The following is a 144,179-nucleotide window of genomic DNA, read 5'->3' on the forward strand; positions in this document are numbered from 1 at the left end:
TGATTTAGTGAAATTGTTTCTAAACTGTGTCTATTACACAATGCATTACCATCCCTAGTTTGTACTACAGTGCTTATGTCTGCCCATTCCCTGGCTGGTAGGTCACATATACGGAGCACTCATGCATTGCCACTGCATAACACTACTATGCATGATGGCTGGACTACTGCACATTTCCATCTCAGTACTATGTAGGGTGGTTGTGGTGCTGTCCAGTTGCATTATTCAGACATGCAGCCTCATCATGCCTATGTTGAGTTGCATTACATAACTCTACAGTCTGGCATCATTCTAGCATCAATGAACATCATGCTGCCTAGTGATATGCATCACATGCTGTCCAGTGCATGCAGCTATGCACACGGGACTACTATTTTTTTCTGATTCATACTGACACAGTGGATATGACCTCATCAGAGACAGAGTTTCACAGGGCTCCTGCATAGTGCAGCAGGAAGTAAAGATCGTATTCCTCTAGTTGCAAAGAGACCAGAGGGAGCACCTGATGTGCAAATATGTGTGTGAAGGGGGCATTTTACAAGGCAGATGCTTCATAGCAGCTTGCCAGGGCATTAACTGATGCAACTGGTATCACCTGTTCATGTAAGCAATACAGGCACAAGTTTACTTTCCTGTGGAGGCTCCAGCCATACCATCTCTGTTAGTAGGAAGAAGTGCCTTATTTTTTAAGTATTAATTCATTGCATTGCATGCATGTTATTGCATTGACTCTGTACATAAGGCCTAGCACCTGCATGTGTCATTGCCTTCAGATCTCAGTGATATTCTGTGCAGATTACTGTATGTTTTATGATTTCTAGCTGCCCAGGAGACTGAGGTGAATATGGTGGCCTGTGAAAAAGACAATACTTACCAATCCAAGTGTTGTCCTGTGCATGGACTACTGACTGACTGCATGCACTAGAACCCTGGAACATCTGCTTGCACAGGTGGTTGAGCTGAACTTCCAGCATGGCCTAAACATCAGGCCATCAGAGGCAGCACCCTACCCTGATGTCAAGCATGGAGGTGACTGATATCATGGAGTGTTCACTTCTAGGCTGGGCTAGCAGACCCTCTGTACCCCTCAGTCTCCTCATCCCTGTGGCACTCTTCCTTTTGTGTCACTCCCCATGTCCTGTTTTTATACAGTTCTCCTATTCACCAGTTGTCCACCCTAGGTCAGTCCATCTGTCACCCCTTATGAGTCAAAACCTTCCCAGTCAGTCATTATTTGTGTTACATGCTTGTTCATATTCCCCTAAGATTTTCTCTGAACCTTCCTTCTTTCCTTCCTCCTAAGACTTGCTCCTTACATTAACCCCCCTCTAATCTTTGGGCATCTACCTCCTAAAAAAGCATACCTCTATTCCTGTCTACCACCTCTCTCCCCTTTGTGTTGTTCTTTTGCATGCTCCTCTGCATGCTCTTCCCCATTTCTGCCTTTAGTATCTCTTCCTTCCCTTCTTATTCTCTCTCTCTCTCTCTCTCTCTATATATATATATATATATATATATATATACCTGTGTGTGTGTGTGTGTATGTATACACGATGAGCTATCTTGGCACAGTGTGCTGTGACGCCCTGTATGGGCTACATTCAATGTGAGTGTGTGTTGTAGCTATGAGACACTTCAGGGCATATATTAACACATGGTTTCACTTCATTTTGTTGAACGTTTCATTAACTGACCAAATGTTGTGAAGGTAAGTTTGTCAGAATGGCAAACTGAGTGACTTTCCTTTTGGTTTACTGCATGTTTTCAGACTAAATGATTGCTGTTTTGGTCAAATGTGTGTTTTGTTGTCAAAGGTAAGTGGTTGTGTAGTAGGTGTGTGTGTGTATATATGCGCTCTTGCGTGTATTAGGGTTAGAGGAAGGGTTAGGTAAGACCATATAGTTTGTGTATCTGCGAGAGTTTGTGGATTACAGTTAGATAAGAGGATAGGTCTGGTATATGTACAAGTGCTTGCAGGTTAGAGCTAGAGTAAAACTTAGGTAAGGGGGAAAGATTTAGTGGTGTGATTTGTGTGTGTGTGTGTGTGTGTGTGTGTGTGTGTGTGTATCTAGTAAATGTCTATGCTGTCTTGTATAGTGAAAGTTTTATGGAAAGGGTTCTATGGTAAAATGTATGGTTGAGGTTAGGGGCAGAAGCAGGGGGTCAGGGCTACGGTTAGTAATATGTGCTCACTCTGACTATGCTTTGTTTATAACCCTAACCTTACAACTTTAATTAGAAAAAGTGTTTATATAACACTACAGCTATTTAGAAAAATGTGGTCTGAATGGTTTTGTTTAGTTAATATCTGAAGATTGGAGAAGGATTTTTTGTTTTCCTTTTTCAATCTACTTTCAGGTATTTGTGTTGTCAGAGAAATTAATGTTCAGCATCTTGTGGTTGATCTTTTGAGTGTCGACCATTTAACATGTCGCACATTCATGATATAATTGAACACACATTGACAGGCATACAACCTCCCTGATGCTTGCTCATTGATATTGGGACCACAGCAGCTTGCTTTGCATAGCAGTGAGACTGTTGATGATAGTGAACTGTGACTGCACCCTTCAGCTTTGTTCGTAGCATGACATCACATCGTATCATGTTTAGCTGTATAGTGCCTGTTATTTGTTGCTGAATGATGTAATTATTGATCTTTCTGTATATCCTGCATGTATCAGTATTTTATTTGCCCCAGTACTGAAGTATCTAGGTATCTTTAAACTAATAGCAATTGTAGTAAGTTTCAGAATTGAGCACTAACATACCTGTTCATTTAATGTTAAGATTAAATGTTCTTCATGAGACTTAAAAGAGAACTTAGGATAGTTAACTAAATTTGTATTTTATAAGGAAAACAAGTTGTTTTCCACATGACATAAGCAAAATAACTTTTGTTTAGTAGAAAAGGCCATTAAGTTTGAAAATAACATTTCAATAGTAATTTTATAACAGAGTTTGAAGCCCTTCATTTATGGTCTGAAAGTCAAGAATATTAAATCTTACCTTTTGTATTCTTGTGAGTTTAAAGCTCAGATGTCCTTAAAACAGAGAAATTTGCAACACCTGGGTGTGAAGTAGGACAGAGGAGTAGTGTAGCAAGGGCAGGGTAAAAGGGACAATCCCTCGTGGTGTTGTTTTGTCAAGGGCCCAATTTGCGATAAAGAAATAAAATATTATTTTGCACAAATATCTTTTTTTTTAATTCCTCTTTATGGAAACAGAGAAAATGGCAAAAAAGTAAGTCCTACACAGACATCCAAGACACTTCAGTGTGCCTCCCGTCAACTTTTACATCATCTTTATGGATACCATCCCAAAGACTTGCGATTGACTGCACAGGTAGAGGAGGCAATGCAGAAAAGGCAATTGCATGGCTTTATCTCTGGCGTCCACAGCAAGCTGAGTGAATTATTTGTTTGGCTTATTTCTTTTGTTCAAACCTCTCACTGTGGGTACATTACCTAATAAATTAAAAATAAATAAAAATGCTTGGCTTTATTGAGTTTTTTCATCTTATGGATGAATTCAAAACTGGAATCTGACCAAAAACTTGCATTTTTTCAATTTTTGTCCCTGCTCGTGGGGGGAGGGTCTGAAAAGAGGGACAACTTGCTTTTATTTTGGAATAGACTGGGTGATGGCAGAAAAAGTAAACAGTCTGTAGTAAGAAATATTGCATACTACCTTTTTAAACGTATTGAAGTTAGTGAGACAGTGTAATTTTATTTCTAGTGCTCTAGATGGCGCCAGTGTTTGTGGTGACAAGGAGAGTTGGTGAAGTCGGTTACAATATCATCAAGTAACACACTTCACAGACAGCTCCTGACTGGGAATTAAAATCTAAACCCATCTTGGCTTAAAAACGTCTCAAAACCCAGCAGAAATCAAGAAATCTAACAATATACTGGATACTAAACCATATTTTCAGAAGATTTTGCAAAAAGAAAAAGAAAATCACAGTATATTATACTTATCTTCGAGAACACATGTGCTGACAGGGGAACATATATAACAGTACAGATTTCACTGAAATTCTGCAGTTTCTGCAAAGAAAATAAAAAAAATATCAGTTGTAGTAATATGGATTCAATGGAAGCACAAACATAAAAAACACAACTTTCACAATTAAGCACACCTGAGAAAGAAGTAAGTACAAAAAAACAAAGAACTGCAAAGCTGCAAACGGAGAAGCAGACTCCCAAAATGGTAACTGAAAAATCTCTCTTACTGGAAGACCTTAAATTACCTCTAATAGCTCTGCAGGAAGAAATAAAATATTTTTCTACAAACTAAATGCCTTTGGTAATACCTTAGACCAAATATCATCCAGACTACAGAAAAATGAGGAGAAAGCTCTAGAAAATGAATACAAGATAGAGGAAATAAAAAAAGTAACATTGCCACAGGAAAAACAATATCTGAACTGCAACAAAAAATAATAGACTTAGAAGCAAGGTCCAGTAGAAACAATGTGCTAATCAGAGGCATCCCTGAATCATATGAGCAAACCTTCCTGCCTGCTGCAATAACAGAAATATGTGAACTATTCATGGATAAAAATGTGGCAGTACAAAGCTTTGTAATAGGTTCCATAGAGCACTAAGAAAATCCCAAACAACTAATGCTCCAAGACAAGTATATGTGAGATTACAGAATGCAGCTCATGCCAACATGGTTTTACAAGCAGGCAAAATAAAAAAAAACAAATCATGTAGAAAGGAAATATAATAACAGTTGCACGAGATCTACCATTAATAATCAAACAACAGAGACAAATTCTTTCACCATTTTGTGCATATTTGATAGAGAACAAAATAAAGTTCCAAACAAAGTATCCTGCTTCACTGCATTTCCAATTTAAGGGTTCTGCATACCAAATAAAAAACAAAGATGAAGCAAACTCAACCTTCTTGAAGTTATTTACTGAAATCCCTACAAAATAACAAGGGAAAAGTAAGTACATTTGTTCTGCTACTGTAAGCATTTCTAGTGCATCTATGGTATAAAAACGCTTAATTCCGACAAAATAATGATGTCGCTATTGTTTTAAACATTATTTTAGCAGTTTCTGATGTAACCTTTCCTTAAAATACAAGAACAACACTTTAAAAGCTTTATTTTCCATTTCAACGTTCTAAAAGCCATTTTTCCAGGAAGCTGAGTCACAGCAAGCATTCCGTGACCTTTGACCTCACACCAAAAACGTAAATAAGTCATCAGTGATATCAGAGCCAAAATCCAGGCTATAGTAGCCTAGAAATCAAAAAAAGAAGCAAATACAAGGTACCAGTAAAGCTATATCTTCCACAGCTCATATACATCGAAAACCAGGAAGTAAAATCAAAGCTGCAAGGGTGTAAATCGAGAGACTGCTTTTTTCTTCAAGAATAAGAACTATACATGGCATAAATTCCACAGAGGTACTGCAATCATTGTTTCTACTGGACCTTGCTTCAGCGAGAGGTACAGCTATAATAATCAGTAAATCATTTGAAGGTAATATCATTAATTATACCTACGATGTTAAAGGAAGATGGTGCTATTTTACAACCTTACTGCCAACTCACAAGAATCCTGTATTACTGTGTAATGTTTATGGTCCATGTAACTACCAACTTGATTTCTTAATTGAATTATATAATTTGCTAAATAAACATCCAATCACTCAATTATAATTGGGGGGGACTGGAAAATAACTATTAATCCACTAAAAGATATGTCAAATAAAAATCATACTCAACCTCTCCAAGCCACAACATTCATATCAGAACTAATTGAGGACTTTAACTTAATAGATCCATTTGAACTAAATAATACAGACACTCAAGGTACCAGACACACTTATTTTCCCCCATATCATAAAACCTGGTCTAGGATTGACATGTTTTTGATTTCTCAAGGCTTGTCACATCATGCAGTGAGGTATAACACAGAACCTATATCTTTATCAGATCACTCTAAAATAAATCTAAAAATAACACATAACAAGGTGGGGTATAAATTACACAATACAGCAAACTGGACATTAAATACAAATTTGCCGAAAAATAAAGAGATAGAACAAGAGATTATTAAATCGCTAATGCAATTAAATGAAGATTTTTTAAGTGGCGAGATTCCTCTGGACATTCAGTGGGCAGCCTTTAAAGTTACGGCTAGGGTACTTTCATCCAAAAGGCATCATATTTTAAAAAACAAAGAAGAGAAAATATAGAGCAATTAGAAAATAAGCTAAGACCACTTGAAACTGAGCTACAAAAAACGGTAATCCTACTATTGAGAGGCAAATAGCAAGCTTACAGAAACAATGAAATGAGATTATAACACAACAATTCTCTTTTACAGAACTCAGAATGCTACATAAATATGCAGAATGGGCGCAAACACCTTCAAAAATGTTAGCAAGAATTATCAAGATAAAGAACCCCCATTGTAAAATACAATAAATAAAATATAAAGACAAGAGGTATAGATCTGATATTGAAATAATTGGTGTTTTTGAAGAAATATTTCAAAACATATATGGCCCACAAGAGTATATTAATGAAAACCTATTGCAAATAACTTAGAATTTCCTAAGGTTAATGAATCCCAAGCCAATAACCTTAAAAGCTTAATAACAGAATAGGAAATTAGTAGGGCTATTGATAAAATAAAACCTGGAAAAGCTACTGGCCCTGATGGATATGTAGCAGAATTCTATAACCACTTTAAGTCTCAAGTCACACCAATACTTTTAAAACTATACAGCTATATTATACAAGTTGAGATATCAGACCTATATATAAACAACTCTAAAACTGTGCTTATTCCAAAACCAAATACAGATCCCACAAACCCAAATAATTATAGACCTACAGCTTTGATTAATCTGGACATTAAGATTTTCTCAAGAATTATAGCTCAAAGAATACAAAAGGAAGCTCCAGTCATAATATCACAGGAACAACTAGGTTTTATGAGTCATAGACAAGTTAAGGATAACACATTATACAACAACCCCCCCCCATTAATATTCCATCAGCGTGTATGTTGTAAATCAGAGTTATAGTAATGGAAAAAGGTCCGGTCGCCTGGACTTTTCCCATTAGTATAACTCTTTTTTTTACAGCACCAGAGAACACAAGATCTCCGTTGCTGTTTACACACTGTCTCGCTATGTTAAACGAGTTTAACATAGTGCGACAACTTTAAAAAAAGTAACGGAGATCTTTTTATCTCCATTGCTTTTTTAAAAGGTGTCTCGCTATATTAAATGGGTTTAACATAGCGAGACAGCTTTAAAAAAAGCATTGCTTTTTTTAAAGCTGTCTCGCTATGTTAAACTCCTTTAACATAGCGAGACACTTTGTAAAAAAGCAACGGAGATCTTACTTTCTCCGTTGCTTTTTTCAAACTGTCTCACTATGTTAAATGGGTTTAACATAGCGAGACAGCTTTAAAAAAAGCAACGGAGATTCTCAGTTGCTTTATTTAAAGCTGTCTCGCTATGTTAAACTCCTTTAACATAGCGAGACAGTTTGTAAAAAGCAACGGAGATCTTGCTTTCTCTGTTGCTTCCGCCCACAGCTCTGATGTACTGTGCAAGCATACGCATGCACAGTATATCAGAACTGCTGCAGAATACCACACAGCTGCGGAAGGGCAGCATGGAGGCATTATACAATGCCATTATTTAAGAAAAGTAATTATTTTTTTTCTTAAATAATGTCATTGTATAATAACAATAACCCACTTCTGGGTGTGGGTAATGCTGGATTTACCCATGGTTGTCTTTGTTTGGTCACTCGGGCTTCGCCCTTAGGACCAAACCACACCAACCATGGGTAAATCCAGCATTACCCACACCCAGGCATGGGTTATTGCTATATTAACTATAGATGCTCTAACCCATTTATGTGCTAAGGAAAAATCCCCGAAATATGCATTATCTGTCGACACAACAAAAGCCTTTGACAGAGTAAATCGGAATTTTTTACTTTTTATACTGTATAAATTTGGATTCCCTAAGGAATATATAAAAATGACCAAAACATTATGTACTAAAGCAACTACTACCCTATATATTAATAAGAAAACTTCTAAACCAATACAAATAGTTAACGGAACAAGACAAGGTTGTCCACTTTCACCATATTTGTTTAATCTGTATATAGAAACACTACTACTGCAAATTACTCAGAGAAAATGCCATCATCTTATCTATGTCTCCAACACCCAAATTAAATGCACAGCATTTGCGGATGATCTTAATATCTACTTTCAATATCCAAATACGGATTTAAATAAAAAACTATCGTCTATAGATACTTTTTCCATGGTATCCAACTATGAGATTAATCCCAAGAAGCAGAATTGTTCACTAACAATATTGGCAAAACATGGTACAATATAGTTGAGAGCATGAATACATGGGAAAAGCTTAAACTATCTACCTTATCCAAAGTCTCAATTATAAAAATGAACATTCTGCCTAAAAATTTTATATCATCTCAATGCCATTTTTATAAAAATACCAGTTACTTTCTTCAATAAAATGAAAGGTAGACTGGCAAAATTCATATGGTACCCAAAGTGTATGAGAATTAGCTATGGTAAGCTAATACCCACAAAAGAAAAAGGTGGCCTAGGCCTTCCTGACTTTCAGTTATACTATGAAATTATCAGTGCAAGCCATATCGTACAGATAGCGAATTATGACCCAGTAGGGAATACATGGTATCCATTATGAATCATATTACTATATAGGGACATAACACAATATAAAATCAATCCAAAATCGATTCCCTTTATAAAACAGGAAACTCTTAAAACAATAAAAATTCATCCAATATCAATTAACAACTCTGAAATTTAAAAAAAAACTACTGATTTCAGTAAACTTAAAAGATACAATTACTCTCCTGCAACCAATTCACAATAATTCAGATATAAAACTAGCAAACAATATGATAAAGCTGCATAACTTTCCTTTAATAAAAAAATATACAGTTTGGGATCTTTATCAAATAAGAAATCTTTCATTGAAAGATATCACAAACTTAGTCAAAGTCAATAAAAAATATAACCTGATAATTAAACAAATGATATATCTAGTAAATATTCTAACCAAAGATATCAAAGTAGTCGAGCAAGAAGTCAAGTTAGCACAACAAATTATAAAAATGCTATTAAGTAAAAAGAAAATGATATCAAACACTTATAAATTGATAGCAACTATTAAATACCAAAACACTATCATCTTTTCAAAATTTTGGGATAGGAAGGACAACACCATAACAGATAACCAAAAGGAAGTAGCTATCAAAAACACTATAAAACTGACACCATATAAAAAGTTAATATATACACAACTCATGATTTTTAACAATGCATACTTCATGCCTGTACATCTTAACAAATTTAACCCATCCAAGTCACCATATTGTCCCTTTTGCCCAAATAAAGAAGCAGACATCCTTCATATATTCTGGAGCTGTAAAACAGTATATAAGCTACAGTGTTCACTTAGAATTCTATTAGAGAAATCAGGATACTCAAAATTTACACTCTCATGGCAAACAGCTATACTCCATTTATTTAAGGGTAATATTAACAAGTTATCTAAACATATCATAATAACACTGTGCACTCTGATGAAAGCTTATATAGCAAAAAAACTGGATTGATAGATCAAAATTAACCTGGTTAGAATAAAAAAGTATAGCAAAAAAACACATATTAGCCAAAAAACTATATACAAAAAGTCAGAGAAATCAAATATATTGTTAAGAGTACTGTAAAATATTAATTGAAATACTCTCTTAATAGTCTGGTATAGTCTATGTATTTTAAGGTTAGTAAACATTACTGCTGGATTCAAACCTGCTACTAAAGGTGCTGCAATACATTAATTGATATCTTGTCATGAATAGTATGTAAACACAATGTACATAAGAAATGTAAGCACACCACTGTTGAGATTAGCAACCAAAATAAGTAAGGTGACATATATGTATATATGTATATACGTTTTTATAGAGTAGAATGTTATCATATTATAGGTTGATATTATGCATATATTATAGCTCACAGTAGTAAAGTTGGTATAATAAATATGCCATATGGAAAAACTTTTAGACAAACTTATTTAATTATATCAGTGTGATAATACTATGGTTTTCTACAAAATATGAATGCTAGCATAATGGGCAATAACTATCATTACATATTTATGAATGTACAATGCAACATCAGCTGTACCACATGTAATTGTCTTGTTATTCTTTTTGTTTTGTTTTTATACCAGAAACGTTTTCAATAAAAAGATATTTGATAATAAAACAATATCATCAAGTAACAACAGATGTGTTTGTGTGTGTGTGTGTGTGTGTGTGTGTGTGTGTGTGTGTGTGTGTCTGGGTTTTTTGTTTGTGTGTGAGTATGGGCATGTGAGTATGTGGGAATGTGAAACAGTGAGCGAGATATTAGTCTGTACTTCTCATCTGTAAAGGACAATGGTGAAATATTGTAAGTTTCATGTCTGAACATAGGCTGATATTCTTTGATCTTAAAAGGCTTTACAGATGGCAGATATGTTGGAGATGTCAATAATATGACCAAACATAGATATGGATGAAGTTAGAGCCCGGACAGATATGGCTCCTGTTTATGAAGGCTATAGTCAATTATTTGGTTAAGTAGCTACACAATACCAAAGAAGTGGACATATCAATGTCCTCTGTGTGTGCGTGTATGCGTGTGTGTGTGTGTGTGTGTGTGTGTGTGTGTGTGTGTGTGTGTGTGTGTGTGTGTGTGTGTGTGTGTGTGTGAGAGCGCGCACGCGTGCATGGGAGCATGTGGGTGGTAACATCACCTAGCACAGTTTATGAGTGTATGTTATTAGCTATTCATTGCAGTGTATATTCCACTTCATGTGATTAATATTTATAGGGAACATATAGTTACACTATTTTAGTGGATTAGAGGAGTATAACTTGAAAGTGATTAGTATGGATTCAATACATATAGCCGCTGGCATTTGTTCTGTATCCATTGTGCAAATAGAAGAAAGCAACTCTGACTACTTGTTTGTATTTCTATTTGATCTAAAATTTTATAATTTTGTGGTAGAATTTGTCCCTTGGTTATACGAGGTCTTAACTATAATTATATTGCAAATAATACAGTAGTATTTGGGGAGAATAGCTGAATCCAGGCATGTAATTCAGTTGTTTTGGTGCAAAGGCTTTGACAGTGACCTAGTATTAGGAGACCTGTTAATGTGAATTGAAATATAGTAGGAGAAGTGAGGTGGAAGATGGATACAATTGGTACTACCTTTAGGTGAATATTCATACTTTGAAATAGATTATCCAATATATTGCTTGAATTTACTTTAGAACTTCAGTGCTTAATGAGAACATGGCTTATATAATGCTGTAATGGCCTGCCTTGTGGATAACTAAAAATAAAGGGTGAGTACCTGTATTGATATTATTATGGAGTTTAAGGCAGTTAATATCATTCATTTGGGTAGATGATATAGGAAACATGCATGTTATGACTTACATTTCTAGATAAGTGCTTAATTCTTATGAGTAAACTAGAATGTTTAATTAATAGTATGAATGAAACCTAATAAGTAAATGATGTGCATCAGTATTCTGTCGAGAAATGACCCTTCTGCAACCCTGAGTGGGATGCTCAGTTTGGTATGCTTCATCAGCAGTTCACAGAAATCCTGCATTTGCTGATCTCCTCATCATACCCCAAGGCAAGCCAGCTCAGAGACCTTTACAGCTCCTCAATATCCATCTCTATCTGCTCTGTAAAAAGTACATTGTTTAGATTTAATTGCATATCATTATCTGGATTACAGTTATGTACTCAACCTTCTTGAGAATTAGAATATGTGTTGTGCTCAGTGCTTAGAAGTAGTAGCCTTTCTGTATGCTGCAATATGTCCTGCTATGCTTTTGGCAGAAAGATGTATATAGTATAATGTAATGGTGAATAGCATAGTAAAGTATAGTATAGTACAATATAGTACTTCTGCAGTAAAGTGAAAAAAAAGCACTGTTAGTATAGCACTGGCCTTATATCCCACTTCTACAACACAGAAGTGGACTTCACAAATGTATTTGCATTACAGTGTCAAGCACGGTATAGCACCAATACAAGTGTGTGTGTGTGTGCATTTCTGACTGGCTGGCTGCAGAGAGCGTTTGTGTGTGTGTGTGTGTGTGTGTGTGTGTGTGTGTGTGTGTGTGTGTGTGTGTGTGTGTGTGTGTGTAAGCACTAAGCAGAAATGAGAGACAGACAGCTGTGTTTGCATCACTTCAGCTTTGCCAGAAAACCACAAATTTTATGAGAAACAGATGAAAAATGAGGCAAAAATCTGGACATTCTGCAGAAATCTGGACAGATGAGAAGCATGATGTACTGACTGTACTGGTGGATGTGTCAAATTAAAATATAATGCAAATAAATACATTAATGCAGTAGTTTAGCTTATTGGTTTAATGGCTTTTTTATACAAATACTTTTTTTGGAGAAACAGGTGATGAAAACTATGCTTAATATATATTGACAATGGTTAGAAAGAAATTAAGAATTACGGTGTGAATTAATATGCATTTTCTTTACTTCAGAAAACGTATATTAATTCACATTCTCTTATTTTGTCAATGACTGAAGTTAGCAAAGAACTTTCAATGATTGAAATTAACAAAGAATATTTTAAGTGTCATTGAATGGTCCCTGTCTGTTTCACGATTTTTTTATTATGTATATCCAAACCAGAATCTGGTTATCAATTATGTGGCAGACAGGACAAGACTGGTTGTGTCAAATTAAAATATACTGCATAAAGTTAAATGCCAAAAAATGCATAGTCATACCCTTCGGGAAAAACAAGGTTACCCCTAGCTACCAAATAGGTGGCAATCCACTGAGCACAGAAGAAGTTATCAGGGACCTGGGGACCCAGGTTGATAGTAGTCTGTCATTCGACACCCATGTAGCTAAAGTAGTTAGGAAGACCTTCTACATTGCCCACCTTATCATGAAGGGATTCTCATCTAGATCAAGGGAGGTCATAGTCTCCCTTTACTCATCACTCATCAGACCAATGATTGAGTACAATGCCCCATTCGGAATGTATCTGACCCGACACTTGCAGCAGCTGGAGAGGCCACAAAAGTTCCTCACCAAAAGGATAAAGGGTCTCAAAAATCTGTCCTATGCTGCCCGACTGAAAGAACTCCAGCTCTATTCAGTCGCCACCGCTTGCTCAGAGGTGACCTTTGCCTAACATACAAGGCCATGTCAAACCCAGATTTGATGAATATGCTTCACCTCAAAAATCTAGATCCATCAGAGCCACAAGGGCGGAGACTTAAACCTTGACACGGCTATTAATAGGACGTGCTGGAGGGATAGATTCATCACCCAAAGACTCCCTATGCTGTGGAACAAAATCCCGGTACATGTGAGGCAGAGCACCTCGCTGGCCTTGTTCAAGAGAAATCTTGACCAATGGATGGGAGATCGCAGATATACCCCAGGGATTACCTCAGTGTCACTGCTCGACAGAGGCACAGAAAAATAATGGGTATAGTTCCCCATACTAAAGGGGTGGCCTAAGCCACAAAACGATGGGCTAGGCTTGTAAATGCCCTCGGGCAGATAGCCTAGTATGAACCTATGAACCTATGAACCTATAAATGCAGTTTGGCTTTCCATGCAGTCATATAACCTTTTATGCAGGAACAGACGGTGAACTGCAGTTAATAATGACAATAATTTGAATTATAATGAACTTCTTTACTTCAGAAAAAAATGTATATTAATTCACACTCTCTTATTTTGTCAAGGACTCAAGTTAACAGTACTGATATATTAGGTAGTCCTGTCTGATTATTACTGGATTTGTCCCTGATTTTGATGATAAGAGGTATTTCAGTCATAAAAAATAGCATAGAAGCAAAATTGTGGAGTGTCTTCCTGCCATTGCTGCTAGGGTCTCATTCATGTTGTCAAACTTTTACAAGTTTGAACAGGATATGGTTGAAATCATATGTTCGAACTTGTAAAACTTCAAACGTTTCAATGGAGATCGCCGTAAGGGAAGCTTTCCTGCAATGTAGTGCAATCTCGGAGTTGGCATATTTAAGTAGCAGGGGGTATGGGGGGTGAAGGGGGGCTTGCCCACCTGTGTACAACCTTCAGGTAAGTTTTTTGTGTTTTTTTTTATTATTATTACGTTGTTGAACTTTTAAAGTTTGAACATATGGTGTCGACCATATGGTGTTCGAACTTTTAAAAGTTTGACAACGTGATATAGACCCTTGCTGCCATTATTGGTTATTGTTGTTACTATATAGGACAGATAAGGGCTTTACTGGCTGTTTTATGGAGTGGATATAGATATGAGTTCTTACTTTATTAAGGCTGTTTTTATCTGTTACTTGATTACTGCTACTGACTGGACAGCTATGCTGTTTTATGGGGGTTGATTAAGAAAGAGATACACGTTCTCAGTTCATAAAAGATGTTTTTAATTTATTATTAGTTGTTTACTGATTGGACAGGACTTTCAATGAATGTTACTCTGCTTAATGTGGGGATATGAGTTCTTAATTTATCAAGGCATTTTTTTATCTATTAGGTGATGGATTTCCAATCAATGCTATGTTACACTGTTTTACGGGGGGGGGGGGGGTTCATAATTCATCAAGGCTGTTTTTATTATTATTATGATTATTTTTTACTGATTGGACTTTCAGTGCTTTCTATGCTGTTTTATGGAGAGGGGAAGAAAGAGATATGAGTTCTTAATCATCAAAAATGTTTTCATATTATTATGAGTTGGTTATTTTTACTGACTAGACTTTGAATGAATGTTACACTGTTTTATGGGAGATGAGTTCTTAATTCATCAAGGCTACTTTTAGCTGTTAGTTGACGCTTTTTTGCTGATTTTGACTTTCAGTGAATGCCTTCTCCTCATGAATTTACTGAGAATGGTTTGTTTGCAAGACCATTGTATTTTGCTTTGCTCTAATGCATGTCAATTTTAATTAATTTTCCATTTGCAGTGGTTCCTTCCTGTATCCAGTTTGTACTGTAGAATTTTTCCTCTGACTTGTTTAACAGTACTTGTATATATTGTAGTGGATCACAGGAAGGGGAGACAATGAATTCATAATAAGAATACCGCACATTTGTTTCACATGGAAGGAAGGATTTTCATGTAATTCCATGCATGCATAATATGCTGATGCCGTTCATTGCACAATTGCTTATTAATAATGTACATCAGAGAAATTGCATCCAAGTGTCCAGTCCAGTCCATATAATTCAGTGACGGTTTTATGTGTGTGCAGAAATACCTTTGTACTTTTACCTTGATGAAAATGTGAACTTTCAAACCGGAATTTAATGTTGATACTGCAAAGTCATTTTTTTATTGCCATTTAGTTTTGGGTGCTTCAGTAGTATCATACTAAGAAGTGATAAAAGGGCAGATGCCCAGTTTGCAGGCTGCAGGCTACACTGAATAGGTTACTTTAGCCTGGGTTTCCTATGACAGCTTTGGTTTAATATTTTACAAAGGCAATAGAGTGGGAATTTCATATTAGCATCATATTCTGTCAGTAAGTCTTCATCTACTTGCCTAAGTTGCCTTTGGGGTCATGATGACTGACACCATCATCCCAGGGGATCACAAACTTATATCAGAAGGTTTACTGTCAAAATGTAGAAATGAGGTTCGTCGAATATGGCAATGCCAAATGTGTGTCAGCCAATTCCTGTATTGCCGAACTACAATTCTGAGTGTTCTGTGCAGTGACTGCTACTGTGCATTCACTCATATGTGGTTGATGTTACAACTAGAAATCACAGTACAGTGTGGATTGGGAAATTTTCCCTTTTCCTCACTGTAGTGCGATCTCGGAGTTGGAATATATAATTTGCAGGGGGTGGGAGGCTCAGGAGGGCTTGCCTCCTGCAAAAAATGTGTATTGTAATGATGTAAAGTATATGTTTGCTCTGAGAGTGTTGATGGAGAAGTACAGAGAAAGTCAGAAGGAGCTAAATTGTGTTTTTGTAGACTTAGAGAAAGCATATGACAGGGTGCCTAGAGAAGAGCTGTGGTATTGTATGAGGAAGTCAGGAGTGTCAGAGAAGTATGTGAGAGTGGTACAGGATATGTATGAGGGTAGTGTAACAGAGGTGAAGTCTGCAGTGGGAGTGCCAGATGCATTTAAGGTGGAGGTGTGGTTACATCAAGGCTCAGCTCTGAGCCCTTTCTTATTTGCAATGGTGATGGACAGGTTGACAGACGAGATCAGACAGGAGTCCCCATGGACTATGATGTTTGCAGATGACATTGTGATCTGTAGTGAGAGTAGGAAACAGGTGGAGGAGACCCTGGAGAGATGGAGATATGCTCTAGAGAGAAGAGGAATGAAGGTCAGCAGGACTAAGACAGAATATATGTGTGTGAATGAGAGAGAGGATAGAGGAATTGTGAGGATGCAAGGAGTAGAGGTGGTGAAGGTGGATAAGTTTAAATACTTGGGAACAATAGTTCAGAGTAACAGTGAGTGTGGAAGAGAGGTGAAGAAGAGAGTACAGGCAGGATGGAGTGGGTGGAGAAGAGTGTCAGGAGTGATTTGTGACACACGAGTACCAGTAAGAGTGAAAGGGAAGGTCTACAAGAGGGTAGTGAGACCAGCTATGTTATATGGGTTGGAGACAGTGGCACTGACAAAAAGGCAGGCGTTTGAGTTGGATGTGGCAGAGTTAAAGATGTTAAAATTTTCACTAGGTGTGATGAGGGTGGATAGGTTTAGGAATAAGTATATTAGAGGGTCAGCCCAGGTTGGTAGGTTTAGAGACAAAGCCAGAGAGGCAAGATTATGTTGGTTTTGGACATGTGCTGAGGAGGGATGCTGAGTATATTGGGAAAAGATGCTAAGGATAAAGCTACCAGGTAACAGGAAAAGAGGAAGGCCTAAGTTAAGGTTTATGGATGTGGTGAGAGAGGACATGCAGGTGGTTGGTGTGACAGAGCAAGATGCAGAGGACAGGAAGAAATGGAAACAGATGATCTGCTGTGGTGACCCCTAATGGGAACAGCCAAAAGATGATGATAATGACAGTACTGAACTCAGTACATTCGTAGTGCTGGATAGCAGGTAGGTTTAAGTGGTAGCAGGTATAACAAATGATGATATCGAAAATGCCGAATTTGATATCGTCAATATTTTATTTTCGATATTGTCATCTAATTGATATTCTGCATGTCAACATAATGGCATAATACGTAAACCAAAAACAAGCTTCAAGAAGCAGTTCACTCAAGACGTTATTTGATCAAATAACATCTTGAGTGAACTGCTTCTTGAAGCTCGTTTTTGGTTTACGTGGTTTGTCTTTTGGAATAAGGGCATAATATTTTGATCAAATGTTTTTTGACATTTGGGATTTTGTTAGTAAACCTATCAGAAAGCAATACACACCTCGGAATGCATGCCCTCACTGCACACATATGCCATGTACGTCCATACATTGCTTTTTCTGGATGTAGCTCAGTAGGCAAGCTATTATTGTATAACATTTTATACTGTTGACATTCAGACTGTACCTGAAAATATATGTGTTTTTATGCACTGGTTCCAAAGTTTTGTTTAGTAGAGGTTGAATTATTAAAACCATTCTTGAAAAAAAATCAGTTGTTTAATAGACAAGACAACTTTTGCAAAATGAGCAAATGTCAGACATGTCCACAATGTAGATATATCCAGGAGACTACTAATGTTAGGGTACATGATTACCCTAGAACAGTTTCATGTCCTGGAAGATGTGACTGTAAGAAAAAATTGTCTTGCTTCATGTTCAACCTGTGATGCATTTAATGTTAGGAAAAAATGAGTGGCACATAAAAAGCAGAATTTATAAACATAATTTAGATATTAAAAACAAAAATATTAATATCGCTCTGTTCAAGGGTACTTATAATTGTCCCACATATAAAAAAATGGTTATTTTTTTATTATTGCAAAAGACAAGAACAACTGGAATCCAAAAACGTACCACGGAGCCCTTGTACCAGCAACAACAAGTAGGTAGTCTAGTTCAGACTACCTACTTGTTGTTGCTGGTACAAGGGCTCCGTGGTACGTTTTTGGATTCCATTTTTTTATTATTGACAGGATATGTATAAATGAAATGCATGGATCCTAGAGATATAAATTAGAGTATAAGGAAACTGTTTGACAGTTAAGATTAAACTCCACAGTATGTATGGGCACCAGTGATAATATTTATTTACATCCAGTGTTGAAACTAAAATCTACTTATATTTAGTTTTCATATATGTATTAAGATAAGAAAGAAAGAATATGGAATAGCATAAGTGTTTTTTTATTCTTTCAGTCACATTTTTAGGTTTTTAATAGCTTTAGCATTTATGTGTTGTGATGTTTTTTCTCTGATTGGCTGATTTAGGGACTACCCATGGGTTTTTGCACTAGTTCAAAAATGGATTTAAGATTACCTGTTGCAGCATTCAAATAGTTTTGATAAAGCCTTACACAACTTGGATGAAAACATGGTTTATATATTAAAGAAAAGGTTTGCAGTACCATGTGGTTGTTGTTTGTTAGCTGTGGATTGTGCAAACTTCTGAAATGGGTAAACTGGTTATTATAAGCTAATATCTGGATAAAGTATGCTCAGTTTTATTTACCACATGTTTTAATTGAATGTGAGAAAAGACAGTAAAAAAATAAACAGCTGAACATGAGAATTTTTATGCACATAGAATGGAAACCCTGGCTGCATAGACAGATATTAAACCATGTTCAGTCTTTGCATTCTTTGGTTAGAAACATCATTGCACAATATGCATTTTCCATAACAATGGTAATGGTTAACATTTCAGAAAGCATAGACCCTCTGACAAACTACATATATGGAAGATCTAACAAACCAGATATGTACAGTCATATAATAGGAATAGAAAAGGCTGAACAGAGTTAAAGTAGAAGTAGAATTACTGGAGTATTTGCTAGGTTAGGGGAATTAATAGAGACCTGTAAGATGAAGTGATTAGATTATATGTAGTGAGTGGGTTTACAGCACTAATGGTGTAGTAAGAAGAATAAGTGTTTAGGATGAGTGAGTTAATCAGGCGTATCAGGTATATAGGAGGAGGTGAAGAAAAGTACTTCACACTTGGAGAAATGTTTGCTACATGTCCTTTAGATGGACATTTGCATTCAGGCTGTTTTAGTAAGTATTGTTTGCCCTGTGGCCTAAACAAGATGTACTTTGGGTGATCGGTTAAATCAGGAGAGAGTGACTGCCATAGTTTTGGGGCCAGTAAATCAGTCAGTAGTTATACCAAACATTAAACTTTCTAATTTCACTATTTTATATGGCAGAAGGCTTAATGTGCCATGGAATTTCCATGGCACATTAAAACTTCTTCCAGATGAAATAGTGATGGAAGAGACTGAAAGCTAACATTTTTAGTACTCTTCATAACAGTTGAATGATTTACTCTTAAAATGCTTTAATCCATCAATAAAACTTCCTGTCTGAACTTGCTGTTGGTCTTTGTTATGTTGCTATGAAAAGCTATTCAGGTAGGGGAGTAGGGAGTGGTGGGAAACCACCAAATGAGTGCCTCGGCCTGAGCTTCAAATGGCCTAACTTCTCCTCAATGAAAATATAATGCACTTAAAGATCACAGCACCTCTGTATAGACTACATTTCATTAAGGAAGTTGTTTTGGAGTCCACATGACTTAGAGAACTTTTTCAGAGAACAGCATTTTGGCCGAACTGTGACTCAGTTTCTTGTGCTGGGCCGCACTGCACACGTTCTACAAATTTCATCATTATTTTTGAATATTGCCTAATATAAGTGAAAAGGAAGATTAAAGGAAGGAGATGGATATATAATTTTAAATATTTACTTTTGGAAATTCATTTAGAGTAATTATGCATGGTATGTTTCAGGGGATACCCAAGGAGGTATTCATATATTCGACTGGGGTAATAACTCCCTACTGCAAAATATAGAGAAGTTATACAAATACTGGTCAGCTGCTAAAGGAATGTTTATGAGTATGGTAAATGATTAATGTATCATAATACAAACTATATTATTATGGAAAATGTGGTGTAAAGGTGCTGAGAATGGAAGCATTGGGATTATGAAGTTATGGGAGGATATTAGTAACTGGATTGGAAAGTTATGGAAAAGAAAATGAATGCAGAATTGGTTAGGTAAAACACTAACATAATGGAATATTTTTTGAGATAGAATTTTAGTTTAATTTCTTATGAAAAGGACAGAAGCTTAGTAATTAGCACCCCCTGCATACTGGACTACGCTGTCAACATTAGAAATTAAATGACTTTCATCATCTCAAATCACAGAGGACAAATGAGACTAAAGAACCTCTTCATAGCTTAAGAAACACATTCAAGAGTTTAAAATAAAATGAGGTGCTACTGCAAATACTTCAAACCTATAACTGCTTAGTTGTTATAAATGTGGTTAACAGTGCATGTGAAAAGTAACAATTTGCAGAAAGCATGTATTATGCAATAATCTTTAGAAAAGTGATGCTTTACAAGTAACATAATTCAGAAAGCCTGACACTGGTGGTTACTATTGGTGAAGAGAGTAGCTTGTATAGTCTCATTAATTTTTACTGATATTTTTCCACAGATAAATAATGATTTAGTTAATATAACTGACAAACTAAATTATTTACTACCTCAACTTAGCCTATATGATTCCAGCATAGAAAATATACTATGTTCATAACTACTAAAGTACATGTAACACATGTTCAACTGCTTACATAATTCTAAACAGTCAATCTGTGATACTGCAGTAATCACATCTAAAGATTATGTCCTTCATTACAAACTGCACACACATATGTGCACACGCACACACACACACACACACACACACACACACACACACACACACACACACACACACACACGCACACACACACACACACACACACACCTCTAGTTTTTACTGATCAGTCACAGTTTCATGTATAATTAGAGCACTTTTTACAGACAAAAATCTGTGAATTAGTTTATTAAATGCTTCATAAACTTTTAGACATGGTTTACTAATGTACTTTTTTGCTCTAGGAAAGTTGCAGGCTCAATGAATTTTCAGCTGCCTCTTCTGTCAGTTCATTTGTAATCCTATTTGACAGAGTCCAATGACTGTATCACGGACTAAGTGCAGTAAGCTATGCAAACATCAAAATATTGAGCCGTTTACATACAAAACTTTTCATAAGCTAAGTTTAATAAAAAGGATTATGACGATGCCAAAGCTTCCACTATGAGTTGGCGAAACTGAATGTGCCAATAATCAGAATCCCCGAACTACATTCACTGAAAAAAAATGTTGAAAAACACTTTTATAAATCCCCTTCACTCCATGATTGAAAGGGCAATCCCCCAAACACCCCATACTTATATATACTAACTCCACATCCTAAACTTCTGCATAACAACTCCACATTCATACCAACTCGAAGAAGGGTGAAGTCCCCCTATAAAAGGCATCATGGCTGGCAGAACTGGCTGTGATTTCCTGTGGAGCAGCTCCATCTGTTGGTGTGTTGAACCTTAGGCAATTGAAGCTGGAGAATTCAAACTTTGTTTACCTGTAGATTACTCAGTATTAAAGCTGTTAATGTATTAGAGGTATATTAACGTCTGGTTCCTGTCTATGTGGCTTTCAAAGCTGTAAAACATTTTTCACCCTGTAAAAAGTAATGCATCAGAGCAGTTGAAGCTTCACATACAGCAGAGAATTATAATTAGGCTACTTTGGTCATTACTGCTCGTCATCTCTTCTCAACAAGGCTATCAAGACCCACCTCACAAGCTTCACTTCACTCCACTCTTTAGGTGAATTTCTTGGAATTCATATCTTGAACACAGATTGGGTCTCCAGTCATAACCAACTTATTATGTGTTTGAGCCATGGATATCAATAAATTCACTTCAAGAGCAAAACTGGGAGGCGACTGTTGGCATCCTTGTTGAAAATGCATTAAAAGTTACGATCAGTGACCCAACCATAATCCTTTCTAGTTTCTGGAGCTTTGTCTACTCCATGTGCTACCAGTTACCAAAAAAGAAAGAAAAATGTAGGAACATGGAGTGTTTTACCAGTTTTGAAGGCCAGTAAAGCACTTATGAAAGTGCTGTCAAGCTGACAGGAACATACCTGTTAACCTAAATAGGGTACATTCTGCAAAATCAGGAAACGCAGAGATGTATGGACAGAAAGGCGAAACAAAGCACGCCTCTATAGCTCCTTTTACAAGTACATGTAAGTACACACACACACACACACACACACACACACACACACACACACACACACACACACACACACACACACACACACACACCACACACACACGCACACACACACACACACACACACACACACACACACACACACACACACACACACACACACACACACACATACATACACACACACACACACACACACACACACACACACACACACACACACACACACACACACACACTCCTGGGAAGAATGTGTTACAGAAGAATGATTTAAGACTGACTTAACAAAATAGTTGAGGTTTCCTTGTTGGAGAGGGGTCCAGCCTTATACCAGTTTTGACAAATTTGTAGTATACATTATTTATAAAAAAGAGATGCTTTCACGCAACTTGAGAAGTAAATGAACTCAGGAGTTGAGCAATGCAATACAAAGGGTGAAATTCATGGTCCTGTCTTGATCCAAAACCTGAAGAGCTACACGTTTCCTTCAGTGCATTAAAGCACCATTCCTTTACAATTATTTTTTTTTCTGAATGACCAAAAGACGACGATACATGCCTGTCTTTCCAAAATGAAGAAGATCATGCATTTTTAAGCATTTCAGTGATAACAAATATAAAATAAACTATTTAAAAATATTTCTGTAGCAAATGACAAATTAAATCTTAAATAATGGTGAAACAGTTTCCAGTGTCTTAAGATTCAGCTGCCAGAGCATATCTGAGCTGTTACAGACCAAGTGAATCAACCATGGACGTCTCCAAGCAATAATTATGATAATGTTATCATATTACGGAATTACAGAAAATCTCTCATATCATACCACTTCATAAGGGTGGCTCATCTAGAGACATAAGTAACTACTGTCCCATCGCCATTCTATCCACCTTTGCCAAAATTCTAGAGAAATGTATTCACCAGTAACTCATGAATCACCTCACTACCAACAACCTACTCTCCAGCACCCAGCATGGCTTCAGGCTTAAACACAGTACTAACACAGCCCTTTACAGAGGCCATTCACCACCTCAAAAATGAAGGATAACTAGCCTCAGTCATTTTCTTAGATATGTCAAAAGCTTTTGAAACAGTGTCCCGTCAGCTGCTCCTCAACAAACTTGCCACTTACAGTCTCAATACTACACCTCCAACACGGTTTCACAGTTATCTATCTGACCGTCAACAGGCCATTAAATAGGCAAACAGCCTCTCCCCACTATTACTAGTCACCACAGGGGTACCACAAGGCTCCATACTTGGGCCCTTCCTCTTCATAATATTTACCAACAACCTATATACTGCCACCCAACATGCCACCATCATCCAGTATGCAGACTCCAACTAGTTCCCCACAGATACCATCAAAAAGCCTACTACAACTCCCCCTCCTGACAATCTACCTGGTGAATATCTTAAAACTGCAACTGAGGCTGTAACATATCCAGTTTCAATTCTGATAAAGCAGTACTTATATGAAAATAAAGTCTCTCGCTATGGAAAAAAATCATTCATTATTCCGCTGTATAAAGTATAAGTCAATTGTCATTTTATCTTCCTTATCAGAAATATTAGAAAAATGTAATCATATGCAACTTTTCAAATATCCTGTAGATAACCAGTTTCTTTCTTCAACCCACCATGGTTTTCTTTCTCATCACAGCACAAGTACTGCTTTGCTAAATTTTGTTAATACTGTTAACACATAGAAATGCTGGAAGACTAGTCTCCGCCATTTGCCTGGACTTATCAAAACTTTGATACTGTTATCCACATCAGAAACTCTTATATAAACTCTTATCCTAAGGGCTCACCAACTTTTCACTATAATGGTTCCATAGCTACCTTTCAAGCAGATCACATGTAGTGAAATGAAAAAAATATATATTTCTCTACCTTCTTGCCAGTAAGTATTGGTGCCCCACAAGGATCTAAACTGGGCCCCATACTTTTCAGCATATGCATCAATGACCACTACACTGCTTCAAAAACGCTACTCTAGTTCAATATGCTAATGATTCAGCCCTAATCTGCTGTATTAAATCTCTCTCTCTCTCTCTAAACTCCAAGACCCTACAGAACAATCCTAATTCATCGACTGAAACAGGGCTAAATAGTTTACAACTTCTTCTAAACCATATAAAAATAAAATAAAATTACTCCTCTTTACCCCAAAACACATTTTGAACAAAATGACACTATTCACTATCGCCTTTACTAAAAAACATAATATAACACGTGAACCACACAAAACAACTAGGTGTCATCATAGATTACCAGTTGTCAATTGTGGTTAACAAAATCATCACAAACTAGGTACATTATATACAGTAAAACCTACCTCACCGATATAGCCAGAAAATGTATAGCCTCTGCTTTCTTCCTGCCATCTGTCCTATACTGACCCAATTTTTACTAACCTTCAGGTCTCACAACTGTCCAAACATGAGCAATGTTATAATAAAATAGTTACATTTATAGTAAACTATGCCAATATAACATACCACTGCCTTGCTCTCAGAGAATTAACTGGTTAGAACTACCACATCACCTATCTCTCTCTCAGGCAACTACAATATACAGACTTTTTTATAAGCCAGAAAATTGTCCAGCCCTTAAAATTCTAAAACAACACTACTCCCCAGTAGAAGTTTATACTTTCGAGAAAAATCATTGATCACTATAACCATATAATTTAATACTTCAGGCTTCTTTCTATACTTAAATAATGTAGCTAAGCTATGGAACCACATCTTACCACCACTGAAATCCATTCAGAATGTAAAATCACTTAAAACACAGCTAAAACGTCACATATCAAATCACTGGATTTGCTCCTGCATATCTCCAAAATAAATGCCACTGTTATCTTCATTTTGCTATATTAAACTCTTTCTCTTCATTTAGAATCCTATGCCCCAACATCAGTCTTCACCAATATAAATATATAAGGGTGCATTTTTAAAGATCTAAACATCCTAATATTGACAGCCTACATATTGAATAAAATATATGAAGTTCAAAATATCGACAGTTAAAAATATCTAAACACAAAATATCAGCAAAGCCTAACCACATGCCAAACCAATGTTTTTGCAGGGGACAGGCACCCCTGCACCCCTCCACACCCCATAATTAAGTATTTCAACTCTGAATGTCACATAACAGTGAGGAAAGAGCATATATCCATCCCTGGTGTAACATCAAGCTTGTCGATATTTTGATATTTAACTCGATCATATACCTGTTCTATCATCTTCACACCTGCTCTTTTGAGGCAGTTGCATTCTTCTTCACCTCCACCTACTGTCTGCTCCTCATGAGGTGCTAGAGCCATGAATATTTCCTTAAACTTCTGTTCTGTTCCTCTGGTGAGCATCAGCATAGTCTCTGTTGACCTTTGTACATTCTCCGACCACTGCTTGCAGCTGCTTGTGCCACCAATGGTTTATGCTAGGGAGGTGGCTATCCATTTCAGTAGGGGTCACTTTGCAATAGGTTTGTAGGTTCATATGTATTACTAGGCTAATGACGACAAAGCCATTTTAAGCCTAGACATGCATCCTAAATCTCTGACAAGTTATGGTACCCCTTGAAAAGTGTAAGTAGGGGCTTAGGAGATAAAACATTTACAAGCAGGGGCCTGGAGGATCTACCATTTACAGGCTGCCTATGTCCAAGATGCCAAACCAGGGATGAATTTCCTGTTCCCTATTCAATTGTCCAAATTGCACTTGAATTGGGTTAGGGAGGAACTCTGCTTCACATGGATGAGGAGCCTGTTCCAGAGACTGGGTAGACTCTGGGATACATACCTGTCTCTCCAGCAGGCCCTATTTATATCACAGGCAAGGTTTAAGTCTTTAGAACAGGTAATTCTGGAGCTGTTTGTTTTGTGGATATGCAGGAAATCCATCAGAGAAGGGCATGACAATGCTCTGTATGCCACGCATAGCTAACCCCTCAACAGCCTGTAAGAGACAGAATACAGAGATAGGGCCTTGAGGCAGTCTGCATATGACATGTTATTTATGCCCTGTATTCTTTTAGTGAGGAACCCTTGTAGATGTTCCAATTGTTGGATATGCCTGGTTAAGTACATACCAAAGGGGGCATTGTACTCAATGATAGGTCTGATGAATGCCGAATACAATGGAATAATAACTTTCTTGGACCTAGATGCTATACCTTTGTTTATAAGTTGTGCAACATAGAATGATTTCTTCACTATGGTAGACACGTGATGGTTAAAGGCTAGATTAATGTTATTGTGTGTCCCTAAATTCCTGAATACTGGGTCAACTCTAAGTGGTGTGTTGTCAATATGATAGTTGCCAGGGGTGGATGACTTCCTGAAGGATACAGTTATGCATTTCTTGACTTTTAGTTTTAGTGTATGGTGCTGACACCAGTTGTTTATCTGTGTCAGCTCTTCATGAAGAATATTTGTATTGGTGTGGGATTCAATGACAGCTCCTAATCTGCAATCATCTACAAATGTAGTCAGTCAGAGGCCACTGACATTAGCCTTGACTTCAGAGGTGTAAATGCCAAAAAGAAGCGGTCCCAGGCCTGATCTCTTAGAGACACCACTTGTGACTAGCCTCTTTGTAGAGGTGGACTCCCCAGTTCTAACCTCCTGGGTCTTGTCTGTGAGCCAGTGGGCTATCCATTTAGTGGCATAAGGGTTTATACCTAACCTCTTGAGCTTGTCAACAATTCCAAAGTGGGGTATTGTGTCAAATGCCTTAGGCTGAAGTCATGAAGGTTGATTGGAGTCTCAGTGTCATAAGTTTATCATAGAGTCTAATGACGTCCCTTAATGTCTTCAGAAGACTCTCATCACAATTCCTACACCATTGCTAGTCTGTCCTCCCCCTGAATAGTAGGGTCTGGATCCCAGGCCAAGAGACTTTGCTGCACTGCCCTTCAGTCTTGTCTACTCAGTCTTCTCAGAACCATATCGTGGTCAAAATCAGAATGTCAAACAGGTCATACCAAAAAAAAAAAAAAAAAAAAAAAAATAGATGTGGCTAGAGTAAGTGAACTGTCTTCATTCAGCTCTAGAGTAGAACAGAAGAGCATGAACTATTACACATTTTGAGCAATGGAAAAAGAGCAAGATGACGTGAAAAATAAAGCTGAAAATATCGACAACAGCATGACAGCTAAGTTGGTGTCCTGTAACAATTAGGCAGTCAGATACCTCACTCAGTGCAAGCTTTGTGGCTTCAGGCATAGAAAAGCATGCTGCAAGGCTTTTATTATACTTTATGAGAGTTGTGGTATCTTGGGTCATCGTGCAGGCATTTATGAAAAGGTATATAAAGTGGTGCAGCAAGATGCAAATTCAGTAGAAACAAATGAGGTGAACACCACAAATTGTTATTGGTAAAACAGAAATTCGTGCAGGTCGTGCTGAGAATATATTAAACATTGATGGTGGTAATGGAAACTACATAAGCAGAAATGTGTAGCCAAATAGAAGAACAATCTTATACAGGTAAAACTTTCTGAAAAGAAATTACGCATCTTGCTGGATGCAATAGCCCAAACAGTATCACTGTTTATTCCACCCCACTCACTACTGATTGCCTCAAAGAATTTAACCAGCCCTTATCTTTGCCCCAGGAATATGCATTTATTCCAGAATACACCATTCATCCCCGTATGTATGACCCTACTACTTCAAGCTTTTTAATCCCAATGACATTAAATCTTTCCTTGACCAAATTCTACATGATTGTCCTACCAATTCAGAAAATCAAAATCTCTGATTTATGTACAATTGCAGGAAATTCATGCAGGGAATTTCATGCAAAATATTATGGCAAGCATTTGGGTATCTGTTATATTGAAGCCTTTACCCAATCAGCCTTAACCCACCAATACGTTCCACTTCTTACCATTTTCTGTCTTACCCATTCTTAACAAAATATGTAAGAAATAATTTATATCCAACTTTTCTAATTCACTGATCAATGTAAGCTCCCATTCCTAAACAACCCAGTGTCTGAACATTCCAAAGTATGATATCAGTACTTACTCTAACGTAGGAAATACACCGTAATATGAACAAGAGAATATTAACTGGTGTTGTATTTACAGACCTAACAACCTTTGACCTTGTGACCATTCTATCCTGTTAAACCATAGGCTCAAAATTCTGGGCACAGGACATTTTGACCCCGCCGATTTGCCCCCAAGATGACTTGTTCCCGGTTGTTTTGACCATGGACGATTGGACCAGAGATGATGTTACTAAAAGTAAAATATTATGTTACCACCAATTGGAAAAGCTATATTTAAAAAAAAAACAAAAACAAAAAAACAACTAAAGATAAGAAATGAGAAATAAACACAAGTTCCATAGCAATTCTGTAGCAATGCATTACAAAGTGAAAGTGCAGACATTAAGAAATGTAAACAACACTACAGAAATAATACATTGAAAAAATAATTCCGATTTAACATTATATAAAGTAATAAATATAAAAATATTGTAAAGGTATATAAAAAAACAGCAACAGTCAGGTAAAAAACATAAATACTAATTTTAATATAAATATTAATACCAAAGGGATTTAAATACAGAAAGAAACCTGAACGCCATTTTATATTCAAAAAGCTTATACACGTAGTGAGTTTAAAAGAAGACATAAAGAAGTTATGATTGCAATATACACATCAAAAAATATATAAAATAAAACATATCAAATAAACATACTATATCAATCCATGTAACAGGAAAATCTTCAGCTAAAAAGAGTTGCAAGGACAAGTATAAAAGAATGACATGTAGTAAGGAACTACCAACACTATAGAAAATGATTCTGCTGTCACCTAATAGATGCTATTTAAAAAGAAATCAATAAGATAAATTTAAAATGAAAGGGCAGGATTCACGATGGCTTGCAGGGGAGTCTAAGAGTCGTGTAAGACTCCATGCAGCCATAGCGATCCAGGAACAGCCCGAAATACCGTGTAAGAGACCAGCTAAAACGTCTCTTACACGGGCAGGGCGTGGATATGCTAATTACCTCACTTGCAGCTGAAAGGCATGCAAATGAGGTAGATTAGCAATCCACGAAGCTGAAACCAGCCCGTGTAAGGGTTGTGTTAGGTGCAGAAATGTACTCAGTTGACAACTGAGTACGTTTCTGCAAATAACACAATGGAGCCATGACAGCTCCAAATAAAGTGTGCATATGTATTAGGCAGCATGCCAATGGCCAAATATGTGGCCATTGGCACAGTAACCCAATGCAAACATGAAATAAAATAAATAATTTTTTTCAGCGATCGGCGAGGTTTAAACGCAGCGCAGCCCCGCGCAAACGGGTTGCGCTATATAAGACATAAAAATAAAGGATTGAAACCTACAAATGTGGGTTTTATGCAATACATGGATTTACAATGCAGGGACTAGCAGACCAAAAACAACATGGCCACCGTTTAGTGGTTGCTAAGGGGGGAAGCTGAGTGTAAGACACGTAATTAAGCATTAGTAGGCAATCCTATGTAAATGAGTGGTAGGATAGTGAAACGCACTGTCACATAGCAAATGAGCACATCCTGTGTAGTGTAAGAGTTAGATACGGGGGAGTAACAGAGTAGGAGATAGGTGACATCACAGGGGGGAATGTTAGAAAGAAATCAAGCTCATTGGAGCAAAGTGGTATGTGAAAGATGTCAGTCACACAGCATAGAAAGAGGAGTGTCAACAGATAAGCATTGGAAAGTCAAGAAATGGAAGGTGTACACTGTGGCTAACACCAAAGTTTCTTGCTGTGCGTGCATCTTGTGGCGTAATGCGTGCTGGGAGGCATGAGTAAGACAGAGTGCGCGCGTGTAAGGCAGAATAAGCATGTAGGAGCCTGTTTAATGATCTGTAAACCTGTTTGCACTGGTGTGCGCGCATTTTAACCTGAAGAAGCAGATTCTATTCCATGTAAGCATGTGTGCGCACGTGGTAGCCACTGTGAGTGTGTTTTCGCTGGTATGCATGCTGCTCCCCCCTGAGGAAACAGAGAGGGAAAAGGAAGCAGAAGAAATAGTAGGAAGCTAGCAGGGAATACTGGTAGAGTTAGCAGGTGAAAACAATTAGAAGCAGGCAATTACACAGGCAGAATACTAGCCCAGCCCAGCACTTAAAACACTGCAAACAGCATTGCAGTATGTTTCTCTCAAGAGACACTGCAAGACAGGAGTAAGCTATTAGAAGTGAAAACTGAAAAAGCTGCACTCAGACCAAACATGCTAGGGGCTGCCATAGCTGTTATAAGGAGACATATGAGACTTGCTGAGGGTGGTGACAATGGAAATGCTGCCAGGCAACCCACAGTGAGGAGACGGAGAAGAGTGTACAGGCCCAGGGTCACCTACCAGGGGTTACATGAGCTGGAGATAGTGGAGCACTATAGAGTGGACAGAGACCTCCTGCAGCAAATTGTTGAGCTGTGCAGGCCATGCCTCACACACAGAACCAACAGAGTGGAACCCATCCCAGTGGAAACCAAGGTATGTGTTGGCCTAAGAATACTAGCAACAGGTACCTTCCAGAGACCAACTGGTGATATGATGGAGATATCACAGGCATCAGCTTCCAGGGTACTGCACCAGTTCCTGGATGCCATGTCAGCACATGTCGGTGAGCATGTATATTTCCCCAATACCCGTGAGGTATTGGCCAGCAATATGCGTCTCTTCCAGCAAATAGCGGAATACCCTGAGGTAGTAGGTGCAATAGATTGCATGTACATACGCATCAAAGCACCAGCCGGTGAGCGGGGTAGGGCCTACATTAACCGCAAGGGCTTCCCGTCCATCAACTGCCAGGTCATGTGTGATGCCCAGGGCATAATAATGAATGTGTGTGCTGGCTGCCCTCGAAGCTACCATGATTCCCATATCTGGCATTTGACGCAGCTGTGCCAGACATTTGCCAATGGGGACATCCCACATGGTCACTTAGTGGGGGATGCTGGATATGCACTGGAGCTATGGCTGATGACACCCATCTGAAACGCACACACACCTGAACAAGAATGCCATAATGAGGCACACGCACAAACACGAAATGTAATAGAGCGTGTGTTTGGGCTGCTCAAGTCATGGTTCCGGTGCCTGGACACATCTGGTGGAGCCTTGCAGTACTCACCAACTACATGTACCGAAATTGTCATGGTATGTGCTATGCTACATAATATGATTCTGCGAAAACAGCTGCAGCAGGACCAGCATAGGGCCGGGACAAATAGCCCCCCACCATTGCCAAGGCCATCACAGGCAGAGCGTGACTCAGAGGAGGAACAACCTGAGCCTGCCCCAGTAGGCAGAAGGAGGCGTGCCCAGTATGCCCTGGCCTTGGCAAAGAGGCGACGCATAGCACATACACTGGCTCAGTAGGAGCTCTGGGAATGATACCCCTCTCTGACTCACTCATATAGTAACAGGGACGCCTAACATGACACAACCTGCTTTCAAACATGTACAGGGAGTGTAGTATGTGCATCCAACATAGGCAGCCCTGCAGCACCACCTGAGGCATGATTGCCATGTGGTAAGCAATGTAACACCATCTAGTATATGCAAACATGAAGACCCTGCCTAACATCTCACCCTCACCAAGCATGATGCCACACTATGAAGACAACAAGATCAAGTACAATAATTGGCTGAAGTATTGCTGTTAGCAAAGGGGAACAAATGGCTGACAGCCTGGGATGACATGCCGAGCAAGACATGATGCTCCACCTGCTAGGGATGGCACACACCCAGCACACCTGGCTGTGTGGATACTGGCAAAGGCTGTTGTCACCCCCACTGTGCCTTGAATAGGTAAGGCTGGAAACACAAACCCACCACCATAGGTAGCACAAGGGATAACAACCTGGACGTAATGCTACCCAATGCCAGAAGTCTAAACTGCAAGGTGCATGCAGACCAAACCCACCACAGCATGGAGAATGGTAATATCTGTTCTGTAACAGAAACCTGGGTCAAGGCCCAGAAGAGCACCTTAATACTTCCAGGTTATGCCTTATACCATGCTCTACAGCTCCAAAACATGGAACACACTACAATAGGAGTGTGGCTATCAGTAATTGTCAAGGATAACCACACCCCCAGGTTGGTACCACAGCAAGAAGCAGCATGGACTATCCACGGGCAAGTAACAGTGGCTCAAACTGCATCCCTGTTTGCAGCCTGCTACAGACCACCCTCACAAACCCAGGAACCCCAGCCAGCCTTCCTGAAGACACTGCAGAGTATGAATGTGTCAACAAATACCAAACAATGCACACACAAAGTATGACATAGATGGCAATCCATTATGTACGGAAGAAGTAATCAGGGACCTAGGGACACAAGTGGACGGTAACCCGTCATGTGACACTCACATTGCCAAGGTGGCCAGGAAGACCTGCTATATTGCCCACCTTAATATGAAAGGATGCACATGTAGATCAAGAGAGGTCACTGTGCCCCCACACACTTCCCTTATCAGGCCCATACTGGAGAACAATGCCCCAGTTTGGATGTACCTCACCTGACACCTGCAGCAATTAGAAAGACCCCAAATGTACCTCACCAAGAGGATAAAGGGTCCAAGCATTTGTCATCTGCTGCCTGGCTGAAAAAAAACACAGCCCAATTCACATGCATACTGCCCAGTCAGAGGTGATGTATGCCTGATGTACAAGGCCATGTCCAATCCAGAATGAATGTACATGCTCAACTGCAGAAACTCCAAATCCAGCAGAGACACCACAGTGAGATATCTGAACTCCCACACATAGATAAATAGGATGTGCTGGAGGGACAGATCCATAACCCAGAGGCTCCTTACACTCTGGAACAGAATCCCAGTCCATGATAGGCTGAGCTCCACATTCATACTCAACAAGAGAAATCCGGTCAAGTGCATGGGAGATAGTAGGTGTACACTGGGGGCCATCCCTGTGTCACATCTAGTAAAGTAAACCCTAAATGGGCATAATATGCACATTGCAAGGGGTGTCAAAAGCCACACACAGTCTGCCTATGCTCAAACATGGCCAGGGCAGATAGCCTAGTATGAACCTATGAACCTATGACGATACAAATTGTGCAGGACACAAAGGATAATCACACAGCTGTCCTAACTGATGGTAGGAACCATGATAATAATCCACAGATATGCCCTGCAGTACTCAAATATCACAAACAATACACCAAACCCACACACATTGCCAACATCCAACCTAACAGATTCCTAGCAAAATCCCCACCAGCACCAAACTGCCAAATATCTATCCCAGCAGAGTGCTGGCCCCCTGACATTGCAGATGCTGAAGTAACAGCCAGCATCTACAAAGCAAACCACACAGCATCAGTGGTACCAGATGGTGTCCTGGGTTGTGTCCAACAAGTACTGTAAGAAGAATGGAACACCAAATAGCACTACTGCGCACTCACAGTCTTACCACGGGATATGTAACCAAAGAGCAGTGTACAGCAACAGTGGTCCCTCACCACAAAGGTGGTGCCTGAATGGATACTGCAAACTATCACCCCTCAATCCTGACTATCTTGGTTGGCAAAGTAATGGAGAGGATGATCATGGATCCCAGGAATAACGAGATTGGGTACCTACAGACATTGGACCCTACCCAGCGTGGCTGTCATAGGGCAGATCCTGCCCCTTACACATGTCTGACTCATGTGAAACATGCACCACGGCCTGTGATGTGGGGAATGTGGTTCACACAGCCTATCTGGACCTTGCTAAACCCTTCCATACAATACCCCAGTTGTTCAGTACAGATAAGCTCACCAGCCTAACTATAAACCCCTATCCAAGCAGATGGGTTGCAAATCAGCTCAAGGACAGAAATGACCTGGTCAGACATGCTGCAGCTATGTCAGACTACAAACCAGGTACAACTGGCATCCCACAAGGCACGGTCCTGGGACCTCTCTTGTATGCTATATATGTCACATAGGTACAGGCCAACATGGAAGAACTCTGTCTGAACAGGTTTGCAGATGACTACTAACTGCCCACCATATCGGACCCTCCAGCTGACACAAGCATCCTACAAAAGGCACACATAGAAACAGACAAGTGGTGCCACAACCATGTCAACAAGCTAAATTCAGAATAGTGTATAGTCATCCCCTGTGGAAACACAGTACGTGGCCACAAATTACCACATAGGTGTTAACCCATGAAGTACATCAGGAGCAATAAGAGACCTGGGGACACAAGGTGATAGATATCCTGCATGTGACAACCATGTGTCTATAGTGGTTACAGAAACATACCATATACCCACCTAATCATGAAGGTAAGCACAGCTAGGTCAGGGTAGGTCAATGTGCCTCTCCAGTCATCCATCAGCAGCCTCACAATTGCATACAATGGCCCTTGTGGGATGTACCTTAGCAGACACCTGCATCAACTGGAAAGACCCCACAAATACCCCACCAGAAGGATGTCAGAGCAGTAACAGATGCCATGTGTTGCCTGATTAAACAAACTGCAGCTCCACACAGTGCCATACCGCCTGGCTGGAGGTGATCTGTGCCTGATGTATAAAGCCATGACCAAGCTGGAATCAATGGACATCTGGCACCATGTAAAATCTGAATGCTGGTGACCTATGCAGATGACAGGCTGAACCCCAGCACAGACATAAACAGGACATGCTGTACCGATTGGTCCATAACCCAGAAGCTCACTCCACTCATGACTAAACTCCCAGTACAGGTTATCCAGGGAGTCCCTCATTGACTGTCATCCAGAGGAATCATGATGACTGGATGGGAGATGGTAGGTGTACCCTGGATATCACCTGTATGTCATGGGTAGACAGGCACAGCACACTAACCTTGACATATGTCATGGCAAACACCAGTAAATATGTGTGTTGAAGGACAAACACTCACTGACTAGCATTACAAATGGCCTAGGGCACATGGCCATTGTTTGTCACTGCCCACACAAGTTGTGGAATACATTAACAATGCCGGACAATCTTGTTCTATGTTGTCCATATCTGAACAAAATGCAACATGGTCATATCTGCACAACTGGCCCTGAACCAGTCTGGTGTGCTCACTATAAATATTACAAGCAGTGATAGGACCGAAACCGATGATACTGTCCACCACAGTGAAAGTACTGAACCAGTACACTATATGACAATACACTGTTTGGTCAGTATGAAAGGATGTTGACAACTGTATGCAAACTATCCCATGGCAACCCTGCAGGCACAGCATAATGCCTGTTAGGTTCAGACACAAAGCAGTTGGGCAGTAATAACACAACCTGACGACCAACACTCAACTGTACATGTGAAATATAGATGAGGTCCACACACAAACACAAATGTGGTGGACCACAGATACCAACATATGGAAAGTTCACACTGGGCATGCTCACACACTTTGATAAATGAGACGTGTCAGTCAAGACACCATAGAAACTGTGAACTGGGCATGCTCACACACTTAGGCCATGTCACAGTTCAGCAGTTGCACACACATATCTGGCATTTGTATGTGTTAACACAGGAACCTCCCACAATACAGAAATCTGCCCATTGCACACAGTGAAATTACAACAGAGACATAAGTAATGTACTGGATCCCACTCATATGCAAACATCCGCCACAGTACACAAGTTGTTCATAGAGATGGGGATAGCTATGGCAATAAAGACCCACAAACAGTATTTGAGCAACAGATACTTGCATCTGACAGGTAAACATATGGCCGTAGAGTGCAATACTAGGCTGTTGTCCCTAGGGAATACAGAAGGCTATCCACAATGTATTTGGCATCCGCCTCCGCAGTACAGTAGGCCACTGTACCTCTGCAAAGTTAATGCATATATATGCTCTCCCCCTTACTGATGGATAGTAACAGATGTACATACCTCTTCATAAATAATGATGTCAGCATACTATACATATGTCAGGAGCACAAATGATACCCAGTAATTTGAATAGCATGCTCAGCTACTGCGTCTCTCACAAGTGACATAACATAGTTAGGTAGGGGTTTGAATCCTGCAAGTGCTCAGTGTGTGTGTCAATGTGTGTGGGGGGGGGAGTAGTGTGTGTGCAATTCTATGTGTAAGAGATATGTCCCTTTTGGCAACTAGTACAACACAACACATGCTGCATATTCCACTGTGTAAACACTGATGATGTCAGCACCGTATAAGTAAAGCAGGAGAAAGCAAGCCTCCCAGTAATGCAAATAGGGTGCTCTGCTACCGCATCTCTTACAAGTGTCATAACATAGTTAGGTAGGGGTTTGAATCCTACAAATGCCATGTGTGTTTTTGTCACACAGTTTGTCCATGTGTGTGGGGTGTTGTTCCCAATATTGAACGACATAGATTATATCAGTAATGTCAATGCACACATAATGTATGTGTGTGGCACATACACATATGTACCTGTGACCTTCAATATTTCCCATGTCCGAAGCCTGCCTCATGTGAATACATGGAATTTGCATTAGACAACTGTATGACTGTGGTGTTCTGTGCAGGGGCTGCATGTGGTATGTGAATATACAGTGTGAGTTGTATATGGTGTCATCCTACCAGCGAAGAATACACGACTGGTCTGGAGCATATAGTCCACATGTTGTTGATGAACAGGTGCAACATGTTTTCACCTCTTGTGGGAGTGGTAACAAGTTGTTCCATAGCAATGCAGTGAATGAATGCTAGGAAACTTTCAGCTAGGGTCTTGGAGCTAGAATAATGCTCACACTCTATGTTTGGGTAGTTGCAGTCCACCCATATAATGGTATTTGTAGAGACCGTCATATTCCCAGTGTTGTCAGGAAGGCCAAGTGGGTTTCCTGGGTATGGGAGGGTGGTGTGTGCCAGGCTATGAACCTGAAGGCAGTCTAACCCACTGTTAGTTGCACATGGATAGGCTCTGATGCTTTGTGCTGTGCCACCAACCTGGAGGTGTGTGTATCTGTGGTGCCTTTGGATACATCCCCCCTGTTCTGGTTTGCTGCATGTTTAGGGGACAACAAGCATGGTATGAGGTATGACCTGGCAGTGATGGGGTGCACCTGGGAGCCTTGTACCAGGAGTCTGTTACTGCATGGATATTGCTGTTCCCCATGCTAAGGACAATTTCCACTGCATGCATCTTGAGGTTTACACTGCTGGCGTTGAGTAGCATTACTATTAGTGTCCTATCCCGTGTGATACCTGTATAGGTGGCTATGTAATTTGAGCCTTGCATAAAAAGGCACTATGTGTGTAGCAAGGGCCTCTGCCAATATACAACGGCCTATGGGTGACAGGTGCAAGCTGTCCCTAGCAAAACAACGTGGCTTGTCTAGCATGTAATCCCACGCTGACAGGCATTGGATCCCCTTTGAATGTCACCGAAACTTAAGGTAATTGTAGAAATTGATCATCCTGTCTACATATTGTGGCAGCATTCTTGGTGAGGGTAAGATGCTACTCAAGGTCAGGGTCATACCAGCCTGTGCCACATGCTCAGAGAGCCCCTCTATGTCCCCTATCATGTAGTCCAGGGAGGTACATCACAGGTCATTCACACTGGCACGGACAATGACTGAGTCATATTTGTACATGCCTTGGAGTGACCTGTATGCTTGTGTTATGTGGTGGATCATAGTGCCCGATGGGCATCTCACTGTGACCTTCACCTTGTTCAGCCTGGTGAGCAGGACCTCAGTGTACCTGATGATAGAAGTACCTATTACAACTGTAGCAGGTGTGTTGTTAAGCCGTATGGGCTGTGACTGTTTGGCACACAGGCTTTGTGAGGTATGTGTTGCACATGCTCTGTTCTGGCATAACATTTGCTTGTGTTCTGCTTCGCAGGTGTCTGCTGCTCAGGCAGGATGCTATTCTGATACTCCAAGAATGTTCCTGTGTGTTTCTGTGTTTGGATTGCTGTTGTGGCAGGTCTATGTGAGACTGGTATTGTATACACTGTAGTATCTCACTCCACCTGACAGGGTATGTCAGTACTGAGTTAAGAGAGCTTAGCCCCCAGTTTGGCTATGTGGTTGCATCTCTCACATGTGTTGTAAGTTTATGGGAAGGGGAGAGGGTTGTCTGTGTACATGAGGCAGCTGTAACATTGCCACATGACTCACAGATTCACCAACTGGACCAGAGAGGAGAGTGACAAGTGACCTTTGCACATGCTACCATAGCATTGTGAATCCCATAATAATTAACAACACATAGGGCCAATGGGGAACAAGGTACTCAAGGTGAGTATGTGAGGGTGTAGTACTCCTGATTTGTTAGTGCTGGCATATATAAATGCTTTTGTGAGCAAATGCGAGGTAAGTCATATGCAATGTGTTACAGGCAACTTACATGCAAACAGGACAAACAGCGATGTTCTGTCAAGTGAGACATGGACATCAGTACAGTAAGCAATACAGATGTCACTAGGGATCCACAGAGGCGCTGTAAATCTGCATTGCAGGTGGAATCAGTGTTTCAGGGACATAACAAGCAAACATGCATACAAACAAAGCTACAGTCAGCAGGCCTGGATCTAGACTATGCTACAACAAACAAGGTGTACGACTTCCAGTACGTAACAGTGCATATATGCAGGCACTATAAGCCTGTACCCAGACATTCACAGGTCAGACGGGCTGGGTCCAGCACCACCCCCCACAAGTGTACAGACCATGTACCTTCGTAATGTAGAATAACTGGCCTGAAACCCAAGTGCTCATACCTGAACTAATACACATTTCGAATAACAGACACTGAGCCCTCACTCAGCAGTTCCAAACTTAGTAGGATGTATGCTACCTGTCCTGGCACCACACTATCCTTGACATGTATGGAGACTCTCCCTCCTGTCATAGTTAGTTCTGTGTTTTGGGGCTGTCATGCATGGTATGAGGTGTGACCTTGTAGTGCTAGGGTGCTCTTGTAAGTCTTGAACCTGTTGTGTATTACTGCACAGATATCAACATCCTCAAACATCCTCATTGCAGAGTCGAGTATGGACAGCATGCAACTTGCATTTGGCATGTCCATCACTGAGTATCAATACTTACATTTTCTTATCCCCTGTGCTACCTATGTAGGTGGCCATCTGTTGACAGCCTCACCACCAGTATGCAAAGATGTGCAGACATTACACTATGGTAATTACTATGGGTGTACAAAACAATACAATGACATTCATACTGTAACTGCATCAGGCATGCTGGGATATACCCACAATTATATAATTACACTGTACTGTTGACAACATGATACTATTAGTACACTTCTATGTAGTCACCCTGTGCATCAGCACCATGTTAACCTGTTCCTGCACCAGTGTTACAGATTGCAGGAGGTGGCACAGTTTCATCATATGAACAGGGTGTGTACTTGGTATGCCTGAGTCTGCCACTGATACAACCAATTGACATGTCTGTGTGTGTGTGTTGGTGAGGGACAGCAGTACAAGATGGGGCAATGTTGATGCAGTGTGTGCGTGTATGCGGTAGCCCTAGGTGTTATCAATTCGCATGTGTGTATGCATGCACACAGTTCCACCTCATGGCTGCCATATACAGGTGTTTGTGGACAGCCACAGACTGTACCTGCCAGGTCATACAGATCACTGTCTCTGGCCACGGACATGGTACCTGTGCCTGGCAGGGGTGCTACGGACCGTATCAGGTACTAAGCCAGACTGGGTACTGTCATCAGAAGCAGGTGGTTGGTGACTGGAGACAGTTCCCTGTTGGGACTGTCCAGAGCTACGTGCATGTGGTCTCCTGGGGTGGTCTGATGACAGTACAGACCCAGCATTGCTGGGGCTGCTGCTGGCACTATGGGAGCGGCCGTGGGCCTGTTGTCATCTGCGACGGCTGCCAGCTGCTGCTGTTGCTGGCATACGGCCACGTCGACGCCTCAACCGTCCACCATTGCCCTGGCTCATGGACATGTAGTTGTGGAACAGATCTAATGTGTCCCCCCAACGTCTGTCAATGACCTCGGTGAAGTTACTGATGGCAGCCACAACATCATGCATACTGTCATTCATAACTGTGCGACATGCTCTCAGCTCCCTCAGACCCTGTCTGGTGTACCGTTCCATACATGACTGTGCCTGCATTACAGCCTGAAACATAGCTGAGGTTGAAAGACCTCTGTGGGCACGTCTGACAGGGGTGATACACCCACGGATGCTCCCACGAGAACCCCTGGACATCTGCCTGTGTGGTACCATGTCAGGACCCTGGCCATGGCTGCTGTGTGGGGATGCATGTGCCACTGATACCACATTACCCTGGTCAATGCCCACTGTATCCTGTCCATCACCTAGGGACATTGGTGACAAAGGATGTATTGGCAGGATGACTGTGCGCATTCATGGGGTCGACAGCTGTGTACTGTCAATTGGCTGACCAATGACAGACCCTGGCACACCTCCCTGTGCCATTACACAGGTATCATCATTATCACTATCCACAGCACCTGATTCAGGTTCCCTGTTGCACAACACCAGAGCACCAGAACCTGTGGGAGTAAGACAGGAAACACAGTTTACAATGTGTACACAATGTCACCACTGATACACACATACACACATGCACACAGGGCACATGCACACATGCACACATGTACACATGCACACAGGGCATATGCACACATGCACACATGCACACAGGGTACATGCACACATGCACACAGAGCACATGCACACATGCACACATGCACACATGCACACAGGGCACATGCACACATGCACACATGCACACATGCACACAGGGCACACATGCACACATGCACACAGGGCACATACACACATGCACACATGCACACAGGGCACATGCACACATGCACACATGCACACTCCTCAGTATATGAGATATCAACACACAGACACAAATACACCTGCAATCAAACACATAGCACTACTGTTTCAGCCTATTATTACTATTAGTATCAAGAGTATTGAATGTATTGTTATTACACACTCACCAGCATGGATAGGCTGCCTTGCTGTTATACCAGAGGGACCTGCAGAAATGAGACATTTATTGTCAGTGGGCACAACTGTGCCATTGATACTGTGAGTATGATACAGTTCAGTAGTGCAACAGTTGGCTTCCACAGGTCTACTGCTGATATTGAGAATATCACTCTTGCACAATAATTACCAAGATAACAGCTACAAACCGAGGACACACCTCACACATGCATAAACTAACAGTGTACAGAACAGTCAACTATACACATGGCATGTTACCTGCATGCTCAGTGTCCTGCTGCTGGGTGGCTCCAGCCTCCATCATTACTCATGTATGATGCTGCTGTTATTGCTGTTGGGCTGGAGCCACAACACTTAGGAGTAGTCCCTCCAGTCTGGTGAGGGGGGATGTCTAGCCACCCCACCACCTGTGGCAAGCTGTTGCCTGTGGATATCTGATGCACGCTGATGGACATTTCTAATTAAATCACTGCAGTGATGGCGTACCTGCTCATATGTCCGATTATGTGTGCCTATGTCATTTACCTGATGGACCAGGTCTTACCACAGTGCAGCCCTCTCCTGCTGGTTCTGGCTGGTGCGGGAAAAGAGTATTGCGAAATCCCACACCAGGCTCTGGTGTATCTCTTCCTCCTCCGCAGCGGAGTACACAGGGTTTCGCTGGTGAACCATAGCCCTGAAAAGGAGAAGAAAAATATGTCAGCAATATATGTCAGCAAAATATGGCACACATAATACACATAATACTCGACTGTAGTGACATAACTTAACCCCCATATATAGCATCTATCTGTCTATTGGGGGATACACATGTAAATGACCAGATATCAGTGCTCAGCCAACAACTGTGCAACAGTACCTGGCACACTCCATACGACAGACTAGTATACTCCAGCAGTCAGCACACTGGTTCAGGTCCAATGCACAACCTCACACTGGGGGTTTGTATCAAGGTACTGAATGGGGACATTATCAACCCATGCACTGCATGCAATGCACAATACATATTTCACTGGTAATGCACACTACTCTTACTTGCCATAACCCTACCTACACCACAGTCACATACAGGGTAACACAGCACAACATATGGCAATGTAGTATGTTTTGATCGCAATACCTCACACATCTGTCTCTGGCCTCACACCAAGGACACACACTACCATGACAGACAGACAGTCATGGTGAGCAATCACACCAGTACATAACATGCACCCAGTCACTGGCACACTCATTCCACCTCACATATTTGGTTTGCAATGGGTTTGTGGGTGTGCATTGTGTCTTAGGTAGGTAGTATGCTATTGGCTCTGGGCCTACAGCAGCATACAGTTATGCTACCCTGCCCCTTGTGACACATGTGATGTGATCATACATGCTCCTGTCAAACAGTTACACAGGGTGACTCATATGGCATATTACCTATCTGCATAACATTCAGCAGGGGCATGTCTGACATCTACTCATGGGGAGCCTTGCTTCTTAATGCTGTGTGGTTTACTCCAGGGTATGTCTTATCTGTGGATAGGGACCTGTACCTCCACCATGTGCTCTTTACTGCGGTAACAAGGATAACAGACATAGGTAATTTGGGTTGTGGATGTTGGAGGTGTTACCATGGTTGTTGGACAACTGTAATGGGTGTGACCTAACTATGTATATCCAGCAGTGGTAACCTCTATGTAGGTAGTCTGGGTGCGCTCTGTGGTCTTGTCAGTCTTTCTGCATAGGTAATGTGTTTGAGTGCATTGACACAGTTACTTACATATGTCTGTGTCCTTCTCCATATCTGTAGCTGTCATGGGAGGTACATACCATGTAGGACATTGTGGGGTGTAGAGGGGTACAGTGACCTACATGTCCATAGCTGACACACCATGTCTGCTGACACATTCCATGTACAGGTATTACAGGACTAGTGAGCCACTGTGTATATCACTGGGGAGCCTATTGTACACTTGTTGCCCCTGTTCCCCCCTGACACATGCAGTGGTGGGCAGGCATGCACATATGTGATGGTTACTGGTGTCAGTGTTTTGGAATGAGGTATGGTACTCCATTATCCACACTGGTGTTCACTCCATGCCTTTGTCACCCGGCACCTGTTGCAATACATCTGCACACATGTGCCTCACTTATATATATATATATATATATATATATATATATATATATATATATAGATAGATATAGATATATAGATATATATATATGGGGAGAGAGGGGGGAAAGAGAGGGGGAGAGAAAGAGAGAGAGAGACAGAGGGAGAGAGAGTGAGATAGTCATATACAGACATATCTCTAGACAGTCAGATCTGTCTGTATATGTATATGTATCTACATATATCTATATATGTATGTGTGTATTACATATATCTGTACCTACATATTCTATCAATCTCGTTGTCTGTGCAGTAACTGAAACCTGGTTCAAGTCTCCTGAGAACACCCCAGCGCTACCAGGCTATACCTCGTATCATGTTTTTGGCCCCAAAACTCGGGCCAAAACAAAAAGGGAGGGGGAGTGTCCATATTCATCAAGGACACCCACACCTCCAGGTTAGTGGCAACACATGAAGCATCAGAGACCATCCAGGTGCAACTAACCATAGGCAAAACTGCTATACAACTGGTAGCATGTTACAGACCACCCTCCCAATCTCAGGAACCCCATTCAGCCTTCCTGAAGACATTGGAGGATATGAATATCTCACCAAACACCATCATATTGGGAGACTTCAGCTACCCTAACATAGACTGGGTGCATTATTCTAGCCCAAACACCCTAGCCCAAAGGTTCCTGGAATTCATAAATTCAAATGCAATGGAACAGCTAGTCACCTCTCCCACAAGGGGAGATAATATACTAGACCTGATCATCACAAACATGGGGACAATGTGCTACACACCGGAAGTATACCCCTCACTAATGACATCTGACCACAAAGTAATCACCCTGGATATACATATCCCACCTCCACCCCCAACACAAAAGACTACAGTGAAAAACTTCTCAAAAGCCGACTTTGCACTTCTTAAAACTGAGATGGTATCCTTTAAGCCCACTGGGTCACTGGAAACCACATCCCACAATGCAGAATCCTTCACAAATGCTTTCTACGGACATCTCCAAGAATGCATGGATCATGCAATCCCAAATAAAACCAGGACCCTCTCCACCAAGGGCAGGCATCCTGTCTGGTGGACCCCAGCCATGAACAAATTGTATAACAAAAGAAGGAAGCTACTGCACGACAGAACAAAATCCCATAAAGAGAAGGCATCTCTGATCAGCACTAGTAGAAAGCTACATTCTCTCATAAAAACATCCAAGGCCAACTTTGAGAGAAAAATCACTATGGACACTAAAGATAACCACAAGGTCTTCTTCTGCTATGTTAGAAACCTGGGCAAAAACCCTCAGATATGTTCAGAGTTTGTTCACAATGACAAAAAATACAATGAACACACAGATATTGCCAACATTCTGGCAGACATGTTCAGTGCAAATTTCTCACCTCCCTCACCCCCAAAAGAAGAAATACTTATCCCAGCTGAATGTGACCTCCCTGTCATCTCAGATGCCCAGGTGAAAACCGCCCTCAGCAAAGCTAAAAACAAAGCATCAATGGGACCTGACGGAATCCCGGGTTGCTTGCTACGTGAACTCCGAGAGGAGCTAAACCTGCACATAAAATGCTATTTAACTGTAGCCTTACTACAAGATATGTACCTGAACACTGGCATACAGCAACAGTAGTCCCCCTCCACAAAGGAGGCACCTCTACAGACCCTGGTAACTACCGCCCCATAAGCTTAACCAGCCTGGTCTGCAAAGCTATGGAAAGACTCATTATGGAACTCATAAACAGAGACATTGGGGACTTACAGACACTTGATCCCACCCAGTTTGGCTTTGTAAAGGGCAGATCCTGCCTTTTGAACCTGGTTGAGTTTTTCAAAACAGTCACTAGAGCCATTGACGAGGGCAAAGCAGTCCATACAGCCTACCTGGACTTGGCTAAAGCTTTCAACACAATACCCCACTCTGGCATCATAGACAAGCTCAACAGCTGAAATGTAAATCCATATGTCACAAGATGGGTTGCAAACCAGCGAAAGGATAGAACCCATAAAGTCAAAATCACTGGAGCCATGTCAGACTCACAGCCAGTCACAAGTGGTGTCCCACAGGGCTCTGTCCTGGGACCCCTCATGTTCAGCATTTATTTCTCAGATGTGGAAGCAAACATGGGAGGGCAGTGGCTGACAAAGTTCATAGATGACTGCATACTAGGCACCATAGTCGATATACCAGCTGACACATACATCCTGCAGAAAGGCCTCACTGAAACGGACAACTGGTGCTGGAGTCATGGCCTTAAACTGAATGTCAAATGATGTATAGTCATCCCCTTTGGGAATAACAAAGTACCCACATATTATCACATAGACAGTAACCCACTGAGTATGGAAAAAGTAATCAGAGACCTGGGGACATAAGTCGATAGTGACCTCTCATTTGACACCCACATTGCCAAAGTGGTTAGAAAGACTTTCTACCTTGCCCACCTTATTATGAAGGGATTCACATCCAGATCAAAGGAGGTCATTGTACCCCTATACTCCTCCCTTATCAGGCCCATGAATGAGTACTATGCCCCATTTTGTATGTACCTTACCCGGCCCTTGCAACAGCTAGGGAGACCCCAAAAGTACCTCACCAAGAGGATCAAGGGTCTTCAACATATGTCATATGCTGCCAGACTAAAGAAACTCCAGCTCTATTCAGTAGCATACCGTCTACTTAGAGGTGATCTGTGCCTGACGTACAAGGCCATGTCCAATCAGGAATTGATGGACATGTTCCACCTCATAAAATCCAAATCCATCAGAACCACAAGAGCTAAAGATTTAAACCTCAGCACAAATATGAATAGGACATGCTGGAGGGACAGATTCATAACTCAAAGGCTTCCCATATTCTGGAACAGAATCCCAGTTCATGTTAGGCAGAGCCCCTCACTGACTCTCTTCATGTGAAATCTTGACGAGTGGATGGGAGATCATAGGTTTACCCCAGGGGTCATCTCTATGTCACTACTAGACAGAGACACAGTAAACTAATCCTATTATGTAAGGGGGTCTTCAATGTGTCATTACTAGACAGAGGCACAGTATTCTAAATCTATTCTGTACACTTTTGTACCATTACATGGGGTGGCGAAAGTCTCATCACTATGGCTAGGCTTATAAATGCCCCAGGGCAGATAGCGTAGTACTACTACATACATATCTCGATATACATACGTATACACATGATATATATATATATATATATATATATATATATATATATATATATATATATATATATAATCCTTTTTAGTTCCACATATGTATACACACAGTAACGTACTGATGAACATCCATTACTGTACAACCTACATTGTACATTGCACTACAACCTACATTGCTATGTGCACATAGATACCTTCACATACATATGTATCTACAGCCTTCAGTGACAGTTGCAGTATGTCCCCGGCCCTATGCACATCTTCATACACATAGATACAGACCAATAACACATATGGAGGGTTCACAGTATGTAGACTATTATATTAGTACTTTACATTACCTGTGTTTGTTGCAGCTGTTTGCGTAGGCTTTCAGATACTTGGCCTGCCTTCAACTTGTTTGTTTTGTTGTTACTTTTTATTTTTATTTCTTTCTTTCTCTTTCTCTTTCTCTTTCTCTTTCTCTTTCTCTCTCTCTCTCTCTCTCTCTCTCTGTCTCTACCTCAAGAGGGTGCAATGAAAGTATTGCATGTGTGGATTGGGAGTACAGGATGCTTTTGTAGGTATCTGCACATGTCCATGTGATGGCCTCTGCACCAATTGTTAGCCATCATTTACTAATTGCATGCAGCCTGTTGTGTAGTGATTGCAGTTCTCACTGTGATTTCAGGACAGTGCTATAAAAAGGTTTGTTAGGTAGGTGTAGCCCTTTCAGATTATCAGGGTGGGGACCATGCTGGTTTGCTGTGGACACTGTTCTGTGAGTGTAAGGGTTGGTATGTCTCTCATATTTCAGGCTGTGTTGTAGACACTGCAATGCATGTTGTACTGTAACCTGAGTATTCCTTCCTCCAATTTCCTCTTCTCCGTGTGTATGTAAACTGACACCTATGACTAGTAATACTGTGTATATGGGTGTGTGTGCTTTCCTGTGGGAATTGTGGTGTAACTGGTATATAGCAGCGGCTCTTGCAATCTGTTGCTATGGCTTCAATATTTGCCCTTTACATTCACCCCTTGTATGCCTGCTAGGTGTCTTTCCTGTAATGTGTTGCTATGGCTTTCCTATTTTCCATTTACATTCACAGCTTGTAATGCTTGCTATATCTGTTTGGGCAGCAATTCCCTATGTGTTTGCTGTGGTAGGGTGGTACTGCAGGCAGTGTGGTCTGGCCATGGTGTGGGCCTTGACACTTACAAGGGTATTTGATCATGCTGCTGAGCAGGCCTCAGATACTCTCAGGTGCATCTTTTATCAGCCTCATGGAATGGTACATATCAGTGGGATACTCCCATGAAATATTCTGATATTCTGCAGTTGTGACTGTGGGTTGTTTTGAGCATATGTATTACTACACCATTTGTGATGTGCAAGTGGTGCATACTTTCAGTAATTCATAGTTACCATTGCATGTGTTGTAACACCTTTCTGCCTACTGTTAGTACATTTCACAGGGAGTCAGTGGGGCACAGTTGACATTTGTTTTCACATCAGGGACATCCCTGTAACTCAGTCACAGTTGCTATGTCTGGGCTCTTAACTATTCAACTATGGCAGTGTTTATCCTGCTCTGAGTATGTGTGTGGCTTGCCAGGTGCTACTGTGACATTATTACCTACTAGCTACCAACTAGCATGGCTGTTTCTCATCACACAGTACTATTTTACAAATCCACTAGATTTGACAGTAAATATACATTACATGCTTTGTGTACTAGACTTGCTATATTCCCTTTACATTAATTCCTACTATTTCATGATATATTTCTTTCAGCACAATGTTCTTGTATAGCAGTCATGGCTTAGTGGTAAGTCATGCAGACTAGTGTTTCCAAGGTCCTGGATTCGAGACTGACAGAGGTATTTTATATTGCTGCTGAGCAAACTACAGGCCTTGTTATTCAGAGTGACTAAGGCACTTTTAAGCAGTTGCAAGTGGGTTAGCGCTGGTTTGCGTGGAGCTCACGCATACGCACTGTCGCTTAGCTTTGCGCACACATGCTTAGCTAAGCGCACAGAAGCGCACTCCCGCTTACTACTGCTTAAAAGTGCTTACTCTCGCACACACCCTCGCTAATTTCTTTTAAAGAAAATAAAATGGGGAGATAGGAAAGTGGTGAAAAAGGGGGCACAAAGAGGGTAGGACAGTAGGAAAACAAGCTTGGGTTTTGCAGGAGGGATGTAGGAAAGGCCCATAGCTGCCCATTTCTTCATCAGCAACAGCTGTGCATATGTTTGTAATTTGGTGTGAAATTTGAAACCTTCCACCCCTGAGAGAGGGGTGAGGACAACAATATTTGTTGTACAGCCAATTGTAATTGCCAGTTTACATGTCCAGCAGACATGTGTGCAAAATGGGCAGCTATGTATGGGACATAATTTTTTTGTGGGTACAGAGTGCCCTTTTTTTTTTTCAGGTGAGAGTGGTATGTCAGGTACAGGAAGTCGGTATAGCTGGGGAGGTAGGTAGGGGAGGTTAACAGACAAGACAAACAAGACGCCTACAGGGGTGGTGTATGACACATGTGGGGGGGATACACAATTGACGGGGACGGATGTTTGGATATCTCGAGCCCATGAGCCCACAGATGGCAACAGTGGAACTGAGATCCCCACCCATGGGCAGTTTTCACTGTGCCTTCACTGCCCAGGACGAGGCTATGCTGGGGGCTGTGTAGGATGGGCAGCAGGCACACCTGTGAGTTGTGCCACCCGTGCCTCAAGCTGGCGTAGGGGCCCAAGCACAGCATGACTGATCTCCCTATGCACCACAGTCCGGACACTACAGAGGGTGAGTGGATGTTCTCCTCTGGCCACACTTGCAGAGGGGGGACGAGCCCCATCCCCTGCAGTGCTTCCACCCACAGGTGGCACAGGGCCACCGGAGGAGGGTCCGGCCTGGGCACTACTGCCAGGTGCACTCACCAGCTGCGGTAGGAGAGGTGGGTCCGCTGGAACCCGCCTTCCCTGTCGTCCTATGTTTTGCATTATTTTATGACAATTTGGGTTAGTAACGTACAATACCATTCACAATTAGTTGTAAAAGCATGCATTAGTATTCCCATTCACCAAACACCCATAAATTCAAGCCATTGAACAGCAAGCATAACACATGCATAATTTGAACAACAATACACAATCCAACAACATGCAGGGTTGATTGATGGCAACAGGCCATCAGGTTTGGATGTATGAACAGGGCACATGCATCAACGTACATGCAAATATGTATGAACCAACAGGACAAATGTCCAGGGGAGTTAATTGTGAATACACATACCCTTGTGAATACACATACCCATTTCATGTGGAATGGATTATTTGTGGTTATAGGGTGGGGTGAAGAAATATTTCATTAACAACTTCATATACCTATACATATGCTGTACATTTCTACTAGCTGCAGATATATACATACTACAGGTCTGACTACAGTTTCCTATGTGTAAACTTATGCATGTTGGTGATGGGAATGTTACTGCTACATTAATATACATTGCATTTGTATTCATACACATTCATATCTGGCTCTGTTCAGCTACAGCATGCTGCTACATTTGCTTTATATGGCTCTAGACAACTGTGGATGTTTGGTATTTCATACAACCATACTATCTGCATATTGCAAACATACAGCGACATATCCAAATTGTGGGACACACATTCCAGCTTCAGTACTTTATTCCACACATTTCACTGTTTGGTTGTGCCTGTCACATTCATTTCATTCTGTACTGACTGCAGTATACTTTATTCAGGACTTATTACATCTTTATTGGTGGATTCATACGTCTTTCTCACACTCTCACTTGTTTTATTTTTACAATTCAGGTTGGTACTTAATTCTAGGCTTTATTGACATGTTTTACTTGGTTACAACAATCCTTTCCAACAGTCTCTCTTGTGTTATGTTTCAGATTTTAAACGGGGATATATTTCACACGTGTGTTTTACTCAGCTTGTGTAGCTGTAATTTATAGCCTGCTGCAGGTTATGTACTATTACATTACAGGTGGAACATCTTTATTTCAGACTTGTTTAATTTTATTTATGGATTACAGGCTGCATCACACTTATGTAATCACACAGTACTAGCAGAATCTCTCTTACACTGTTACTTGCACTTTTTATTAATAAGTGACTATACTGCACTCTTTTGCAAGCTGTCATACTTATATTTTTTAACAGTTACAGGGAGGGAATTACTAACCTGCCTGGTGGCGCAACCGCACAAGCCTATCGGCATAGGCTCGATGATTCATGTAATGGACACCTGCAGCTGTAATATAAATGTAGTAATATTGGAATGCACATCTCCATAATATCAGCTAGGTTAATTTCATAAATAAATAATTACATGTAACTTACTCAGTAGTGGGGCATTGGGCATTTGCCAGGCCTCCTGGATCCAACGGTTCAGTTGGTCCTGCTTCCGTCTCTTCAGGTCCGCATGGTGGTGACAGACCTGTTCACCAGTCCTTGGTATTAATGTGGCACTGGTGAGATCATGTGTCAACCGGTCCCACACCTCAGCTTTGTATGCTCCCCACAGGACCTGGCCCTGCATGAGTTGGGCCTCATGATCATGGACGTGGAGCCAAACCATATATTTGGACTCCTCAATGCCCCACCTCTATGCTCGGAAGCAACTACCCTCTCCTACACCTGCCATCCTGACTGCAAATCGATTCCACAATCAGTTATGCTGTGTATTCCCGTCTATGGGGCTTATATATGTCGTTTTTCCCGCACTTATCTGTGATTGGCCATTTTGGAAATGTATCAGCTTCACAAAACCTGCTTTGCCATGCTTCTCTTTCCATTCATTCCTATATATATGCTATTACTGCATTTCTAAGAGCAACTGTCATGACTTAGTGGTTCAGTACTTTGACTATGGTGCATGGTATCCTGAGTTTGAGCCTGGCCATTGCTTTTTTTATTTTATGACTGTCTACACAGGCTAGGAGGTGTGTCTGTGTAAAGGCAGTTTTGATACAGCTTGCTCAACGTTGCCCGGCGGTTAGCTTGTTGGCACGGTGCGCAGCTCTGCGCAAATGGGTTATGCTGGTTTACGTGTCATTTGGCTGTCAGCACGCATATTATGCTCAGCTCAGCTATGGGCACACAGTTTCAGCATGTTAAAATGCTGCTCAACCCCGGGCACTCATTTTACACCTGTTAAACTACTGCTCACCTACTGGCAGATATACTCAGCTTGTTAGAGTGTAGCTCAGCTATAGGCACTTCTGACATTTTTTTTTTTTTTTTATTATCACACATTTCTTCAAAATACATGGCCCATTTCATTACATTTTACATAAAATATGATTTTATATATGTACATATATGTCAGGGAATTGTTTTGTGCTTATTTCACTAAAAATAAAAATTGATGTTGTGGGGGCTCGAACCATGACTGCCTCCTCTTCAGCCGACGTCTCTACCGCTACACTATTGCTTCTTGGCTTACTTTGCATATTTAGAGCTTATATGCTTTTCACTGACTGCTAACTGTGGCTAAGCGACGGGCACGCCCATGCAAACGAGCGCAATCATGGGCAAACATCTTTAAAACTTATAAAAAAATATATAACGTGTTCATTTTTACATTTTATGTTTATAGTCTGTGGGGGCATGTGTTGTGTTGTGTTTGTTGACATTTACATGGACTCTGTCGTGGGGGTTTACTTTTGGGACTGTTCCTCTTCTGGGGGCATGTCCGTTTGCAAGACTCACCCTGCAGATACACCCTCTACTTTCTTACACTGACCGTGTTAGCCTTAGGTGTGAGTCAGCATGCCCTCATGAATATGCATAGCATGCTGACGTCACACCGTTTAACTGCAGCCTCCGTGTAAGACTTGTAACTCTTACACAGAGGCTTCGTGAATCCTGCCCAAAGACTTTCAGTTTATTAATTGTGCACTTGAATAATTAATAAAGTAATGAAAAACGAATTATTATAATGCATTAGGGGTCAAATAATCTGGGGTCAAATTGCCCAGGGTCAAACTGTCCACTAAGTATTCCCATAAACAATAAATATACTTTTAAACACAAAAGTGTATACAATTGCATTGGGGATGAATAGTCCTGGGGTAAATCGTCCGGGGTCAAAATGTCCTGCTTCCCAAAACTGTTATAAGCCATGATGTAACTACCTAATTCCAAAGTTATCTATACAATTATCACCATAATGCTAAAATTGTCTCCTCTACATCCCAGTGATCTTCTACTCAAATGTGTTCCTAAAGGGTCATTCCTTGGTTGCTTATTATTCCTCATCTTTATGAACAAACTTCCATATGACTTACCCCATCTTCTTCTGTTACTTCATACTGATCATATTGTCCTGTTTCACTCTAATCACACTCTTCTTAGTCTACAAAACAACTTGCAGCTTGCAACTTGATATCCATGACATCCATGCAGTAATAGAGATTAACAAAAGCTTACTTCTTAACACCTCCAAAACAAAATTAAAACAGTTCGGTACTAACAGAAGGTTGCTAAGATCTCCAGCTCATTTCTGATGAAGAACTTCAGAAATTCATCTACTGAAATGTGCCCACCTTCAAATACATAGGAAGCTGACTTGACTCATCATTTCACCTTCCCCGAGAAAAACAAGCAGAATAAACTACCTTTTATTTTAGTATGGGAGTATCAAGGTATCCTGCTCTTTCAGCTTGAATATGGTCTAACAGTACTTGCTGCTGCCACCACAAACTCAAAACTGTTCAAACATTACAAACACAATATTTAGGTTCATTACTCTCTCTCTCTCTTTCTCTCTGTGTCTCTCCAAAACAGGAACACCAGTGTTAAACTATTGAAATATTCTACTTGGATGTCAATTGTTTAAACTCTTAAAACAGTCCTTCTGTCCCTTAGTCTGTAAACTCATATTGAGATTATCCCCCCTACAACATTAGAAGTCAAACCCACACTGGCCCTACTCTACAACCTTCCATGACCAAACTTCAGTGCAACAACCATAACTGTGTCCCAAACTCTGGGAATCACATCCTTATCATTTCAAGGACACTACCTCATATCCCAAATACTGGACCCAGCAAGAATCACATCTTCTCAAACAGGCAAATTACACCTGCCATCATACACAGCACATCACGTAATTCAACTATGTTCCACTTATTTTACCTTGAAGCAATATCTCGGAAGTCAGGACAAAGAGACAACTTACACATATACAAATAAAAGGAGGGGAACATTTAAGTGTGATTGTTGCTCACAATGTAAAAACATACCAGAACAAGACAGGGTAGAGATTAATGGCATTAATATAAGACCAAAATGTCATTGTAACTGTAACACCTCAGGGATAGTGTATTTTGCTCAGGGCCAAAATTGTAAAAGTTTCTATGTGGGAAAAACAAAAAGGAAATTCAAAGAGAGAATCTATGAACATTCATTAGAGATTAGAAACAAAAGGGACTCTAACGCCCTTTACAGACACCTTTTCAATTTTCCTTCTGACAGGTTTTTGTTTTTTGGTCTTGACCTGATTACAAAAAACAATAGAGGTGGCCTTGTGAAGATTTACTAGAATATGCAGAACTGAGATGGCAAATTAAGTTAAATGCATGGACACACCCAGGTTTAAATGATGGAGTTTCCCCGGGTAGTGTCCTAAGGTTATGTTCATATAATGTATGATATTTTTTTTAAGTTGGGTTTTCGGGTGAGTTATTGGTGCAATTTCTACATATGACTTGGGAGAAAGTTATTTTAATGGTATGAGATGGCTATGTACTTCAATTCTGAGGAAGTCTTTTGTTATATCCAATGAAAGCGCTTAATTTTTTCGTTTTTGTACAATACACTATTAACAGTTGGTTCCTGGTGGTCTCCATTTGTCTCTGTTGACTGGTTCTCCCCTACGTGTTTTGGATCACTAAGTTGGTTCCCACTTTGTGTATTGGTGGGTTAGCCTGGAGTTAAACATGTGCAGAGCCATGACTTATTTAGGTTTGGTTTTAGTGAGGCTTTAAAGAGAGATAGACTTTGGGTTGATCTGATGGTTGAGCGGAGAGAATTCCATAGTTTAGAAGCAGAGAATGAGTATAGACACTGCCCTGGTTGTTTAGAAGGTTTGGAGATTTCTACCAGGTTTTTGTCTCCATATCTGAGGGATCTGTTAGGAATGTAGTGTCTGAAGAGCTTGTGTAGTGCAGGGCATGCAGTGGGTTTATAGATTAAGTTATGTATTTTAGATAGTTGGATGCATGTTTTTGCAAGTGTAATCTTGGTTGAAATGGTTAGGAATTGCCTATTTCTATAGAGAAGTCCTAATTTTTTTACATTTTCTTTATATTTTGCTGGATATTTAGGTCAAAGGTGAGTTTGTTATTGATAATTACACTAAGTAGTTTAGTTCCTTGTACTCTTTCAGTTATGGCCTAGTTAGCTGAACGGATGTTAAATTGGTCGGAGCTGAGTGATAATTTTGAGGTAAAAGATCATAAATTAGTTTTTTTTTTGGGGGGGGGGATTTAAAATATTTGAGCATCTGTTAGCCTGGATTCAATATCAGGAAAGGATTTTTGAGTATTAGTGAGTAGTTCTGGAAGAGTGTGAGAGGTACAGATTATGGTGGAGTCATCTGCATAATGAATCACTTTTCCTGGGAAAGAAATTGTATGTAAATTATTAGTAAAAATGTTACACATTAGGGGACCTAGGATGAAGCCCTGAGGGACTCCTGTCAGGTTATGGAGATAGGGAGAAAGTTGATTTGACCATTTAGTGGTTTTCTTCTGGTCTTGTAGGTAGCTTTGAAACCACTGTACCATGGTATGGGAGCAACCTAGGTCAGACAGGTTATAATAAGGAATAAGGGGTATGAGACCATGTCAAAGGCTTTAGAAAGGTCCAGGAAAACTGTGGGTACAAGGTTTCCTTTGTCTCTGGTCTCATGCCAGTAAAAGATAATAAAACTGTAGAAGTGCTGTGTCCAGGTTGGAAACTATGTTGACTTTGAGCAAGCAGATTGTTCTGCAGTAGGTGTTTCATTAGCTGTTGGTGGATACACCATTCGAGAATTTTAAATATAGGAGATAATATGGGTATGGGTTAAAGTTTGATATTTCGATGGAGTTTCCTCCTTTATGTATTGGGGTTATGTGGGATAGTTTCCATATGGTTGGGACTTCAATTCAGTTAGTTATCTATTTATGAGGATGCTGATTGTATAGACGACTGAGTCAGAGGTGAGTTTTAGGTATAATGGTGGGAGATTATTTGTGGATGTGGAGCAGGGTTTTAATTTGAGTAGTAATTTTTTTTATTTGTGAAGTGGATAGAGGCTGAAAGGAGAAAGATGTCAGGCTAACTTTGTTCTGGTTATTTGTGTTGTTAATAATAGCGTCTGAGCTTGATGGTAAGGAGTTATTAGAGTTGGAAAGTACATGAGTGTTGTGTTTTGCTGGTAGTAGACAGTAGGTCAGATATGGATTTTATGAAGTGCTTAATAAATTCTTCAGTTATGAGGGTTGGGGGACATTGGGTGAAGGGGGGTGCTGTTTGTTTGTGCCATGTTTAAAAATAGTTTTTATGGAGTGCCAGATTTTTTGAGTTAAATTTATGTTCTTGCTGGAGGTGTGAATAGTAAGATTTCCTGGTTTTGTCCACTAGTTTAGTTACACTATCGGAGACTGTTTTGAAAGAGTTTTTTTTTTCCAGACATTCCAGGTTTGGTCTCTTTGTTTCATTACATTGATATATTCAGTGGTTATCCATGGAGTTGCATTTTTTTATTACTCTTTTTGTTTGTAGAGGTGCTAGAGTATAAATAATTTTGAGGAAAGTAGAGCTGAAGTATTGGATAGCATCATTGAGAGGTGGTAGTTTTAGGAGTGCTCAGTTAGTTTATAGAGTAATTCATTAAACATTTGTCGAATGAATTTAGTTTCTAACCAGTTTCAGTGTTTGTGTTTTTATATGGTGTGTACTAGCTCTGATGCTATATGTGGGAAGGTGGTCGCTAAGTGAGATGTCAGTGTGTCTGAGGTAGATAAACTTGTTGGGTGAGACACTAGGATCCACCCCAAAGTAGAATGGTAAGTAAAATCTTTGTTATATCTCATCGGGCTTGTGTTCAGTTGTGTGAAGTGGGCGAGTCAGGTGTAATGGAATGCCAATCAATGTTAACATCATCTAGGATTTATTTATTTAACGTTTGTTTACTGTGAAAGTTCAACTTGGAACAAAGCCATTTTTCAGAGGAGGCCTGGGGTGAAATGCTCCAGACACCCATTTTTACAATGTGGGAGAAAACCAGTGCACCCAGAGAAAACCCACACAAATGCAGGGAGGACATACAGACTCCACACAGAAGGCACCTCGAACCAGACAACCTCTTGCTGTAAGATGACAATGCAACCACTGCACCACTGTGCCATCAAAGTCACAGAATGGCTGTTTCTTCTTTGTTGTTTTGTGATGTCCAAGATAGGATGTCTTTTAGGACAGATATAATGTTTCGTGGTGGAATATAAACTACAATGATACAGATTATTTTTGTATTGTTAAGGTTCATGAAAGTTATTAGTATCTCAGCTTTGGACAAGGTGAATATACTTTTTAAATAGGGTATAACATTAAGTATGGAAGGATATAGAAGGGCTATCCCTCCACCTTTCTTTTTTGGTCTACCTATTCTATGTATGGTATAGTTGGTGGGTTTATTTCTGTATCTTTTATGTTGGGGTTCAGCCATGTTTCTGTTAGGGCTAGTATATCTGATTTGTTGTGTTCTATCCAGGCATGCAAATACTTGCATATACTTCTTAGGTTCAAAGTGATGATATTTAGGTTTTTATTGTGTTTTTTTTTTTTTTGGTTTGTATGTTAATCTGGAAAGCCTAAATTCAATGCATAATAATTGAAAATGCAAACAAAGAAATGTTTTTCAAATGTTCAGCAGTCTGACTTGCAACTTTTAATGTTGACATTTGTTCTTAATCCATCACATGAATTGTTGGCACCACACTGCTTTACTGGTTATGAGTACTAAGTCTGATTTCTGGTGAATGCTCATTTAATCTATGCTTATTTGCTCTTATTTGGTTAGGCTATTTTATATTAGTTATCATGGATTTTTCCAGCTATGGTGGGAGAAATGTGGTTTCCCTTGTGGAAGAATGTACCAAAATAAAAAAAAAATAAATTAATTAAACATTCATTTTATTTGTGTTTTATTTGTGTTTTATTTTGCAGAACAAAAGCCTGAATGGAAAAGGAGCTATTGCATCAAATAGAAGAATAAATACATTTGAACAAGAAATTCATCATTAAAACCCATGTTTACACAACTAACTACTCTCCATTGTGTCATTTAATAGCTAATTTTTAATAGCGTTAATGATACTGAATTAAGTAAAAGAGAATGCTTTACATTAATGTGCAGAATGTTTATTTAATTATGTTTAAGCTTGGCTGATCTGTCCACCCCTACAATATTTCAGTCATAATAATATCCTGCATTCTTTCAGTAATGCATGCACTTAGTACAAAGAAAGGGGGGGAGTAGAAATCTGAGTGTATGAGGTACATTTAATGTATTCTAACCCTGAGCTAACCGAATATAAAGTGCAGTTGTGTAAGAACCTGCCATAACAGTAGAGGTCCTAATAATGATCATTGTTGCAGAATTCCCGGCAGAAGAGTTGGGTTTTTACCAATGTTGTCCAGTTAGGATACCAAAGCCTAAAACCTTCCTTGAGCTATATGCCCGATGTATGACCTCAGCCCATTAGCATAGGGGTGCATACGTGTACATATGAGTATAAATTCTCAGGTGATCTTCAAGCCAGCAGCCTGAAGATATCTGTGAAGAAAGTGGTCAGCTAAGAGGGGAAATTCAGGTAAAAAGGGAAAACCCTCTTGGTCCTAGAAGCTACCAAACATTGCAAGAGAGTAAAAGAAGGAAAGGAAAGGCCGAGAGTTGATGGCGGGTAGGAAAGAATACTGCAACAGTGATCAGTAGGACATCTACTGTCGTAGTAAGTTCTTACATAACTGTATTATGTCTTGACTGAAATTACTGTTGCAGTATTCCAAACAGATGGGTAATTCACAAACCTTAAGGAAGTAGAAGGGTGGAAATCTGAGAGCTATGAGAACTATAATAGGCCAGAGGGGACTGAGCTGATGATGGCAGCTCTGGATTTGGGAAAGGGAACTACTCTGAAATATTTAGTGTAAGTGTGCACTGAAAACCAGGTAACTGCTTCCAGTATTAGCTTGGAATCTACCCCCTTGTAGATAGCTCCAGGAGAAGGCACTTATCTAGTAGAATGAGCTTTCAAGGAAGAAAGCAATGATCTGACATGGTAAATGTAACAAAAGGACATGGGCCTCGAAATCCCGCTGGCAGTAGTCTGTTTAGATATTGGTTTGCCAAGGTTAGAGTTAGGAAAGGAAACAAGTAATTGGTCTGACATATGAGTAGACTTAGTCTTGTCCAGGTAAAATCTTAGCTGCCTGTGAACATCCTGAGAATGTAGTATTCTTTCTCCCCTGTTCTGTGGGTTAGGAAAAAACATAGGAAGGTCGATGGCCTGATTGACGCCAATCTCATCTACCCCTTTAGGCATGAAGGAAGGACTGATATTCAAAGACACTCTTTCCTTATGGAAAATAATGAAGGGAGGAGTAGCCACAAGAGCTTGGAAATCTGAAACCAACATGTAGAAGTAAGGTCTGCCAAAAAAATGTTTTTCCAATTTGAGAACTTGAGGGTGAAAGAAGCTGCTGGTTCAAAAAGATGCAGAGCAGTCTTTTCCAGTACACAGTTGATATCGCAAGGGGAAAGGCACTGGCTTTCTTGGAAGATTTAAATGTAAGACCCCTTTTAAAACTGCTTGACACTGAGTGAAGAAAAAGGCTGAAATAGCTGAAAGGTGGGCTTTGACTGATGAATATGCTAAACTGATTTTCATGAGCTCATACAAGTAAGACAAAACAAGAATCTCACATTTTATTGGGTCCATATTTTTAACTTGACACTAGATTGTAAATATAATGCATTTGACTATGTAAGATTTTCAGGTAGTGTGTTTGAGAACCTAGAAGATGTCCTCAGAAAACTGGTGCCTGGAAGGGATCAAAATCCTATCATCAACAGGGTTAGGTTGGATGATAAGTTGGGATGATGCAACATGCCCTTCTGTTGTGAGAGCAGGTTCACTTTGTACGGTAACTTGTGGGGATTACTCATGGCTAAACTGGCTAAAAGCAATGCTTCCTTGACCAAAAGGGAGTCATCAGTAACATTGGGAGCAGAAGTAGTTTGGTTGGTTGGGGGGACAGGCTTAAAGAAACTTTCATGCACACTGGAAAGCCAATGTAACAGTCCCCCAAACTTGGAGTCAAGGTGTCCTTGTGCAAAAGATAGTGAGCAGTTTATTGTCTTTCAAGACAAATAAGTCTGTCTGTTGTGTATTTCTTCTGTGGATTATGTCAAGGAAGACCTGTCTGTTGAGCATCCGTTCATGGGGAGGATGGTCTTCCATTGACCTTCTGAAAGAGTCTGCCAGTACATTGTCCTGGAAGGGAATATATATTGTCTTGAGGAAAGGGTTTGCGTTGATGGCCAGGTCCCAAGCTGAGCCAATCTGCACAGTTAGTAAGATCTTGTTCCTCATTTCTTGTTTATGTACCACATGGCTGTTGTGTCTGTGATTACCTTCATAGATCATGGTTTCCAGAGATGACAGAAAACTTGTAGGGCCTGCATCACAGCTCGCATCTCTTTCAGGTTTGTGTGCTCTGTATTGAAACTGCATTCCAGTGGCAATGGACCTTTTGAGTCTCTGTCCATACCCCCCCCCCCCGAAACTTCAGAGGCATCTGCATCCAGCTCTTAATTTGGAGTCTACACCTTGAAGGGGAGCCCTGGGTTGAGGATCATCTGTGACACCAACCAGAAGCCTCCCTCTTCAGACATAGTATAAGGAGGAATCTGTGTGTCCAGGGGATGAGAGTGTTGAGACCATATGTTTTTCAAGTGCCACTGTATCTTCCTCATATGCATCCTGGCTAAAGGTAGCATTCAAACAGTTGCTGCCAGGTTGTCTAGTGCTCCGAGAATCTCGCTTGCTGAGCAGACTTGGAGAGGGAAAAGGGATTGGAAGTAGGCTGGTAGGCTCTGCACCTTCTCCTGTGGAAAGAATGCTTGCAGGTTTTTGCTGTCTAGTCTGCAGCCCAAGAAAACTAGGTCTTAAGTGGGCTGTAGGGAACATGTTTTGATATTGACAGTGAACCCCAGTCAAAGAAAGCTAAGGGTAAGGGTAAACTTGAGATGCAGTAATAGAGTCTGAGGTAATGATGCTTGCATTAGCAAATCATTTAGGTAAGGGAATATCTGTATTCTCTGTGCCCCTGAATGAAGCTATTACCAGAGAAAGGAACTTTGTGAAAACTCTGGGAACAGCAGAAAGCCTGAAGGGCAAATGTGGAAAACTGAAAATATGATGACCCAGAAGAGAATCTCATAAATTTCCTGCATGACAGGTATATGAGAATATGCAGGTATGCATCCTTCAGATCCAAAGACACTGGGAAAGCCTGGGGAAGGATAATGGGAAGAAGGGTCTGAAGAGGCAGCATTTTAAAAGTGTGTACCTCGAGGAAGGTGCTAAGCTGGAAAAGATCCAGTATGGGCCTTCAGTGTCCTCCATTCCTAGGAACCAGGAATAGCCTGGAGTACAACTCTCTTCCTACAAACTGAGGGGGAACTGGCTGTATTGTGCCTTGTGAGATTAAGTCCTGTAGGATGAGTGGAAAAATGTTTAATGGGTTGTGGGGATGGGGAAAATGTCTTTGAAAGGAGGGAGTACCTTCTAGGATATTCTGTATCTTTGCTGAATAATGTTGAGTACCCACTTGTCTCCTGTGATCATTTCCCAATTTGTAATAGATGAGGTAAGCCTTTTGGAAAGAAAGAGGGTGGGACAGAGGAGTGAGAGGGGTGGAGAGAAGATAGTCACACTGATTTGTCTATATGGAGAGGTCTCCCAGATCTGGAGTCCCATTCAGTTTGTCATGGAATTTTTTCCTAGGTGCCTTCTTGCATTTCAGAGAAGGCCTATGCTCTCTTGAGACAAATGAGGTAGACTTGGCAGAGTAGCTTCTCTGGTATCTGGGCACAGAGATGAGTAGAATTTGTCTTTATAGTTCTTCCTTGCTCTTGCAGGGTATTTAACAAGCTAACTGCCTGTAGACAAAACAAAAGATCCCTGCCTAGAGGAGAATATAGGAGTTTTGCCTTGAAATCTTCTGGGAGAGGCTGAGTGTGTAGCCATGCTTACCTACTAATAACATAGCCTCTAACAGCTGCTCTGGAGGTGGCCTCAACAACATCATAACTGCATTTAACGCTATACCTAGCTACCTGAGTTGCTTGAGCCACCAAAGACATAGCTTGTTGTTTTGAATCTGACTCTTCCATGTCAGCAACAGCCTTATTCAGGCTGCAAACAATAGACAAAAAGTATTTGGTTATGACAGTCTGAAAATTAATTTCTCTGAAAGCCAGGGTAGAGAAAGTATAGACCTTTTTATCCCACTTGTCCATGGCCCTACCGTCTTTATCTGAGGGAAGGGTATTAGTACCAAGAAGCTGAGATGGTTTATCTGAAGCTAAAAAAATGGCCATAGGATCAGCAACTGGGTTCTTGAAAAGAAATTTAAGTTCATCTAGAACTTTATAGAATCTGTCAGGCTTCTTAGGTGCTGGAGTCTAAGAGTCATTAGCAGAGGACCTAGATTTGAAAACATCAGTGAAGGCATCCAGGACTGGAGGAACGTGAGTAGGAGCTGGACTGCCAACTTCTAAAAGGCTGTAGTATTGTATCTGAATGTCAGAGATTTGTTGAAAATCCCTCTCAAAATATTTCATCATACTCACAATAGTTTCTCCAAAAGAAACCTCTTACACAGGGGAATCAGGGGAGAGGGAATCCTCATCATCCAAAGGCACTGATCTAGGTGAATGGATTCAAGAAGAGTATGGTAGGGAATGATCATATCTGAAGCTCCATTTTTATCCTCTGAGTAAGACTTCACAGTAATTTTTTGAGTGGGTGGAGGAGCAAAACATGAAGGAGGGGAGGCCTGAGAACCATAATGACCTTAAATAGACCCTGAGAAAAGTCTATCCACTCATTCTTCCTAGAAGACTGGGGGAAGGAACATGCTTAGGTTCATAGGTTCATAGGTAGGTACTAGGCTATCGGCCCAAGGGCCTACGTAAGTCTAGCCAGAAAGGTACCATAGCTTATGCCACCCAAGAAATTTATTTTCCTGTGCCACTGTCCATCAGAGACACAGAAGTGATCCCCGGGGTGTATTTCCTACTTCCCATCCACTCATCAAGATTTTTCTTGAAGAGTGCTAATGAAGAACTTTGCTTGACATAGATGGGCAGCTTGTTCCAGAGTATAGGAAGTCTCTGGGACAGGAATCTATCCCTCCAGCATGTCCTGTTTATTGTGGTGACAAGGTTTAGGTCCCTAGAGCATGTAGCTTGGAGGGATTGGGATTTCTTTAGGTGTAGTATGTCCAACAGCTCTGGGTTTGACATAGCTTTATATGTTAGGCAGAGATCACCTCGGGGTAGGCAATATGCTACGGAGTAAAGCTGGAGTTTTTTGAGGTGGTCAGTGTAGTTTTTCAAAGTTTCTATTTAGGGATAACATCCACTTGAATAAAATGTGGAGGGACCAACCCCTGATGTACCTCAATAAGTGATGCTGGCATCTCTTCCCTTACTAAGATCTGAGGGATGGCTTCTAGGCCTTCTGAGATAATGATGTGTGCTTTCCCCTTCTCCATTGTACAGGCAGTCACTTTGGATGAGCAGTTTTCTGACACCATACCAGCCTCCAGTGGGGTCACCATAGATGTTGTCTGAGGAAGTGTCCACCATACCGTGTGTTCTACACCTCAGTGGTTACATCCATGTCTGACTGAGCAGACAGAATTTCAGGCCTGCACCCCTTCAGTTTTTTCTTCAGAGTGTTTCATACATGTGGAGGAAACCACTGTAATTGCATAAGTCATTGAGTGTCTAAGAAGATGTTCAGTGGTGACAAAAATGAGTGTAAAGTCTTGGCTAGGAAGGTCTGGGAGATGGAACAAGTTTTGTGATAGTGCTATGCGCCTAAACAGAAAAGGAACTGGTCTTTGTAGGGTAAAACACTTTCCCCTCTAATCTGACATCTAACAAAATCACATAGAGTAGACAAGAAAATGGTGCTCTTTCAGGATGTCGGTCTTTTGGAATGTCAATCATATGATGTCGACCACGCGAAAGTCTGCATTCTGAACAGTCAACATTCAGAAGTAGATATATATATATATATATATATATATATATATATATATATATATATATATATATATATATATCTATATAAAGAAGCAGGGGGTTGGGGTTGCAGCACCACACATTAAAGATGCAGGTGGGCTTGATCCATGTAAAAATGCTGGTAGTGGTATTCTTACGTTTGTCGCTTAGTGTGTTTGTGTGTGTGTGTGTGTGTGTGTGTGTGTGTGTGTGTGTGTGTATGTGTGTGTTTCCACAAACTGTACAGTGCATGTCATGCATGGTGGTATGTGATATTGCCCAATTATTTTTCACTCACCTCTGTTGTAATCATTATTATATTAATCAGTAATTAACTAGACTATAGTTATACCTACATCCGTTATATACCATTTAGGGAAAACACATTAAAGTCATTGAATCATGTTAAGCACTATTTACAGTCTGAGTATTTGGTAAACTTTTTAATAAGGGTTAAAAATAATATTATTTATGGAGAGTTTGCAAGTACATTATATTGGTTATCAGCATTCACATTATCAGCAATACCCCACATAGAGGTAGATCTGGCAGAGTTGAATTTCTGACTTCAGGACTGGATACCTCTGTTGAGTCCTGATTATGTTCAGCTAAGAGTTGATTGCACCATGCTTGACAAGTTCAGCATTTGCCTACAGTTCCTCCACTAGAGTTGCATGTCATCTCCTCTTACAATGTAGGATCTTAGTTAGCTGTGATGAGCAGCAACAAAAGAACGGACTGGCATTTTATAGTCTAAATTCTGATCTGGGGTCATTCTGACTTTCTTTCCTTCTTTCACACCAGAGACATGTTTAGCTCTCGTGTCATAAAACATTTTCAGATTCAACTATCCACAATATTAATTTTAATGCTGGCTGTAAACTCTCTGGGACTAGTAATGGAAATGAAACAGGAACTTTTTTATTCATCTGTGCACAAATGTGTTTCAGTATTTCAAAACTTACTGCAACATATAGATTGATTGGAATAGTCATACTTTTTTCCTTAGTGATCGTGACTGCCTGAATGATTCCCTCTATCTAACCATCGTGGACATGAATTTGTGTGAACTTAGATGCATTTAATGGGACGGTAATGAAATACCACTTGATCAGGTATTCTATGACTAGAAAACATGGATTTCATAATTATCTCAAACAGTGCTGCAGTATTTCAGTTTTACTGAATAACCACATGATATTTGCAATAGTATTCTGTACACAAGGTTTGTTGTACTGGAGCATATCAATACCTGCCTTCAATCATGGCAGTAAAGTGATTTCATGTGGAATTAAGTCTTCCTTTTGATTCTGATTCCAAAACATGCCACATAGTCCATAGTACTTAAGCTACTGAATTTGTACTGATATTCAGATATACATAATGTCATGTGCTCTGTTTGCATTATGTCATTCAGACACATGATTTACAAAGCTTCTGTAGTATCTTAGTACACTGTTAAACTGGGATTGAAAGAAATTAAAAGGACAGTCTTGACACAGACATATATTTGATCAGAAGATGATTCAGCATCTACGCATTAGCTGTTATGAATGGAAGCAAGATGGTACATGTTCTGTCTACAGATACATCCAGGAAATCAATATGATCTACAGAGTGATCACAGACTCCTTATGACCTAATCAAACACTATGCAATAATTAACAATAAAGCACCTATAACAAATTAAGGCATTATCAATTCAGTTCCATAAGAGTGCATCCAAGGTTCCTTGCCCTGTTTCTCTTTTACCAGACAGATGAAAATGTCACGTGTCAGCTCTTTCTAGTTCCTCTTGCTATATGTCTCTGTTGGATTGGACACTAAATTGGCTGCAGATGTGAGCATGCAAATATATGGTATGGAAGAATAACAACAGCAGGGTAAGTCAGCCAACAATATGAACACCGGCTCTATAGAATTGTTACTACTGATGTGACACTCCAACCCCATGTGCCAAAATGGGAAAAGGGTTTGTTGATAGATGGATACATTTCTGTTACTAGACAGAATGTTTGGAGCATCGCACCCAACACAAATCTTTTATCAGCTTTTTCCCCCACTCTGCAGGACTGTGACAGATAGCTCTACTACTACTTACACTGATTTGGTACATTCATTCTCTGGGAATGGGGACTGGTCATTTGTGGTCTCTGTAAGAGCCCTGCAGCCCATTTGTTTCTGCTTGTGAATCCTAAGTGACCCTCAGCTCCCCTAAAAGAACTGGGTGGCAGAAAGTGGATCAGCTTCTTGCTCATAGGGGTATGGCCTACCCTCTCCCCTTGGCAGCACCCTACCACAATTGCTGTCTCCCATGGGAAAGCATGCTGAATTCTCCTTTGGCTACCACTGTGAATGAACCATGACAGCATGGGTCTGATAAAATAAAACTATATTAAGTGTCACCCTTGTGGAGTCCCAGAACCCTTCCTCTTCCCAGAGTGAATGAGATGGCAGGGATCACTTACTACCATTCTAACCAGCCAATTCCTGCAGATGCCCAAGTGTTGGTCACCTGCATTATAGTCGGAGCTTTATGCAGTCCTTGGTGTTTCAGAAGAAAGTGCCCTTGTGCATCACATTCAGTTATGCATTTAAGGATATCTAGTGTTAGTATGCCTTAGCCTGTCTATCAATTGCAGTTAGAAAAATACATATAAAAATCTATTGAGAGAAACAAATGCATATTTCATAGTAATATAAAATAACAATCTGCACATCAGCATCCAAAAACTTCCCCCTCAAAATTGTAATTTATTAAACTTAATTTTCAAATTCAAGTAAGGCATAATTATAACTTAACTCAGTCTTTAGGCCGGATTCACGAATGCTTGCATGGAGTCTAAGAGTAGAATAAGACTCCATGCAGCCAACATGTCTGCCGAGCGATCCAGGAACAGCCGGCAGGGGCGTGCAAGAGAGCTCCTAAAACGACTCTTGCATGGACAGTGTTAGTTTATGCAAATTACCTCATTTGCTGCTGAAAGGTATGCAAATGAGGTACATTTGCGATCCAGGAAACACTAACTTGTCCGAGCAAGAGTAGTGTGATTTGCAGAAATGTACTCGGTTGGCAACTGAGTACCGTTTTGCAAATAGCAAAACGGAGCCATGACATCTCCAAATAAAGGATGCATCCAGTTGAGGAAGCATGCCAATTGCCAAATATATGGCCATTGCCATTTTTATGTGTTGCAAAAAAAATAATATTTTTTTTTCCTCGATCTCCAATGTTTAAGCGTAGCGCAGTGCCGCGCAAACGTGCGGCGCACTAAACAATCAGAAAATCGAGAATTTAAAAGCCACAAATATGATTTAATACAAAATAATCATCTGTCATGCAAGTGAATGGCAGGCTGAAGACAACATGGCTACTGAGTAGTGGTTGCGAAGGGGGGAAGCTGAGTCTGAGAGATGTAACCAAGCACTAGTAGGCAATCCTATGCAAATGAGGATAAGGATAGTGAATCCCAATATTTCCTGTTATGTGAACCATGTTCCTAGAGTGTAAGAGTAGGATAAGGGGAGCAACAGAGTAGAAGATGGGTGACATCATGAGACTGTAAACTTATTGGAGCAGAGTGGCATGTGTTTGCTGTGAGTTACTCAGGACTAGGAGAGGTGTGTCTACAGTTGTCTAAACTGAAACCCAGAAACCGAAGGTGTATGCCGTGGCTATCACTAAAGTTTCTTGCAAAGCTGCTTACACTGTGTGCACGTGTGTGCACGCCTGTAAACCCATCTAAGCCTGTGTGTGTGTGTGTGTGTGTGTGTGTGTGTGTGTGTGTGTGTGTGTGTGTGTGTGTATGTGTGTGTGTGTGTGTGTGTGTGTGTGTGTGTGTGTGTGTGTGTGTGTGTGTATGTGTGTGTTTCCACAAACTGTACAGTGCATGTCATGCATGGTGGTATGTGATATTGCCCAATTATTTTTCACTCACCTCTGTTGTAATCATTATTATATTAATCAGTAATTAACTAGACTATAGTTATACCTACATCCGTTATATACCATTTAGGGAAAACACATTAAAGTCATTGAATCATGTTAAGCACTATTTACAGTCTGAGTATTTGGTAAACTTTTTAATAAGGGTTAAAAATAATATTATTTATGGAGAGTTTGCAAGTACATTATATTGGTTATCAGCATTCACATTATCAGCAATACCCCACATAGAGGTAGATCTGGCAGAGTTGAATTTCTGACTTCAGGACTGGATACCTCTGTTGAGTCCTGATTATGTTCAGCTAAGAGTTGATTTCACCATGCTTGACAAGTTCAGCATTTGTGTGTGTGTGTGTGTGTGTGTGTGTGTGTGTGTGTGTGTGTGTGTGTGTGTGTGCAACTGTGTAAGCCTGTGTAAGGCTGTCTAAGCCTGTATACATGAATGTGCACCCGCCTAAGCCTGAGTAAGCTTGTGTAAGCCTGTGTGCGTGCGTGTGCACCCGTCAAAACCTGTGTAAGCTTGTGTGTGCACTTGTTTGCGCGGCGCTGCCCCCTGTGGAAACAGAAAGGGAAAAGGAAGGAAAAGAACTAGTAGGAAGTTAACCAAGGAGAACTAGCAGAGCTGCCAGGTGAAATCAATCAGAATCAGCCAATTCCACAGGCAGTGCACTAGCCCAGCCCAGCACTTAAAACTCTGCAAACAACATTCCCCCATGCTTTTCTCAGAAACACTGCAACACTGCAGTATACAAAGAGAAGTGAAAACTTTAAAAGCTTAACTGAGACTAAATAATGTTAGGGGCTGCCATTGCTATTATAAGGCAACATGTGCAAGATGCTGAGGGTGGTGCCTTTGCAAATGCTGCTGAGCAACCCACAGTGAGGAGATGGAGAAGAGTGTACAGACCAAGGGTAACCTGCAAGGGGCTACATGAGCTGGAGATAGTGGAGCGCTATAGAGTTGACAGAGACCTCCTGCAGCAGATTGTTGAGCTGTGCAGGCCATGCCTCACACACAGAAACAACAGAGGGGAACCCATCCCAGTGGAAACCAAGGTATGTGTTGGCCTAAGAATACTAGCAGCAGGTACCTTCCAGAGACCAGCTGGTGATATGATGGGGATTTCACAAGCATCAGCATCCAGGGTACTGCACCAGTTCCTGAATGCCATGTCAGCACATGTCGGTGATCATGTATATTTTCCTAATTCCCATGAGGCATTGGCCAGCAATATGCATCTCTTCCAGCAAGTAGCGGAATACCCTGAGGTAGTGGGTGCAATTGACTGCACGCATGCACATACACATCAAAGCACCAGCCGGTGAGTGGGGTATTGCCTACTACAACCGCAAGGGCTTCCCCTCCATCAACTGCCAGGTTGTGTGCGATGCCCAGGGCATAATACTGAATGTGTGTGCTGGCTGCCCTGGAAGCTACCACGATTCCCATATCTGGCATCTGACGCAGCTGTACCAGACATTTGCCAATGGGGACAACCCTGACGGTCACCTAGTGGGGGATGCTGGATACACACTTGAGCCGTGGCTGATGACACCCATCAGAAATGCACACACACCCGAACAAGAACTCCATAATGAGGCACACGCACAAACAAGAAACATTATTGAGCGTGTGTTTGGGATGCTCAAGTCACGGTTTAGGTGCCTGGACACATCTGGTGGAGCCTTGCAGTACTCACTAAGTACATGTACCCAAATTGTCATGGTATGTGCCATGCTACACAATATGATCCTGTGAAAACAGCTGCAGCAGGAACAGCATGGGGCAGGGCCAAACAGCCCCCCACCATTGCCAAGGCCTGCACAAGCACAGCATGACTTGGAGGAGGAACAACCTGAGCCTGCCCCAGTAGGCAGAAGGAGGCATGCCCAGTATGCCTTGGCCTTGGCAAAGAGGCAACGCATAGCACACACACACTGACTCAGTAGGAACCCTGGAAATGACACCTCTCTCTGACTCGCACATACTATAAAAGGGATGCCTAACTTGACACTACCTGTTGTGAAACATGTATAGGGAGTGTACTATGTTCATCCGACATAGGCAGCCCTGCAGCACCACCTGAGGCATGATTGCCCTGTTTTAAGCAATATAAAGCAGTGCTAAGCACATTTTAGCAGTATTTAGCATATTGAAGCACAGTTTACCACTATTTAGCATATGTAAGCACAATTGGGTGGAGCTGCAATACCATGTCAATGCCAATGCCAAGTCGGGTAAACACGCTCACACCTGCTTTACTTTACCTTAACCTGACAGGTCTCCCCAGCAGGAAAATAAAAAGCAGTGAGAGGGCTCAAACCCAGGATAGTGTGCACAAGAGTCACAGTACTGAACCACTAAGCCATGACAGCATTTAAGTTGCACAGACACAGCAGGACAGTGGTAAACTAATGCAAACACAAACGAATGCTGTATCATTGCCTCAAACATCCCCCCAGGCCTATGCAGATAGATAACAGCAGGCCAGGCAGTGTGATGTGGGTTGGGTAGGCTATGAAGTCACAAACTACTTGATGTTAAATTGGAAGCTAACATCTGTAGTACAGTAGTATGCCTCAAGCCAATACCATAAGCAACAGTACACACTGAAATGGAGTACCTCCCATAGCAGTGCAGGTGTAGCAAATGTTATAAGTGCCAGGTGAACCCCTCATCCTATGTACACCCACAGTAACAATCATGTGTGCCCCCTGGGTAGAAATGTACAAATAATCGCCAACCCCCTGTATGTAGAAATGTTGAGAACTCTATGCAAAGTGACTCATGGAAGCCCTGCAGGCACAGTGAGCTTCCTGTCAATGTACAACACAAAGGTGAGTCCTGAAATAAAAAAAAACTTGAATTTTCACACACTTTTACTATATATGTCCATACTGAGCATGCTCACACACTTGAATTTAGTAAATTACAGTCAGCAGCATATTGAAAGGTCATACTGGGCATGCTCACACAATTAAAAAATGAAGCAAATGTCAGTCAACAACATACTGAAAGGTCATACTGGGCACGGTCACACACTTAGGCCATGTCTGAGTACAGCAGTGGGCCACACATATCTGCTAGTTGCAGTTCTTACCCCAGAAACATGTCACTATTCCCCAATCCTGCCTTGTGCACAGACTTATATGAAAACAGACCCATATAAAATATATTGGACCCCTGTCATAATCCAGCTATGTACTACAAGTACTGACGTTCAAAGAAAGTGAACATTCAAAGAAGATCAAGAAATCTCCCATCACTGTCATCAATAAATAATGAGCACACCTAACATTATCCAATCCTTGTTCTTTAAAGAAATAATGTAAAAGGCCATACAGAACCATGAATCTTTATTTCGCTATGTCATAAATATCAATGTAAACTCGTATATATTCTGAGTTAGTGCAAGTTGTAAATGAATACATGGACATCACTGACATTGCCAACATCTTGTCAGACAGGTTCATACATATTTACCCCCCTCTCACTGACAAAAGGGCCTATTATCATATCTGGAGATTGTGAAAACAGAATCACATATACAGTGGTTAAACAGCCCTTTCCAAACCTAAAAACACTATGTCTGTTGTATGATATGGTTCCCCTAGCTGTGTCCTATGTGAACTCAAAAACAAACAGACCCTGCACCTCAACAGTCTGTTGAGATGCACCCTCTGTACAGGATATGAAACTGTTGATAGCGCTACAGCAATGTTAGGCACAATCCCCAAGTGTTGGTGCACAACACACCATGGGAACCATTGCCCTATAAGCCTATTAAGGCTGATCTGCAAGGCCATGGAGTTGGCCTAGTTTGAATACTTAGTACCCTAAGGCCCTTTCTAGTGGTGCTGCTGATGTGATGCCTGGCATGAATTTTCTGTTTCCCATCCACTCAAGGTTCCCATTGAAGAGTGTTAGTGAGGGTTTCTGTACGATGTACATTGGGACTCAGTTCCAAAGTAAGGCAAATGTCTGTGATGGTACTTTATCCCACCAGCATGTTGTAGTCATTGTTCTGATGAGGTTCATATCCCTGGAATGTGTAAGGTGACTCAATGTTGTTATCTGTACATGGAGCATGTTCAACAGTTATGTGTTGGACATGGCTCTGTATGTTAGGTAGAGTGTGCCTCTGAGTAGGTGTTATGCAATGAAAAACAGATTCAGTTTTACCAGTTGTGTTGCATAACACAACTGTTTGAGGCCAGTAATCCTCTTGTTGTGTTACCTATGTGGTCTGTAAAGCTGCTGGATATGCTAACTCGAGTACATCTGAAATGGTGCACTGTACTCAATGATGGGTCTGATGTAAGAGTAGAGTATCAACGCTACCTCTTTGGATCCCGATGCAAACCTTTTGTTGTATAGGTGAGCCACATTGGATCCCTCAATCAGTTTGGTAACATGGTTGTCAAAGGAAAGATGACTATGTTCTTGTGTCCCCAGATCCCTTATCACCTTGTCATTTTAAGGGGGTAACACCTATGTGGTAGTTTGTGTGTATGTTGTTTTCAGCAAAGAGGATCACTATGCATTCCTTCACAGTGAGCGTGAGGCCATGAGTCTGACACCACACATCTGTGTAATAGAGTCCCATCTTGAGAAAATGTCTGTCATCTGCGGAATCTATTATAGCAAACACTTTACAGTTCCCAACAAATGTAGTGAACCACAATCTCCTGTGTTGGTATGTACATTTGAGAAGTCTATACCAAACAGGTGGGATCCCAGGACTGAACTCTGGGGGACAGCAGTCATTACCAGTGTAGAGTCTGACAAGTAGCCAGCAAAACCTAATGTGTGGGATGTATTTGTGAGCCAGTTTGCAATCCATCTTGTGATTATGGATTCATGGCCAGGATAGTGAGTTCAACTATGATACCTGACTGGGGAATGGTGTCAAAGGCCTTAGCATGGTATAGGTAGGCTGTGTGGAGCTCATTTCAATCATCTGTAGGCTGGCTAACTGTCAAATAAATCCTCCCAGTTCATGAGGCATGCTCTGCATTTCATGAAGCCAAACTGTGTCTGCTCAACTGTGTGAATGTTCCCAATCTCTGTATTGTTGACTTCCATTATGTTTGGCTACATTGCCTTGCAGAACACACTCGTTAGGCTCATACAGCATGAATGCCAAGGGTTTTTTTTGTCCCCACACCTGTGGAGTGTGAAGAATGTTGCTGTGCAACATTCTATGGGTACATATCCTGTAGAGAGCATGTACACAGAGGTGTAGGTATCCTCAATATGGATACATCCTCATCCTATGTGCTATGATTCATGTTCTGCTGCTGAAAGGTATGGAATGAGTAGTATCCTGGTAGTGCTCATGTGCTGTCTGGAGCCATGAACTAGGTTTCTGTTACTGCACAGATATCAATATTCTCCATAATGAGAGGTGCCTCAAGTTTGTGCATCTGGAGGATGATACTCCTGGCAATGAGTAGTATATTGCTCACTTTGTGGTTATTTGTGTTGGTACAGTGTTTGGTTTGTCCTGCATGACTGGTGTTGCACATCTGAAGCCAGGGCCTCATTGTTCCCATCTGATCATAAGCTAATTACTCTACATATCAACATCCAGGACCCATACCCCTATTAAGGAAAGCATGTTAATAAATGTCTCCAAAGCCAGATTTATGGTTCTTAAGACAGAAGAGCTGAACTGCAGGACACCCATGCAGATGGGCAATACAGTTACGACTACTGAATCCTTCACAAATGGACTTTATAAGCACTTACATGACTGCATGCATCGTGTTATCCCAAACAGAAGCAAGATGCTATCCTCCAAGAAAAGGAAGCCAATCTGGTGTTCCCCTACCATAAACAAACTGCACAACAGAAGGAAGAATGTGTTGCAAGAGAGGGTAAAATCACATGAGGGGAGGAGCTCCATGGTCAATAGCAGTAATAAGCTGTGATCCCTGCTAAAATCCTCCAAAGTTAGTTATGAAAACAAAATCGACACTGATGCTAAAGACAACCACAAAGCATTCTATAGCTATGTCAGGAATCTCAATGACAGCACTCATATCTTCTCTGAGTTACAGCTCAATGGCACTAAATATACAGATGCAACTGATATTGCCAACATCCTGGCAGATAGGATCAGTGCTAACTTTACCCCCATCTCACCCATGAAAGAGCACATCTCTATAACAGAAGACTGCAATGTTGCTGTCATCACGGCTGCACAGGTAAAATACACTCTCCAAAGGCAGGAACACAGCATCCATGGGACCAGATAACATACCAGGCTGTTTTGTACACAAACTACAGAATGAACAGGCACCACACCTATGTATCATGTTCAGTTATAGCCTCATCCCAGGCTTTGTGCCTGTGGAATGGTGCACAGGGACGGCGGACCCAAGGAACTAGTGCCCCATTAGCCTGATGAGCCTGCTCTGGCAGGCCATGGAATGTCTCATCATATAACATATACAAAAAGACATTGGTAATCTCCAAACTCTGGACCACTACCATGTTGGGTTTGTAAAAGACAGATCATGTCACCTAAACCTGATAGACGTCATTGAAGCAGTCACCAGAAATGTAGGCAAGGGTAAGATGGTTCACACAGCCTATGTAGATGTTGCCACGGCTTTCAACACCATCCCCCACTCTGGGATTATAGATAAACACACTAAAGTAAGTATAAAGTGCTATGTCACAGGATGGGTTGACAACTGGCTCACTGACAGAACACACATTGTGAAGGTAGCAGACTCCAAGTACGACTTTGGACCGGTGACAGGTGCAGTTCCACAGGGTTCAGTCTTGCGTCCTGTCCTGTTTGGTATGTATTTCCCTGAAGTAAACTTCAACATGGAAGGTCGGTGGCTAATGAAGTGTCCAGATTACTGCAAACTAGGAGCCATAATTGAAACTACTAAAGATGTGGATATCCTACAAAAGGGCTTCACTGACACAGATGCCTGGTGTCAAAGCCATGGCCTCAAGCTCAATGCCAAAAAGTGCATTGTCACCCCCTTTGGTATAAACTCTGTAGCCATGAACTACAACATAGGCGGTAGTATACTTAACACTGAAAGTGTGATAAGAGACCTTGGGTCACAGGTGGACAGTGGACACACCTGTGATAATCACATCCCCACAGTAGTCAGGAAATCCATCTACATGGCACACCTCATCACAAAAGCTGTCTCATGCAGAATAGAAGAGGACATTGTTTTCCTCTACTCATCACTCACTACATCCATAATAGAGTACAACGCCCCTTTTGCTATGTACCTCACAAGACATGTACAACAACTGTCAAGCCTGCATAAATACCTCACAAAGAGCATTAGCAGCCTGAAATACATGCCATACACAGACGTGTCAAAATGCTCCAGCTGTACTGTCTCGCATATTGTCTACTCACAGGTGATCGCTTCCTAACATACAAAGCTATGTCAAACAAAGAGCTGTCAGACATGTTCTATGTAACACACCCACAATCCTTCTGATCTTCAGGCCCATAACCCAGAGTGAAAGACAAAAGGAAGGGTGTATCCATTTACATTATGGATACCCACACCTTCTGGTTAGTAGCACAGCATGAGGCCTTGGAGACCATGCAAGTGCAACTAACATTGGGTAAAGCCGCTTATCAGATTGTAGCCTGCTGCAGACCGCCTACCTTGTCTAAGGAACTTCATTCAGTATTCCTGAGAACAGTGGAAACTATAAAGGTCCTACCAAACAGCATTACATGAGGTCATTACAAGTACCCAAACATTGACTGGGAGAATTACATGTGTACAACATCCTTTGGCCAATGCTTCATAGAGATGAAAAGCTCAAACAGCCTGGAACACCTGGTCACCACACCCACTAGAGGTGACAACATACTGGACCTGATCATCACCAACATGGGGTACCAGTGTTCCACAACAGAGATAAACCCATCACTGCTAATATCAGTTCATAAGGTAATCACACTGGACATCCACATCCCCCCCGGCAGTCAATGGAACCAATGTGATAACATTTTCAAAAGGAAACTGCACTCTGCTGAAGACAAAAGTGGATGCTGAATCATTAACAAGTGCATCCTATGAGCATCTACAGGGATGAATGTATGGAGACAACACAAATTAAACCAAGATGCACTCCTCCAAAAATAAGAAAACAATTCAGTGGTCGTTGCCCATAAATAAGCTAGACAACAGAAGGAGAAACAAACACATCATAGAGCAAATGTCACAAAAGGAAAGGCATCACTGATCATTATTAGGAAGAAACACTGATTGCTTATTAAATAATTTAAGGCCAGTTTATAAAGACAAACTGCAAAGGAATGTAAGCATAACAACCACAAAGCCTTAGGTAGCTATACCAGACATGCAGGTGTCAATCTCCAAATATGCTGACACCTACTGAAAAATGTCAAGAAATACACTGAACAAACTTCCATTGCCCACATCCTGGTGGGCATGGCCATTGCAAATTCCCCCCCATCACTCCCAAAAGGGCCTGTGTCCATCTCAAAAGTATGCAGAGCCCCAGACTTCATGGATATGCAGGTAAAGACAGCCCTCTCCAAAGCTGAGAACACAGCATCAATGGCACTGGATGTTGTCCCAGGCTGCGTCATACACCAGGCCCAAAAGGAACTACACCCTCACCTACATTCACTGTCCAGACTAAATCATAACACAGGCTATCTACTCAAAGAATGGCATACACCAATAGTCATCCAGATCCACAAAGGGGGTGCCACAACAGAACTTGGGAAATATTGATCTATATGTCTACTCAGCCTGGTCTGCCAAGCTATGGAGTAAATTGTCATGGAACACATAAAAACAGATATTGGGTATCTGCAGACACTGCTCTCTACACAACTTTGCCTTGTTAAAGGCAGATCCTAGTTCCTAAACCTAGTTGACTGATTTGAAACAGTTACCAAGGACATAGATGGAGGTGAAAGTAGTCCACACAGCCCACCTGGACCTCACTAAGGACTTTCTACACCATTCACCACTGTCATCCTGGACAAGCTTACCAGCTTGAACATTAACAGCTATGTCACATGATGTGTGGCCAAGTGGCTCACAGATCAAACACACGTGTTCAGAGTTGCTGGTGCCATGTCCATCTCTAAGGCAGTCACACATGCTATCCCACAGGTCTTGGTCCTGGGACCCCACCTGTAAAGTAGATACTGCTCAGAGGTACAGGCAAGCATGGAAGGAGTATGGATGAACAGGTTTGCAGATGACTGCTAACTGTGGTCCATACTTGACTCCACAGCTCCCGCAGACATCCTCCAGAAGAATCTTACAGAGACAGATACATGGGTGTCAAAACAATGTCCTCAAGCAGAATGCCAAAGAATACATAGTCATCACCTTTGGATATAACAAAGTGCACAGAAATTAACACATAGATGGTAATCCAGTATTTATGGAGAAGGTCATTATGAGCCTGGGGATACAGGTAGATAGTAAACTCTCCTTTGATGATCATATGGCCAAAGTGTTTAGACATTCCTACTATTCAGGCCACCTAATGTCTCCTACTGTAACCCACTTTGTGTAGTGTGATGATGTCACCATCCTACAAACATACCTGTGTAAAAGAGAGCTCACAGTAATGTGTATAGTGTGTTGTGTAAATGTGTATTCCTCTGGTATCATAAAGTAGTTAGGTAAGGATTTGAATCCTACATTAGGCAAGTGTTTGTGTGTGATCTCCTTGGAAAAAAGCAAGCTTTTAGGAGAGTAGTATAAAACCGTAGAAGTGGTATAGTGATCTTTGTCAAGTCTGATGATGTCACCATCCTATAAAGATACCTGTGGAAAAGCGAGCAGCCAGTGATGTGCATAGCACGTCGTGTTAATGTGTACTTCTGTACTGTCATGAACTAGATAGGTAGGGGTTTGAATCCTGCACTTGGCAAGTGTGTGTGTATTTTTGTGTGTGATCTCCTTGGAGAGGAGCAAGCTTTTTGGAGAGTAGTATAAAACCTTACAAGTGGTATAGTGATCTTTGTCAAGTCTGATGATGTCACCATCCTACAAAGATACCATCCTACAAAGATACCTGTGGAAAAGAGAACTGCTAGTAATATGCATAGCACATTGGGGTAATGTGTACTTCTGTAATATCATGAATTAGTTAGGTAGAGGTTTGAATCCTGCACTTGGCAAGTGTGTGTTTGCATGTGATCTCCTTAGAGAGGAGGAAACTTTTTGGAGAGTAGTATAAAGCCTTACAAGTGTTATAGTGATCTTTGTCAAGTCGGATGATGTCACCATCCTACAAAGATACCTGTGGAAAAGAGAACTGCCAGTAATGTGCATAGTGTATCATGTTAATGTGTATTTCTGAAGTATCATGAATTAATTAGGGAAGGGTTTGAATCTTGCACTTGGCAAGTTTGTGTGTGATCTCCTTAGAGAGGAGCAAGCTTTTTGGAGAGTAGTATAAAGCCTTATAAGTGGTATAGTGATCTTTGTCAAGTATGATGATGTCACCATCCTACAAAGATACCTGTGGAAACCGAAGGTGCCAGTAATGTGCATGGCGCATTGTGTTAATGTGTACGTCTGTAGTATCATGAATTACTTAGGTAGGGGTTTGAATCCTGCACTTGACAAGTATTTGCATGTGATCTCCTTGGAGAAGGGCACGCTTCTTGGAGAGTAGTATAAAACTTTAAAAGTGGTATAGTGATCTGTGTCAAGTCTGATGATGTCACCATCCTACAACAATACCTGTGGAAAAAAGAAATGCCAGTAATGTGCATAGCGTGTCATGTTAATGTGTACTCCTCTAATCTCCTGAATTAATTAGATAGGGGTTTGAATCCCGCACTTGGTGAGTTTGTGACACTGTTGGTCAAAGTGTTGTGGGTTTTGCTTTTACTACTATATGACATATCAGTATGACAACGGTATGTGCATTGCACATGTCAGGTAGCTGTGTGGCAAATACATATACGTACATGTGACCTCACTTATTTCATGTGTGTGAACCCTGCTCTCTCCATCAACACATCAGTCATCTTTGCTAGAGTGTGCTGCTGCTTTCCAGACCTTAGGTCACATCTGTATGCATGTGACAAGGCCAGCCACTGCAGTGATCCCTGGCTTATGTCATCCATGTCACACACACTCATTACGGTCTCTATTGAATTGTGTGAGTGAGTATTTATGGCTGAGGTATATTGCAGACCTGTTCAAATGCAGGAAAAGTCTGTCAATGATGGCTATTCATCATAGGTGTACAACAACCTCTGTGGATATGCATGCAGACCCTTTATTGCTTATGTGATACACCGAGGGATTCAATAATACCTTTGCAAATGTGATTACCAAAGGATAGATGACATAACACTTGGCTGCATGTACACATTGGTACCTGTTCATCATGTTAGTGGCTACTACATATGTGGCACTGTGGGGATACAATGTGTTGTAAAGGTGGAAGACTATGCTTAGGTTGGCTCACAGCTTTACAGCATGTGTTTGACAACAGGTATTTGTCTGCATAATACCCATGTGGAGGATGTGTGTGTCATCTGGACAATGCATTATAGGCCACACCACAGTATGCATTACCAGACTTGGATGGACATATCCCTACTGTGAGTGCTTGTACCTAACAGAGCTATATGTCACACAGGAGTGGTCTCAGGAATGGGTGTAGATGAATACCACTGGTTACTGCCATAGTATAGTACCTGAAGGATCCAAATGTTACTGTGTGTCCTACATCTGTGTGTCACTTGTCAAGACATCATCTCACCATTGGTTATGGTCAGGCTGTTGAGGTTATGTATACTACCAGAATGCAAAACAATGACAGGCAGTAACAGTATCACCCACAGCACAGTGTCAAACAATGTCATACACACATGTGTACACAAGTTCCAAATTGTGGGTGGTACAATGCATACTGGCCACCAATAGAAACTATGGAGTGTTACTGTGTAAAATAGGTCATGTCACCCTGCCCATGTGTCCACCATGCACGTAAATGCAGACAGTGCACCTCCACCATGTTCACTAATGTACACCTGCAAGTCTGTGCTACACACATTCCACATGTACTTTTCACTCTGTAACACATGCTGCCAATACTACACACATCAGCCAAGTGGCATGTGGGCAGACAATACACTAGTGGAAATAAACCTGTTGGAAACAATACTACATTGACAATCATACCTTTAATGCATCATGCCTGCTCACCTACACCTTCAAGGATATCATTGCACTCTACTGCTGACAAGATGCTAACATTGCTATACTGCTATAAAGTCACCCTGTGCATCAGCACCATGGTACCCTGTTCCTGCATCAATGTTACAGATGACAGGAGGTGGCACAGGTTTTATCATATGCACTGGGTGTGTTGTTGGTTTGCCAGAGCCCTACAGTGAGCCACACAATCGACATGCATGTGTGTGTGTGTGTGTGTGTGTGTGTGTGTGTGTGTGTGTGTGTGTGTCTGAGGGGCAAGAGTACAGCTATGGGCCAATGGTGATGTAATGTGTGTATATGTGTTAGCCCTAGGTATGTGTTATATGTGTGTGTGTTTGTATGCACACAGTTCCACCATGTGGCTGCCATATATGGGTATTCATGGGACAGCCACAGACTTTACCTGTCAGGCTTTACAGATCAATGTCTTTGGGCACAGACACGGTACCTGTGCCTGGCAGTGGTGCTCCTGACAGTATCAGGTACTAAGCCAGACTGGGTACTATCCCCAGAGGTAGAGGAATGTACACTGGACCCAGGTCCCTGATGGGACTGTCCAGAGCCATGTGTATATGGTCTTCTAGGAAGGTCTATGGACAGCCCACCCCCAACATTGCTGGGGCTGGTATTGGCACTACGGGAGCAGCTGTGGCTTGAGGGATGTCCACAGCAGCTGCCAGCTGCTGATGTTTGCTGGCATATGACCACATCGATGACTCAACCGTCCCGCACTGTCCTGACACATGGACATGATATTGCGGAGGACATCTAGTCTCACCCTAACATCTATCAGTGACCTCAGTGTAATGATGGATGGCACCTGCTAGGTCACGGATACTCTCAAGTACAGCAGTGTTATGTTGCCTCTGTGCCCTTAGTCAATGTCTGGTGTACCGTTCCATACATGCCTGTGCCTCCATGACAGCCTGGAACATGCATGACATAGTAAGTGCTGAGGCACGTCTGCCAGGGGCATGATGAGCAGCAGTGCTCCTACAAGAACCCCTGGACATCTGCCTATGTGGTACCCTTCCAGACATCTGGGTATGGCTGCTGTGTGGGGATGCATGTGCCATAGATACCACACTATCCTGTCCAATGCTGACTGTAATCTGTCCCTCACCTAAGGCCATTGGTGACTGATGTATTGGCAGTATGACTGTGTGCATGGATGGGGTGGACAGTTGTGTACTGTCAATTGGTGGCCCAACGACAGACCCTGGCAAACACGCATGTGCCTCAACACACTTATCTTCATTATCACTATGTGGCTCAGTGACATCAGTTTCCCTGCTGCAGTGAACCAGCCCTAACACAGCACGTGTGGGAGGAAGACAGGAAATGCACTTTACGACTTGTACATGATGTCGGCATGCATGCACACATGAACACATGAACACATGCACACATGCACATGAACACATGAACACATGCACACATGAACACATGCACACATGCACACATGCACACATGCACATGTGAACACATGAACACATGCACACATGAAGACATGAACACATGAACACATGCACACATGCACACATGAACACATGAACACATGCACACAAATGCACTCTTCACTACAGCAGATACCCACACACACCGCCAGCAATCCAAAAACATACTCAGTAGTGGTTGAAGGTGGGTTACAGTATCACAAGGCAAACAGTCATATCACACGTGTCAGCATGCAGAAAAGTTGTTGCTCAAGACCATGCAGTGCGAGTGTGGACAGCCCTTGTTAATGACATATTGTGGACATGCCAGTGCAAGCCATGACATGGCATGCTACAACATGACTGCAACATTAAACATCACAAATACCCAATGTGTGTCATGTGACCTATACACTCAATAGCATTCCAAGACATATATGTGTCATTTTGTACAAATGGTGATTGCTATGCATATTGTGTATAGGTGCATATGTTTGCACACACACAACATTGAGGTGCAATGACTGCTATGTCTAGTACTGTGTTCACTGTAACTGGATGGGGTGTAGTACCATGAGCCATCATCATCATGCATCATGTGGTCACTCAAGGCTACTAATTTGTGCCAGACTGCCACCTAGCATGCTGTACCTGAACTGCAGTACCGTGGCTACATTCACAATTACACACATGAACACATGCACACATGAACACATGAACACATGCACACATGAACACATGAACACATGCACACAAATGCACTCTTCACTACAGCAGATACCCACACACACCACCAGCAATCCAAAACATACTCAATAGTGGTTGAAGGTGGGTTACAGTATCACAAGGCAAACAGTCATATCACACGTGTCAGCATGCAGAAAAGTTGTTGCTCAAGAGCATGCAGTGCAAGGGTTTGTAAGGTGCCCAATAGGGAGCATAAACATGAATGTGTTATGTGTTGAGAGTGTCGCACAGCCCCATGATAGGCCTTGACCCCTCAGGTATATTAGGTGTGCTGTGTGGATGACATGTGGGATACTGAAGTGTGACCTTACAGCAGGTGTCTGGATACGCCATGTGTAGCATGTTAAGGTGTACTGCGTATGACAAAGTTGTGTATGTTGTGTACATGTGCATCAACTATGCCTATCCAATGTCCACTACAGTGTTGCCACTACTGTGTGTGATGCTCTGTGTATTGCATGTGATTGAAGCAGTTACTGACATTACTGAGATGTGCATAGTCTCACAGCAAACATGCACAGCATGCATTATGCATAGGTGTGTTACGTGTACATGGCCTACACCTCACCTATGACATGCACATTTCATTAGCAATATTAAATTTATAACACACTCACCAGCATCGATCAGCTGCCTTCCTGTCACACTAGAGGGACCTACAAGAATATGAGACAGTTTGTCAGTGGCCACAACTGTGGCATTGTTACTGTGAGTTTGCTAAACTACAGTAGTACATCAGTCAACAGTCACAGGAGTACAGATTATATTCCAAATATCAGTATTGCACAACACTAGACAGCACAATTGCTAAACACACAGTACACATCTCACGTATGCATAATCTACCAATACAGGTAACAGTAGTCTACAGATAGGGCATGTTACCTGCACGCTCCATGTCAACATGCTGGGTGGTACCAGCCTTCATCATGACACATGTATTTTGCTGTTCATGTTGTTGGCCAGGAGCCACCATGCTTATGAGCAACTCCTCCACTCTGGTGAGGGGGGGGTGAATGGCTACCCCACCACCTGTGGCAAGCTGTTTTCTGTGGATAGGAGATGCACGCCACCGGACATGTCTAATTAAATCACTGCAGTGATGGTGTACCTGCTCATATGTCCGGTTATGCATGCCTATGTCATTTACCCAACGAACGAGATCTTGCCACAGTGCAGTCCGCTCATGCTGGTCCTGGCTGGTTCTAGAGAACAGCAGGGTGTAGTGCTGCATCAGGCTGCTGTGTATTTCCTGTTCCTCTGCAGCTGTATAACACGGGTTGCGTTGATGGGCCATTACCCTGGAAGACAATTAAACAATATGTGTGAGCAAGTCATGTGGCACACTTAACATTCTAAAGTACAGATATCAATTTACTGCCATATATAGCATCCGATTGGCTGTCAGAGGATACACACGTTCAATACCACATATCAGTGCTCAGGCCACAACTGGCTGACAGTGCCTGGCATGCTCTATATATCAAACCATGTTCTGCACAGCAGCAAAGAGAAGCCAGTATGTAAGACTATACACCAGTACATGGCACACTGTATGTGACACAATGCACCACCTAGCCACAGTAGGTATATATCAAGCTAATGCATAACGAAAGATGTCATCCATTGCAATTAATGTAAAATACAGTTACAGTATTACCAGTATACCACCCTAGTCATTGATGCCAAAACCCTGCCTAACATATGTGCACAGTTGTTAATATAGGTGTCATACTGCTGTACTAGACTATACATGTTGCTAGGTACACACGTATACCCTGTAACATACATATGATTGAGGCCATGGTGCAGGCATAATTACACACACATCAGACATACATACAACACACAAATGTATGCCAACCCAGATGAGCTTTACCTGTGTACCATACAGTACTGTGTGTCACTACTTACAAAACCTTATGCCTGAGGTATGTAATCTGTGAGGACTACAGGGAAAACACAAAACAGTGTTTCCAAGCAATGTGAACATACACCATACTGTGCTGTTTAGGCCTACAGCTTCAGGTAGTACTACAGTTCATATGGGAGTTGGATTCACCAGCAGTACCACTCACTAAGCATACATGTATTTCTTTAGCCTACAATGGGACACCACAATCGGTAACAAGGGACTACGTCACACAGTATGCCATACTACTTTTTCTGCCTAGCAATAGCATACACATCTTTTGCTGGGATCATAGCTAGGACACAAACTACCTTGACAGAAACAATTTCACATGAAGCTATCACACCTTTACAGACCTTGCACACATTCACCAACACATTCACCATCACACTCAGTCAACCTCACATAGCAATTATTGCACTAAGTACTGGTGTGTGTGCATCGTGTCATATGTAGGTAATACACTATTGGCCCTAGGGCCTAGAGCAGCCTAGCCCTACGCTACCCTGGCCTTTGACACACATGTAATTTAATTTCACTTGCCCCTGTCAACCAGAGCCACAGAGGTGATTCCCGGGGTGTATTTCCTATCTCCCAACCAATCATCAGGAGTATTTATGACAACTGCTAATGAGGAGCTTTGTTTGCTATTGATAGGTGGTTTGTTCCAGAGTATGGCATGTCTCTGGGATAGGAATCTATCCCTCCAGCATGTGCTGTTTAGTGAGCTGACAAGGTTTAGGGCCCTATACCGTGTAACTCGGAGGGATTGGGATATGTTTACATGGAGGATGTCCAACAGCTATGGGTGTGACATAGCTCTGTATGTTAGGCAAAGGTCACCTCTGGGTAGGCAGTATGCAACACAGTCTAGCTGTGGTTTTGTGAGTCGGTCTGCATAGGGCATCTGTTTGAGGCCGGTATTACTCTTTGTGAGGTATCTCTGTGGCCTTTCCAGTTCCTGTAGTTGTCATGTGAGGTACATACCACATGGGGCATTGTACTCTATAATGGGTTTTAAGTGTGATGAGTAGAGGGGAACACTGACCTATATTTCCCTAAATGACACACCTTTTGTGATGACGTGTACCATGTAGACAGATTACATGACTAGTGTGGCACTGTGATTATCAAAGGGGAGGCTACTATCCACCTGTGTCTCATGTTCCTTTATCACACCTTCAGTGTTAAGTAGACTACCACCTATGTGATAGTTAATGGGTACAGTGTTTTGGCAAGAAGGGATGGCACAGCAGTGTCAACACTGAGCTTAAGTCCATGCCTCGGTAACCAGGCACCTGTCGCACTAAGTATGACCCCGTGTCTCTCTCTCTCTCTCTGTATATATATATATATATATATATAGACACATACATACCAACATACATATAAACATCCATTGCTGTACATATAGATGTACATATAGGCACATATACAGTCCATCTTTCATGGTAGGAATATCAATTATGAGACAGTTGTGAGATATACAGTTATGTAATAATATTGCACAGTGTTGTGCAGAATGCATTCAAGGTGTCCTCAGCCCATGTAGCTTTAGCAGGCCTCACTGGCTGCAACATTGCAAAACTGACAAATCATACCCACAGTGTTTAACCACCACATGTAATATACCAGCACTGCATGCTGTTTTCTTTGTCACACACTACAACCTACATAGAAATATGCACATAACAACCTTCAACAACACACACATATATATATATATATATATATATATATATATATATATATATATATATATATATCCACCCTTCACAAACAGTTGCAGTATGTCCCTTGCCCTATGCACATGTACAGATACACATAGATACGTACTGCTGCCACATTTGGATGATTCACAGTATGTAGAGTACTCTTCAAAAACATCTACTACATGCCAGCAAATACATATGTGTTACATACCTTTCCTTTGTATTTCTCTGTTCCGTCTGTTTTTAAAGTAATTTTTTTTTCTCTGTCCCTTGATGTTGCTCTTTGTTTTTCTGTGTCTGTCTGTTTCTGTCTCTTTGTCTTTGTCTCTGTCTCTCTCTCTTGCTCTCGCTCTCTCTCTGTTGCTGCAATGATATTATTGCATGTGCGGACAACAAGTACAGCCTGCTTTTCTAGGTATCTGTACATGTGCATGTGATGGCCTCTGCACCAACTGGTGCCCACCATTTAGTAATTGCATGCAGCCTGCTGTGTGGTAATTGCAGTACTCACTGGCATAGCAGCCCGCTACTATAAAATGCTAAGTTAGGTAGGCATAGCCCTTTCAGCTTTCCAAAGTGGGGCCCATGCTTGTTTGCTGTGGACACCGTTGTGTCAGTCAGAAGGTTGGTATACTTCTCATATCTGAAGCTAGGGTTGTAGCCAGTGATTTGCATGTTGTACTCAAACCTGAATGTTGCTGCTTCCAGTACACACTTGTCAGTGTAGAATTTGACTCACCCCTCCAAATGCTAACACAAGATACATTGGAGTATGTACTTTCTTTTCTAATTAGACAATTAACTGCCATACAAAAGTAGTTATTGCAATGTATTCTTCTGGCACATGAACTGTTTGTGAACTACTATACTGTAAATATTAATTTACTCACTTCTGAACAGTTTGTGGTTTTATTGTGATAACATTAGCACAGGCTGCTCAAGACAACTGGACAAATTTCAGTACTGAGTATGCCTACCTACATCCTTGGTAGAGCCTGAATACACAGGTATATTGTACTTTTGGGTAGGGGTGCAGAAGTACAGAGACCATTATTTATTATTGTGTCATGTTTATCTTGCTGAACATACAGGGTTGCTGTGTACCTGTTAGTCTATCAAGGCAAGTAGTCTGTCTGCGTAGCTCCCACCTGTGGACATATCCAGATGGTAGCCAGAGGTTAGCCTATTATTCTTTGTCTGTGCACCACACCAGTCTTTTCAGCACTGGAACAATGGCATTGTCACCGTTGGTTGCTACCAGTACATGGCTACATCCTTTGATATTTCTGTGTTGTACTCCTACATGAGGGTATGCTTGTGGAACTCCTTCCAAAGCTATTTGCAGAGTGTGTAACAGCAGAAAAGCTGATATGCCTGTGTGTTTCTGCCTCTGCCAGGCCTCTGATACACTTAGGTATGTATTTGAACAGCCTCAGGGAAAGGTACATATAAGTGAGATACACCTGTAATGTATTACAGACATTAAGTTGAGACTTTGAAAGAATCAGAGCATATGTATTAATACACATTTTCTGACGTGCAAGCAGTGTCTACTCTTACTTATTGACATTATTCATTAAATGTAATTCCCTACTTTTCTGCCTAACATCAGTACTTTTCAGAGGGTTTCAGAGGGACACAGCTAACATCTGTTTACGAATCAGGGCCATCCCTGAAAAGCAGTCACAGTTGGGAAGTATGACCTCTGACCTATTCAAATATGCCAGTGTTTATCCTGCTCTGATACTGTGTGGGGTTTGTAAAGTGCTACTGTAATATTATTTCCTGCTAGAATGGCTGGTTCTCTTTTCACAGTCATGTCATGCAATTCCACGACAACTGCTGGTAATGATCCACAGAACAAGATTTGTGTTATGGCATTCCTATTTTCCCTTTACATTCACTCATTGTATTGCATGATATATTTATTACAGCACCAAATTGTTGTATGGCTACTGTGCTTAGTAGTACTTTATGCAGTGTAGTGTGTCCAGGGTTCGAGACTGACAGAGGTGTTTTATTTTGCTGATGAGCAGAACAAGGGCACTGCCATGCAGAGTGACTAAGGCACTTTTAAGCAGTTGTAAGTGGGTTTGCGTGAATTTGTGCGATGCTTAGCGATGCTTAGCTAAGCGCACACAAGCGCACTCTCGTGCACCCCCACTAACTACTGTTTAAAAGCGCTTACTTCCGATAACCCCCACACTAATTTCTTTTAAAGAAAAGAAAATGGGGAGATAGGAAAGTGATGAAAAAGGGGGCACAAAGAGGGAAAGACAGTAGGGGAAACCAGCTCGGGATGTGCAGGATGGGTGTAGGGATGGTCCATAGCTGCCCATTTCTTTAACAGTAACAGCTATGCATATGCTAGAAATTTGGAGGGAAATTTGAAACCTTCCACCCCTGAGAGAGGGGTGAGGACAACAAAGTATGTTTTACTGCCAATTATAATTATCAGTTTACATGTCCAGCAGACGTGTGCGAAATGGGCAGCTATGTATGGGGCGTAATTTTTTTGTGGGAACAAATTGCCCTTTTTATTTGTTTTTTCAGGTGAGAGTGGAATGTGAGGTAGAGGAAGTAGGTATATTTGGGGAGGTAGGTTAGGGAGGTAAACAGACAAGACAAACAAGATGCATACAGGGGCGGAATATTACACATAGGGTGGGTGAACACAATTGACGTGGAAGGATGTTTGGAAATTGCAAGCCCATGAGCCCACAGATGGTAACAGTGGAACTGAGATCCCCACCCATGGGCAGTCACCACTGCACCTTCACAGCCCGGAGGCTGGCTGTGCTGGGGGCTGAGTAGGAGGGGCAGGTTCACCCATGAGTTGTGCAACTCTTGCCTCGAGCTGGTGTAGGGGATCAGCGACTGAATGCTGGATCTCCCTACGCACCACAGCCCAGACCCTTCGGAGGGTGACAGGTGGCCCTTCTCCGCCCACGCTTGCATGGGGGGATGAGCCCCATCCCCTGCAGTGCTTTCACCTGAAGGTGGCACAGGACCAACAGAGGAGGGGAGCCTGGGCTGGGTACCGGACCTGCTGGTGCCTGGTACAATCGCCAGCTGAGGAGGGACAGGTGGGTCCGCTGGGACCGGCCTTCCCATACGTTCTGTGTTTAGGTGTATTTAATGACAACATAGCCAACAGCATTCCAAATTAGTTGTAAAAGCATGCAGTAATATTCCCATGAACCCAACATACCAGGGTTCCAACAGTTGAACAGCAAGCATAACACATGCATATATTGAACAGCAGTGCACATTCCAACAGCATGCAGGAATGATTGGTGGCAACAGGACACCAAGATTGTGGTGTTTGAACAGGGCACACACATCAAAGTAAATGCAAATATTTATAGAACAATAGGACATATGTCCCAACAAATGTTTTGAGATTACACATACCCATTGAGGTGTGGAATTACATTGTTTATGCACATACAGTAGGGTGTAAAAAGATACCTACATTAACATCTTATATGTACTTATAGTTTACACTACATTCCTATTGACTGCAGGTGTATATCCCCTACATGTATTATTACACTAGGCAACGTGCATTAGGTTGTGTAATGGGTTTGGCTAGTTCATTATATAGCTGACCTATATCTGACATACTAACTGTCCAGGATGGAGATGTTACTGCAACGTATTTATATATTTTATTTATTTTTATATATCTACATATCTGGATGTGTTCACGTGACATTTTCAGCTATATTTCTACAGCCCCTTACATTTCTAGCAGCACACTCACATTTCTGGGGAACACATTAACAAGCTACTCGTGTGCCAGATTTACCTATGCATGACAGCCATTAACCAACTGTTGAGGACTGTATATATGCTTCACAGCTACTGGCACTCCCTTCATCCACTTTATATGGGACTGCCCAACTGTGGGTTGACAGCGCTTACTACAACAGTACTATTTATATAATGCAAGAGTACAACAATATTTCAAAGTAAGTGACACGGACACACTCCAGGTATTATACCCTTATTAATTACATTACACACTTTTCTAGAGGGTCTCTCATTTGTTTGATATTACAGTGCATGCAGAAGACTTATTCAAGATGTATTATACCTTTATTAATAGGTTACAACACTCTTTTTAAGGCTCGCTCACTTATTTTATATAACAGTACATGCAGAGGAATTATTTAGGGCATTTTATGCCTTTATTATTGTGCTACAACACTTTTTTTCAGGTTCTCTCAATTATTTTATATAACAATACATGCAGAATAATTACTAACCTGCCTGGTGGCGCAGCCTTAGCAGCCTATCTGCATAGGCTTGCCGATTTGCAGCACGGACACCTGCAGCTGTAAAGTAAATGAAGGGATATTGAGACATACCTATCCATAATATAGACTACAATAGCATTTCTTACATACTTCATTCCATGGCTACATACTCAGTAGTTGGGCATCTTGACTGTCATGGGCCTCCTGTATCCATCGGTTCAGGAAGTTCTGCTTCTGTCTCTTCAGGTCTGCATGGTGGTGATGGACATGCTCACCAGTCCGAGGGATGCCTGTGGCACTGGTGAGATCATGAGCTAACCGGTTCCAAGCCTCTGCTTTGTACTCTGTCCCTTGAAACTGGCCCTGCAGGAGTCTTGACTTATGATGGTGGACAAGGAGCCAAACCATGTATTGTGACTTCTCGATGCCTCACCGTTGTGCTCTAAAGCGAGTACCCTCTCCAGCACCTGCCATTCTGACTGCAAATGGGGGCTACAATCAGTTATGGCGAGTATTCCCGCCTATGGAGCTTAAATATGCCTCATTTCCCGCACTTATTTGTGATTGGCTGTTTTTTGAAAATTCTCAGCTAACAGCAAACCTGCTTAGCAATGGTTAAACTTCCATTTATAAGTATATGCATGTTAACAGTGCATGTTTATGCTAAGCTGTTATGGCTTAGTTGTTCATTACTGTGATTATAGTGCACAGTATCCCGGGTTTGAAGCCTGTCATTGCTTTATATTTTACTACTGGCCTGACCGGCTAGGAGGTGTGGCTGTGTTTAGCTGACTTTGCTCAACTTTGCCCAACATTGTCTACGTTGCTCGATGTTGCCCGACATTGAGCTAGTTAGGGTGGTGCACAGCTCTGCGCAAACATATTTTGTTTGCGCCAGTTGGCACGATGCGCAGCTCCGTGCAAAGCCATTGTGCTAGTTAAAGCAGTGGTAAGCTATGGGCAATTATTCTTAAATGTGCTTAATACTGGTAAAAATTGCTTAGCAGTGCTTCACATTGCTTAACATAGGTTACTTATGCATTCATTAGTATGCATGATCGTTTCACCCTCTTATATATATGTAAAATATTGTTCGTTACTACATAGGCCATTTCAATGCATTTTACTAAAATTTAAAAGGTAAATGTCAGGAAATATTTATATGCACAGATTTCCTACTGAAAATGGAAAGGGGAGTGGTGAGACTCAAACTGGGAATGCCTCCTCTTTGTGTGAAGGCTCTACCATTACGCTATTGGGCTTACTTTGCATAAACATTTCTTATTAAGCTCTTCAATGTCGAAATTGCTAACTGTAGCTAAGCAATGGGAACATCCACGCAAACACATGCAAATACGGGCAGCTATATTGGGAATTATAAAAAAAAAATAAAAAAGTTTACATTTTACAATTACAAAGAGGTTTAGTATGTGGGGATGTGTAGTGTTTGCTATGTGTACATTTCAGCAGACTTGCTCATTGCACTTGAAATATTCACATTTCTATAGTTGCAGGGGCGTGGATATTTGGACTGCTCACCAGTCTGACACGCCCCCTGCAGTCTTACATGCTCCGTCTTAGCCTTCCAGTTGAGTCAACGCGCCCTCATGAATATGCATGGCTTGCTGACGTCTTCCTGTTAGACTGCTGTTTCCGTGTAAGACTTACTTAGTCTTACACGGAGGATTATTGAATCCCTGCCTTTGTCATTCTTTGTTATACTGAAGAAGATATTATCAGAATAGAATATATATATATATATATATATATATATATATATATATATATATATATATATATATGTATATATGTGTGTGTGTGTGTGTGTGTGTGTGTGTGCGTGTGTGTACAATTTGATGTAGTTCAAATGCCAGCTGTCAGATATTTTATCTATTTTATAAATACTGAGATGTACTTGATAAATATAAAATCTTATCACTTACACATGCACCAATGCACTACATAAAGGTCATAAGATGGGATAGGTATCTTGTGAAATATCTAATTTGAAATTGTCATTCTAAAATACTAGAAGAATATATTTTAGAAAACCCAAATTTAGCTGATGTGTTTCAAAAGCCAAAAGTCCTTTGTTAAAACGTACCAACAAAGAACTTAACCTATTTTCTTTTTTCCTGAGTACAGCAACTTTTATTGCCTAATTCTTATTTCATTTTTACTAGTTCCATGTCATTATTTCTCAAGCTCTGACAAGTTAAAAAGCATAGCTTTGGTAGGCAAGTCATATCAGAGGTCAGAAAGAAAAGAAACACACAAACACACACGCACGCACACACACGCACGCAGACACACACACACACACACACACACACACACACACACACACACACACACACACACACACACACACACACACTCTCTGTCTCTCAGTTTTAGGCCAAAAGTTCTTCAGGTGCTAGATTTCAAAACAATGTAGAAATGCAAACAATCTAGTATTATGAAAAAAAAAAAATTATCATTGTAAAAAAATCAATTAGTGTTGAAAGAGCTAGGCCTAACCTATACCTAAATCACAGCACTTGACTAATATACATGCTATCATTACCATTTTATACACACTCTTTGCCACATGTGGACATAGAGTGATAAAGCCCTGACTAAGAACCAGGGATCCCAGGTTCAGTTAGCGGATGAGGAGGGGATGTGTGTTACTATTCCAGGGTGGATGGATGGACCTATGGGACACTGCCTGTGTCTCTTCCTGGTGGAGGCTGGGGAAGGCACATTGGTAGGCATGTCTAAAAGGGAATTATAGGCTCGAGACATGGCTAAGGTGCTGAGGTGGGGTAATATTCTGCACATCAACATTGCACACCCACACTTCAGGGCATACCATTAGGTCCATAAATGAGAGGATAGAAATGGGTAGGTCATAAGATGATCCCCGTCTGGACAGATACAGATGTACTGAGCCTCCAAATACCTCATTTTGCATCCGGCCCCAGCAACACTATATTAACATCAGGGGTAATGGTGAGCAGCAGGTATACCTGGCATGGACAGATAACATGGTGCTGGGCCAGGAATACAAAGGGGAGTGGGGGGAGACAAAAGATATTTTTACACAATTGCAGTTGTCCCACATTTCTCTTTTCTCTGTTAACAATTTCTCTCTTACTTTCACCTCAGGGTGATTTAAAAAGTGTTATAACGTATTATGTGAACCCATGCATAAATGCCATAATGCATAAATGAATAAATACCTGGATATAAATTTGTCTCACACCTTGTAACCTTAAAAAGAATAATTTTCTTTGTGAGAATTCATCTATATGGCTGCATAAAATAATCCATTTGTGGTCATATTATACTATTTCAAGTGGCAATAACTTCAATTTGTTTGAACTTTTGTCATAAATTGCTAACTGCATATTAGTTACCACTTTATGCAAGAATGAATTCCTGTTTGTTTCCATACAGTTGTCCATTACTCTTCTAATACCAAAGACACACCCCTGCATGATAAGGCTGATGCACAGGCCCAAAACTCCAGGAACTCCCAAAAAAAAAAAAAATGCAAAGCCAGCACCAACAAAGCATATACGTTTTCTTTTATTGTGGCAACACCATAAAAATCAGACCGGTTTCGGCAACCTAGCCTTCTTCAGTGATAAAACACATAGCGCAAGTACCCAGCACTTATACCATGATTAATCATCATTAATTACACAGACATTCATATTTAAAGCAACAACCACTTTTTTGTCATGACCATATCTATTACATGTGGTCATTTAATCCTGGGAAAAACAAAACCCCGAGTTGAATGATCCAACCCTTCTCTTTTTTATTTAATATAGCATGACATCCCAATTTGTTCATCCTGTCCCCCAAACTTTGTCAATAACCATAAAGTGAAATTTAACATTATTATGTTTCAATGTGTGTTTATACAAAGCATTTGACATATGCTTAGTAATGCATAGATCTCGAGGTTTGCCCGGCATAAAAAGCAGTGCATAAGCATGTCACTAAGTATACCAGCTAGTCTGCAAAAAATCTCATGTCATAAACCTTACTGGTATTCTTACTGGAAAGCTTTGTTTTTTAACATGCATTTTCATGCTGAATAATGCCCACATGGGTATGATCCAAAGACTTTATCACCAGTTAAGCTACCCTGATGTTCATTATTTCGATTTCTATTACCCCATTTATAATGATTAAAATGAGAGCCTAACGTACGCCCTCTTCTATATGAAAATTGACATCTGGACGTGAGTAAACCAGACATATCCTCATTGGCTAACAAACTATTCCAATTTTTATTTATGACCTCCCTGATAACATTAATATTACTGCCATTCGTAGTGATGAACCTAATGGCATCCACATCATCATGCTTCCTATTATGATATGTAAGTGTGTCTGACCTGTTTTTACCCACCACCCATCTTTTGGCTGACCTAAAGTTGCAGGGATGATACCCCCTAGCCAAAAACCTTTCAGTAAGATCATCCTCAAAATGCCGATAGACATCTGGAGAAGAACAAATTATTTTAACTCTCAAAAACTGAGACTTGGGTATATTTTCTATAATGTTGCGGGGATGTAAACTGGTAGCAAATAAATTATTATATTGTGGATACTCGGATATATTTTGGATGCCAAAGTATTGTCACTATTCCTTGTGCATGTCACATCCAAAAAATTAATCTGCCGTATCTCCACATTCAGGGTAAATTCTGTTCCTTATTTGTTTTTGTTCAAATATTGAACAAATTCAGACAAATAATCTACCCCACCCCACCACACTGACCAACAATCATCCAGAAATATTCTCCAGATGCCTATCTCAGGCAAATACATATTATGTAAATAGTCGTAAATAAGCAGATCCTCTAAGTAACCCATAAACAAATCAGCATATATGGGGGCAAAAGATGCCCCCATTGCTGTCCCCTGAACCTGCCAAAAGCAGTCCCCCTGAAAAAATATAACATTTTTGAACACATGTTCCATCATGCACAATAACAAAGTATTGAAACCCGGGGGGATAAATATCCACTTTAACCAGCCAATATTGAATCACTTTCAATTCAGCCCAATGTGGAATACTGGTATATAATGCTGTTACATCTAATGTGCATAGTAGCCAATGTGTCTCTAACTGAGAATTTTCATTAATTGTCAGGAACTCTGTAGTATCTTGAATTCTGGCTCTGACTAACCTCAACAGGGGCTGCAAATGTTCAGTTAGAAATGCTGATAATGGCTCTGTTAAAGAGCCAATGGCAGACACTATCGGCCTGCCAGGTGGTCTATTCAGATTTTTATGAGTCTTGGACAATAAGTAAAGGATCTGTTTCTGAGGGTCATCCACTGTCAAATGTTGTTTAACCTGTAAGGAAATAACTCCTTCACAGGCCAAATCCAAAAAAGTATCAATCTCCTTCTTAAAAAGAAAGGTAGGATCCAGTGGCATTGGCATAAAATGTCTCGCATCACTCAACTGTCTGTGAGCCTCCAATATATATTTTTCAGTGTCCATCACCACTACCGTCCCAGCTTTGTCTGCTGGAATAATGACAATGTTTGTATTATCCTTTAGATTCCTAAACGCCTGTTGTTCATCCACTGTCAAGATTTGATTCAGTATTCTAGCCTCTCAATTCTTAAAGTGCAGGTCTTTTATAACTGATTATTGAAAAATGGCCACATGCTTATCCATTGGGGGCATAAATTTGGATTATTGAAAATGAAACTCAGTAGATCTTTGAGCCCTATACTGAGGACCAAAGAATAATCTCAAATTTAGCGTTCGACAAAAAGCCAACAAGTCATCAACCACACTGTCTTCATTAGCAAAACAAAAACAGGTATATATTTTAGCCCTTTATTAAGCAGTTGTTCTTCTACTTCTCTTAGAGTTACAGAATAGATATTATGGGCATTGTTCACAGTAGTTACCGATGTCCCAGTGTCTGTAATAACATTTGTACATTGTTTATGTTTTTTATGCTTTCTACCTCCCTGGTGTCGTATGAACCTAAAGGGTGATCTATACCTCCTGGTTTCTTTGTACTAGGTGACCCCTGAGTGTGTATTTGCTCAACATCTGTGGCTGATGAGTCTTCCCCTGAAGTGCTGCTATACTCTGTACCTGACGTTTTGAGAATCGACCTAGGTCTCTTCCTTTTTGTTCTCACCATATTGCCCCCTCCCTCAGAAAACTTCACACTCGGGGGGCGTGGCCAAGGATGAACACAGGATAGCAGCAGATTTCTTCAGCTCCACCAATTTCATTACATTGACAGGAATTAATTACTTAAAAAATTAATTCTTGAAGTAATTTTCTTTCTAAATATGTTTGTTTTATATAGTTCTTGAACTATATCTAAAAAAGAAAGGAAATCTTAATAATATTCCTGTCAGAAATTACTTTGGAAATTTTCCTGTCAGTTTATCAGTCTGAAATGAGTTCCAGTAAGACAAATTCTCAAGACTCCAGCATCAAGAAAGAACTTCAGTCTCTGATAATTATAGTCCAGCAACTTACTGCTAAGATGGATAATATGGATACTAAAATACACACTTTCATAGAAAAAACTACAAAACAAATAGACTTGTTACATATGGACCTGCAACAACAGAAGATCCAGATGACAGGCATAGAAGAAGCTGTGAATGACATGGAAAATAAAATACAAGAAGAGGAAATCAACATTAAGTTTCTGCTGAAACAAAATACACATTTACAAACAAAGCTGGATGACCTGGAAAATAGATCTAGGCGCAATAACATTAGGATTTTTGGACTGCCAGAAAATATTGAAGGTAACAATATTACTTCTTTTTAACAACATGGCTCCCTAAAACTTTAGATTTACCAGAAGCATTCTCTTTTGGTATCGAAAGAGCACATAGATCTATAGCTAATACTAACTCTAACAAAAACTATCCTAGATCAGTTATAGTTAGATTTCTATCATCTTTTGATAAAGAGATGGTTCTTAAATCTGCTTGGGCTAAAGCTCCTGTTAAGTTTAATGAGACAACTGTGCATTTTGACAATGACTATTCTTCCATGGTAATTGCTAAAAGAAAAGTTTTCTGCCACTAATAAGGGAGCTTAAAAAGCACAGTTTAAAACATACCTTCTGTTTCCTGCCAAGCTTAAAATCTTCCTTCCTGATGGTCCTAAGGTCTTCGATGATTTAGACTCTGCTTTACTGTTTGTCAAAGAAAAAGGATTTTGGATAAAATAGAAGAAATGGAATGGGCTAGTTCTTCATTAAAGAGATTGGCAACTGAAGCTTCCTGGAAGACTTCAGAGAAGAAGAAGAGACTAAAAACAAATGATTTGTTATATGTTTTTTTCTCTCTCATCATTTTAGTTCATTATTAATCTTTTGAATATAGTTCCTGCATTTCCAGAAAGCCACAAATATTTTGGAAAAGATTTAATCAAAGTTATTCTCTATGTGCAAAGAAATGTTTTGTTTCATAACCAGTCAAAATGCCTGAGGATTTAATGGCAGGCTGTGACTCGATTTGTTTTTCTTTCTGAAAAAAGTAAGGTTAGTAATTTGATACATTTTTTATCTTTATCTTTTTTTTCCTTCTTCTTTTATTATTTTCTTTGTTTAAACAATGACATTCTATTTAGATTATGTAGTGGGTAAAGGGTGGGGGAGGGCAGGGAGAACAGTAATGAAAATATCATTAATAGAATAATAACATATTTATTTCTTGTAAAAGTTTATAAGTTCTTCAAATGCTATTTCTAATTATACTTTCTTGATTATACTGCTTATGCTTGTTTGTAAATAATCTGTCATGCTTTAACTAATAATAATCAGAACTAAATAAGAGTAAATAATATGTTTTATGTTTAACTCTATTAATATAAACAGTAAGTAACATTCCATTGTATATACTTCTTACAGCTTTCTCTTACATTTTTATTTCTGCCTCACTCCCTTTTATTTTCTACTCTCTTTTCTTTTCTTTATTAATATATAGAAATGCTTTTGACTGTGTGGGCACAGTGAATAATAGGATTTGTATGAAAATTGAGTTGGGAGAAGAATGCTGAGTTTTATTGCTTGTTGGTAATTTTGAGTTTAATTTCACTTGCATAGAGGCTGTGATGATCTGTGGAATACATTGTGGAGGTTCTGTCATGTTTAGATGCATTTACACTGCTAAATGAATGTTTGTCACTAGTTTTTAATAAGTTTCCCGCCAAAATGTTAAGAGAGACAATCTGGGATGTGGGCTGTCTTATGCACAATGTCCTTGAGTTACCTCAGAATCTTCAAATCACAGAATTCTCACAGAGAAACTGAAAGCAGTTAGTATAAACATTGACAAGGTTATCACACTGACACACCACAGATTCAGGAAAAATACTCTGTTCATAAAATATGTCAGTTATAATGAGTTTAAATGATGTAGTTTCTTGTAGTAAGTAAATGTCTTATTTTAGAAGGCATAAAAATGAAACATTTATTTAAATGTTTTGAAAATCTACTTAACAGCAGCATAATAATCTGTGTTAAAAATTTGTGTTCCAAACATATACTTTACTATAACTCATTTAATTCATCTGATTGACAAACATAAATAACCTTATAACTCTATTCTGGAAGAAATGTCATGTGATATATTTTAAAGCAGTAGGTTAGCATGATTGTAAAATCTGGTTACCAATATGTGTTTGCTGTGCATTATTTTGTATAAAGCAGACAGATTTATTCTAGGGGCAGCAAGTAGGATAGTGCTCTACAAAGACACAACTCAGTGAGATCAGATATATATATATATATATATATATATATATATATATGTGTGTGTGTGTGTGTGTGTGTGTGTGTGTGTGTGTGTGTGTGTGTGTGTGTGTGTATGTGTGTGTGTGTGTGAGTGTGATGGCTTTTTCTGAGAATCTGCATAACTATCCAATATGATTTATAATAATTTCTATGAATACAATATTTTACTCTATTGACAAAATGAATGTTTGCCACAAGTTTTAATAAGTTTCCCACCAAAATGTTAAGGGAGACAATCTGGGATGTGGGCTGTCTCATGCACAGTGTCCATGAGTTTTCTCAGAAGCTTCACTCACAGAATTTTCACAGAGAAACTGAAAGCAGTTAGTATAAACATTGACAAGGTTATCACACTGACACACCACAGATTCAGGAAAAATACTCTATTCATAAAATGTGTCAGTTATGATGAGTTTAGATGATGTAGTTTCTTGTAGCAAGTAAATATCTTATTTTAGAAGGCATAGAAAATGAAACATTTATTTAAATGTTTTTGAAAATCTACTTAACAGTAGCATAATAATCTGTGTTAAAACTTGTGTCCCAAACATATACTTTACTATAACTCATTTAATTCATCTGATTGACAAGCATAAATAATCTTATAACTCTATTCTGGAAGAAATGTCATGTGATATATTTTAAAGCAGTAGGTTAGCATGATTGTAAAATCTGGTTACTAATATGTGTTTGCTGTGCATTATTTTGTATAAAGCAGACAGATTTATTCTAGGGACAGCAAGTAGGATAGTGCTCTACAAAGACACAACTCAGTGAGATCAGATATATATATATATGTGTGTATGTGTGTGTGTGTGTGTGTGTGTGTGTGTGTGTGTGTGTGTGTGTGTGTGTGTGTGTGTGTATGTATGTATATATGTGTATGTGTATATGTATGTGTGTGTGTGTGTGTGTGTGTGTGTGTGTGTGTGTGTGTGTGTGTGTGTGTGTGTGTGTGTGGGTATGTGTGTGTGTGTATATGTGTGTGTGTATATGTATGTGTGTGTGTCTGTGTTTATGTGTGTGATGGCTTTTTTTTTAGGTAATAACGCAGGTGTTTCTGAGAATCTGCATAACTATGCAATATGATTTATAATAATTTTTATGAATACAATATTTTACTCTTTTGACAATAATGAGTTTAAGTAAATGCTCATACACAAACAATTCAATATTTTTTTGGAAGCTGTTGATAGAATTCACATGACAGAAAATAGATGCATCTTAATGCATGTAATGTCTGAATCATATTAGCCAAAGTTTTTGATTTAAATGAATGTTAGAACATAATTTTCTCTCCTCTTGATTTCTAACATTAAGATTATTTGAATGCTATTAGAATACAAGTGTTATATATTACATAGATCTATATAATAGTATGAACAGTTTTTAAAAAAAAAAAAAAAATAAAAGTTAATTTTAGTTTATATGATGCTGTTTTACCAAATGTGTAGTTCTGTCTTGATAGATAATTGAATTGAAAACTGTTAACCTCAGTTAAATATAACTAGTATTAAATTGATAAGGTGGTAGCTGAGGTACTGCTGCTTAGGGTAGGGGTTAACTTGAGTAGTAAATACTGCTCTAAGTTGGAGTTTTCAACTCAGGCGGGATGCAAGGTTTAATCCTTACATTATTTTCACTTGTTCATTGTTATATGTATATAGTTTTGACATCCACAATATATTTTGTACACTCATTGTCACTACAAACAAAATTGAATCCTATACAAAATCCCATAAGAGATTTAATAAATACAGCTATATTTAAAGGTACACCTAAAAGAGGAGATGTAACATTATTTATCTTGTTATTTGTTATTTCGATCATAAGATTCTTGAGTTTTAAAAATGCCAAATGACATCTTTAAAAGGAATTTCTTTAAACATTAATGGATTGAATAATCCATGTAAAAGGGCAAGCCTAATAAGATACATTAATCTACACAAGGCCAATCTAGTCTTCCTGCAACAAACCCATCTCTTGAAAAAAGATATTGATAAACTAGCCACTAATAAGTATACAGTATTGGTTAGTTCAGAGCACACTCAGAAAAAAAGAGGAGTGGCTATTTTATGGAATAAAAGTATGCCCATTCCTAAAACCATTAAGTCTTATCAGGATGACAAAGGAATGTTTTGTATGGTTACAATACAAATTAATGGGAAGACTTACACTTTAATTAATGTATATTGGATACCTGGAATTGGTATTAATACAGTGAAACATCATATTGATAAGATCATATCATTCTCTATAGGGAATATTATTTTAGCTGGTGATTTTAATTGTATACTACATGAAAGTGATACTACCACTATAAAGAAAAGAAGAATTACATCTAATGCAAAACATTTAAATGATTTTGCTAATTCTTATCATTTGAATGATATTAATAATCAGATAGAGTCAAAATCATTACCATACACCCTTTTTTCTAACAGATACAAAACTTATTCAAAAATAGATAGGGTCTTTATTTCTAACCAGATGGTAACAGATTTAATTAATTCCAAAATCATTTCATGTCCTATATCTGATCATAACTCAATTGTTTTTGAATTCATGATAAAAATACTCATAATGTTCAGATCAAAAGGATACCAGCATACTTAACTCAGCTAAAAGACTATAAAGAATATATACTTTCAGAAGTGCAACATTTTCTAGACATAAATAATACTCCTGAAGTCTCCATTGTCTATGTTTGGGATGCCTTAAAATCATATCTATATGGACAAAGTATCAGATGGTATAATAACAAAAGGAAATCTTGGGATAAGGAATTGTTAGATATTCAAAGTAAACTAGACTCTTATAAACATAATAATAAAGAAAATATTATGGACAAGAAAGTTATTGATGAAATAAACAAACTAAATGAGAAATACAAAGAAATTTTAACTCATAAAGTTAAAATAACTTTAGAGAAATACAAGTTTTGTCTTATTCAATAAGCCCCAAATACTTACATAGACTTAAAAATAAAACAAAAGATTGAATAAACAAAACCATATAAAAGAACTCTATTCTCTAAGGACAAAGAAGAATGTTTCTAGTATACCAGAAATACTGGATGAATTTAGAAATCACTTTCACAAGATTAACCATAACAACATTAACATGGAACCTAAAGATAAAATAAAGGAGTTTATAACCACAAACATGAATAAAAAGCTTAATAAACAACAGATTAAACTATTGGACAAGAGTATTTCATATACAGAAGTTATTACACAAATAAATAAGCTTAAATCAAACAAAGCACCGGGTAATGATGGTATTATACCAGAGATATATAAAATCCTTTCTAAAACTACATATTCATTAATACATAAGGTTTCTATTCTGGCCCAAACTGAGTTAATAACCCCCCCATCTTGGCAATATACATTTATTTCACCAATTTTAAAACCTAATAAAGATCCAACTAGATGTTCTTCATATCGACCCATCTCATTACTTAATGTTGATTATAAAATGTTTATGAGTATTTTTGCTGATAGATTGAAGACAATTATCCGCGGCATTATAGACATAGATCAGACGGGCTTCATTGTAAATAGAAATACTTTTGATAATATAAGAAGAACTTTAACATTAATTGATTTTGCAAATAGGAAAAAGAAAGATTTAACACTTATTAGTCTTGATATAGGTTCAGCATTTGATTCAGTAAGTTGGGACTATCTGTTTACCTTACTGAAATGCACAAATTTCTCTGATGCATTTGTAAATTTAATTGAGCATTTATACAAAGGAACGCTGGCTTATATTAAGGTAGGAACATATGTTTCACAAAAAATACCCATTCTTAAAGGTACAAAGCAAGGATGTCCACTTTCTTGTAGCAAGTAAATATCTTATTTTAGAAGGCATAGAAAATGAAACATTTATTTAAATGTTTTTGAAAATCTACTTAACAGTAGCATAATAATCTGTGTTAAAAACTTGTGTCCCAAACATATACTTTACTATAACTCATTTAATTCATCTGATTGACAAGCATAAATAATCTTATAACTCTATTCTGGAAGAAATGTCATGTGATATATTTTAAAGCAGTAGGTTAGCATGATTGTAAAATCTGGTTACTAATATGTGTTTGCTGTGCATTATTTTGTATAAAGCAGACAGATTTATTCTAGGGACAGCAAGTAGGATAGTGCTCTACAAAGACACAACTCAGTGAGATCAGATATATATATATATATATATATATATATATATATATGTGTATGTGTGTGTGTGTGTGTGTGTGTGTGTGTGTGTGTGTGTGTGTGTGTGTGTGTGTGTGTGTGTGTATGTATGTATGTATATGTGTATGTGTATATGTATGTGTGTGTGTGTGTGTGTGTGTGTGTGTGTGTGTGTGTGTGTGTGTGTGTGTGTGGGTATGTGTGTGTGTGTATATGTGTGTGTGTATATGTATGTGTGTGTGTCTGTGTTTATGTGTGTGATGGCTTTTTTTTTAGGTAATAACGCAGGTGTTTCTGAGAATCTGCATAACTATGCAATATGATTTATAATAATTTTTATGAATACAATATTTTACTCTTTTGACAATAATGAGTTTAAGTAAATGCTCATATACAAACAATTCAAGATTTTTTTGGAAGCTGTTGATAGAATTCACATGACAGAAAATAGATGCATCTTAATGCATGTAATGTCTGAATCATATTAGCCAAAGTTTTTGATTTAAATGAATGTTAGAACATAATTTTCTCTCCTCTTGATTTCTAACATTAAGATTATTTGAATGCTATTAGAATACAAGTGTTATATATTACATAGATCTATATAATAGTATGAACAGTTTTAAAAAAAAAAAAAAAAAAAAGTTTATTTTAGTTTATATGATGCTGTTTTACCAAATGTGTAGTTTTGTCTTGATAGATAATTGAATTGAAAACTGTTAACCTCAGTTAAATATAACTAGTATTAAATTGATAAGGTGGTAGCTGAGGTACTGCTGCTTAGGGTAGGGGGTTAACTTGAGTAGTAAATACTGCTCTAAGTTGGAGTTTTCAACTCCAGGTGGGATGCGAGGTTTAATCCTTACATTATTTTCACTTGTTCATTGTTATATGTATATAGTTTTGACATCCACAATATATTTTGTACACTCATTGTCACTACAAACAAAATTGAATCCTATACAAAATCCCATAAGAGATTTAATAAATACAGCTATATTTAAAGGTACACCTAAAAGAGGAGATGTAACATTATTTATCTTGTTATTTGTTATTTCGATCATAAGATTCTTGAGTTTTAAAAATGCCAAATTACATCTTTAAAAGGAATTTCTTTAAACATTAATGGATTGAATAATCCATGTAAAAGGGCAAGCCTAATAAGATACATTAATCTACACAAGGCCAATCTAGTCTTCCTGCAACAAACCCATCTCTTGAAAAAAGATATTGATAAACTAGCCACTAATAAGTATACAGTATTGGTTAGTTCAGAGCACACTCAGAAAAAGAGGAGTGGCTATTTTATGGAATAAAAGTATGCCCATTCCTAAAACCATTAAGTCTTATCAGGATGACAAAGGAATGTTTTGTATGGTTACAATACAAATTAATGGGAAGACTTACACTTTAATTAATGTATATTGGATACCTGGAATTGGTATTAATACAGTGAAACATCATATTGATAAGATCATATCATTCTCTATAGGGAATATTATTTTAGCTGGTGATTTTAATTGTATACTACATGAAAGTGATACTACCACTATAAAGAAAAGAAGAATTACATCTAATGCAAAACATTTAAATGATTTTGCTAATTCTTATCATTTGAATGATATTAATAATCAGATAGAGTCAAAATCATTACCATACACCTTTTTTTCTAACAGATACAAAACTTATTCAAAAATAGATAGGGTCTTTATTTCTAAACAGATGGTAACAGATTTAATTAATTCCAAAATCATTTCATGTCCTATATCTGATCATAACTCAATTGTTTTTGAATTCATGATAAAAATACTCATAATGTTCAGATCAAAAGGATACCAGCATACTTAACTCAGCTAAAAGACTATAAAGAATATATACTTTCAGAAGTGCAACATTTTCTAGACATAAATAATACTCCTGAAGTCTCCATTGTCTATGTTTGGGATGCCTTAAAATCATATCTATATGGACAAAGTATCAGATGGTATAATAACAAAAGGAAATCTTGGGATAAGGAATTGTTAGATATTCAAAGTAAACTAGACTCTTATAAACATAATAATAAAGAAAATATTATGGACAAGAAAGTTATTGAAGAAATAAACAAACTAAATGAGAAATACAAAGAAATTTTAACTCATAAAGTTAAAATAACTTTAGAGAATACAAGTTTTGTCTTATTCAATAAGCCCCAAATACTTACATAGACTTAAAAATAAAACAAAAGATTGAATAAACAAAACCATATCAAAGAAATCTTTTCTCTAAGGAAAAGTAGAATGTTTCTAGTATACCAGAAATACTGGATGAATTTAGAAATCACTTTCACAAGATTAACCATAACAACATTAACATGGAACCTAAAGATAAAATAAAGGAGTTTATAACCACAAACATGAATAAAACGCTTAATAAACAACAGATTAAACTATTGGACAAGAGTATTTCATATACAGAAGTTATTACACAAATAAATAAGCTTAAATCAAACAAAGCACCGGGTAATGATGGTATTATACCAGAGATATATAAAATCCTTTCTAAAACTACATATTCATTAATACATAAGGTTTTTATTCTGGCCCAAACTGAGTTAATAACCCCCCCCATCTTGGCAATATACATTTATTTCACCAATTTTAAAACCTAATAAAGATCCAACTAGATGTTCTTCATATCGACCCATCTCATTACTTAATGTTGATTATAAAATGTTTATGAGTATTTTTGCTGATAGATTGAAGACAATTATCCCCGCATTATAGACATAGATCAGACGGGCTTCATTGTAAATAGAAATACTTTTGATAATATAAGAAGAACTTTAACATTAATTGATTTTGCAAATAGGAAAAAGAAAGATTTAACACTTATTAGTCTTGATATAGGTTCAGCATTTGATTCAGTAAGTTGGGACTATCTGTTTACCTTACTGAAATGCACAAATTTCTCTGATGCATTTGTAAATTTAATTGAGCATTTATACAAAGGAACGCTGGCTTATATTAAGGTAGGAACATATGTTTCACAAAAATACCCATTCTTAAAGGTACAAAGCAAGGATGTCCACTTTCTCCACTATTATTCACTTTAGTAATGGATCCTTGGGCTAATTTGTTTAGAAACAGTACTGACATAGAGGGTTTTGAAATAGAAGAAAATACAACATCAAAAATTCAACTTTTTGCAGATGATGTTCTAATTACATCAGCAGGATCTAATTCTTCTATGCAGTCTTTATTTGATAAAATGATGAATTTTAAAAGTATTTCTGGTTTAATATTCAATGAAGAAAAAACTAAAATACTACCTATATATACACGAAAAAATACTCTCATTAGTGATTTTACTAAATATGTACCCAACTCAGGTCAGATAACTTATTTAGGTATAATACTATCTAAAGATATTAAATCTATTATATATAATAACTATAATACCTGTTTTCTTAATATACAAAATCTTTTTAATACCTGGAATAATATGTTTTTACTATGGAGGAGAGACTTACAATTATTAAAATGATAATATTCCCCAAGATTTTATACTTAATACAATCAATAATACTTTCACCTACAAAAATAACTATCAAGAAACTGAATACACTAATGTTAAATTTCTTATGGGCACCTAATAGACCTAGGATTGCATTAAAGAAACATACTAATAGCTGGTCTCAAGGGGTATTTCTTTTCCAGACTTTAATTTATATATTATCTCTTCTATTATAAAAGTTATTACTTTATTAATAGATCGGTCATATGTCGCAAAATGGAAATATTATTGGGAGCTAATTAGTATGCACTTCATGAAAATCTCCTTAACACATAAAAATATGATTATAAATAACTCCATGTTGTGGTTGCTAAAGGAATTTTGTACTTCACCTATTACACCTAAACATATGGTCTGTTACCCATTAAATATTATTATTAGTTATCGTAACTTTATATTCATGCACCCTAAGTATAGGGAATGGAATTTTATTGTATTCCCTATAATTTATACTTAGGGTATGCTTATGTCATCTACTTCTGAAGGAGCTTATTTAGCTATAGATAATAATCTAAAGTACTGGTATCAGCTGATATCTGATAATAAAGTTAAAAATCTAGATTTCTTAAAACAAGAATTTGATCTAAGAGAAACTTGCTGGTTAGAGGTTCAGATCTTTAGACAACATCTCATTGATAGAATAGATCTAATGTCTATAACAGTTAAAGAATCTATTCCAAAACTGATTGATTACTTGATAATAAATTTACAGCATAAAGTTTCTGATAAAGGTAAACTTTCATATATACATAAAATTATCAGACAAGAAACTTTTACAATGTAGATTCATACTGGAATTATTTCACCTCTATTAATGGGGACCCACCAACTCAACAAGATAAACAATATATATTGGAATCTGCTTATAGAACTACATCTTCCATTGTCTGGAGACTTTATACATGGAAATTTTTACATAGATCTTTTTATACACCTTTGATGATGAATAAAATTAATAATAAAGATAATCTATGTAAGAGATGTAATGTAGAAATTAATGCTGACTGGGCTCATATGTTTTATGACTGTATGAAGTTGAAAGAATACTGGAAGTCAATTAATGAATTTTTGCAGGCTCTTTTACAGATAATTTCATTATTTCTAAGTCTCTTATATTATTCAACACACCTGTACCTCAATGTGTTAAAAGATTAAGCTTCCCTTGTTATGGTCTATCCTAGCAGTGGCTAGGAAAATAATAACTAGAAATTGGATTTCAGATACACCTCCTTCGTTCAATGAATTTAAAAATGTTATGAATATAATGTGTCATATGGAAATAAGCACAATTAGAATGAGAACAACTAGAAAAACATCACATTTTATTGTATGGGATAATTTACAAAATTTGTTAAAAAAATTCTAATTTCAATAGCACAGTATTTTAGTTTAATTAATTGATCTGATTGTAGTGGATGTCTTTGTAAATACTTTAGTTGTTTTGTTGAATATTATAATAATACCTATTTTTAATTATTTGTATAAAATTGTTATGATATTTCTCTTATATGTTAAAACAATAAACTTGTTCTGAAAAAAAAAAAAAAGAAAACTTCACACTCTTCCTGAGGTCAAAGGGTTTCCCTCCTTCATAATCCTTGACATCATGGTTAAACTTTTGAAGTTTTTTATTTTTCAAAGATTTCTCTATGACCAGTAAATCTTTAGAAAATTTAGTTAAACATTCTTGGTATTGGGCTTGTCCCTCAACTGATTTTAAATCCTCACATACCTGTTGTACATCTACACAATTCTTATCAACCATTCATTCATAATATGAAGACAGTATGTTGACAAATGTCATTGAAGCATCCTATTGTGCTTGTGTCCATTCATGAGTCAGTGTCTCGTCTGCCATACTTACATATGGCACTGTCGAACCCTAAGGCCCCTAGGTGTAATATTTTTGGCCTGATAGGCCTTAAACAATTTCAAATGCCACACATTGGTGCATAAAGTAAAAATACCCTTGGTTAGTTTATTAAATAGTTCACCACATTGGTCAACCATATGAAGGGTGTCCACATCACTTGTATGCCCCCAGACCTATCCAAACCAAATGTAGTAAATCATGCTTATCTGCAGAGAGGCCTTGCAATAGGGTAACTAAATCCATCATTTGCACAAAAAGTCTATGTATCACCCTACCTACTATGATATTAAGGGTCAAATTGCCTGGCTTAAAACCTCAGAGCCTGCCACCACTCCTAACTTTACAATTCAGATGCTCTATATCCTGTTTGTCCTCCACCTAATGCTAAGACAACCAGTTCCTGTTTGTACACTTCCACCTGATGTAAAAACCACCATAGTAACTAAAAAATTGGCCAAAACATATAATCCCAAAGTTACATCAATTTGTGCAAATAACCAAAAATTCTAACTCAAATAAGTGTTTGTTGGATTTGTTCAGGCTGTGTATAATCAAGAAAAGATCCTAGATGCTGTTAACCCCTTTATCATGTATCAACTCAACCAACACAGAAACGCTGTATTCCTATGTGTCTTGAATCACCAACCTGGTCTTCACAAACACGCCGAGCAAGGTGTAGTAAAAATGTAAAAGGCTTTTATTCCATAAGACATGAAAACAAGTTAAGCGCTTTCACTTGCCAAACGCGAGCTTCATCAGAACTGTTTAAAAAAGTAATTGATGTAACTTATATAACCTTTTTGGCGCCAAAATACTACTGACATAAAATTTTAAAGCTACATACATATATTGATAATAATAATTATATATATAAAATAAGTACTTAAAATCACCATATTACATCATCAGATGGATCAAATAAACATCTGCTACTATAAAATATGCAATTTAAGATTTTGCATTAAAATCATAAGTAATAATTGGCAAATTATAATGATTGATCAAGATATAGTTAAAATTTTAGGATCCCAACCAGTTTTTGTTTACAAAATGGGCTGGAATATAAAAAGGTATTTAGAAAGTGGTGGTATCACTAGACAGTTGAATAATAGAAAAACAACTAAGTGTGGAAACTGCAAACAATGTTACGCTATTTTTGAAGAAAGCAGTATTACCTTGGAAAATCTACATAAGACTTTTATAAGATTTGTACATGGTAATTGTAATACTAGATTTGTGGTTTATTTGGCAAAGTGTACTGCATGTTCAGGATTCTATATAGGCAAGACAGAAAGAAAACTGAACAAACGTATATACGCACATCAATATAGTATTAAAACAAGAGATGAGAAGAATGCCCTATATAAACATATCAAACAATATGGTGATACTCACACATTTAAATTTGCTATCTTGGATAGCTTGGCAGTTGAATCTAGAGGGGGGGGATTTGAAAGGATTACTATCCTATAAGGAAATATGGTGGCAATTATATACTGATGCCTCGACTACACCTGGCTTAAATGATTTTGTCACCATTAAGCCAGCATTATTATTCACGTAGACAGATTTAAATGTATTGTAAATATTGCAAATATTGTATTAACATAGTAAATTTTAATGCAAAATCTTAAATTGCATATTTTATAGTAGCAGATGTTTATTTGATCCATCTGATGATGTAATATGGTGATTTTAAGTACTTATTTTATATATATAATTATTATTATCAATATATGTATGTAGCTTTAAAATTTTATGTCAGTAGTATTTTGGCGCCAAAAAGGTTATATAAGTTACATCAATTACTTTTTTAAACAGTTCTGATGAAGCTCGCGTTTGGCGAGTGAAAGCGCTTAACTTGTTTTCATGTCTTATGGAATAAAAGCCTTTTACATTTTTACTACACCTTGCTCGGCGTGTTTGTGAAGACCAGGTTGGCGATTCAAGACACATAGGAATACAACATTTCTGTGTTGGTTGAGTTGGTTATATTCGAACGCTGAGTCTTTTGATTTGGTTCCTTTATCATGTATGGATTCCAGCTCATCAAAAGTGAGCTAGCTTCACCTACACATTAACAATCTGTCGTTATTACAAATAACATCTCCTATAGCATTACACCTTTAAAATGTGACCATTGGCAAGAAATATATATGTATAGGTTAATACCGATATTATTCACACTTGATCTATTACAAAAGACTGTACCAAAAATTGACAATCTATATCCTACAAACTGATATATCTTCTAATACCCACATTGCTTCCATAAGGCATAACCATATTCTCCATTTCATATATCTGAAACACAAATAATACATATCAAAAATACAAATGAATGTCCAAGAGCATTTGCTGTTTGTGGCATGCCAATTTAATATATATGAATAGGTTAGTACCGATATTATTCACACTTGATCTATTACAAAAGATTGTACCAAAAACTGACAATCTATATCCTACAAATTGATATATCTTCTAATACCCACATTGCTTCCATAAGGCATAACCATATTCTCCATTTCATATATATGAAGCACAAATAATGTTGTTGTTGTGTCTTTTGGCTTTTCCCGGTTAGGGGTCGCCACAGCGGAACACTGGTCCGCTAATGATTGGCAGCTGATTTTTACGTACCGAGTTGCCAGCTCTGATGCACAACCTTCAACGAAGGTACGCCCATTCATGCATGTCTCCATGCAGAAGACACTCTAGCTGAGACTCGAACCAGACAGCGTCTTACTGTGAGGCGACAACACTACCGCAGCACCACCACCGCAGTATCTGAAGCACAAATAATACATATCAAAAATACAAATGAATGTCCAAGAGCATTTGCTGTTTGTGGCATACCAATTTTGTTAATAATAATCATATAGTAACCTCAAACCAATCAGGGCCAAATCATAAGACCCCTTAACTGCCAACAACCCATGGTACTATTATATATCCAAGCACCAACAACTTTCCCAGATGTCATGCACCCTTACACAAAAAAATACTATCCCTCCAATTGTTATGTGCTATTTATGGGACAATTCCAAACATGCTGCATATCGCAAGTATGTACTGTATTTGTCTAAATATAGTCAATATATCTGACTTATATTATCATCTCCACCATAACACATACAAATCAAAGAATTTGAGAAAGTTAATATACCTAGAAAAACAGTTGTTAGACTCAAATTTATACATATAATTAATCAAACATTGTTGATCCTCAGACCACAACAATTCTGATAACAATGTTTTTTTGTCCATCCATCCAGACTCCAACCAGTCTTCTCTTCAGTATTGAATTGGAATACACTTCTGCCAATAGTCAAACAGTGTTATACTCGATCCCCGCATTCTGTTCACAAAAATCAGTAGCAGGCCCCAAAGTTCTTTACACCACAGTAAAATGAAATAATCACAAATAATGCAGAAAGCCACTCAATAAGATAACTCCCATCATATGAATTTGTGCAAAACATTAAGAACACAAAAAATAACTCTGGAGTCCACTGTTGTTGTAAATACAACTATTTACTGATGACAAGCTGAATCGGTGAAAAGTTCAACATTGTCCCATAACAAAATGGAACAAATGAATGCTACTGTCCCATACTCATCATTTCTTCCAAAAATGATGAGCCCAATGACCCAGCATCTTTGATATAGAATATACGTTTTTCCGTAGGCCCCAAAAAATAATCATATACTTTGTTCACAAACAGGCACACATAGCACCAAAAAATATTTCGACACTGTCCCATAAACAGTACTTACACATTTCAATAGGCCATGAGAGCTTGTAGAAAACCACCTCAAACAGCTGTTAAGCTCACCGATATAAAGGGTAATTAAATCTTCGGATAGAACTCAATACAGAACAAACCTGCCCAATACCAAAACAGAACACATATATAAATGCTAGGGTCCCATACTCATCATTTCTTCCAAAAATGATGAGTCCAGCGATCCAACCTCTTTGACATACAATGTCCATTTTTCTGTAGGCCCCAAAAAATGACTGAATGAGTGCTGTGACTGGGTATGCTCATGAGGTTTGCTTTGAACAATTTAAAGTATTGTGAGTTCGATCTGAGGACTTAATCACCATTTACATTGATGAGCTCAATAGCCTTTTGGGACAGTTTTCAATAAGCTTGCATGGCCTATTGAAATGTGTAAGTACTGTTTATGGGACAGTGTTGAAAGTTTTTTTGGTGCTATGTGTGCCTGTTCATAGGTTCTTAGGTAGGTACTAGGCTATTGGCCCTATGGCCTATATAAATCTAGCCAAAAAGGTACCCTGGCTTTCGCCACCCAAGAAAATTATTTTCCTGTGCCCCTGTTGAGCAGAGCCACAGAAGTGATCCCTGGGGTGAATTTCCTATTTCCCATCCAATCATCAAGATTTTTCTTGAAGAGTGCTAATGAGGAGCTCTGTTTGACATAGATAGGTAGTCTGTTCCAGAGTATGGGAAGTCTCTGGGACAGGAATCTATCCCTCCAGCATGTTCTGTTTATTGTGGTGACAAGGTTTAGGTCCCTACAGTGTGTAGCTTGGAGGGATTGGGATTTATTTAAGTGGAGCATGTCCAACAGTTCTGGATTTGATATAGCTTTGTATGCTAGGCAGAGATCGCCTCTCAGTAGGCGATATGCGACGGAGTAAAGCTGGAGTTTTTTTAGACGGTCTGCGTAGGGCATCTGTTTGAGGCCTGTAATCCTCTTTGTGAGGTATTTCATTTTGCCTCTCCAGTTGTAGATGTCTTGTGAGGTACATACCAAAAGCAGTGCTGTACTCTATAATGGGTCTAATGAGTGATGAGTAGAGGGGAACAATGACCTCTTTTTTTCTGGATGACAACCTTTTGTGATTATCTTTTGGGGCCTACAGAAAAACATATACTCTATATCAAAGAGGCTGGATCATTGGGCTTATCATTTTTGGAAGAAATAATGAGTATGGGACACTAGCATTCATTTGTTCCATTTTGTTATGGGACAAGGTTGAAATTTTCACTGATTCAGCTTGTCGTCAGTAAATAGCTGTATTTACAATGACAGCGGACTCCAGAGTTATGGTTTGTGTTCTTAATGTTTTGCACAAATTCATATGATGGGTGTTTATCTTATTGAGTGGCTATCTCCATCATTTGTGATTGCTTCGTTTTACTGTAGTGTAAAGAACTTTGGGGCCTGCTACTGATTTTTGTGAACAGACTGTGGAGATCGAGTATAACACTGTTTGACTACTGGCAGAAGTGTATCCCAATTTGATACTGAAGAGAAGACTGGTTGGAGTCTGGATGGATTAAGAACAATTGTTATCAGAATTGCTGTGGTCTGAGGATCAACAACGTTTGGTTAATTATATGTATAAATTTGAGTCTAACAACTGTTTTTCTCTGTATATTAACTTTTTCAAATTCTTTGATTTGTATGTGTTATGGTGGGGATGATAATATAGGTCAGATATACTGACTATATTTAGACAAATGCAGTACATACTTGTGATATGCAGCATGCTTGGAATTGTCCCATGAATAGCACATAACAATTGGAGGGATAGTATTTTTTTGTGTAAGGGTGCATGACATCTGGGGAAGTTGTTGGTGCTTGGATATATAATATTACCATGGGTTGTTGGCAGATAAGGGGTCTTATGATTTGGCCCTGATTGATTTGAGGTTACTATAGGAGATATTATTAACAAAATTGGTATGCCACAAACAGCAAAAGCTCTTGGACATTCATTTATATTTTGGATATGTATTATTTGTGCTTCAGATATACGAAATGGGGAATATGGTTATGACTTATGGAAGCAATGTGGGTATTAGAAGATATATCCATTTGTAGGATATAGATTGTCAGTTTTTGGTACAGTCTTTTGTAATAGATCAAGTGTGAATAATATCAGTACTAACCTATACATATATATTTCTTGCCAGTGGTCACATTTTAAAGGTGCAATGCTATAGGAGATGTTATTTGTAATAATGACAGATTGCTAACGTGTAGGTGAAGCTAGCACACTTTTGATGGGCTGGAATCCATACATGATAAAGGGGTTAACAGCATCTAGGATCTTTTCTTGATTATACACCGCCTGAACAAATCCAACAAACACTTATTTGAAATGAAAAATAAATAGTAACTACTGGTGATCACTCCAGGCAAGAAGGCAAATGCAACGCTCGTAAATTCAAACAAAAAAAGAGCAACCAAGTCTATTCAGACCTCAAACCATGAACAAATTCAGCAATTCCAACGAAAAAGAATAGTCCATGGAAATAAAAACAGTTTCAGGTTTATTGGATCCTCGATGGTGAGCGCTTTCGCTTCCAAGCTTTATCAAACCAGTAATGACCATTCACAAACATTACAAATATATATATGTATGTGCACACATCAAACCCCACCCTACTGACAAGGCTTAGACAATTAAACAATGAATTAAGTATAAGACTATAAATATTAATTACTTTAAAGGTACATAACTTAGTATATATAAATGTTGATAGAATATATCATAGTATTAAATTTAACATATACATAATATAATCTAATATATAAAAAAATATATAAAAAACATATGCAGACATATGAACTCCACTAAGACATCAAAAATATATAAAAATATAAAAATATATGAAAAATATAAAAAATATAAAACAATATCATACCCTATGCCTTCTATTCTTTAAAATAGGTTTTAAAGGGACCCTATCATTTATCCCTGGGGGGACATGTACCCTAGTTCTAATAATCCATTGAGTTTCAACAGATTCTGTTAGGTTCTTAACATCACCCCCTCTGATATTGGGTTCTAAGACCTGTAATGCAGAGAATGTAAATCTGTGAGTGTCATTTGTACTTAAAAAAAATTTTGTACTTAAAATATGTTTTGACAGGGCATTAACAATTGTTTGAATTTACGAGCGTTGCATTTGCCTTCTTGCCTGGAGTGATCACCAGTAGTTACTATTTATTTTTCATTTTACATACTCTGGCTTTTTTACTACTGGTGGTTGAGTGGATACCGTATGCAACTTGTTTTGTTCTTATCATTTTCTATCTGTTTTTTTGTTGCATTTTATGGTAACCCCATGGCTGATGTTACAAATAACGGAAATGAGATCAACTTGGAACTTCCGTATAACCCTAATAGCAGTATGAGGAGTCGCAGCTCCAAGGAGAGATTACAGCGCTACTTGAATAACAGCACCAATCCCCTAGCTGACTGTGAATTGTCGCTTTCGGAAGGGCAAGTGAATTTTAATGAGGGGGAAGAAGAAAGACTTAACTCTTGTTTGAATACCTTGGAGTCCGAATTGTTGAAGCTAAAGCGCCTGCAGATGCAGCACTATCATTTCGAAATTTGTATCAATAAAAGAATCGTCCCGAGGGGTTTAAGAGTGCTCAAAATGCTGACGTCGGGGAACACCTATCCTGAATTGTTGAGACGTTGGCAGCAGCTCAACATAGAGGTGAGCTTAAGTTATATGAAGCTCATGAATGAGTTTTTTCTTCCTGAAGAACAGACTTTGTGTGATTCTGTAACACGTAGACTCAATGACATATACACTGACTTTAATGAGTTATTAGTGGACTCTAAATTGGAGCGAGTTATGGATAATGTGCTTTTGTATGAGAAAAGAATGTTTGAACAAAAAAAGCACAAACTTATAAGGGATGTATATGACTTCTATAATGAACAGGTCTTTACTTGGCCGAGACATTCTGTTGATAATTCTAATAATATAAGACAGAATACTGTCTCTTTACCTACTTCCATTTTGTTAAACACTAATAATGATGTTAATGTTATCAATAATGTACCTGAAATTAGTTCTGGTCAGGGAACTAATGATCAGAGGACTGGAATAGTCAGACAAATGGATTCTAAAATGCATTTACCAAGTGGTGATGATGGCACATTGAATGTCTCTAACAGTGTTAATAAGAATGCTATTCCTATAGGAACTGATGCTCAACAGGTTGTACGAAGTAAGGTGCGCAATTGCACTAATGTTAATACAGAGGGAGAATTGCCTCGCCCTTTCCCTATAGCAGAATATCACCAGAAAGGGAGGGAACGCTCTATGAGCAGGGGCAGGCCAAAGAGAAAGGCCCCCACCAACGATCTGAGACAGCCTATGCTCAAGAAGATGTGGGGGAGGTTAACCTAGTATATAATCTATCCCACAGACCTTTAGATAGACATGATTTGGAAGTTTTAAATAAAGGTTTATCCTTTATTCCATCTAAAGAGAGTTCTATTGCTGAATCCATCTTAGATTTGAAATTATTCACAAGAAACTTACAGCTTAAAGTGATGTTTTCTAAAATTTAAACTGTTAATAAGATGTCAAGTTTTAGAAAACCTAGTCTGATGGTACCTAACCTACATCCCTCTATTGAAGTATTTAATAAAGCTGTGGAAAAAGAATTGTATTCATTGCAGAACAATTGTGGTAGATCTTATAAGAATAATCTTACACGTAGCCAGGTTAAGGCACTCAATGGGTTGATGCATGATAACAACATATCCATAAGACCTGCTGATAAGGGGGGTCCAATAGTAGTCTTTGATAGAACAGACTATGAGAGGAGAATGTTAGATATGTTAGATGATGATGAGTTTTACAAAGTTATCCCAAATAAAGTTCCCCTGCACGCGGGAGGTTGCACGGCAAAAAAATCGAACCTGATTCAAAAAATTCAAGCCAGCAACAAGTGAGCCATGTTCCAGTAGTTTATTTAAAACTACTAAGACCACATTACATGCAAAACAGACCGGTTTCGGCCAACAAAAATCCTGGCCTTACACTGAAGAAGGCTGGCTTGAATTTTTTGAATCTTTTACAAAGTTATACTAAGACACGAGGTGACTAAAATTATCAGCAATGTCTATGGGGGTTTGGATGATATGTATAAAATGGGAATCATTGACTATCAATTGTATAATTATTTGGTCTTGGAAGAGCCAACCACCCCTATTATTAGGGGTTTACCCAAGATTCACAAAAATATGAATAACCCACCCATGAGACCAATTGTATCGGGACGTGGCTGGGTTACTGAGAACATCTCCTTTTACTTAGAGAAAACATTGAAACCCTATGTATGCAAACATAGTACTATACTGAAAGACTCCAAGGATTTTTTAATGGAGTTTTATGAAGCTGTACGACCATGGAACAATTGTTTAGAGTTAATACTTGTTACTATGGATGTGAAGTCATTGTTCACGAGAATTCCAAATGATATAGGCTTACAGTTCTTACACACTTATTTGGGCAGGCACTCTGACCTAACCGTAATAAAAATAGATTTTATTTGTGCCCTATTGGAAATGGTTTTGGAAAGCAATGTTTTCATTTTCCATGACCTATTTTATATACAGAAGAATGACGTAGCTATGGGCACTTCTTGTGCCAATAGCTACGCCAATCTGGTCATGGCTCATTGGGAGGAGGATGGACTGTTTAGTCTAGAGAGTTATAAAAAACATGTTGTTTTTTATAAGCGGTTCGTGGATGATCTTTTTTTCTTGTGGCATGGTGGTGTAGATGAACTGTATAGATTTGAAAAGGAAGTAAATGAGCTAACATCCTTCCTTGATTTTACCATGAACCACTCTAATAGTATTATATCATTCCTAGATGTTAATATTTGGCATCTGCATAATGGCCACTTTAACAGTGGGATCCATCGCAAGTCTTGTTATAAGAACAACTTGCTATGTAGGGATAGTATGCATCCCCCGCATGTTTTTAGAAATGTTTTGAAGGGTCAGGGCATGAGAGTGTCTAGATTGAATCCTTGCTCGGTACTATTTGAATAAGAATTGAAGGATTTGGGATGTAAGTTTAGTGATAGGAGGTATAGTTCAAAAGATATTAATTTTGCATTTGAAGAGATCAAGTGTTTAAGGCATAGTAGAGCAGTTCCCATTTTCTCAGAAGCAGGTATTGCTCAATATAGTTCTAATACCATGGACACTATAAATAATGCTAATGAGACTGTCAGGTTTACCTTACATTACACGCAGGACGTAAATTCTATTAGACGCCCTATCTATAAGTATTGGGATATTCTTAGATTGGACCCTGAGGTTTCAGAACATATTGATGAACTTCCAAGGTTTGCTTATAAAAACAAAAGTAATTTACATAGTTTGCTATGTTGCTCTGTTAAGAATTGTAAGGAAGGTATACATGAGTTTACAGGTTCTAGACCTTGTAGTAAATGCAATTTCTGTGAGTATATTTCGAATATAGTTGTCTTTAGTCATCCTGTAACAGGGGATTCATCCTGTAACAGGGGATTTGATTAACATTAAAGTGAATGCTAATTGTGAAACCAAGCATTTGGTCTATATAGCTAGGTGTGTGTCATGCCCATCGTTCTATGTAGGGAAGATGGACAGGATGTTTAGGGAACGGATTAGAGAACACACATACCAAATACGCATTAAATCAAAAGTTAATGCCCTGTCAAAACATATTTTAAGTACAAATGACACTCACAGATTTACATTCTCTGCATTACAGGTCTTAGAACCCAATATCAGAGGGGGTGATGTTAAGAACCTAACAGAATCTGTTGAAACTCAATGGATTATTAGAACTAGGGCACATGTCCCCCCAGGGATAAATGATAGGGTCCCTTTAAAACCTATTTTAAAGAATAGAAGGCATAGGGTATAATATTGTTTTATATTTTTTATATTTTTCATATATTTTTATATTTTTATATATTTTTTGATGTCTTAGTGGAGTTCATACATCTGCATATGTTTTTTATATATTTTTTTATATATTAGATTATATTATGTATATGTTAAATTTAATAGTATGATATATTATATCAACATTTATATATACTAAGTTATGTACCTTTAAAGTAATTAATATTTATAGTCTTATACTTAATTGATTAATTGTTTAATTGTCTAAGCCTTGTCAGTAGGGTGGGGTTTGATGTGTGCACATACATATATATATTTGTAATGTTTGTGAATGGTCATTACTGGTTTGATAAAGCTTGGAAGCGAAAGCGCTCACCATCGAGGATCCAATAAACCTGAAACTGTTTTTATTTCCATGGACTATTCTTTTTTGTTGGAATTGCTGAATTTGTTCGTGGTTTGAGGTCTGAATAGACTTGGTTGCTCTTTTTTTGTTTGAATTTATGAGCGTTGCATTTGCCTTCTTGCCTGGAGTGATCACCAGTAGTTACTATTTATTTTTCATTTTACATACTCTGGCTTTTTTACTACTGGTGGTCGAGTGGATACCGTATGCAACTTGTTTTATTCTTATCAAACACTTATTTGAGTTAGAATTTTTGGTTATTTGCACAAATTGATGTAACTTTGGGATTATATGTTTTGGCTGATTTTTAAGTTACTTTGGTGGTTTTTACTTCGGGTGGAAGTGTGTAAACAGGAACTGGTTTGAGGTGAATTGTTTTGTTGGAAACTAGGGTTTCTTTGGTTGTCTTAGCATTAGGTGGAGGACAAACAGGATATAGAGCATCTGAATTGTAAATTTAGGAGTGGTGGTAGGTTCTGAGGTTCTAAGCAAGGCAACTTGACCCTTAATATCATAGCAGGTGGGGTGATATATAGATTTTTTGTGCAAATGATGGATTTAGTTACCCTATTGCAAGGCCTCTCTGCAGATAAGCATGATTTACTACATTTGGTTTGGATAGGTCTGGGGGCATACAAGTGATGTGGACACCCTTCATATGGTTGACCAATGTGGTGAACTATTTAATAAACTAACCAAGGGTATGATTACTTTAAGCACCAATGTGTGGCATTTGAAATTGTTTAAGGCCTATCAGGCCAAAAATATTACACCTAGGGGCCTTAGGGTTCGACAGTGCCATATGTAAGTATGGCAGATGAGACACTGACTCATGAATGGACACAAGCACAACAGGATGCTTCAATGACATTTGTCAACATACTGTCTTCATATTATGAATGAATGGTTGATAAGAATTGTGTAGATGTACAACAGGTATGTGAGGATTTAAAATCAGTTGAGGGACAAGCCCAATACCAAGAATGTTTAACTAAATTTTCTAAAGATTTACTGGTCATAGAGAAATCTTTGAAAAATAAAAAACTTCAAAAGTTTAACCATGATGTCAAGGATTATTAGAGAGGGAAACCCTTTGACCTCAGGAAGAGTGTGAAGTTTTCTGAGGGAGGGGGCAATATGGTGAGAACAAAAAGGAAGAGACCTAGGTCAATTCTCAAAAAGTCAGGTACAGTGTATAGCAGCACATCAGGGGAAGACTCATAAGCCACAGCTGTTGAGCAAATACACACTCAGGGGTCACCTAGTACAAAGAAACGAAGAGGTATAGATCACCCTTTAGGTTCATACGACACCAGGGAGGTAGAAAGCATAAAAAACATAAACAATGTACAAATGTTATTACAGACACTGGGACATTGGTAACTACTGTGTACAATGCCCATAATATCTATTCTGTAACTCTAAGAGACATAGAAGAACAACTGCTTAATAAAGGGCTAAAATATATACCTGTTTTTGCTTTGCTAATGAAGACAGTGTGGTTGATGACTTATTGGCTTTTTGCCGAACACTAAATTTGAGATTATTCTTTGGTCCTCAGGATAGGGCTCAAAGATCTACTGAGTTTCGTTTTCAAAAATCCAAATTTATGCCCTCAATGGATAAGCATGTGGCCATTCTTTAAGAATCAGTTATAAAAGACCTGCCCTTTAAGAATTGTGAGTCTAGAATACTGAATCAAAACTTGACAGCGGATGAACAGCAGGCATTTAGGAATCTAAAGGATAATACAAACATTGCAATTATTCCAGCAGACAAAGGTGGGGCAGTATGGTGATGGACACTGAAAAGTATATATTGGAGGCTCGCAGATAGTTGAGTGATGCAAGACATTATATGCCGATGCCACTGGACCCTACCTTTCATTTTAAGGAGATTGATACGTTTTTGGATTTGGCCTGTGAAGAAGGAGTTATTTCCTTACAGGTTAAACAACATTTGACAGTGGATGACCCTCAGAAGCAGATCCTTTACTTATTGCCCAAGATTCATAAAAATCTGAATAGACCACCTGGCAGGCAGATAGTGTCTGCCATTGGCTCTTTAACAGAGCCATTATCAGAATTTCTAACTGAACTTTTGCAGCCCATGTTGCGGTTAGTCAGAGCCAGAATTCAAGACACTACAGAGTTCCTGGCAAATTTTGAAAATTCTCAGTTGGAGACACATTGGCTACTATGCACATTAGATGTAACAGCATTAAATACCAGTATTCCACATTGGGCTGGATTGGAAGTGGTTAAATATTAGCTGGATAAAGTGGATATTTATCCCCCGGGTTTCAATACTTTGTTATTGTGCATGGTGGAACATGTGTTAATCAAAAATGTTATATTTTTTCAAGGGGACTGCTATTCGCAGGTTCAGGGAACAGCAATGGGGGCATCTTTTGCCCCCATATATGCTGATTTGTTTATGGGCTACGTAGAGGATCTGCTTATTTATGACAGTTTACATAATATGCATTTGCCTGAGATAGACATCTGGAGAAGATTTCTGGATGATTGTTGGTTAGTGTGGTGGGATGGGGTAGATTATTTTTCTGAATTTGTTCAATATTTGAACAAAAACAAATGGAGAATAGAATTTACCCTGAATGTGGAGATACAGCAGATTAATTTTTTTGGATGTGACAGTCAGAAGGAATAGTGACAATACTTTGGCATCCAAAATATATCGCAAGTATCCACAATATAATAATTTGTTATTTGCTACCCATTTACATCCCCGACACATTATAGAAAATATACCCAAGTCTGAATTTTTGAGAGTTAAAAGAATTTGTTCTTCTCCAGATGTCTATCGGTATTTTGAGGATAATCTTACTGAAAGGTTTTTGGCTAGGGGGTATCATCCCTGCAACATCAGGTCAGCCAAAAGATGGGTAGCGGGTAAAAACAGGTTGGACACGCTTACATATCACAACAGGAAGCATGATGATGTGGATGCCATTAGGTTTGTCATTACATATGGTAGCAATATTAATGTTATCAGGGAGGTCATAAATAAAAATTGGAATAGTTTGTTAGCCAATGAGGAATTGTCTGGTTTACTCATGTCCAGATGTCAATTTTCATATAGAAGAGGGCATACGTTAGGCTCTCATTTTAATCATTTTAAATGGGGTAATAGAAATCGAAATAATGACCATCAGGGTATCTTAACTGGTGATAAAGTCTTTGGATCATACCCATGTGGGCAGTGTTCAACATGTAAATACATGTTAAAAGCCAAACAGTTTTCCAGTAAGAATACCAGTAAAGTTTATGACATGAGATTTTTTGCAGACTGGCTTGTATAATTATTGACATGCTCATGCACTCCTTTTTATGTTGAGCAGACCTTGAGATCTATGCGTGTACGTATATCTGAACATCTCTGTGTTATTCGTACTAAGCATATGTCAAATGCTTTGTATAAACACACATTGAAACAGAATAATGCTAAATTTCACTTTATGGTTATTGACAAGGTTTGAGGGGACAGGATGAACAAATTGGGATGACATGCTATATTAAAAAGAAAAGAGAAGGGTTGGATCATTAAATTCGAGAGTCTGTTTTCCCCAGGGTTAAATGACCACATGTGATAGATATGGTCATGACAAAAAAGTGGTTGTTGCTTGTGTAATTAATGATGATTAATCATGTTATAAGTACTGGGTGCTTGTGCTATGTGTTTTGTCACTGAAGAAGGCTAGGTTGCTGAAACCTGTCTGATTGTTATGCTGTTGCTACAATAAAAGAAATTTTATACACTTTGTTCATAGGTTCATGGGTTCATAGGTTGGTACTAGGCTATCAGCCCTAGGGCCTATACAAGCCTAGCCATAACAATTCCCTGGCTATTTCTTCCCACACTATTTACTTCCCTGGACCCCTGTCTAGCAGGGCAACTGACATGATCCCCGCGGTAAATTTCCTTTCTCCCATCCAATCGTCAAGGTTCCTTTTGAAGAGGGCCAAAGAGGCACTCTTCTTGATATGTATGGGCAATCTATTCCAGAGTCTGGGGAGTCTCTGGGTCAGGAACCTATCCCTCCAGCATGTTTTGTTTATTGTGATGACAAGGTTTAGATCCCTGGAGTGTGTGGCTCTGAGGGATTGGGATTTCTTTATGTGTAGCATGTCCAACAGCTCTGGGTTTGACATGGCCTTGTATGTTAAGCAGAGATCGCCTCTGAGTAGACGATATGCGACAGAGTATAGCTGGAGTTTTTTAAGGTGGTCAGCATAGGGCATCTGCTTTAGCCCTGTGATTCTTTTAGTGAGGTATTTCTGTGGTCTTTCCAGCTGTTGCAGATGTCTTGAGAAGTATATACCAAACGGGGAGTTGTATTCTATAATGGGTCTAATGAGGGGTGAGTACAGTGGGACAATGACTTCCTTTTTTCTGGATAAAAAGCCCTTAGTGATGAGGTGTGCCACATAGAAGGATTTCCTGACTGTTATGGTGATGTGGTTATCGAAGGTGAGACCACTATCCACCTATGTCCCTAAGTCTCTTATCACACTTTCGGTGTTTAGTGTACTGCCACCTATATGGTAATTCACGGATACATGTTTTTTCCCAAAGGGGATAACTATACATTTCTTGGCATTGAGCTAGAGCCCATGGCTCTGGCACCGAGCATCTGTTTCTGTAATTCAATAATGGCTCCCAGTTTGCAGTCATCTGCGAACTTTGTTAGCCAGAGTCCCTTAGTGTTGGCCTGTACTTCAGAGAAGTAGAAGCCAAACAAGAGCGGTCCCAGGACTGAACCCTGAGGTACTCCACTTATCACTTGTCTGGAAATGGATTTGGAGTCAGCTACTTTTACAGTGTGGGTTCTATCAGTAAGCCAGTTAGCAACCTATTGGGTGACGTAAGGATTAATGCCCAGCTTAGTAAGTTTATCTATGATTCCAGAGTGGGGGATGGTGTCAAAGGCCTTGGAAAGGTCTAGATAGGCTGTGTGGACTACCTTACCCTTGTTCATGGCTCTGGAGACTGATTCAAAGAAGTCAATCAGGTTCAGGAGACAAGATCGGCCCTTCACAAACCCAAACTGGGTGGGGTCCAGTGTTTGAAGGTTGCCAATGTCTTTGTTTATAAGTTCCATAATAATATGCTCCATGGCCTTGTAGATAAAGCTTGTCAGACTGATGGGACGGAAGTTTCCGGGATCCAAGGTGGATCCCCCCTTGTGGAGTGGGATAACTGCAGCTCTGTGCCACTCAGTGGGCACGAAACCTGAGGTGAGGCTATGATTAAACATGACACTTAGGTGAGGTGCCAGTTCATATTGTAGTTCATGTAGTACACAGCCTGGGATGTCATCTGGTCCCATGGATGCTGTATTCTTAGCTTTGGAGAGTGTGTTTTTTACCCGTGTGTCCGTTATTACCGGAATTTGGCAATCTTCCGGTATTGAGATGGGCCATTTAGGGGATGAGAGGGGGGTGAAGTTGGCACTGAATCTATCTGCCAGGATATTGGCAATATCCCTGGGATCAGTATATCTAATGCCATTCTGTTTTAGCTCAGTGCAGATCTGAGCATTGCCATTTAGATTCTTGACATAGTTATAGAATGCCTTGTGGTTGTCTTTGGAATCTTTGGCAATTTTATTTTGTAACTAGCTTTGGAGGATTTTATGAGGGATCTCAGTTTCTTACTGTGGCTGGTAAGGGAGTGTTTTGCATCCTGGGATTTTCCTCTTTTCTGCAACAGTTTCTTCCTTTTGTTGTAAAGTTTGTTTATGGTAGGGGACCACCAGATTGGCTTCCTTTTTTTTGGATGAGAGCATCTTGGTTCTATTTGGGATGGCATGATTCATGCATGAGTGGATGTGCTCGTACAGTGCCTTAGTGTAGGATTCAGCAGTTGAACTTTCAGTTCCCATCTGCATGGGTTTCATGAAGTTTGTCACTTCTGACTTGAGTAGCATGAAGTTGGCTTTGGAGAAGTTTTTTATGGAGGTTTTCTTACTGGGGGGTGGGGGTGGGATGTGGATGTTAAGGGTGATTAGCTTATGGTCAGACCTAACTAACGAGGGGGTGACCATAGGTGTGGAGCATCGATTTCCCATGTTGGTAATGACCACGTCTAGGATATTAGAGCCCCTGGTGGGACTATAGATTAGTTGATCCAGGACATTGGAATTTATGAATTCCAAGAACCGTTGGGCAAAGGTGTTGGTACATGAGTAGTTTTCCCAGTTAATAGCAGGGTAGTTAAAATCACCCAGTATTAGGGTGTTTGGTTCTATCTTAATATTTTCTAGTTTGTTTAGAAAGGTGTAGTGAGAATCTTGGGGTATGGTGGGGGATCTGTAGCAAGCTACAATTTGGATTGTTGGTGCTGGCTTTGCATTTTTTGGAGTACCATTATTCTTCTAACAATGAAATTCCTTGCTAAATTGAAATTGACTTGTTCCTAGTGGATTAGCATATAAACATAGGTGTCCATATATGTCAAATTAACAATTGCTATTTAGCCAGGAGTCAAACTTAGAATATTCTGACTAGCATGATTCAAAATCTTTTATCTGGTCATTATTGTAAATATAAAACACTTTGTATTCTTTAATATCCTGATAATACAACACTGTATTGCAAACATAGAACAAGCGAAAAAGAAAACTTGTTTACCTTGGAAAGTTTGCTTAGTCATAACTAGAAGTAGTCTTAAGGCTGTGCTTGAGTATTTTCTTTCCCCTAGTCAAGACTACTTGTTTAATTACTTTGGCTATCAGTATGTCACCCAAAATGTAGCTTTTGATAAGTTAGTGTTAATATTTGATGCACCTAAATGGGAAATTATACACACAAACCCTACAAATAATGCAAATAGCTGCATAGCAACAGCTGTACCTACCCCAAATAAACATAAGACAACCTCCAAAACCAAACCACCCTGGTGAAATCCCAGTATAATTAGATTGTAAAACAAAAGAAAGACAATAATGTCCCAAAATAGGAACGGGATTGCCTAGAAAGGAAAAAAAAACTTCCTCACTAATCTGATTAAGCAACTCAGGGAACTAATCAAGTCTAACAAAGCCAAATTTGAGATACAAGCTTCCCAAGCTAAGGGCAACCATAAGACTTTCTTCAGTTATGTCCACAACCTCAAAGGCAGCAACCAACAATGTGCCAAACTAATGGTGAATGGAACCATGCATACAAGGATATTGCAAAGCTGCTGTCTGATAAATTTAGCTTCAATTTGACCCCTCTAGCATTCCCAGTTACCACCTCAGGAAATACCCCATACCATTTCTGTGCCAATTATCACTAGGAAGAAGTCCTCACTGAACTCTGTAAGGCCAATAACACTGCTTCAATAGGCCCTGATAATATTCCAGGATGTCTCCTAAATAGTATGAAACATGACCTGTCAGACATGCTAGAATCTCTATCCATAGCCTCCAGACAGACTTTATGCCAAATGTATAGAGGCCTGCAAAGGCCTATACAAGGAGGAAGCTCCAACTGTTCCAGGGAACTACAGACCTGTAAATCTAACTAGTCTCCTATGTAAGGCCAGGGAAAGAATTATCATGGATCTAATAAACAATGACAAAAGAAACCTATACCCCTGTACTCTACCTAGCTCAATTTTATCAGATGCAGTTCATGGGTCTTGACAAGGTGGACTTCAAGAAGGTCATTAAGGCAATGGACAAAGGCAAAACAGTCATACCTCTCAACCTCTTAGAGCAAGAATTCTGGATAAAGCCATACAAAAAGTGGGACAAAGGCCCAAAATAGGGACAATTCTTAAATATTGCTCTTACAAACTTAGAAAGCTGATAGAATAACAGATTTTGCCTTAGCATGAATTTTCTGAAGGAGAGGAAGTCTGAAACTCAAATTTCTGTGATTATGTTCTAACTTCAGTCTTTAATGATTTATCACTAATTTGATCGAAAATCACAATTTTATGAAAAATGGGCCAAAAAACTTAAGGCCAAAATCTGGACATTCTGCGAAAATCTGTTCAGTTGAGAGATATGAAAACAGTGCACCCTACCTAAATTGACCAGGCCAAGGTGTTCAACACAATGCCTCACTTGGGCATTATAGATAAACATAAAATATAGGCATAAAATGATATGTCACCCAATGGATAGCCAGCTGGCTCACTGATAGGACACAACAAGTTAGGACAGGGAAGTCACTAAGTTCTACATAGACTGATGCTGCAGCCTCTCCTTTTTGACATCTACTTATCTAGTCAAGGCAGACATCAAGGTCCTCTGGTTGACCAAGTCGGTAGATGACTGCAAATTAGCCATAGTCAGTGAATCCTCTAAAAACACAGATACTCTTCAAAAGGGGCTGATACAGACAAACAACTGGTGCCAGAGCCATAGACTAAAACTCAATGCAAATAAAGGCATAATGGTGCCCTTTGGAAAGACAGTCATTTCTGGAAATTACTACATTAATAATACAGCTCTAAAGGTAGACTCAGTGGTCAGGAATCTGAGACAAATGTTGACAGTAAACTGACCTTTGACTACCATGTGTGTACTGTGGTGAGAAAATCATTATAGGTTGCGCAACTTATAAGTAAGGGCATGGCATCCAGGTCCAGACAGGTCATTGTTCCACTGTACTCTGCTCTCATTAGTCCAGTCATTTAATACAACACACCCTTCAGCATGTGCCTGGCCAGAAACTTGAAACAGCTTTGTTACAAAAAAAAATACAGGGAGTAATCGGTAGGGTCTCTTCAGATTGTCTCACTGCCCTCTCCCTGTACTTTATTTACTACAGACTGCTGTGTGGCATTCTATGCCTAGTCTACAAGGACTCCTCTGATCCCACACTGACAGATTTGTTGCACAAATATCAGAAATACCTGTTCTGTGGACCTAAACCTCATCTATCCCATAAATATGACATGTTGGAGGGACAGGTATTTATCTGAAAGATTACTCCTTGTCTGGAATAGGCTTCCCATCCATGTGAAGCAAAGCTCATCCCTAACCATATTCAGACAACTTGGACCAATTAATGGGAATCATAAATTTATCCCTGGTTTAGCACCTATGTCCCTAACGGTCAGGGGCAGCCTGTGAATGCTTGATGTGTACTAGCTGATATTGTAACTCTTGAAAAATTCATAGGGATATTGGCACATGCCAGCATGATGATGATGATGATGATCATCATCCCCTTTTTCCCATTTACATGGGGTTGGGGTATCGTATTAACTGTCGCCAACTCTCTCGATTCAGTGCCACTCTCCTGCCTTCTTCAACACTCATGTCTGACTGTCACAGATCTTCTTTCACACAATCCATCCACCTCTTTGCTGGATGCCCTCGCTTCCTCTTACCTTCTTCCTGTCTGTCCCAAATCTCCCTCACCAGATTGTCTTCTGCTTTTCTACACATGTGCCCATACCATTGTAATCTGTTTTCTTTGATCTTTTCTGCAATTGGAGCTACTTTGGCTTCTGCTCTTATGTCCTTATTTCTCCGCCTGTCCTGCAGTGTGCATCCTACCACCTTTCTCAGGCACTTAATTTCCATCACCTCTAGCTTCTTCAACTGTTCTGCTTTTACTGCCCAGGTTTCTGTACCATACAGTAGTACTGGTCGCACCACTGTCTTGTACACCTTACTTTTCAGCTTTTTTGGCATTCTTCCGTCATATACTACACCTGATACTCTATGCCAGTTGGCTGCAGCCCCTCTGATTCTAGCTTTGACCTCTTCATTCAGACTACCCTTCTCCTCAGCCACCCCTCCCAGATACTTGAAGCTGTTTACCTGTTCCACTATCTTCCCATCTATCTCTATTCTGAGCTTCTTCTGATTTCCCCAATCTGCTGCCATTACCACTGTCTTATCTGTGCTTAGTTTCATCCCATGTGCCTTCAGATTTGCATTCCATTCTCCTATCCTTTGCTGAAGTTCTAGATCAGAGTATGCCTGTACTGCCACATCATCTGCATACAACAGCTTTGTTGCTCTGACCCCTCCAACCTGTTTGCTGATGTAGTCTATTACTGTATGAACAGCAGTGGGCTCAGAGCTGAACCCTGGTGTACACCCACTCCCACTGGGATCCCCTCAGTGAGGCCAAACACTGTTTGTACTATACCAGCAATACTTTGATAAATTTGGGGTAAGTCTGGATAAACTTAAAATGGTTCTTAGGCCAATCCTAGTAACCATGTCTGAACCTATAACACAGCAGATGTTGTACAGTGTTCTCAGCTTTGGTGCTTCATGTATTCTAGTTAGAATATCTTATAAAATCTCATCATATTACAGATATGCAATTTGTAAACTGGTCATTATCTAAAATGTAGATGTAAGCATATTTTCTCAATAAGAGTCCTTTGAGATGCTTGTAAGCTTAAGAAGATGGATTAACTCTTCATACGCTCAGCTCAACTCCCATGAAAGAGCATAAGATCTTGTGAAGGCCACTTTTTCAATCAAGTATCTGAAATAATCTCATGAATAACATCATTCATGTACACTTGTATATGAACTCATATCTACATTAGCCAAAACAGATGGAGGCAGAAATGGCACTATGTTGTCCCAACTTTTCTCTTTCTTTTCTGAGCACCCACCCATTCTAAGGAAATCAAGTGAATATAGTCAATGTACAGTTTTAAAATAATATTTTACTCAGATGTTCTGGATTTTTGTAAATCTATTTGAAAAAAAAACTGAAGAATACTGGATACATTTTTGTCTAGACTCATCTCATTCCTTCATGAAACTTTCCTGTAGTTAACAAACTAAAGTATGAACATGTCAAAACAGGCAGTCAGTTAAAATGTACATATTCTGCTTCAGCTATTAACTTATTCTGTGATGTTCTAAATGATGCTAGACATATATATGTCTTAGGTTTCACAGGCATAGTCCATTTTGCTATTTCGTGTTGCAGGTACATTACCTTACATCAATGAAATTTATGACATCACATTTTCTTTCATATGAAATCTTACTAATTAGACACAGCAGCATACACAAATCATTAATTTCACATTTCCTTCAGCTTAACTTCTTTACAATGTAACTATCTGTGTGCTGGTTTCTCTGTCAGCTATAATATTTTAGTATACAGTAGAGAGTTGACTATCCAAACTAATTGGGACCTAGGGTAGTTCTGATAATCAAACTGTTCAGATAATCAAGCATATAATTGAACTAGATAAAAAACTTGTAAAATTTTTTTTTTTGTACAAAAGAATACACTTTTCCACCATTCAGCCATTCCAGTGGGCAATGAAGAATATTTTTCACACACAAACTGGCTCCAAGCTCAAAAAACATGCTCAAGTGAATACGTATAATGCTTACATATTCAGACTTTATGATTTTTCCTACCTGAAAACTTTGAAAAGCTGGATCGGATAACTGACATTTCAGATAATCAACGTTCAGATAATTGACTCTCTACTGTACCACTGCTTTCAAAAGAGGCAGTTAATGCCAACAGTAATGCATTAGGAGCACTTACTGATTATATGCCTGGGCATGCTTTTGATCAAAAGTTGTCTTATAAAGTCCTCCTTAGAAACTCTTATTGTTGTCCAAAGCAATCCTATTAGTTTTTTTTTTTTACTTTCAACTTTCCCCCGTTAATATTTTTGTTTTCAGGGTTAATGGGTTATTGTTGCCTTGTAGAATTTTCATTTGTAACATGCAGTATGTTCATATATATGTAAAACTTATAATTCTGTTGTCTCCCTCACATCAGCAGTATGTTTTCTTCCTCCTCAGGATAAGAGACTCCACCTTTAGCAATGGAAATTATTTTATTAATATTGTCTGAGAATGTCAAAGACTAACCCTGGGATTCAATAAACTCTGTGCAGGAATAGTGCTCTTCCTGCACAGAGTGGTTCGTGTCCATGTAGCCACAGCAGTGCATCTTGCATATTCATGAAGGTGCACTGCTGTTTAGGCTAAATGGACATGAACTATGAATGAGTGCAGGGGGCATGTTTAAGTAGTGCACAGACTAGAAACACCCCCCTGCACTCAGAAAGTGACATACAGCACTTTCTAAACACGGTCCAGCATAATATTAGAGAATTTCTCTAATATTATGCCAGTATTTCAGTGTCCACAGACACTGAATTGAAATAAAAGATCATTTCAGTGTTTGCAGACACTGAAATACTTATGGCAGCAGGAAAGCAATGCAGGGGGTATGTGACAGGTTCTGTGATATACCCTCTGCATTGTAAAAGTGCTGTATGACACCTTGCAACCTGCTAAAGTAGGAACAGTGTATAAAGGCACAAATAATGGGGGATAAAGCCCTAAAAAGGGACATCTTAAATATTTCCCTCAATCTTAAAAAGTTGATAGAAAACAGGACATGCATTACCATAAATTTCTGAAGGATAGAAGTCTGAAAGTCAAATGTATGTCAAAATTCCCTGACAGCAGTCCATGTGGACAAAGGCACAAATAATGGGGAGACAAAGCACTAAAAATAGGGTTACTACTTAAATATTGCCCTCACAAACGTAGAAAAGGGAATAGACAACAGGACATCCATTAACATGATTTTCTGAAGGATAGATGCCTGAAAGTCAAATGTATGCCATTATTTCCTGACTGCAGTCCTCAGTGACTTGTCAGAAAAGCACAATACTCACTATATAATATAATAATATAACAATAATATAATAAATATTTTTTTACATGCTAAGGAATGTTTAAGCATAGCTAAGTGGGTGTGCATGTTATTTCCCTCCACTTAACATTGCTTAAACATCTCATAGGAGATAAATAGAAATATGCTGTTAGAATTTCTACACTGAGATATTGTAGTGAATGGATTCCTGACTTTACATTCATGTGTTCATAGTTTGAGTGCCAAGACAGACAACTTATTTTTATACGGGAAAGCAGTGTTAAAATTATTATTTATTTAAACTTAAAGTATACAGTAATTGTTTTTTGTCAACCAGGGTAGTGTAGCTGGTGTAAAATGGAAGTGTAAGTGCATGTTAACATGTGAAATCACCCATGTATACACAAGTGTCCCATACAGTATAGTCACGCCACTTGCTAATGTAATGAAAGCACGTATAGGGATGTCATGTTAAGTAAATTATATATACCTACTAAATGAAGCCATCATCCTGATATTTTTTTAAATGAAAAGTGAACAATGGTCAGCAATGCTCAGCTATGCTTACCAGGTTTAAGCATTGCTTACACGTGATTGCTAAGCAGCAGGTAGCTCAGCTAAGGGGATTTGCACACTGTTAAACTCTGCTCAGGAATTGCCCATTTAAGCACTGTTCAACCCAGCTTAGTGGGTTTGTGCATTGCTAAGCTGTGCTCAGCATTTTCAAAATGGTTCAATGATGTCAAAGGGTGGGAATATGGCCTTATTTAAACTGTGCAGGTGGGAATATAGCCATAATCTGTTTAGTTTGATCTCTGCAGGAACACATCTGGCATTGGAGAGGGAGCGCGCTTTCAGGCATAGCACTGGAGCATTCAGGAGTCCAGAGTCATGGCTGGAGTCCTTGTCAAAAACCACAATGAGAGACTGCTGCAGGGCCAGTACCAGGGCTCACAATACAAAAAGGAGGCCTGGGACCATCTTGCACATGATCTCACTAGTGCTACTGGCATCCCCTGGACTGGAGAGCAGGTACAACACCACTATGCTGACCTAAAGCAGAGGAAGGGGTACTCTTGGCCTAGTGGATCCAAGATGCAAGGGCACAGAATGCTCCAGTAGTGAGTAGGTATCACTATCAAGTAGGTTGTAGCAAATACTATCCTCAGAATGTGATAGACAGATATGCATAATGTTTGCTTCTCTCCTCTACAACTGCAGCAGAGAGGGTTATGAACATTGAAGCCCTTGGTGACAGCCTACTGAGGCTGTGCCAACAGGCTGGTGAGTACAAATCTATTTTGCAGTATATTGTTCAAATAGCTAAGAAGGAGTACATTGCTTACCGGTAGTCTGTATACTTTTACTATGTGAACTGAATAAATAAGAATGTCTGACAGACTAATATTGATGTGTAATAAAACTAATAAAAAAACGGTTGTGTTTATTTTGGTATGTTGTTGTAGACATTTAGAATGTATAGAGATTCTTCACAGTAAATGTGGCTGTGACAGCATGCATTAACTGAGCTTCTTCTGTGAGCCTGCTGTAAAAAAAGCATAGATGGTGGAGCTGTAAAACAAGATATAACTGAAATGTGAAATATATACTGCACTAAGCTCTGTACCCTGAATAGTAATGTGTAAAGGTTTAAATTGTGTTCCATCCAGCACTGCCTTGTGTTAACCTTTGCTTTCCAGATTGTAGTAATCCAAAGGATGAATGCACAGTACAATAACTATCTATCATGCATGCATCACAGGATTACAAGTTCAGACTGTCTAACCAAGAGACTATTAGGCAGAAACCAGTGCAGTTCAAAACAGCTGTTTCCCCAGTAGTTCAGTCTGATGAGAAATAGCTTAGTTGTTCATTTTCACACACAGACATGGTTCAAATCCAGGGATTAGTACTAAGCTGTGTGCATATCAACACTCAAGGAATCAGGAATAAATGTAAAAAAAACAGTCAGGTAGTGTTAACAGATATTTTCTCCACAGGTTGTACAGGTAAGGAAATGTTGGTAGTAGTTGTATAAAGGGTATACTAATACATTGTGTACAACTGTTCAGCTGTCCCACCACATGCCTACAAATGACAGCAGGATAGGTACATGCAACATGCACTCTTCCCCATACATGTCTCTCAAGTGTCACTCTGTCATGGTTAGTGGACACAGCTGCCAATAACCCTGGACACAGATAGGAATCCAGTTGAAATATGCCAGTAGCACACTCACATAACCGCACTTCAGGGTAACCCTCCTGTGTCAGATATGTAACCCTGACATGTACGAGTCCCCTCTAGTCATGTACCCAAAGTTGTCACAGTTTGCCCCATACCATTCCAGGCTGATAGTTTAATAGGTATGTTTGTGCTACAGAAGCAATGGGGCATAGTCAGATGTAAAGTGAGGTCAAACCCATAGAGTATTGAGCAGTACTGTTGTGGCAAATAGAAGCATAAACAGTTGTTAATAGACTTATTGTCTCTCCCCCACCCCTCATCTGGATCAATAATAAAATTCATATACTATGGGTATGTTTTACTCCAAACCTAATGTTGGGACTTGTGTTATATTATTGTTCATATGTCTGATTGTTTGCATGTTAACAATACTTTGTTCAAATGCCATTGTTGATGGTCTATTGCCATCAATGTTACTGACATGCTGTTATGATGCATACTGTTGTTCCATTTATGCATGTGTTCACTTTGCTATGCAACTGTTTCAAATCTGTTGTCTGGGGTTAATTGGAACACCTATGCATGCTGTTATAACTAATCTGGAAATGTGTTGTTCATGACTAACCTACATATTGTTTAAAACCTCAACATCATAGCATGTTTGGGAAGGCAGATCCTGGTGGATCTGCCTGTCCTACCTCATCTGGCTATGGTACCAGGCCCCAGCATATCTCAGCCCCAACCCAGGCCTTCCTCGTCTGCTGGTCCTGCACCACCTTTGGATGGAACTGCCTCAGGGGATGGGGCCTGTCCCCCCGGGACTGGGCACGGACAGGACCCTGTCACCCGCAGTCAGGTCCGGTGTTTGGTGCGCAACACCATCCGAAAAGAGTTGGGTGGGCAGCTGCCCCAGATTGAGGGCTGCCTAGTGGGCAGGCCACTGCTTCTGTCCATCCACCAGCACAGCCACCTTCAAGGCCATGAAGGAGCAGCGGTGACTGCCTATGGATGGGGACCTCAGTTCCACTGTATCCATTTGCGGACTCATGGGCTTTGGATTCCCAACCACCCTCCCTGTCAAAGGTGTTTACCCCCCTCATGTGTCATATACCACCCCTGTCTGCTATCTTGTCTGTCTTATCTGTCTGCAAATGCAACCTATCCTACCCAACCTACCTCCTCAAACATACCTACAGCCCTTCCCCAACATCCCACTCTCACTTTAAAAATAAAAGAGCATCGGTCTCACAAAAAAAAAATTGCCCCATACATAGTTCTACATTTTCCTCTATGTACAGTGAAACTAATCAATCAACCCACTGATTACTCTGCAAATGTCTGTCACCAACACCCCTCCCTGTGTGGTGTGAGGCTGTAAATTCCAAATTCTATACATGCAATGCACAGCTGTTGATGCTGAAGGAATGTAGAGCTATGGTTCTTTCCTACACCCATCTTGCACATCCCTAGCTGCTTTTCATAAAATTGTACCCTCTGTTTGCCCCCATTTCACCACTTTCCTATCACTATTTTTTTTCTTTAAAGAAAATTAGCATGGGTGTAACCGGGAGTAAGTGGTACTAAGTGAAGCTAAGAGAGTTTATTTAACAATGTCTTAGCAATGCTTAGTACCATGCAAAACCACGCAAACCTGCTTACAAGTGCTTAAAAGTGCCTTAATCACTCTGTCTCCATCAGCCCTTGTTCTTCCTGGCAACAAAATAACAAGCGCTGCCAAACCTCAAACCCAAGATGCTGTGTACTACAATCACAGCAAACTACCACTACATCATCTGAGTTGTGGGAATCTGTAATGATTTTACAAAGATGAACGAAGCAGTGGAAGAAGTATGTAGCTGCTCGTACGACAGGACACAAAAGTATATCCAAAGTAGATTTTATTAGTAGATCAACAAACGGCCATAAATCAAAACAACACTGGTTAAGCGCTTTCGGCTGTACCCCAGCCTTCCTCAGAACAACTAATGAGGTGTGCAAAAGGTATATATATACATCCAGCTAGTCACAATTGAGTAATTAATTGATAAATTAATTAATCAAGTCGGCTGAAAGCCCGCCAAAACCAACAAAAACTGAATAAAAATCTGTATAAAACTGAATTGCTTAAAACAGATGACTACTAGGCAGTAGTGCAATACTGTGTTGTTCTAGAAAGCTTTTAAAAATGTTTTTAAAAATGTTTGAAAATATTTACAATAATCTGTACCATACATATACAAGTTCTAAACATTCAATAAGTTCAAAAGGTTAAAAATTCAAAAGGTTAAAGATATAATAAAACAAGGGTTGGATGTAACATAACTACTATTGAATCTAATGCATTCAGCGGACCAATACACATGTCCTTACCAATATCCCAAACATTTATGCTTGTGTTTATTCTAATGCTAAAAAGGGTTTTAAGCTAATAAAATCATTGAGGCCAGGAGGTCTTGTAGAATCTGTTATGATTTGCCACTTGCTTTCACAAAATGATAGTTTCATTTTCCAATCCCCTCCAAAAGGTGTACTATCAATCTGTTCAATAATGGAAAATAAGAAGCAGTGGTCTTCCCCTTTCTCTAGAATGTGTCTGTATAGTGCATTTTTTGTGTCTTGCTTCCCTATTCTGTACACATGTTCATAGATTCGCCTGTTAAATTGCCTCTCTGTTTTCCGATATAATGTGCGTTACATTTTGTACAGATAGCCACATACACAATCTGTTTTGTTTTACAGTTTCCTCTTCCACATCTAATAGTTGTGTGACAGATGTCCCCTAGAATAATGGTCTTACTTGGATTTATGTATTTGCACTGCTTGCAACTTCCACATTTCACTGTGCCAAGTTTTTTGTTGATGTTTTGTTTGGAGCAGCTGTCTCTTTCCAACAGCCTTTTCAAATTGGGGGCTGTTTTAAAGACACATCTTGGTGCTGGGTCCAATATGTGGTCCTTATCCATGACCATCAAGGTGTTCCAATGTTTTTCCAAAATTTCTCTGATTATATATGTGCTAGGGGTATATGTAAGGACACAGACCCTTTCCAAGGGAGTAGTGGATGTGGACTCCTTGAGGGATGGTAGGTATGAACCTAATAAAGGTGGATATTTTTTGCCCCATTCCCCTTGTACAAATTTAATAACCTTGCTGACCATTTTAACAGGGTACGCTCTGCTAAGAAACATGTCCTTGATAGTATTGAGTTCAGATTCTAATATGTGTATATTGGATGACATCCTAGCCGCACGTATGCATTGTCCTTTGAAAATGTTGTGGAATACGTGTGGAGGATGGTTGCTGCTGTAATGAACGTAATCATTCGAGAAAGTAGGTTTTCTGTATATTCTCGAAGTGAAACCTAGTTCATTACTGCTCAAGAGTACATCCAAATAAGAGATCTCCTTATGACTGAATTCATGAGTAAATTGAAGAAACTCCACAGTGTTGTTCAAATAAATCATGAATTCCTGTAGTCTATCTTCGGATGCCTTCCATAGGATAAAGATGTCGTCCAAATATCTGATGTATAAAGCAATGTCCTTGTAGTATGGGCTTTTGAACACGTGTTCTGATTCCCATTCTGCCATGACGAGATTGGCAAAAATCGGGGCGCATGCTGCCCCCATGGCCACTCCTCTGGTCTGCCTAAAAAATTCTCCCTGAAATGAGATGTAGTTGTAGTCCAATACAAGAGACATCATGTCACAAATGAGGCTGATCTTTTCCCATGAAAAATCGGTGAACTTGGTAAGGCTTCTTTCAAAAAATTCCAGTCCCTCTGTCCTGGGTATACTGGAAAAAAGGTCGACCACATCCACTGTTAAGTAAATCAAGTTAGTGTTCCATATATCCTTGGTGATGACACCCAAAAATCTCCATGAGTCCTTGATAATATGTTGAATGTTGTCATAGGTCTTCTTGAGCCAACTGTCAATCAATCTACCGATGTTGAATGTTTTGGACCTGGAGCCTGATACAATAGGACGAAATGGTGGTTGAGAAACGGATTTGTGTATCTTGGGGATACCCACCATCTTGGCTAAAACTGGATGGTCCACCTTGATGTAGGAATATGTTTCGTTGGTAATCCTGTTGTCTATAAGATATTCCTCTATGATGAGGTCTATGCGCTTGTGGCCTATGTTCACCTGATTGAGGGAAATGCTCTCGTAATTCCCGGAGTTCTGAAGTATGTTGTATATCTCACAGTTGTAGTTGTCAGTAGAAAAAATCACAGCTCCCCCTCCCTTGTCAGGTTTCATAACCCTGATATCTTTGTTTGAGGTGAGATCCGATAGACATTTTCTCTCCAACACTGTGAGATTGTCATCCATGCTGTGTCTCTTGTCTTGCATCCTGGTGTAAGACCAGTAAATGTCATGACATACAAGCTGTTCAAAATTGTGTACATGAGGGTTGGAAGCCGGTATGTATGTGCTTTTCTTGGTTAACTCGGTACCTGCTATGCCCTTGGTCTTGGTATGGGACTCGGTGTTGTTGTTGAATTGCAGGGCTAAATTCAGTTTTCTACAGTATTTTTTAATCTCCTTGATGTTATCAAATATGTTCCATCCTCTCATAGGAATGAATTTCATACCTTTGCTTAGCAATTCTGCACATGCATCAGTGACCTCCATGGTGGAATAATTGAAAACCTTGAATCCATCGTGAGTGATGATGGTGGGATGTGTGTCAGGGTGTGGGGGTGTTGTGTGATTTCCAAAGGGAATCGTCATACTACTGATAACTTCTGTAACCACATTGTCCGTAGAAGCGTGTGTGTTGGACTTATTCAAGTCCTGTACCATTGTTTTGTTCCCCTCCAAGCTGGATGGTATCTTCCCCCCTGAAAATTTTCTTCCTGATGTGGTTTTATAGATGTTACATTCCTCCTTCTACTGTGTGTGTTGCTGTCATGTTCCTTATTTCTGGGCCAAACATACACTCTATCCTTCTTGTAGGCTTCCATATCCCGATGCATTTTCTTATCTTTCCTATCTACGGTATGCTGTATGATGTTATCAGCAAACTGATATTGCTTGTTGTACAAGTCTTTAAAACTTTCAAAATCTGTATGTTCTATAATGAAAGTGTTAGTCTGTTCTAACTGGGCGGCTAAAGAACTTGTTTTGAGGTCCAAATGCTTTATTAGTAATGTCATGAAATCATAACCAAACCCATCAAATAGCTTATTAAAATCATTTTCCACAACCTGGGTGTAAGGAATACCCAGCGGTAATTTAAAAAATCTAATACCTTTGGGTACAATTTTAAATTCAATACATTTCTTTAGATAGCTACAATCAATCTTTGCATTCTTATATGCTGTGAGTTTCTTACCAAATTCTAGTATACACTCTTTTAAACTAATACTATTATTATCTATATGGTTGTGATGTTCATGCGAACCTCTCATACCATTGTCAAAAAAATCATAGTCATCTCTTAAAAATTGTTCAAACAATTCTCCTCCTTTAGCTACACTGTTTTTAGTATATTTATAACCATTATTATGTACAATGTCCACTTTTTCTTTAAAAAGAAATCCATTAGAAGTGTTGAAATCATGTCCCAACTTAATGGGAACAGTACCTGTAATGTCCTGAACGGTCCCATGCCGACCGTTGAAGTGCTTATTGCATTTCGGACGTGCTCCCCCATAATGGTTGTCCGATCGCTTTTTGTAAACACTAAAATCAAAAGTGCAATCTTGTTCCACGAAATCGTGGCGTTCACTTAGCAAATAGTCCTCCTCTGTGTGTGCCAAGTCCAATACTCGAGAGTTCTCCATCCTCTTCTCTGATTCGGTTTCCCGAACATGATGTGTAGTCGGCGGATTTTCAAGGACACAGTCAGTGTCTAGTAGGGCTTTAGGAAATCCACAGTCCGGTGTGCTCACCTCGCCACCTACTAACAGTCTTTGCCTCTTCATACTCTTTTGCGTAGTGTGTGCATTACCGGAAATGGTGACTTCCGATTCGTCCTCGGAAGTTGTGTGCACTAAATGTGCTCGGACCAACTCGGTGGATTCTCCGGAGTTCCTTCCTTCGAATGGTTTCTCATTTTTCTGTGAAGCCAATGCAGTAAATAAGCTGACAAGTTTGCGCACCTCATCCTGAAGTGCTGTTACATCGGCCCTAAGTTCGGTTATAACGTCCCTCGACAATGAAGCAGCAGGAGACATAACTTCTGCCATGGTAACAAACTCTTCACGAAAAGTATGCAATAACACAAGAACGAAGCAGTGGAAGAAGTATGTAGCTGCTCGTACGACAGGACACAAAAGTATATCCAAAGTAGATTTTATTAGTAGATCAACAAACGGCCATAAATCAAAACAACACTGGTTAAGCGCTTTCGGCTGTACCCCAGCCTTCCTCAGAACAACTAATGAGGTGTGCAAAAGGTATATATATACATCCAGCTAGTCACAATTGAGTAATTAATTGATAAATTAATTAATCAAGTCGGCTGAAAGCCCGCCAAAACCAACAAAAACTGAATAAAAATCTGTATAAAACTGAATTGCTTAAAACAGATGACTACTAGGCAGTAGTGCAATACTGTGTTGTTCTAGAAAGCTTTTAAAAATGTTTTTAAAAATGTTTGAAAATATTTACAATAATCTGTACCATACATATACAAGTTCTAAACATTCAATAAGTTCAAAAGGTTAAAAATTCAAAAGGTTAAAGATATAATAAAACAAGGGTTGGATGTAACATAACTACTATTGAATCTAATGCATTCATCAGTGGGAATCTGTAATGATTTTACAAACATATCATTCATTCTAGTCATCTAACATTAATGAAGAAAAGTAATAATTTTCCTAGTCAGGAACCCAGGACCCTGTGCACAAGAAACACAGCAACATTCCTCTATACCATCTGGGATGCAGGAATTTGTAACATTTTTACAAACATATCATGCACAACAGTCATTCAATATAAGGGGGAATTATATATCTCTGTAGTAGCCCAGCACTATACCCTCTCATCTCCCATTATTCTCCTTCCAGATCTCTCCGAAGCTCTAACCAAGACCTATACAAATCTACAAACCCAAGTCTAAATTTGGACGCAACATGTATAGCTATCACCCCACTATCACCCCACTATTGCCTGGAACAGGCTCCCACTAGAAATCAGGACCCTTACACATCCTAAACAATTTAAGACAGCCACCAAAGAGCACTTTAAAAGTCACTGGTCCTACCACTGCACTCTTCCTTCTTAAACATCCCCTACTTTCCATACCTTAATCTACTTTCTGCCCTTAACTCACTCTTCTCACTAGCTCTCTCTCTAATCTTCCTTGAATTCTCTTTCTATGTTTTCTAAAATCTATTAAGCAAATTACCTCAGAGAAACATTCCATTGTAATTGTCTTGCCTTCATGCAACTACATTATGATAAAACTGGGTTTTTGTAACCACTTACCCCAAAACTATATTCATCTTAATGGCATATTTATTTTTATACATCTTGAAATAGTTTTACTATAGTCCTGATTTTTGACACTGTATAACATTGTATTGCTACTTAAGGCCCTGTAATAATCCTGTAATATTGCTGTTTAATGCTAATGTATAATGAAAATTGTATAATATGTTGAAGCTTTTCTCCCGAGGCCTCTGCTGAAAAAGTCCTCTTTAGCTCAGTCGGACAATCCCGGTCAACAAATATAAAATTAAAAAAAAAAAAAAAAAAAATATATATATATATATATATATATATATATATATATATATATATATATATTTTTTTTTTGTCATACAGAGATATATAGACAGATATCTAACCTCTTACTGCAAAATATCTGCAAAAAGCCCGACAAATGGGGGGGGGGTAAAGGGCAAACAATACTGACATATTTGAAATATGGCTGTCATACACGAAGTCTGCTAGAGTGACATGGTGTGCTTTTACATACAATGCCAGACAGATTCCAGGTCTGAAACACAAATGGATGTCAAAATTTACTGTTGTTAATGCTCACATTATCCCAGTGATTTCTCAGAAACCCACAACTGGTGTGGCCAACAGACAAAACATATGAGCCACACATCAGGACAGTGTCTAGACATCTGGACAGTGGAGAGGTATGACTGCAGTCATGTAACAGAATGGAAAAACCCATGACAGCTGCCAACCATGTCACCCATCACCTTCTGAACCACAGTAAGACCAGCATGACACTAACCCAAATCAGCTCTGGCCAATTACCCATGTATATCCAAATATATCATGCACTACAGGGAAGGCACCATAGGGAAAAACAGATAGTGGTGCATAAATGTCCGCCCACAACCATTTGCACCACAGTCACAGCAACATACCAGTACCCCAAATGAACTCTAGTGTAGAACTACTGTTTGAACGAACATATGCTGATTCCCAATTACATAATACACTGGCAGATACTCGTCCAGCTCACAGTGTACTGGGAATACTGAGGTGTTACAGGACCTTTCTCAGTCTGCTCCAACAAACATACACCCCTGATAGACCACCAGCAGCCATAGCAGCAGGCACAGTCAGATAGAAAAAGGATCTATGACACTCACATCTGCTACTCTCCCTACCCAGCCAAACAAACATCTGCACATGACACTACTACACAATCTTGGCAGTTGGTTCACAATGGCCAGACATACATTACTCTCATATGTACAGATTTGCACAGAATGTCCAGGGTGTGAGACCATGTTCATGGCCACTGCCACATACCACTTCCAGGAGTCTGCTAAGTCAATGGGATGAGACCTTGAGTGCAGTCAATAAATAATGATATCACATACCCCTGACCCTCTTACTGCAAGAAATCTGGACAAAGCATGACATACTTGGGGGACAGGGGGCTGGAAAGAGGGCCCTAGCTCACATAATGGTGTTACAAACTGAAACAGTTGACAGTGTCACAGTCTTTGTTGTAACATAACATCCCTGAAGGATATGATGTCTGAAACACCAATGGATGTCAACAGTTACTCTGACCACAATCATCGCAGTATCCCACTGCTTCCATATAAATGGATGTTGTCTGAGGAACAGATCAAACATAACAGGAGAACCCTTGAGCAGTGTGTGGACATCAGGACAGTTTAGAGGTATGTGAGACATATCATTGTCAAACATTAAGTCAAACAGAAAATGCATGTCCAGATGAACCCTGTTAAATTAGCAATCCTCTATGCGTATTGCAACACTACTTACTTATAATCTCTACCCAATTCTGGAGCTTTGTTCCGCATGTTTCTGGGCTGTCTCCACATATCCTCCCCTGAGAGGTATTCCCACCTACTGTCTGTGAAGCTGTAGCCCCCACACCTCCATAATGTCCTCCACACAGAGAAGGAAAAGGGGCAAAGCACCCATGAAGGCTGTAATTATAGCATGGTGTTGCTATGCCATTGGCAAATGGAAAGACAACACAGGTACGCTGGATGAATGTAGCAAGTGGGAGACACCAATTGGTGCACAGGCCATCACCTGCTCATGAGCAGTACATACAAAAGG

This window comes from Protopterus annectens, chromosome 7.part0, assembly GCF_019279795.1.
Source record: "Protopterus annectens isolate FY-2018-M chromosome 7.part0, PAN1.0, whole genome shotgun sequence".
In the NCBI taxonomy this organism is placed as follows: domain Eukaryota; kingdom Metazoa; phylum Chordata; order Ceratodontiformes; family Protopteridae; genus Protopterus; species Protopterus annectens.